General features: G+C 38.2%; 4 protein-coding genes across 6 annotated transcripts; 1 reads left to right on the top strand and 3 right to left on the bottom strand.

Annotated features, from left to right (window-relative positions):
• Positions 1-8,109: 8,109 nt before the first annotated feature.
• On the top strand, positions 8,110-35,478 carry LOC112970833 (ADP-ribosyl cyclase/cyclic ADP-ribose hydrolase 1-like). 3 transcript variants are annotated; one of them, XM_026075651.1, is made up of 8 exons: positions 8,110-8,374; positions 24,712-24,841; positions 25,511-25,646; positions 26,424-26,506; positions 28,745-28,821; positions 29,578-29,670; positions 31,565-31,651; positions 33,692-35,478. In XM_026075651.1, the coding sequence occupies exons 1-8, from the start codon at positions 8,136-8,138 to the stop codon at positions 33,771-33,773; spliced, it is 927 nt and encodes a 308-aa protein (XP_025931436.1). In that variant the 5' UTR covers positions 8,110-8,135; the 3' UTR covers positions 33,774-35,478. The 3 variants fall into 3 exon arrangements, 2 of the variants coding, with proteins under 2 accessions (XP_025931436.1, XP_025931437.1); XR_003255182.1 differs by lacking the exon at positions 33,692-35,478 and having other exon boundaries at positions 29,578-31,314; positions 31,565-31,626; XM_026075652.1 differs by lacking the exon at positions 29,578-29,670.
• Positions 35,479-56,356: 20,878 nt separating this feature from the next.
• FGFBP1 (fibroblast growth factor binding protein 1) lies at positions 56,357-58,564 on the bottom strand. The gene is made up of 2 exons (XM_026075670.1): positions 58,415-58,564; positions 56,357-57,094 (listed from the first exon to the last, which is right to left on the bottom strand). The coding sequence occupies exon 2, from the start codon at positions 57,071-57,073 to the stop codon at positions 56,357-56,359; it is 717 nt and encodes a 238-aa protein (XP_025931455.1). The 5' UTR covers positions 57,074-57,094; positions 58,415-58,564.
• A 20,644-nt stretch (positions 58,565-79,208) lies between these two features.
• Positions 79,209-79,869, bottom strand: FGFBP2 (fibroblast growth factor binding protein 2). Its single transcript, XM_026075659.1, has one exon. The coding sequence runs from the start codon at positions 79,840-79,842 to the stop codon at positions 79,216-79,218; it is 627 nt and encodes a 208-aa protein (XP_025931444.1). The 5' UTR covers positions 79,843-79,869; the 3' UTR covers positions 79,209-79,215.
• Positions 79,870-82,799: 2,930 nt separating this feature from the next.
• PROM1 (prominin 1) lies at positions 82,800-141,758 on the bottom strand. Its single transcript, XM_026075646.1, has 25 exons — positions 141,724-141,758; positions 139,766-140,177; positions 124,560-124,618; positions 119,878-120,083; positions 113,918-114,038; positions 111,286-111,349; positions 108,796-108,885; positions 106,929-107,146; positions 106,436-106,510; positions 105,218-105,281; positions 103,297-103,456; positions 101,051-101,203; positions 100,066-100,189; positions 99,536-99,639; positions 99,011-99,095; positions 97,479-97,625; positions 97,137-97,208; positions 92,852-92,944; positions 91,459-91,512; positions 89,684-89,764; positions 89,537-89,605; positions 88,894-88,986; positions 87,259-87,374; positions 83,689-83,729; positions 82,800-83,467 (listed from the first exon to the last, which is right to left on the bottom strand). Exons 2-24 carry the CDS (start codon positions 139,983-139,985, stop codon positions 83,711-83,713), a joined length of 2,487 nt encoding a protein of 828 aa, XP_025931431.1. The 5' UTR covers positions 139,986-140,177; positions 141,724-141,758; the 3' UTR covers positions 82,800-83,467; positions 83,689-83,710.
• Between the last annotated feature and the right edge of the window lie 2,421 nt (positions 141,759-144,179).

Below are 144,179 nucleotides of genomic sequence, written 5' to 3'. Positions count from 1 at the left end.
AATCTATAAAATCCATGCGGGGGTTCAAAGCTGCACTGGACAAAGCCCAAGCAACCTAGTCTAGCCTCAAAATATGCTGTGATTTGAGCAGGTGGTGGGACCAGATAACCTGCAGAGGTCCCTTCCAACCTTCATTATTCAATGATACTATGATTTTTCCAAGAATGGAAGTTGTTGACTCTTTTCTGTCTGGAAGGGCCTGCCATGCATGTTACCGTCCTTTTTTGATTTCATAACACTAAAGCCTAACTGGCAAGACAGCTTTATTTTTCTAACATATTTAGTTGTCCATAGAGTTTTAGTAATCGGTCATACTGGGTGTGTTTATTTGAAAAGCTGATGGCTAACATGCTTTAACAAGGACATTTAAGATTCTACTTCAGACAGTATAAATAATATTCCACAGTATGTTAGCCAGTTGCAGTCAATCTTAAGCTGCTTGGAGCTCTACCCTTATACAAAATTGATTTCAGCCACTGTCTTCAAGGAAAGAGTAGCTAGATTTTCATTTGTCTTCTATTCCCCAAATCCCAATATCTTTGGAAACCTGCCTAATTACGTTCTTTATTTCCATTAGATATTCATTGGAAAGCATGTCTGCATTCTGCACATTGTTGCCACACAATCATAGCTTCTTAGAATTATAGAATAATATAGGTTGGAAGGGACCTCTCAGAGATGATAGTAACCTTGCAGTGACATGAGCCAGCTTGCCCTTAGTACCCTCAGATTCATCCCATCTAGGCCGAGGGAATTGTATACATCCAGTATGCTTAAGTGGTCCATAACTCAATCTTCCTATACTATGGGTAGTAATTTTCTCCCCAGAACTCTTGACAAGGCACACTAGGCACAAGGATCTAGGAAGCCTGAGAGCAGACCTTGACAAGGAAGAGTGAGGAGTCACCTGTGCTTTTTCAATGTCCTTTATCACTAGGTCACCTGTCCAGGTGGCCAGCGGGTCACCTACTGAGCAGTGGGCCCATATTTTCCTTGGTGTTCCTTTTGTTGGTGGTGTACCTGTGGAAGCTTCTTGTTGCCCTTCACACCTCGCCAGTTCAGCTTTGGCTTTCCTAATTCCTTCCTTGCAAGTCTGGGCAATGCTTGTATATTCTTCCCAGATAGTCCCTCCCTGCCTCCATTTCCTTCCAACTTTTAAGCTCAGTCAGGAATTCCCCATTTGGCCAAGCTGGCCTCTGGCCACACCTTCGATTTCCTGCACATCAGGATAGATCATTCTTGTGCTTTGAGGAGATTGTCTTTGAATCAACTAGCTCTCTTGGGATCCTTTGATCTTCAGGGCAGTGTCCCCTGGGATCCCACCTACCAGGTCTTTGGAAAAGCCACAGTCAGTCAGTCAGTCAGAAATGCTTCTATCACACAGAACTGAGTGCATCTATAGTTATGTTTCTTTTTTGTTTCATAAGTCCATTTTTCAACACTCCCTAACTAGTCACTTCTGACTAATTGTCAGTTCTGATCATAAAATAACCCATCCTACTGATTAGCATCTAGAAATGGGTCACTGGCTCCATAGGCTTTGAGAAAACTTCTATGAGATCAGTTCAACCCTAATAAAACACAGTGAAGCGCCTATCACTGCACCAGATCACTGCAAGGACAGCCCCATCAATGCTGATACCCAACACCAGAATATTTGACTGATGAGTCCTGGGAGATTGATTTTATATCCACCAGCAAAGACAAAAGGTAGAAGTGGGGCAGAGGCAGAGAACTGTGGAAGGTGGCAAGAGCCAGTGAGTAGGCAGAATATTTGGGGATGACAAGGGGAAATCTTTGTGAGCAACCCAAACAGGCCTACATACAGTCCCATGCCCATCTAGCTTACTCCCGATTGCAGATCTGATAGATGGTAACAGATCAGTGATAGATAGTAACAGACCTGATCAGCCACAGGAATGAAATAGCTTTGTGCTGGAGGTCTGAAGACGTACTCCACCTTGCCCTTCGGCAATGCACTAATATTGTATTTGAGAAGCAAGAGGCAAAAGGATGGGGGAAGGGAGAATGACTGGCCTGAGGCTGTGCAAATACAGGAATGTTTTGTGTTGAAAAAAGACCTCTCATTTTACACATTGCTCTATCATGTGCTGCTGTGCTGGCCCTTTCTGGCTGTGCAGTTCAAAAATTGTCCAGCTGATATGTGTGCTTCTTCACATTTACATAAAAAGCAGAAACACTACCACATTTGTTAGATTTTATCTATATTGTTTTTTTCTTAACTATTATCTAAACTTCCTGTGTAAGCCTTGAGATGAGAAGAAACCACACTAAGTACAGTCAAGAGAGTCTGTAGGGTAATGAAAATGTCACTGGCAAAATAACAAGACAAAGTGGTGACATTTGGTCCTCCTACACTCTTTTAATGTGTGAGAACACATAGGAAAAAAATAGTACATTCCGGTCAAGAGAGCAGAATGCTTTCTTGCGAGAAGACGCTTTTTGCTTGTTAGCTTGAGCTGATCTAAGATTCTCATTTCCCCCATCTTCATGGAAATACATATATCTTTAAACACAGCCAGCTTTGCACTTACAGCAGTAATTGGTTCAATGACCTAATTAGACCAAGGTCAGGTACAAACTAAATCACCATTCAAAGAAGACAGCAATTTAACAGAATAAATCAAGGATCTAAGACATATACAACAGCACCAAACCCTCAGCTTCAGCTGCTCATTTCTGTGCTTGCCACATGATTTAACAAGCAGCAGTTTTGTTTCTGTATGTCAACAGAGCCCTGCGTTCTGTATGCAAATTGCACAGGAAACCAGAAAAGGTTTATGGAACAGCTTCTGTGTGCAATGAGGTAGATGATAGATAAAATGCATGTGATATACTTTCAAAGAATTGAAAAAATGCTGCAAGTATAAAAAATAAGGTGATGAAACATTGCAGTATCAGATTAGCTGAGAAAGGTATGAAATGAAATCACCTAGTTAATCAATCAGCTAGATTTTATATTGCACTTCAGGAGGAGTCTTAGTAAAGACTATAGTAAATATAGTAAAAGATATTATAAATTGATCTGCAGAGTTAGCATTGTCAATATGCTGTTATTTACCACAACACAGCACTTTGCATCAGTTGCAAAGATGCTATTGTAGAGTTGTTTGGTACCCTTATAAGTGGGAAGATGATTTATCTTTAGCCTGGTTTACAAATGAAACAAGGCCTGGGCAATCACTTTGCCTGTCCATTCCTCTGTCTGTCAGCCCTCCCCCCCCACCAGTAACTCCCTAGTATCTGATACTCAGCCTTTAACATGTAAAGCGCTTTGTCATCAGAAGTAATTGCAAAGAATTTACAACAGAAGAAAATACAACCAGGCTAGAAATTTGTGTCAAGTAACAAAAAACTGAACAAGACAACTGGATAATGGCAACCATCTGAGATATAAAATTTGGGATCAGTAAGGGGACACTGGTATTCAGTCTATGTCCAGACAGATCACCTGATAAACAAGTTAACAATGTAATCAGTATTCCTAGTAATGGATATGGCTTCTACAGAGCTCGCAAATGGGAAGCTTTTCATGTCCTTTAGATGGTTGCCAGTACAAGCTTGGAGTTAAGGCACCTTTGTTTGTTGGTCTGTTTGTCCTCCTGTAGTCCTGTTCTAAACTGTGCTTGTAAAGCAGTCACTCTATCAGCCTTCTCAGGATGACTGAGGTAGGGGCAACCTCTGAAAAATACAGAGTAACAGGTCAAGAAGCTGTTCTATATCCTGCAAGCACTAATGCACTCAGCCTATGCCTCCACTCTGCGGTAAGGCTCAAGTTGTTGCAGACAGGGGAGCTGAAAGAAAGGAAAACTGAATAGGATGCTGAGACACTAAGTTACAAATGCATTTTTCACAGTAGCTAGTGCGTGCAGTTGGATGGCATACAGCTCTTCACAGCTGTCATTTTGTACTATCTGTTTCTCTTAACTCAGCCCATTTATCATTTTATTTTCACAGTGTTCTTCTCAAGCCTTCTCTAAATGTTATGACAGCTTCTACTCTGTGAAATTGGGAAGCTGTGAGAAGACTATAGTCATTGCTATTCCAACAAAAGCCAGGAAAGAAATAATTTCTTTAATTATTGTAAGAGCTTCTGCTCTTTTCAGTTCAAATTCTCTTATTCATAAGTTCTGTAAAGAACTGACAACTAGTAATTAGAGGTTTCCACAAGACTGGGAGTAATTAATGGCACTGTGAACAGCGTGGTATCACTGTGGTCTACTGCATTACGTTAATGTGATCCTTCATGATTCCTAAGCTGTCTAACCTTTGAAGAAGCCTATTTCTATTTTATGGACAAATTCACTCCTAGTATAACTTTGTTTCCTCAAAGGCAGTGATGTTGTTTCCATTTTTACCAGAGAGCTGGTCACACCACATACCCAGAGAAAAAATAGAAGCCAGTGAGGAGTAACTAGGACATAGGCAAAGCATACGATCATAACAAAATATTTCCAACAAACATTTTGGACTAGATGATCTCCAGAGGTCCCTTCCAACCCCAACCATTCTGTGATTTTCCCCACTGAGGAAGAAACGTTTCCAGAGTTTTCTAGGAGCAGGTTTTAACCCTAGGCAGCAAAAAGATGCACAACACATTTTTTTCTTACCTAGGTTTGCAGGTTTTCTTTGATCAGTTCAGTCCCACCTGCTGCATACAGCCTCTTAGGAGCAAGGATTCTTTGTGCCCTCAGCCAGGTTTTGGGTGCCAGAACTGTCTATGATTGATAGAAAAAAAATGGTATCTATGATTAAAAAAAAAAGATAAATCAAACTTTTGAGCAGACAATTTGGGAATGGTTGGGGGGTGGTTTGTTATCCTTTGCTGCATCAAAAATATGATCCACAGAACTTCCAAGTAGAAGTGGGAGTTAGCTGCTTTTTTCTTACAATACCCTTAGCAGTAATTATGCAGACTAATAAATTACAAATAATACAGTTAGTTACATTCTTAAAGAAGTCCCCTGCTGCAATAAATAGCATCAAAAGCAGATGCTGGCACTCACTGGCCTAAAGTATTTCTATTTTGCAGTCTTTTACACTCACTTTCTAATCAAAACTCCCCAGGGATTTAGTGTAAACAGAGGTAGAAGAGTGGACACACCTTGATTAGATTATTATTAGTTTAGATGCACTGAAACTCAGGTAACTCAGAAGGCTCCCAGTGTTGGCTATAAGTTTATCAGTTATGCCACTTTTTAAAAACGTACTTTTCTTTGTAAAAGGTAGAAATATCCACTATCAAACCAGTTCAAGAAGGATACAGATCCACAAGCACTTCACTGCAATCTCAGGAGAAATGTTAAATTTGCATTTCCATGAAGTTCTGTTAAGAGTGCTGAAGTACTGTTGCTGTGGTAGAATAAAGTCAGTTTAAGGTCATCTGCTTGAGGAAACTGCTTAATAAAGTGAACTCAAGCTAGGCACCCTCAAGCCTGAGGGGACTCAAGATCATTGTAAAACATGCTGCTATGCACCTCCCTTCATTTTTCTACATTTCCCTTTGACTTCTGTGCACCTTTCATGCCTTCCTGTTCAGGAAAAACTATTTCAATCCTTCTTTGTTAAGTTACCATCTTATTTAGCCCCCTTGGTCAAATCTTCTTGTGCCAGAACATTTGCAAGAAGTGAGTTCATTCTCACATTCACACTGAGAACAAAACTATCAATCACATTCCTAAACACAGAAATATTTGATTTTACTGGCCCTTTTGCCACTCTCTCATCTCTCTTTGTGATTCTTATTCATTCTGATTAGGATGTGAGAATCTGCTCACATTGACTTGACATTTACTTGTCTTTAAAATTGCTTGTGTAGTTTGAGGTGCTACAAAATCAACAACAAGGACACATTCCAGAGGAAACTGAGTCCAAATTTGGATTGTTTATTCTTAATGAATCAGTGGGATATCTGATAAGAAAAGAAAATGTTTTCTTACATCAGGCTTCCTGACCTAACAAACAGTGATTTTAAAGTGTTTTTTAACTATTCAATTAGCTCCATTCTAAGAGTCATTCTTTAAGAATATTTTGAGATATTTATCTTCAATACACAGAGCAAGCAGATAATGCAATTTGCTGCATAAGATGTTTAGGCTAACTAGGTTTTATTCCAATATGGCATTTACTTAGTTAATGAATCTGAACAGCAACAAGTTGAAAACAGATATAAAGAAACATTAAGAGGAAAATAAAACAAAGTGAATAACCTCCCTTGTGTATTATTTATTTAAAGATCATAAGGTTTCATGTGAATATCATGTACTCATGTTTTCATTATGATTAGAACACAGAACAAATAAAGAACAATTATCTGTGCCTGTCAGGACAAAACTCGCTTGCTTACTTAAGGACTATGGGGGGAAAAAAAACATCCTTTATGAGCTAGTTATTACTGAATTGTCTCATATAGACACTTGCACTTTTTCAAGAACTTGTGATAGGGTCCATTATGGGAATACAAGCAGTCAGTGGACAGGCCACAGGTAGTATCCTGGAAACCTTTGCATTCCTATTATTGTATAGAGAACTTTATTCCTTTTTCTTATTAATATACCAAATAATTTTGTTATAAAGTTACCAAAATAAACATTAATGATATTTACTTAACATTTCACTGTAATTATCAGCTAGACAATTGTTTCTCAAATTAAGGATGGTACATGACTGACACCAAGTATCTTCTTGTCACTCCAACTAGTATGTCCTTGAGTGTTAATATGAGATGAAGAGATGTGCCACTCCTAAACTGAGGCTTCAGTTCTGACTAAAACCCTTGAAATGTTTCCATCATTTCTCTGAAAACAGTATCAGAAAAATTCAGATGATTATGTTTTGCTTAACACTGAAGCCTTTGCTCAGGGAGCAGCATTCCTCAGGTCTTTCAGAGCTGCCTAATCCAAACTGAGAGGTAACCCAAAAGGCTTCTGCTGCATTAAACCTGTTAAAAACAGTTCCTTAATAAGTAATTATGAATAATTTATAGTTAATGGTATGTATTATTCTGACATTCCTTCGCTTGTTTTGGTTAGATTTTGAGATTTGACTCTCTTTTAATGTTGGCTTTTGACTAAGGAAGTTGAATTGCTTCATTTGGAGAGGGCAATAAGGAACTAACTTCGCTAATGCAGAGAACACTTAATGCTTTATTACATTATTTAATACAGCCTTAGACACCCACAATTTACACATCTAATCTTAGAAACTCATGTGACAACTAATCCAAGCCTATCTGCAAAGGAAAGAAATAAAATACCACATTGTTTGTTGATGACCTAAATTGCATTTTGTGACTACTACAAAGTTAATAATTGCCTTTGGTAAAAACTGCTTTACCAATTGTAATTAAAAAAAAATTAAAAAATCAAGGTATGGTCATTTTAATTCAGTTTTTATTCACACATAAGTCGGAGAACATCTCTACAATGGGATCTTTGTTTGAATAAATGCTTTGGGAGTTTTCTTTTTATGAATAATTTTGTGAAATGCACTTTTGTAAGTTTACTGCGATAAATTTACAACATTTAACTTGGAGAAACTACGATAAAATTAGAAACAGAAGAAAAACAATAGCCAGGCTGAGATCTTCCCATGTCGAGCCCCAAAACAACAGCTCTGAAACGGCAGAGCCCACGCCAGGCTGATGGAGCCRGGCTGCGGAGGCTGGAAAGGGCGGCCGCGGACGCCCGCAGCCCAGCGCACCTCCCGCTCCCGGGAAGCCCTGCGCTCCTCCAGGCTCCCCGCAGCCGGCGTGGCTGGGGCAGGGGCACAGCAGCCATCCCCACCGCGCTGCCCGGCCCTGCTGTGGCCCCGTGCCCTCTGCGGCTGCAGCCCGTGGGGCAGGGCCCTGGCCAGGCGTGGGGCCAGGCTGGTGTCCCCAACAGACAGCCCGTGGGGCAGGGCCCTGGCCAGGCGTGGGGCCAGGCTGGTGTCCCCAACAGGCAGCCCGTGGGGCAGGGCCCTGGCCAGGCGTGGGGCCAGGCCGGCCTCCCAGCCACTGAGCTGTCCAGGGCAGAGCCATCGAGAAGGGGGAGGTGCACAGTGACACACTAGAAAGCCACTTTTTGCTGAACTGGGAGAGCAGTTGCTGCTGCTCTTCACGGGCTCTGCTAACGATGCCTCTCCAGCACAGCTCCGCCAGGACGTGGCTGCGCATTGTCCTCCTAGCAGGCATCGTGGTCCTGCTCGTATCCCTTGTTGTTGCTGTCGTCCTGGCTTCTGTTCTGACTCTGGGAAAGCAGGAGATCAGTCCAAAAATGCTGAAATGGGAGGACATAGGGACCACCAGGAACCTCCAAGAAGTCATCCTGGGAAGATGCTACAGCTATGTCTCAGCACGGCACCCTGAGCTTGGGTGAGTAACCGCCTCTGTCACGCGTAATGTGGTATAATACAAGCGAACAGAAAAGAGACAGCTACCATCTCCACTGAACCACGTCCTCCAGGTTTGCAGTGGCATAGAGAAACTAGGGGAAAAAAGTTGTAGTCAAGTGTTCTGCAGCAAAATGCACAAAGTCAGACTGCAGCTACCTGTTCCCAAGCCCTTTCTTAAGGAAGCTGCCTGCAGAATGAATGTAGACAGTGTAGCACTAGGTCAAAAGTCACCCATAAATACATTTTGTAGCTTCATAAAAGACAGCTAAAATATAAGCTGGATTCTAACAGGTTTGAATATGTAGAGGTGAAGGCAATTCACTGTGAATCCAGGCTGTGAAAAATTCTGTAACATGTAACTCTGTATTCACATAACCAAAATGTTACACAGGAAAGAGGAAAAGGAGAAGGTTCAGCACAGATTTATAGGATGGATAAGTATGTTAGAAAAGTGTTGGGAAATATATAGGGTTTATGCAAAACAGATGTTATTAACACGTGGGTAAGACTTCTTGTGTGAGTTCCCAGCAAGCAGACTGCTTTCACAGGGGAATTCAGATGGCTCACAGTGCCAGCATGGGCCATCCCAGGCAAAATCTCTCCCCTCAGCCCACCGGCGTGCTTAGCGCCGCGATGCACAGAGCAGGTCACGGTTCTTACCCTGCCGCAGGTCTGCAACAGCATATTAGGGCTGAGAGCGAATGTGCAGGTGGTCCGGCCTCGCGGGGCAAGGCTGAGTACGGGATAAGGAGTACCAGAGGTCCCCCTGCAGGTAATGGGGACACCCAGCACCTCGGGCCGGATCCAGCGCAGGTCCCTGAGCAGGCACAGAGGAGGGAAGGGACTGTGCACCCAGGAGCAGGGGTCGGGAGGAGGGGGGCCAGGGCAGAAACGAGCAAAGATATCCCCCGCAGTAGCAGCCAGCTGTTAGAGCAGCACAGGCATAAAAGCATGGATGAAAGAGGTTGTGAACCTGGAAGAAAGGTAGATGCTAAACTACTAACACGGACATCCTATACATAACTCCTCTCGTGGAGGTCGTTCAGCTCAGCAAACTTGCTTGTCTAAGGTGAAGCTCCACATGCAGCTCTCCTGGCCCATGTAGCAGCTCTCTGCCCCGAAGGGGGAGTGGCTCCATTTCCCTTCTCCCCAGCTCGTCCTCAAAAACCTTTCCCCTCTGAAAGCCAGAAACTACCTGCTGGAGAGCCAGGGAAGGGGGTAGGGAGAGCAAGGGCCGCATCATTTCTGTGGCAGCACCCACCCTGTTTTGTGTCCTGAACGAGCTTCTGCTGGAGATTTCCGTTGCCTTGAGCTGAGCCCAGTGGGGCTTGCCTCGCACCTTGCCCCAGTAATACTACATTCCTGGCCTTTGACTTAAAAAGATAATTGCCACTTCACATTTTCACGACATTAAGCTGAAAACAAAGCTTAAATATATACATAGTTTGCTTGGATTTTGACTTTTTTGGGCCTCTGCTTCCAGTGCAGAGAATCCTGTATGAAAAAGCTGGTTTGCAGTATTTGAAGGAAAATGGACACACAAAATATCATGGCCTGACCCCTCAGGGATTTAAGTACACATTTTACATTAAACACCTAAGTGGTTCCAGTTAAGAGGGCTGCTTTTATGGGTAAAATAAAAAACCTCCTGAAGCTTTTGCAAAATAATGTACATATTTCTAAAAGTGTACATTCATTTATTAAATAAGAATACATTCAATATCTAAATCTGAAATTATTTTGGAAGCCTAATAGCCTTCATTACTTATGCTTGTTTGTTTCATTCAAATTGGGTGCTGGAGATGTAAAAAATCACTTTTGTGTAAACATGTTTCTAGCCAACTTCACATATGTTTTCATTCACAACACAGTCTGAATCTGAACCACAAATATGGCTGGAAATAATTTGTTTAAAAAATGCTTTCAAGAATACTTTTTAAAAAGTCACAAACCCATGGTCATAAGTTTTCTAAAATGGTTGTTTTTACGAGGCATAACATTTTGTGCTATTCTAAATCCAACAACATTTAATAGCTTCAGGAGGACTGTGAGCTCTTTCTTTCTTTTAGATTAAATGACTTCTCTATAGTAGGACTTTCTTTTTTTTTTTACCTATTGAAGAAACAATGTGAACTGTATCTGAGAGAGACATCATTGAAAAAGGAAAAATGTTCATTTGCATGCACCTGAAATGTTCAGGAGGTTCCTGAACAGAAAAAGTAAAACATAGGTGCTGCCTTTTTTAGGAATCTAATTTTAGATTTGTCATTTCCTCTCCTACTGAGATAGTGTAGTATGCAGTGTAACCAATCGCTTTTATCACGGTCACTGTCTGATGATAAAGCCAGTGCCTTTGGGACACATCACAGATCCCTATATCTTTCATCCTATGTTCTTTCATCATTAATGTAGGCCTTATATCTTCCATTCCATGAGCTCTTTGGGGTACTTAATCAAACAAAAGGATTAAGGAAAATGGAACTGAAGAAACTCAGACAGGCTTATAAGCTGATCACGCTGTGTCTTATACTCAGTTAGGCCTTTTGTTGCCATTACTCCTACTAGAACTTCACTGCTTTGGTTATAATTCTCCTAATTTCCTCATAAATTTATTTATAGTGTGCTTATGCCCTTCTAATCTTACACCAACACGTGCATTTGTTTAAAAAGCTCTGCTTTTAGTAAACTCATCTACATTTTCTCTTATTTTTACTTACCATCATGTCTGTAAAGGCACTTTAAAATTTTCTCTAAAATCCTGGATATGACTTAGTTTAGACCAATAGACCCCTAGTTGCCTTGATCACTTTCCTTCCTTCTGCTTTTACCACACATACATATTGTTTGCCCTTTTACAGTCAGAATAATCCAGATCTGCTGTCCTTCACCACAAGCATACATAGACTGTATATATTTTTTTTCTCTTTTGACTAGCTTTTTGTTATCCTTCAGTTCTAACTCACATATTTCTGCTTATCTTGACTTTCATGTTTTCCTGGCTAAGCCATCACTTCCTACTTTCAGAATGCTTCAAAAGCAATAGCCCAACCAATCCAAAAGTGCTTTTTGGTTCCGCACCTCTGCAGTTGCTGCCAATGCCAAAAATTTTGACATTAAGCCTCAGCCTAACCTCTCTCATCATCCTACAACTTCAAGTCAGAGATTAATGTATGCTTGAAGGGACCTCGGTCAGTCTTTAGGTCCAAACTTCCCCCCCAGTCAAAACACAGCTCGCTGCTTTTACTTCAATTAGCATCTAGAACATTTCCAAACGTTACTGTAACTCTTTGTGCTGATACACCCAGTTTTTCGATCATTTCCTTAACTTGTGCATCTCTCTTCCATGTATGCTTTCATGTTTAACAGCAGTACTATACTCTTGTTAGTGTATAATTTGATATCTGTAATGTTTAAAATGTGGCCCTGCTGCAAGCATTGTTTAAAGCATGGTGTGTATTAATTTCCCTCTTCTTTAATAATCTATGTATGTATATATGTACATAAAATATTGTAAGGGTATGTGCATTATATGTGCTCACTTTTTAACTGTAGAACAAAACGTTTTACAGATAATATCATTATCTGCATTTTACAAATGGAGAAACTAAGGCAGAGTTTCCACTGCTGAAATAAACATAACATTTGACACAATTCCATCAGGGGACCTGAACTGCAATTTTTTTTTGCATTCCTAGTGATCAATTACAACAGGTTGTTTTTTTAAGGCACACCACCAATATCTACTAGCGATCTAAAAAAGCATTTTGTATCAGTCCATTCAGATATTTAAAATGTGCTTATCACTGGCTGTCCAATCAGAAGTCTTGCTTAGCATTTGCACCTCTTTAAAAGTTACTCAAACACTACATTTTCCTTATTGCAAATACAGCATCTGATAAAGTATACAAAATAAAAAAATTTCTGCCTTTAAAACGTGCATAATAACAAGCTAGTGTGATCTTACTATCCTGTATTATGATTAATTTTTGTAAATATATATGCATAAAAGCAGCTTTGACAAACATTCTCCATTTCTCTGCTTGATTAGAAGAGGAAATACAGTCATTCAGTTTGCTTTTGTGTTGAACCAGTTTTGCTGTGCAACCTGATCTTCGTTTGCATTTTAATAAAAGAGGCTATAAGAATCTCACTTGATAAAAAAACTCCCCGCAAAAACCCTGAAATGCCCCCCACCCCTTCTTCATTGGGCACGTCTTGCAGTGTAACAAGACAGAGCATGGAATGAGCAAGAACTATAAGATTTGGTTGCATTCATGAATATGCATATTAAAGAGTTTTTATACAAAACCCACTGAAATCTAAGCTCCATCTTTGATAATATTTTCATTTTTTGATATCAGCAATGTATTCATTACAGTAGTTAGTAAGTGTGATCATAACTACATTTTGGACTGCCATATTTTGATATTTTGAAATTAGAATAGCTGATTGGTTTTGAAGCAAAAGGTGGATTGGTGACCTATATTAATAGGAATTTCTAACGTTTCCAGACCACACAAATGGATTTAACAGGGGCCAGGAGTCTACAGTCCCCACTAAGCACTGCTTTTTCAACTACATACTATAAGTCATGTGACAATGTCATTGACATGCTGATGTACACCTTCACCATCAGGTCTGCAATAACTCTAGAAGATACTGGACATATTAATGGAGCTCTGTACATAGTATGCAATGAGCATGCTCTGTTCATACTCCATCTTTTCCAATTCGAAATGTGGGTCAGAACCCAGCCCAATCCCCAAGACCAATAAGGCCACTGGAAAGACTGTTGCAGACTTAGGTGGAGTTTTGTAAACACCTCATAGGTAATCCGATTTTATCCCGTAAGTTTGCTTGTTCTCCACAATCATCAAAAGTTTCAGTCCCTGTATTGCAGTTGCTTACTAAAGAATAATTCACTACTGCTGTATACAGCACTTGTTTCTAATAATTTTAACTGGCTTTGTGCAATACAGCCCTTAGTATTATTTCTGTTGCTGTTTAGATTTCTCTCATCCGTCAGGTACTCCTGGACAGAGAGGTTTACATGGTGCTTAAGAATAATTTGCACACATACACTTTCCTCAGTTATTCTTCCCAGGTAGAACTCTCTCTGTGCCAAAGTTTAGGAGAAACAGGCAGTGAATGCCAAATGCCTCTAAAAATGCATTTGCAATATTAGCCCCATTTCTAGGAAAAAAATGCTGATGGTATAGCAGCAGGCTTTAGGGTATTTTCCTTCCCTGCACACAGAGTTGCACAGCTACATAATCATATTAAAGATTAGTATTATTTCTTTTCAGCATCCTTAGAAAATATTGACCGCTGCCAGAAGACAAAGACAAAGCAATAATGTATCACAGCTCAGAAATGTTTTGAATATCAACAAAAGAATATTAATATTCTTTTTGAATATCAACAAAAGGTGCAAGTTCTGCTTTCACTAGTCTTGCAAAATTCCCATACTCATCAACACTAGCCATTGATATGTGCTGTACTTTTGTCTGGAAAATGACACTAACACTTGAAGGATTTGACTTCAAATTACTTCATGTCCTCTTTCCCAGTATTACAGACTCCCTCTTGTGGCTAACCGAACACTTGACACCATTTCAGTTTTCATGCAATACAAATTTAAATGCACATTAATATAATCCTGGTATAATCAGAATGGTTTTAGAACACCTTACTCAAATCCTGCCACAAGTTTATCTTAAGAAACATTATCTATATGGAGGTCATAGTCACTGAGCCCTGAAACACAAACAGTGCTTCTTTGTTAGTCTAAAAKGAACTCACCTTACATTTGCAGTTCAAGAGATTTTTTTTTTTCATTCCCAGATGAAGACTACTCCTACCCCACTCAGATCTGCACACTTATTGCTCACCGATCCACTCAAAATAAGCCAAACTTGCAAGGACCTACTATTTAAAAATGGCTGAAGTTAAGCCAGCTTATTTTCTGTCTAGCATCTGCCAATGAGATAGCAACAAGCACATAGACAAGGAGCCAGTTTAGTAAAATATGTGAATCTATAGGCCCAGCAATCTTACTGTGTCTGATTAAGCAGTGCAAAAACTCTGTGATAAAGATTTTCAAGAAAAAATAGAGTTCAGTAGAATTTCAAGAGATTTTTCATGCAATGTTGTGGACATACAATATAGATTTCCCCCGCAAATATAATTAGACCAAATAATGTTGCTTTTGAAGGCAATGGCAAATTCCCATTATAAAAAATTTAGTAGTCCATAGTTCTGTTAAATTTAGTAAAAACTGGTGCACAGTCAGGAGAGCTTTGCCTTCTGACTGCATGATCATGAATGCATTTTTGCCTTTTCATTCCTTTGCAAACTCTGGAGATGGTGATACACTTTGACAAAAAAAAAAAAAGCACCATGATTTTGTGTCGGATACTATTGTATTTTCAGTATAATATATTCTAGAAAGAAATTCGATTTTTGGTGTGTGCTTACTTTTGCATTCTGCCTTCATGCTATGCTAAACATTTTTAATTAAATCTCCTTGCATTTGTTCACTACTTATTAACACTTTCACACCAAGCATGCCATGTCACAACAACCATGATTTGATTCAGTGTTACAAAAAAACTAGTTCTGCAGTTAGTCCAATGGCATATTATTTAAATGCAATTGACTTAGTTTTATTTTATATGATCATGGCATCATACTCAAACTTACCTGAAACTTGATTTTTTAAGAAGAACATAAGCCCTATATAAGAGAAACTTTTGACTCAATCACAGTTGTCTGAAGAGTATTGTGTTACTACCTAGTACTGCACCCCATTAGAATGTACTGCGTCTCAATTTAGTATACATAGAACTACAAAGATTTAAATTTCCTTTTTTACTTTGAAAAAAAACCACACTTTTTAAAAAATAGAATTGTTACAGTGACTTCTTTTAGTTCCAGAGCAAACTAGTGGATACAAATGACTTTATTTGCACTCTGTTGTGTGCTTGTCTGTTTAACATCTTAATGACCTGGATGATGAGGCAGAGTGCACCCTCAGCAAGTTTGCTGATGATACAAAACTGGGAGCAGTAGCTGATACACCAGAAGGCTGATAGATCAGAGGGACCTCAGCGGGCTGGAGAAATGGACAGACGGGAGCCTCATGAAGTTCAACAAAGGGAAATGCAAAGGCCTGTCCCTGGGGAGGAATACCCCCATGCACCACTACAGTATGGGGCCCAACCAGCTGGAGGACAGCTCTGCAGAGAAGGATCCGGGGGTCCTGGTGGACAACAAGTTAAACATGGGCCAGCAATGTGCCCTCATGGCAAAGAAGGCCAACAGCCTCCTGGGCTGCATCAGGAAGAGTGTTGCCAGCAGGTCAAGTGAGGTGATCCTTCCCCTCTACTCTCTCTACTGCTAAGGCCACATCTGGAGTGCAGTGTGCAGTGCTGCGCTCCTTAGTTCAGAAAAGACACAGACATACTGGAGCAAGTCCAGCAAAGGGCCACAAGGATGATTAGGAGGATTGGAGCCTCTGTCATACGAGGAGAGGCTCAGAGAGCTGGGATTGCTTACCTCAAAAAGAGAAGGCTCAAGGGGGACCTTATCAATGTTTATAAATACTTGATAAGAGGGTGTAAAGAAGACGAAGCCAGACTCCTCTCATTGGTGCCCCATTAAAGGACAAGAAGCAATGGGTACAAACTGAAATATAGGAAATTCCATCTAATCATAAGAAAAAACTTTTTTACTGTGAGGTGATCAAACAGTGGAACAGGTTGCCCAGAGATGTTGTGGAGTCTCCATCCTTGGAGATATTCAAAACCTGACTGGACATGGTCCTGATCAACCTCCTCTAGTTGACCCTGCTTTGAGCAGGGGGTTGCACTCCATGATCTTCAGAGATCCCTTCCTATCTCAACCTATGGCTCTATGAAAAAGCTTTTAGACTTTCAAGAGGTCTGTCATGTAACTAGAACAAACAGTGATGCAGAAACTTTCTGGCTCATTTGCTCTGGCAATGGTGTTGACTTCTGTTGCTACTTTTGGTTTGTCTTTCAGTATTAAGAGGGACACTGTATTATCATAATAACACATGGCTCATTAAAATGGGCAAATAGAACATTTGTTACAATGTTTCACTGTCTGTTCTTAATATTTCCCTCCCTATTTCAGATGCCAATGTGTTGAGTTAAACACTTCCTCTGTGTTAGCCTTTGTTATATGAAACATACATAGTTCCGTTTTTTATTTCTATTCACACGGCTGCTTACATTTGCCCTTGGATATTTATAGCAAGGTCTTTTGTATCTTTTACAACTGTTTTTCCCCAACCTGTGCATGAATGACTTTTGTTCCTTTTTGTAATTTCTTAATGACTAAGATACAATGATTATAAATGTTAACAACTGTTTGAGTCTCACTCAGAAGTACAATTCCATTAAAACATGCTCTAGTGAGCTTTAATGAGGAATTGGAAAATATCATTTATTAGAAAAAATGGCTGTTTGTTAGCACTTTAGGCTTTAGAGCAAGGGTTACTGCTTCTATAGTTGGTTCTTTAAATGACTCCTTGTGCTGTTTCAGGCAAGTTTCCATAACTATTCTGTGCTATTAGATAGGGCTCCATTTGAGTTTTAGTGTCACCTCTTTCTAGAGACAGTTAGAAAGCTAGATTAGAAAGAAATAATTTCCTTTCTAGCAAGAGACAAGCTCATATGGCAGTGAATAACTAACATTCATTTGTTCTTGAGATAATTAATAGCCAAAATAATTATTTCTGCTCCTCTGGAGTACAAACATCAATGCTTGTCTGAGAAATACCATCCAGTTACAGAATTGGATGGCAAATCTTGTATTTAGTTCTGTGCAGATTTACCCTCCCAGACAGTAACTCCACTGATATAGTAATCTAAAGTTTATGAGTGTTATGGGAATTCTGGGAGGAGATGACAAAAGATGCATTGTCCTATCTCCATGGCCAACATCAATGCACTTTTGAAGTAGAGCAATGCAATGCTGTTGGGATCTGATTCTGTTGGGAATTTAGCTCTCATTTTGGCAGCCCTATGTTTCCTTATCTGCCCATTGTCTAGATCTACCTAAAGACGTATATAAATGATTGTTACATGACTATGTGTTTCTCATGTTCTCAAAGACCTTAAGTTTATTTAATAATGGTAAGATATTTTATGGTTCTTTGTGCAAGATTCTATGGGATTTCAAAGCATTTTTTGGTATTTGGAATAGCTTACACTGCATGACTCAGGATTACCCTGTCATATCATAAATAAAAAAATCTCCTTGCATAAGCAGTGAAAATCTCCTTTGGTTTTCATCCCATATGCCAGAGAGAAGATCATTCTAGCTCTACTAGCCTTCTACAAATTAATCATCAGAAGCATTCATTGATGAAGTACTTTTGTACTGTAATTTCATGCAGGTATTTAGTCAAGTACAGTTGTTTATCCTTCAGTCACTTAGTTACCTATTCTTTGCCTTCTTTCTTGTTTATTGATTTCACTTTGGCTATGCAGAGCGATTACTGATGGCTCTCTAAATTCTAGCAACACACTAGGATTGAAATTACGTAAATTTGGATGAACCAATCCAACAATTCATTGTTGCTGAAAGGGGGAATCCTGTACCCTCCCACTCCTCCCTGTTCCCTGACCTTGCTTCAGTCCTGAAGCATACATGATCTGTAAAGATGTCACTGAAACCTGCCATGCTCAGAGGTGGTTTGCTGATAGGGTAGTTCACCTGGCATTACTATGGTATGGTGAAAACTGAAGAACTGTTTAAAACATCAGAGCACTGTGGGGAAATATCACTTTGTTTATCCATGGGGATATGAGGGATAGATCCTTCTTCCTTCAGAGGTCAAACAGAGATCTCCCTCATGTCTCCAAGAGTAAAAACAGATGCTAAAGATGCAATCTCGCTTCACAGAAGATGACACCAAAATAAGGTATTACCAAGGAGCTCACTGACAGTTCTACTAAATCTCCAGTCTGCTGTCCTGTCCTTGTCCTGCTGACACATGCCACCCTTGAATCAGGGAACTCTCCTGACCTACTGCATTTATGCCACATCCCAGCAATTTTAGTTCTATAAAAAAAAAAAAGTACTTCAAATCCTTATTACAGAAAAAAAAGTATCTACAGCTGCATTAAACCACTGAGCATTTCTCTGTTGTCACATACTTTTATTTAGATCATTCTTGTGGATACGTTTTCCCAAGATTAGTATTCAGAATTAAGTAACACTAAAAATAAGTTTTCTAATCAAGATGCCAGCTTAAATATGTTCCCTTTGTCTCTGTTGATGACATGGCCCTCACTTGGAAATTAAACTGTACAACAACTACAATCCTCTGTCAAAATGCAGTCCAGATGGGACTTCAGCCCTTCTAAAGGCTGCATCCAGGTTATAGAACATGGTTTAAAATGTCTTCTGCCTTAGCAGTTTGTTTTTTCACCTAGCAAAGCTTAAACCTAGCCAGCAAATAATCTGCTGATATAGATGAACTTCTCACTGGTTTAAAGCTGCCACCTCTTGGCTCAGCACTTCAGGAAGGTTGACATCACTGAGCATCATCCTGGAGCACCAATTCCCAATTCACATAAAATACTTAAGAGGCTATAAGCCAAGGCCATGGGCACAGCTGCCATTGCAATCATCTCCTTCCTGCCAATGGTGACAGACCACAGTGGCAAGGAGTTATCACTTGTTCCCTGTCATTCCTTGTGCCCTCACAGGAACATATACAGCCCTGGGGCACACACAGGAGAAATCACATCTCACACTTCTTGTTTCAGACCTCTAGACGCCTCACCTCTGCTGTGGGGAATTTGGTTATTCTGCCTACAGGCAATCTTTCCAGAAGTCTTTCTCTGAGGCAGTTTTGGGTATCTGTCTCTACCCCAACGCCTTCTTTACTGGCTTCTGAACTATTTAATTAACAGAGAGCAATACTTATAAAATCAAGCTGCCAAAAAAATCAATTATGTCATTCTCATATTGAACAAAATAGATAGGTTACCTTAAATATTAAGAAGATGGACACTTTATATGTAATTACACTAAGTGGGTAGTGAAATGCTAGTGCTTATTCAAGACTTCGAGATTGACAGCTCAGTTTCATGATTTTTTTATTAATTATTTTCCTGAGTAATTTTTTCCCCTCTCCATTCCTCTCATGTTAAAACCAGCAGCCAGTAATCTCCTCAGATCCTCAGCTATGACTATATATTGGCTGACCTCTCTTCACTCGTATTTGTCTGATTTCTAGCACAAAGATATGTGATGGGAGATTTTAGATGCTAGAATAATAATAATGAATCTAATCTGTTGTATGCACTTACTCATTTTCTGATTCAGTGATCTGAAGATAAGTCAGACTGTCACAACACATAAAATGCACACATTTAAAGTTGCTCTCAGCTGCCCCTTCTGATGATATCCTTCTCCCACTTGATGGCAGTGTTCACCTTACATTTAACTCCTCTCACAAGCTTCTTAAACTGACTGCAGAAACTCTAACTACATCAGCTTGGGTTGGGCTTTGCAACTACTCCAAAAAACTTCTCCAAACCAGCAGTGAGACACGGCAAGTCTTGAAGCAGGGAAGGGGCAGCAGAAGGAAAAACAAAAATATGTAGGGGGGAAAAGGTAGTAAAAATATTCAGTGTTACAGCAGGCTCTCTTTCAACACAGGCATAAAAGTGAGGTTCATTGCACAATTTTTGACAACATAGAGACATAGCTACTGAAAAGGTCAAATGAAAAAATAAATAGAATATGAATGTACAAATAGCACTGCTGTCTACAGCTGCAAGCAATTCACCTGAAAGAGGCAGATAATCTGATACATAGCATAAGTGAATCTGTTAAATGCAGAAATAATTCTACTACGTTCAGATCCTTTGATATGCAATCTTCTTCTAAAACACATGATCTTCAGTCTTTGACAGATGAAGATAATGCCTTAGACCCCCTAGCAGACGGTGAATTGTTCTTATGTATTTGAGGAGCTCTGATATAATTATAAAACTTTTCACTGGCTATTTGAAAAGCCAGATTTCTAAGCACGTAGGTGCTATTTATATTACTATTTTGGTTAGCGGTGATAGCAAATGGGAGGGAAACCTGGGTAACTGCATACACAAGGCAACAAAAAAGCCACAGGTCACAGTCATCTGGACTGCAACTTTTCAGCTGAGAGCCAGAGCCTCCACAGAGGAGCTTTCCAAATTTCAACTGCTGACAGTCTGGCCTGTGAGGTTTAATCCCTGCAGAAGTCAACTATGTAACAGGTCCTTCAGCTCTGGGGGTTGCTCACAGCTCTAGCTTCAGAGCCTCACCACAGACACTGCAATTAAAATCTCAGTTTGGTTTGAAGAGGTTGTCCTGTTTTAGAAAGAAAACCTCAGGACCTTAGAAAAGTCACTGTTGAATATGGGGGAGACCATGTCTCACCAGAGAAGTTTCTCCGGCCTGCTGGAGTAGTTTGAACCATATGATCAGATTTGACTGAGTTCTCTAGAACAAAGCCAGAAAATCATTTTCACTCATAAATTTAAAATGGGTCCCATACTTTAAGCATGTGTCTCTTTTTCAGTAAAAAACTAGAGGCAAAATACACCAAGGAAGCATTGCCCTTCATAAGATGTTCTTAGCATCTGACTGATGCCAGTTCAGTGATGAACTGAAAACAACACTCTGTTCATGGAGTAACTGAAACCACCAGGGATGAAATCCATGCTTGATATTATACCAATTAAACTGTGGTCATGTCCAGTTAAAGAAAAAAAATAAAATTACAAAATTAAAGAAAAAAACCCTATATTAATAGTGATTTCCCAGATATCTCAATGCTAACTCATTCCTTTAAGTGAAAGGATACTCTCTCAAGGTTAGCCAGACCAACGTACTGATATGCAAGAGATAATGTTGCAGAAGCTGTCCATTTTTCTAATACACACATTAAAGTTTGGCTCTAGAATAGCTGCTAATGGAAAAATTCTTGGCCTCGGTTTCTATTTGACAGATTAATGTGAGATTCATTAAAAAAGGTAAATGGACAGAAATACTCAAATTCATGGGAAAATGCAACTTCTACCCAAATGTAAGGACAAACCCGGGATATGCACTGCAGTATATGTAACATTTGCATTTAATAAGGAAACATAGTTTTAATGGTTATATCCATTTGTATCCCAGCCGTTATTTGATGCTATACTCAGTGCAGTATACATAGGCTCTCTTTCCAAAAGGGCATAAGGCCTGGTCCTGCAATCCTCACTTTCAACTGAGAAAGGGTTAGAGATTCAGTCCCTAATTTTACAGCGGGTTTCACAGTGTTCCTTTTAAGAGCATTAGTTATTATTTCACGTTTACCAGCATTTAACAAATTTTATTCACTGAAAATGATGCTTGAAAAAATGAAACATAAAATTTGTATATACTTATTTTACACCTCAATAAATTTGCCTTAAACATTTCAGATTCTGTAACAGAATAAAAAGGCCTTAAATATTTCATCATAAGCAAAGTTAGCCTTAAATGAAGAATTCTATTATGCAAACATAAATAGAGATATCACATCTGCTTGATGCAGAATTAATATACGAACCAAAACATACAAACAAAAACCAGAGAAAGATTGCATATGTGTCCCCCACAGGCCAGTATGTAAGTATGTTCACCATGGACTCTTATATCTGAATCAGATAAAGTTAACTGACTAGTAGACTAGTAATCTCTCTTTCCCCCCCTTTTTTTTCTTCTATAAACAAAACAAATAAAATTAAATGAATCCATTCTGTATCTGAGAACTTCCCAATGAGAATTTCACTAACATGAAAGATTTCAGATTCAATGGATTGGGATTTTTCTGATAAAAATATATCTTAGAAGTTTCCTAAACAATCCCAAATATAGTATTTATACTGTATGAGGTTTTCTTTCTTATGCTCCATTTGAAAATGTAAGTTATGTAGCTATCAACTACTTCTGTGTCAGTTCCCCATGGTGCAAGAAGTTGCAATCAGAGAAGTTGCAACTAACCATGATAATAAGAGTACTAAAACTTTGGAGCAAAAAAGAAGCCAGCTGTACCATAAGAGGTGTTGTTAAGAACTTAGGGCAGAGGAGTTGTAGCCAACCATGAAATGAGAATTGTTGTAGTGTTGTGGAACGGAGGAGAAGTATATCACAAAATAAAAGTTATTGTTGTAATCAAAAGTAGCCAAATAAGAAAAAGAATACATGCTAATTAGTTTGAACCAAATAACCAATATCACATACAATACTAAGTTAGAACTGTAACTGCATAAATAAAGGCAGAAGGGAAGGAAGGCCAGGACACCTTGGAGTGGATTGCCTGGTCCTTCCTGGTGTGATACTGGCCCAAGCCCCATCTAGTGTTTCTAACAGAGGCATTGCCTCTGTTACATAGTGCTGTCAGGTGCTGTAGCTCCCTTCTGGACACAGCCAAATAGAGTCTGACCTTCTCTTTGTGTGATGTTTCTTTTCCATAAGGTTTAGGAACGGAAGGAAGACAGTTCACATCCAGACACATCCCAACACAGTCAGGAAATGGCCAGGAGTTGAGAAGTAGTTCCAGGTACCATAGTTTAGGCAAAGCCTATATAATATGAAGAACTCAATTCTATATTTTCCGTTTGCCCCTCTGATGCTCAAATGGACACTAAATAGAAATCTTAATCAACTTAAGCAATAGGAATTAGATCACACAGCTGTGGTGAAGACTAAGAGCATTGTAGAATGCTTTGAAATCCTAAATGAATTGTTGTTGTTTTTCTTAATAAACTTTTAGGACTACTTTTAAGAGTAATCAAATTCCACATCCTACATGTTACCTGGGTACCAACTGATAACAAAGCCTGTAGCTGTGTGTCTGCCATATAATAATTGATCAGTGTTATTTTTACAATGCTCTAAAATTAATTCTTCAAAGAGCTTTTAGTGGGAACACATTGGGAGATATTGATTACAAATAGTGAATTAAAAACAGATGAGTCAAAGATGGTCAGAATAGTTCTATTCAGGCATGCAGACTGCAGGACAATGCAATCAACATTTTAAAATTTACATAAAAATAAGGAAAAGAGAGATGCAGAATTTCAAGTAGTAACATCTCTGTTACACTGTCGCTGAGATGCAATGAGAGAGGCAGGCCTTCAAAATGGGCCTAAAATTACAGGAGTATGAGGAGTAAGGGAAGTGCACCTATGGCAGACAGCCTTGAAAACACATACTAGACAGACAATAACTATGAATTATCTTAATGTAACATTTTGATTCAGTACTTCAAATACAAGAAAGCAGATAGCCTGAGCAGTCCCAGGCTTTTTATGGCGTAGTTTTAGAAAGGGAGCATGTCACTATTTCAGTGCAAGCACAGCAATATGATCTCTTGCCAGCAGAGTGCAACAAATTTCATTTTGGTAGTACAAAAGGAGCTCTCTCTTCTGTCAGCAGAAATGTGTTTTATTTCCAAGGCTGATGACTATGCTGATGAAGCAATGTCTTAAGAAACAAATGGAGATTGAGGTGATACAGTTCAGTTGAGCATGCACCAGTTCTCCCCAATGTAATTTTAGTGTGATTCCTCTGACTCACACCAGTGAAAGCAAAAGGCCTAGAACCTGTAAAACAGTGGAGGATCAGGCAGAGACTGAAGATGAAGTACCTGATTAGGATCTCAGATATACCCATGCAAATCAGCAGTAGCTCCAGCAAAGTCAATAGCTGCAAACTAGTGCATAACTAAAAATAATATGAAGTCTGAAATATACAGACTTCTGCTTCTGTTTTAGATAAAATTATGGATATTATTTCTGTAGGGTTGTATGCTCCCTGGGGAGACTCATTGGCATATTTTTTGATCACTATATCTGAGCAGGCAGTATCCTTCAGCCATACTTGTAAAATGTATGACCTATTTTCTGCCACATTTCCTTCTCATGATTTAGTATGAATAATCAAGAAACTTGATCTTCTAGTTATGTCATGTCAGCAAAGCTCTTTTAAGGGACATAAACATAAACTCCACTCAGATATTACAATAATCAGCAATGTAAAATGCAAGAGAGAGAAAGAGATGTTTTAGAACTGCTCATTCCTCAGTTTATACTCAATTTACTGAAGGTAGTCAGCTTTTTTGATGGATGAATTATTTTAGTGCCTGAGCATAGTCAGAACTCTTTTAAAATCTGATACATAGTGTTTGAACATGACAGAAGGAGATCCTTTCACAGTCATAAATACTCATAAATACTAACTAACTACATTTTAATCTTTTGGCAGAGATAAGGATTGCCTGAAAATATGGGAATCATTAAAGCATGCGTTCATTTACAAGAATCCCTGTAACATTACAACAGAGGATTATCAGCCTTTAATGGAGTTAGCAAGTCATCCTATACCCTGTAACAAGGTAATGGTCATAACGTGTGGTGGGCTATATAAGTAGGATTGTTGTGGGACAACATGTCTGTACTCTGCCTAGAATGATGGATCTTTTCCATAATAACTGTGAGTGTCTCTAAGTCGACAAGGCAGGTATTTTGCCCTTGGGCTTACTGCAATTGTCCTGTTGTTTTCACCTTTGGAACTAAGTAAACCTGTTCGTTATCTATCACCGAGAAACATCCTTGCACAAGGCTTTGCTTCAAAGGGCAATACTGGGGTCATCCTGATAAAGTTATGGAGACGTCCCTGCTCCCTAGGCATACAGCTCACTGAAAGAAATATGCAAGCATGCAGTTAGAAGGGCGCTGCTTCTAAAAAGCTGCTCTTCCATGCATAATTCAAAAGCACTTAATAAATTAGGAGTATATACACTATGAGAACTGATCAGAACTTTTCTTTCAAAATGCTTTACAGGCTGAACATGTCCATGTCCACAAAAAATAACTATCCAAAAAGTTTTTGGAAATGGGAGCTGCAGTGGGCTGGAGGAATAGAAACTGACCCACTAATGCAAACTTGCAGCATTTCAATAAAAACTATGACTCCTTCATTATCATGGGGTTTTTTTAAGGAAAATTTCCTGACCAGCTCTAGTATCAGTATCACTTATTCCACTTTGTACCTTATTTCACAGTCACTGTTTTGGAGCAAGACAAATGACCTCGTTCATCGTTATACAAAGTCCAATCACAATTTCCTTACCTTGGAGGATACCTTGTTGGGTTATATGACTGACAGGGTTTCATGGTGTGGAGACCCCTCTGCCCCAGGTAATAAAACCTATTTTTCATATTACAAATATCAACATCAATATTCCAGATCGTTCTTTTCCTTAGACCTAAACATAGTCCCTCTTAAAATATTCTGTTCTTGTAATTTATTTTAAAACCTCAACCATTTCTGTCCCATGTTATGGAAAACCAAAAAATACTTACTTCTCAGGCTGATTCAAAAAACAGAACTTTTTGACTACTAGTAAACACCAAATTGGTCCTTCAACTAACGGTCACATCTAGCCCACTTTGTCTAGATTACTCAGTAATTTGTCCTATGGGACAAATTGGATTTGAAGAATCCCATTCAGGAACATCCCAAGTTTTGGCCACTCAAAGTTACTGGAACAGCATGTAGGTGCCTTGGGATTGTTGCTACCCATGTGACTTCTGGATTGGTGCTTAAGGCTCAGCGAGTTCTAAACTGAGCTGGAGTTATTGAAAATGTTGGGCAAAGTTTAGTTTTTCAGCATGATCAGACAGCATTTGTCCAACCTGTTTTTCACATTTCAAACTGTTTCCCATACTCAGTTTACTGGAGATTATTTGCATACAGGTCCTGCAATTGTCTGACTGAAACATGTATGAGCAAACAGGAAAACCTCCAAACACGTGTAAATTAACTTTCCTCTTATAACTTTTTCCTCATGTGGCCTTCTTGCTTTGACAGGGTGCAAATCTTTTTGCCATTGTTAAATAGTTCTCAAAGTCCCATTACCATCTTAACAATATTCCCTCTAAACATAGTTATTCTATAAATTTATTTCTTTTCAGGAATCAACTATGAATCTTGTCCAAAACGGAGCGAATGTGAGAGCAACCCTAGCTCTGTATTCTGGAAAATGGCATCCAAGATGGTAAGATCTAGACTAAATCTCAACTACTCTGTGAATGCTGAAAGACACTACATTCTTGACACTGCTAAAGTCACGGGCTGACCTGACTGGGACCAGCATTTCATCCACAATGTGGAAATCTAGAGAAAAATGTGTATTATTAAGGTTTGCTTTCTGTATTGGATTGATTGGATAGGAATCACAGGCTTTGATCATGCAATCAAATTTATACATTGCTAATTCTTCCATCCCTTGAAGCCATGTTAACTGTGAATAAAAATGCTGAAGTCTTCTGCCACAGACCCATCTACAGACAGGGTCTCAATAAAAGTTTGATATCTGTATATCCAACATCCATTTTTATGTCATAACTGATTTCATGCTTAGAAAACATTTCAGATTAAATATCTATGCTTTTAAAAAGGTAAAAAATGGATTCATAACCAAATCTATTTTGTCACAGTCATTAAATACGACTTTATTTGAAACTATGAAGAGCTGTATAGTGTTTGACAAGTCACCAGAGAAGTCATTTCCCTCTTGAATAATATAAAAAAATCTGAGTTTGAATATTTGGACTCAAAACCTGGAATAGTAATAGTTAACATGAGCTTTAGCCTTAGGTATTAAAAATAGGGGGTTGGAAATGCATATTCCCAAGATCCCATATTTATGTACGATATTTAATGTCAAAATAGTTTGACCATTCTTATCTGTGGACAGAGACTATATGCCAGTGTCTAGAATACACTTGGCAGACAGCTGGAGCTTTACAAATAGTACTTACAATAATAATAATCACCACGTTAGTCTAATCACAGAACTGAAATTGTTAAAAAAAAATACATTTTGACATGTTAATGTCAAGAGCAGCTCACAAATTGCCATAGAACTTTGCCAAGAGGATAAGAATCTCCCTGCACTTTGCCAACATAAACCTGAAGAGGATGTCTTCACAGCATGCTGATCCTGCAGGGTTCTTATTTATGCACCCATCTGTACACACGTCAGCCCCGATCACATGAATGAGACCCTGATGCTCAGCGTTAAGCATTTATCCTGGCTTTGCTGAATCAGCGCTTTACAGAACGCTCATTTAACATGTATCTGCCAGAACTACTTGCCTGTATCTGTTTAATTTTACATGTCTCAGAAGATTTCACCTTTGATATGACTGCTAATAGATGACTCTCCAGATGGAAAACAAGCTTCTATGTATTCTTCAGCTATCATTTACAGAAAAAAAGTTTGCTCACTAAAAAGAAATTATGAGTAAACTAATGTACATAAAATTTTCCAAGCTCAAAACAGTTTCAGTGTTCTCATTAATCCTATCAGTTCCAGAATCTGGGATAAACCACCATGCAGACTTAGGCTTGCTCAGGTACAGGCTTTCTAGTCCAAATATATTCAAGATCTAGTAAAACTCATGGTTATTACATTAGAAAGTTATGCATAATTAAACCCTCCTGTAACTTCATAGCTCTCAAGAGCTGTGTTTGAGCCACACTGTTTGTACATAAGAGCACTTGGAGGATTTGGTAAGTACAGTTATCTGTGTTAAGCTGTTTAAAAATTCTTTCTCTTACCAATGAATTATATATCTATCTAGAGTACTGTGGGTATTCTATGTTGTAACCTTAGTAGTCTTAAAATATTTGGGCACGAGTTTTAAAGAATAAATGAATAATGATTACATGATCCAGTAATTTAGAAATCAAATCAAACAAAACTTGGTGATGAGTTTTACTAAAACCACTGGAGAGAAAAATCCCAAGCCACAAAAGAACACAGAGCACGACTCACAAGGTAACAAATATGTGATGATTCACACCTTAAACCTGTGGCATCTCTGTTCTGGCTTGTTCTCAGGGTGTGAGTTAAAGTAGCCTGAGGACTATTCCAAGTTACTGAGGGAGCTAACAGACCCATCAGACAGCTGTAGCTGGCAGAGCTCTGGAAGGTTGCATCCTCCTATAAATACTGAAGATAACAGTGACAGCAGAGTTGCTATACCAGTCCCATGGAATCTCAGACTGCTAATTTGTAGCTAATTAATGCAAGTTTATGACAGTTTTGCCATAATCTTTAGAAAATTTATTTTCACTGGTGTCTTCAGGTAAAAATACTGGCCATATCCTCTACCTGTATAAATCAGCTCTGATGACATCAAAGAAGTTACAGTAATTTCCACTAGACAAGAATCTGATGTGACACTGCATGTAGTGTTAGAGTACGATGTCCGTTTGTTCTGTTCAGTTTGCAGAAGCAGCATGTGGTGTGGTTCAAGTGATGCTCAATGGGTCAATAGAAGCTGGAGCTTTCAGAAGCAGCAGGTATTTATTCAGCATGCTGTCATTCCTGTTTCTCTGTGAATACTTGTTTGGGGCCTGCATGCTGGTGAATGGGTCTCTGCCAGTGAGTCCCAGTGCAGACTGGTTTTTGGTAAACTCATATATGCACCTAAACCCTTAGCTGTTGCAGAGCTGATTCACTTAGCAGCCTTCTATACAGCAACTTCAATTTAAATTCTTCTGGGGGTATGTGGTATGACCTCCAATATGCTATTACTGCATAAAGTAACTCTGTTATTACAATTAATCTAGATCTGTATAGTATGTTATACCCACATGAATGACACATTTCTAACTACTCACTAAGCTGACTTGATTTTTCCCCTCCAGACTGTGTTCCCTTGGATTACCTGAGAGGAAATGCAGTCTTGGGTAATACTGAAAAATGAAGAATGTGCTGGTCAGCAAAACAGCCACGTTCATTTCCTTTGCAACAAACCAAACCAATAACCCATAAACCAAACAAGAGGAAAGACACTAAAGATGAAAAAATCTCAGCTTGTTTCAGTCTGAAGACAGTTTCAAAAGTTCTCATGAAAGTGAAATAAGAATGAGGAGAAAATCTTTTATCACAAGATCATTAAATATTCTATGAAAATCCAGTGGCAAGATAAGATGCTCTTTCATTGAGAATAATAGCAGCACTAATAAACAAGCAGTACCAGCTGGGGAAGATACTCTGTACATCTCATTTAGATACCTAAATACATTTTGCTTTTTCATGTCCAATTCTTACAGCATTTTTGGAAGTATTGAGATCTCTAACTTAAATCCAGATAAAGTCTCTGCAGTACAGATTTGGCTTATGCATGACATTGGTGGACCTCAAAGGTAAAGTACGCTAACACAAAATGAGTAACAGTGCTTTGTGTCTCGAATGCAGACAGTGCAGTTCAGTTCTGGAAAATGGCTGTCTAACAGTGATGCTGTCTTAACTCATCAAACCTACTCTACATTTGCTTTCCTAGCCGCTTACTTTAGTGGAAAGAATAACATTTTCACCATTATTTTCTTTAATATTTTTTCATAGCTACTCCTGAACAGTTATAGCTAAGACAGAATAACATTTTTCTTGCATTCAGTAAGCCCCGTGACCTTTAAATTCTGTATTGCTCTTCCAATTCCACTGAGCTCTACAGAGCCTTATTACGGGTGCATCACTTAAGTCACAGAGCAGGCTAACTTTGCAAGGGTGAACAGTTGGAGAATATCTTTCTTACATGGGAGCAACATAAATATGCTGAGCAGGTAACCAGCAGGTCAAGAACCATTTTTGCCAAAGTCATTTTTAAATAAAAAATATGTAGTTTAAATACTTATTGTGGAAGTATTGATACCAGACACTGACCTCAAATGACATCCCATGTTGTAACCGCTCCCCTAGTATAAGCCGTAACAACCAAGAGGCTGTCTTTGCCACAGAAGCTGACGTATCTATCACAGGCATACCTCTGTCATGTAGTCAGTATGCTGGATGTATTTCTTTTGGCTCACTGCATAGAAGTTGGATAAAGAAAAGGACATTGGGAAATATGTATATATCTTAATTCCCCCACTATGGCTTTAGGTACTTTCTCCCATGATTTCCTAACATCAGAAAAAAATTCCTGTTCCTCCTTCTCAACAGCTCCAACAACCTGGTGTCTTGTCAGCCTTCTTGACACATCTTCTTCCTGTGCTAAGTACTCCTTCACAATAGTTTCCTTATTTTCTACTTACTTTCAAGAAGAATGAGGGAGCTCCAATAATATTTATTCCTTTTATCTTCTGATTTTTGTCTCATGTTGAGTCACTAATAACATCCAGTAAGTCTTGTGAACAATGAAAAGCTAGATCTGTTTTCCTGTTATCCCATATGTTAGGAATAGTCCTGGACTTGTCCCAGTATTGTATCACTGTCCTGAAGTGTGTCCCACACTCTGGTCCAGGAGCTGATTTTTATCCTGGCATCCCAAGGCAACAAGTCTTTTGCAGTGTCCCCATCTGCGTCTCCATCCATTTTTCAGTCTTCTCACTACAACTGTTAGGCCCTTGAGCTATTTCAGGCAAATTCATCATAGAGATAAATATCTCAAGGTTATGACAGTCCTCCATGGTTCATGAAAACCAGCAGGATAGAAGAGAAATACCCAAATCAGGGTTCCCACCAGTGGAAAAGTAGTTGAAGCAGCCCCTTATCCAAACAGAGTGACAGCAGCCAGCAGACTGAATCAAGCAGACAGGAGATTCTCATATCCTGCTTCCTCACATGTTTCCTTTCTGTTTCCTGCTATCTTACATCCTACCTGGGACTTAGGTGCTGATTTTCATGATTTGGTCCTTTCTTTCTGATCACACAGAGAACTTGATCCCACTGTCTTTCCACAGGTCTGAATGAGCCTTATATTGTGCTCCTATGGACAGATGACACTAGCAGCTCCAGAGCATTTCTAGAGCACATCAAACTTGTGAATGGAAAGGAGTTATCTCCCATAGGTATCTTCCTGCACAAAGATTTTTTGCAAGATACACAGCTGAGCATCATGCACAGTTTCCACCAGTGAAGGCCCAGTAGTAGCCAAAGCTCCACAAACCCAAACAGACTGCAGCACATTAGCAAATAAGACTAGTATCTGCTCTTTAAGAATCTTACCTGAAATAAAGCATGAAGTGACATAAGGTAGAAATTAACTGAGTTTTCCTGTACACACATGGAACGCAAGTAACAAAAGACTTTTCTCTCCAGTGAGTCCTGCTCAGGTCATTCCATAAAGAGGCTAAAAGGCATCTTGGAAGAACGAAACTTCAAGATCACCTGTGAAGAAAATTATAGGTAATTACCTGCTCTGGGTTAGTGCCAGCTTGCTAGCATAAAACTAACATTGCATCTCCCTCCCACTTACAATTGGGATATGGTTTTCTGGGGTGCTATATTGTGGCTTCCTGGATTACAGCCAACTAGAGCAAGCTCCCCTCTTGCTTCCATCACATCTGCAATGAGGTTGTGTTCCTCCTTCCAGCTCTTCTCAGGAGCTTACACTTGTGCTGTAAACCTCCTGTTGGCAGGGTCTGCGGCTTGCTTTCTTCCCTGTACTCCCAAAGGTTGACTCCATTGAACATGTTCAGTTGCCTTCAGGGAAGCAGCAATCCATCCTCCCTCAACAGGTTTTATCTGACCAGGTTTTCATCTATGGCAATTCAAACTGAATAGGCAGCTTTCCTCCCTGTTGCATGCAGATAATACATTATGGCAAGGATAGTCCTTACTTCCCTTGCTATTGCTTGAGCTTCCTATCTGTCCGTCTGCTTTGTCAGAGAGTCAAGCATGAGAAATGACAAGTATTATTAGTTATTGTAATTCCCATTTGTCAGGAGATATAAACAGGAGCCTGGAAAACAAAACAGCCCAAGTTCTGGCTTAGTTAAGATCTCAGTCTGCCTGCTGAGGAGCTACAAAAGCCTGAGACCTCTATTCCTCAGTGGGGGTTCAGAGACCTTCACGCAGAGGAAACAATGTTCTTCAGTGACATTAAAAAAGGAGCAAAGGTTCAGTTTCACTCATAAAGCTCAGTAATCATTTCTTATCTGTTAAGAACAGCTTTTCAGGCTGAAAAACACATACTCTGATAGGAACATTTCCAGACTAAACAAACATTTCAATAAACTGCTGAGTTTCATGACATTAATTTTAAGTAAGGGAAAGTTGGTCTGCAAAGGAGACATTTGCTTTATAAAGCCTTATCTGGTGCTAGGATTTTAATCTTCTTGAAGGCAGAACAATAAATTCCTGTTTAAGTATTGCTGAATCTGAATAATGGGTGCCCTGCACATTGTGAAAAAATAACACTGGTGTGGTGCATAAATCTGCCAAATCATAGTTCTCATGTACTTACTTTCTCTTAGGGTAAATGCAGCCTTTAACCAATACTCCCAGGACATGCAGCTGTAATGAAGAACAAATTATTTCAGACTAAGTTTGTCCTATGGCTTTGTAAGCTACTGTATAGGAAGGGGCCAGGGGAAGAGGGGAAAATCTGTAGTAATTTAGATTCCCCCATGGCTCAGGCCAGGGAGATAACTGTAACACATCATGAAGAATGTGTTCACAAACACTTATTGCTATGTCTCAGTTGGCTCTTAAGGCAGAATAACTAATTGGGCTTTCTGTCAAAATTCAATTGATACATAGATAAACAACTATGTAGAGCAACATGGACAGTTAATTATACTATTTTATGTACAGAGAAATAAGAAAAACAATAATTTACTTGTATAGTAAAACTCTTCAGGATAGACCTGACAAGGTTATTTCATTCCATTGAAGTCAGTGCAAACAGGACTACGTGGGTCCGTATCGGCAGAGCGTCTGGCTTTTCATTCCATGTGGCAATTGATGCTGATCATAAACTGTTGCTTTTGCTAGTGTCAGCAGTGTCTTCCAGAAGTAACTCAAACATTGACTCACTGGATGCACTTCCAGCAAAAAATCTAAGCCTATATGACATTTTTGGCAGCAGTGTTACATTGTAACAATAAGGGTTACCAACTGAACTTTCAGCATGGCAGTAACTCTATAGTCAATGCAAGGTATCTTATTTCTTTTTCATAATTATTTTTGCTTCCACAGTGTAGCTGACATACTGTAAGTTCACACCCTTCTTTACTTTGGAGTCACTTGTTCTTGTACCCAACACCTATAAACACCAAAGTTATCTTTCTGCAGCATGACCTAAAAAAAGTTATCCTCAGAAAGGACAGTCACTTGATGAGCACAGATGTAACATGCACTTTGACTTTTGCATTTAGTAACTGTGATGCTATTGTTGTACACGCAAAATGACTACTATTTGTTTGTTTTTCTGTCTCATCACAGGCCAGTTCAGCTCCTTCAGTGTGTAAATAATCCTGACCATGCAGACTGCAGACTTTGCAGCAGCAACATGGAAACTCCATGAAACAGTGCTCCACACTATTTAAGACATCCTTTGATTGTATATGAAAGAGAAGATGTGCCTACATAGTTTAGAGTGATAAATAGCACCATGGTGTGTACAGTCAGTAAACAGAAATCCTTGCTGTTGATACTGAGGGCCAAGTAACAGATGACATTTTAAGTGTGATTACTGTACACATGCACACAAACAAAGAAACATATTACTTCAGAAAGGCCAGGATCAATATCTGAGGAGAGATGTTTTGTTCTAGTTTGTTCTCTTTTGCACAGCTCCTGTCGTGCACAGAGAAGGGAATTAGAACAGGGGTTCCCTGGGGCATGCACAGAGAAGAGACATTCCAGTGAAGACAGAGCTTGCCAGGGTCAGCTCTCTGCTTCCTTCCCTCAAAAGGTTGGAAGAGAAATGACTGGAGCATGCTGCACTCTTGCAGTTCCCAAGTGGAATATCCCCTAGAGGGGAATATTGTCCAGTGGTGCATATTATAAATTCACATGAGCTACTTTGATTTATATAGCTCAGGGGAGAGTGAATGAGGAAGACCTGAAGTTTCTCCTCTTCTACTCCTCATATGGGTCAAGCAGATCCAAACAAGGTTCTGACCTTTTCTCGCAGGGACTGCAGCAATTCTGAGAGGCAAAGCAAACAGTGGAAAAGACAGAGCTGTTCTTACCTTTTAATGAGCATCACAGAAAGTGGCCGGTGGGGAAACAGCTGAGCCAAGCCAAGGCAAAGACCAGAATCTGCTCAGAGCATTGCCAGCATCTGTAAGAATGCATTGAGCGTCTAGCTGGGGAGAGAAAATAGCAAGACTGACTCAGACTTAAAATCCTACTCAGTACAGTTCTGGAAACACAGTTACGGTTCAGATTACATTCTATTCTTAATATAGTAATAAGTGTAAGCCTTCCAACATTTAGAAATGGCCCCTTAGACCACAGCTTGGCCATCCACTGGAACAGAGAGAAACATCAGAAGGTTGCCAAAATAAGGAGTCTCTCTTGACTTCAGTTTCTTAGGTGAAAGGTGATGCCTTGCAGTATATAATTCACAATCATCGTGGACATGCTGTAATACAGTGAAACAGCAGGTTTCATTGATTTCCTTTGGTTTCTATTTTGCAGTTCTCATATGCATATTCAAGAACAGTGTTTATAAGAAAATAAAGCTCTGAGGTCAGCTTCTGGCCTCACCTAGAGTACGTATATGCAGTGCCATTGACACCAGGAGAAAAGGCTTTTCTCTAGATATATTCCTAGGTGTTGCAATGCCAGGGTAACCAGCAATTTGCCAATTCATTAAGTAGACAGAAATTTTTGTGATCCAACAGGCAGAATGTTACAGTGCTAAATATTTTAGTGACTACCCAGCATCCGAAGCGGCCTTATGGAACTATGCAAGCTGGTATAATTTAGAGCATCTCTAGATAAACCTTTGCTCTGTAATACATGGACCTGCGCTGAGCATACCTTGACACACCCAAGGCCTTACCCATAATGTTTACATTAAGTGAAATGTATTTTTATTTGCACTCTGTTATGTAACTACTTAGGTGTAACAACTCAGACACATACCAAAACTTTCAAGTAGGTTATTTCTGACTATAGGTTAAGAATTTGTCTTAACACTCATTTTCGTACCTATTCTGCCATAATACAAAATGTTGACTGTAAAATTGAGATCTGTAATAAAATTGGTGATAGCGAATGTTGACAATTCAGTTTCACATTCTGGTTAATTTCAGACTGCATATGAAAACAAATGACTTACTAAAAAAGAGGGAGATTTTCACATGAATTAAAACAGTCAGAACTAAATGGAATAATTTTACAAGCATTTCCACAGAAAAGCCTTACTTGAACTGTGAGAATAAGAACTAATTCAGAAAACCAAGGAACTTCATCTTTTGTTTTGTCCTTCTTCCTTCCCAAACTATTTTTAACCTTTTTTTCTTATGTTTGAAACTACTCCCAGGCATTAGTGAGAACCTACGGCCCTGCCATCTCCATGGAAGATGGTTTGGCTACTTAGCCTGTATTGAGGCATTTGTGCACACTACCCAAAGGCCTCTCCCAAACAGACTTGTTTTTTCCTTGAGCTGTAGACCTCAGTACACTTAAGTATTCACAGGAGCATTCTTACTATGACCAGAAGCACAGATGAAACTGTCTAGGATATATGATCCTATTGGGCTGTGTGTGGCACTGATTATAGTGTTTTGTTTAAGTTCACCATATATCTCCCCCCCCCATCCCCACCCAGAAGTTCAGCCTCTATATTATAAAGTAGCAGTTTGAACATCTGCCTCCTCACTGTCTCGGCAGAGAAGCCAGGGAGAGATCAAGCTACAGCAATCTCAATTACTTTCTCAGCTTCCCCAGATAACTCCTCGAACAGGGCTGTCCAAGGGGTGCAAGGATGTAAGGATGCTTACAGCATTTTTCACTGGCAGAAACATGTTTTGCCTATGAGCTGGCTCTGAGAGACCAGAGAGTCAGGGGATGAGCTGAAGGCACAGAGTCAGCAGGCAATTCTCTCTCAACTGGAGCTGGTCTTCTGAACTGAGTGGGAGGTTCTCCCATACCTCCTGGCTGTCTGAAAGCAGTTCATCCTCCTCCAGGCGTGACTGAGGAACAGAAGAGGATACTGGTCAAGTTGGGAGAAGGGCATGATGTTCTGCAAGGAAGGATGATTAAAAAATAATTTAGGATTGCCTCTCAGTTTGATCAAAATACACTGAACTGTTTCTAGCACAAACCTGTCAAATTCTCAGAAAGAGAAAGAAATCTAATTTCTATGACTATTAGCTAGATATCTCACAGGAGCCAGAAATGCACAGGAATAATAGCTCATAATTTCACTCAAAACATGCAGCTCCACATGTACTCACTCAGGAAAGCATGGAAAGGGCACAGTGCATATCCCACCAGACAGTATTCCTGCTACCCCACTCTCCATCTTCTGCAGGCATGATATTTTCTTTGTAGGTGGCTGAAAACAAAACACTGTATGCTTATCCTGAACACAAAAACATTCAGATATATATGCTGTTCTTAGCCACACTGGTTAAGAAAGATTACTGTTCTTAACAGTGATTACATAATAAAAATTTAAAAAGCAAATTTGTGTTTTTGAAAGCCACTATGCACCATTAATACTAGCCACTGTGCTTGAGCAAATGATGACTTTGTAACAGGGGTGCCTGGCATTAACATTTGCTAGCAAAGTCTTTCTTTTAAAGAGTGTAAAAAGAAGCACTTTTACAGGGAAACTTGACATTAAAACAAAATTAACATCAGAGACTGCAAATTTTGTGGCTCTGCAGGTGGGTGTATGGGGGTGGCAGTGCAGAACACTAATGGCTCATTTGCTTCTTCCTCTCCCCTCATTAGGACTTGTGCAAAGGGCGAAGAGTCAGCCAATCTGTACTGTGGCTATCTCCAGCTCTCCATATGGCTCAGCTACTTTCTCTGATACCACTCACAAGGTCACTGCAGCCTCACAGAGCTTGGTGTGGGCTACAAAGTACGACAGGACACAAGGGCTACATTTATGCTAGAAAATTAAACAGAGCGAGGATAGAATCTCAAGGACTGGCACACAGCCGCTGTGCACATGGGCCACGCTATTTAAATGGTGGCAAAATGGCTTTTCCTCATTGCAACAAGACAACACCTTGGCATAGTTTAGGTGACAGCATTAGCTAGGGCCTATTCCCTGTAGGCAGTATGGACAAGACTAGCCTGTTTGAAGGAAAGAAGAGAGTTTAGTTGAATGGATACAGGCAATGCTGTGCTGCTTGCCCTTAAGGATGGATAGTTAACATTGGCCTGCTTTATTTACTAGTTCAGAAGTAGCATAGGTGTACATTTGGGCGATTAATACACACTGCAGTCTGTGCCACTCTGGCTACACATCTAGTAGAACAGGAGTGAGCTAATTTCCAACAAGCAAGGGGAGGCTTTTTTATTATCCATAGTCACACATTTGAAATGTCATGCAGACATAGCCTACCAGACAAGTACAATTCTAAATCCTATTGTTCTGCTGAAAGTTTCTAAACCAAAAACCCTCCCAAACTAAAGTTCCCAACTCACGTAAACCTAAATAGAAACAAACAAACAAACAAACAATCCTAAAACTTTGCATTTTTTCCACTACATAGAAGAAATGGTTTTTTAATATAGTTTGAAACATGTTCAGTTTTGAAAATATGCTTTCAAACTGACAAAGCTAATTTCTGTTATAACTTGTTCAAGATAAATGGGCTTGATTGTGCCCCAGGTCCATAGCAAACACTGCCAAAGAGCACTGCTCAGAAACCCAAGAGGCATCTGAGTTATTGCATGATAAGGTGGTAGCAGCACTGTGTGCTTCCAGAACCACACAGCACTATGAAATGTACTTCTATGACCCCATTATCACAGTATTCCTGCTCCACCAGTCCTTAACATACTTAACCTGACTATAGCCTGGTGTTCTTACCTTATTTTGAAGATAAACAAACAAATGAAACATGGAAGGATTTGTTTTCTTTGACAGTCATTTCTTGGCCTTGTGTGTTTACCATGAATCTCAGTGTTTGTCTGAACCAACACCTAATGCACATAGTGAGCCTCTCCTAGGGTCAAGAGGCTCAATGGGATGGTATGTAAATAGTCTAAATTCCACTGATGTCCCTTATGCCTAACGTTTCCTTTTGGCTGGCCCAAGATAATGCCCCCCTCACACCCTACTTCAGCCTCCTGAATCACGCTACAGTCACCCTTCAGGTGTCACTAGCTTTCTCCACTGGTTATATGTTGGGACATAGGTGAAATTAAGCTGACTGTGACTATAGGCTTTCATTTAAAATAATAACCCTTATGAATCTAGAGAAAAATGTGAAAACTCTAAATGAAGGCTAAATATTTGAAGGGTAATAAACCTTGCCCTCAGCATCTATTTTTTTTTGAAGCTCACATTTTTTAAGCTATTTTCCTGGTTTTATGGAGTCTAACATCCTTAACACAGTGTCTGTGACATAATTTATGGGAAAAGGTCTTTGGAGAAGCATTTTTCATTTTATATATGTGTGTATTGGCAGTGTACAGAGTAGTGGATCTGGGTCCCCCTGGACACTGGCAACAGGGACTGGTTGTGAAAGGGATTCTGGATATAGCTGCAGAGATTCTTAGTCAGATGCAGAGCTGTCAGCTTGATTGATCTGGGCTACCCTTCACGCATGTACCTAGGAAGACTCCCTGATACTCAAAAGAGTGACCCTCAGACATCTCACGTAAAAGAGTTCAGCAGAAGGAGTAGAAAAAAGAGATCAGCAAGCCTGCACAAAGGAAAACCCTGCCAGAAAGATAATGAAAATGAGCTGTACTTCAGAAACTCTCGCTTAACAATATTGTTTACAGGCTTAAGATAGCAATTAAATGTACTAACAGGCTGATCCTTCCTATTAAATAGTTTGAAAGGAGTAATGCACTGGCTAATCTAAAGCACTTCGCATGTAAAACACAAAGTCAGGTGAGAAGATTAAAAAAAAATAGGATGGCCAAATGACAGAAGCAAAACCACAGACAGTACAACAAGACCTGCAGTAGTGGAAGAAAAAGATATTTGAAAGATATGGCTATAAAGTAAGATCATAACTGCCATACTGGCTATGTACATATATAACTACAGCCACAGGTGTACACCTACTTGTCCTCAAAGTCAGTGGGCCTGGGTTTAGTATGTGACTAAGCCACAGCTCCCATGGACATTTGCTCTCATTTTAGTGCTAGTTTAAGCAGTTCCCATGCAGCCGTGTGGCTCTTTTGTCATACAGTATCACTCCTCAGTTATGCCAGCACAGTGTTTCATGAGACTCATGATGAACGATGATGGGGAACTGATCTGAATTAATGCAGTTTTTCAAGCATATCAGATGCAGTCAGTTAGAAAATCTAGAGTCATACTAGAGAAAAAAAGTTGCTCTTACTAATCAGATGCTCCACAGCTGCCTCCATCTCACAGGTCATGTTCTGCTGGCTGCCTCCATTTTCAAGACTGATACCACTTGTGCTTGCTTTAGGGTTTTCATTTTGTGCTGATGCCATACTTCTTAGATTTTTTTTGTCAATTAAGTTAGAGCAGGATAGCCAAAACTGCTTGATGGCATAAGGGCAAATCTTACAATTTCTGTCATATCTCCTAACACAGTAAAAATGATACAGATACATATATAGGGTAGCTTAAAGGTTTTTTCTCTTATTAAAATCAACAATCCAGAAATTTATCGATGTATGAAAGTTATTCTAATAGTTTCCTCGGGACTGGGACAAACTCCGAGGAAAAACTTTTTTCCATTCTTACTCCTCTTGAAATACTAATCGGATCAATAGCACTGCATTGCACTTAGATATGGGACTTCCACAGCTGAGTTATGAACCTTAGGAGTTTGAGCAAAAGATTTAGATCTTCTGTTTGAGAACATTAGCAAAATTACGTTCTCTGTGGATCAGACACAGAGAAGATGTATAATTCGCTAAGCAGTCATTTGGAGTTGCACTGGGACAGATGAACTTAATGACCAGGAGGCCATGTGCACAGCTACACTGTATGTTATAATATGCTACATGCAATGTTAGTCGACCAGAAGGAGCCAGTTTTGCCTCCCCTGAAGTCAGACTTTCATCAACCTCAGTGCATGGCTATGTATTTGGTTTACAGCAGGAAAACATGAAGAAAAAGTCTCAGAAGTGTTGTAGACAGACTTGAGCTACAGAAAATAAACACGATAGTACTGTGGATAATAGTTCCTTCCTTTTACTAAAAAAGTTACTAAAAACAGAAAGTGGAAAAGCAGTGACAGTTTCTGCAATTTTTTATCGGGACTTGTAACTTCATGACATGAGTAATGTCAGACATAGTGTACATGAAAAAGTAAAGGAATAACATATTATAAGTTCAGGAGGGCTGTCCTGGGACTGCTTGAATCCTTCATTCATTAATCAACTACATCATTTTCCTTTGAGCTGCAATTGTCTTGAATGCACTATGTAGTTAGGAAACTGGAGATCTATTTCTAGGATTATCAGTGTCTTTCTATGTGGCACTGGGCAAGAGATTTAATCTCCAGAGTTTAGATTTTCTGCCTGCAAGGGAGGAATGATAAATTCCTATTTTTAAAGTTCAAGGCCTTGAGGGATCATCATAATATCTAAGATGATCTTATAAATACTACAGCTTTTCAGTTTCATCCTATCATGCCTCTCTTTATTCCCCAAATTGTGCATTAAGCTAATGTATCCTTTCCAGAAAGGCCTCTATCCTCTTGTTCTCTGATAACATGAGGTGATGAATTATCCACTGTAGCTCGTTCCATTAATTATTCAGCCTTATTATTGAAAATGTATTTATACTTTGCCTATATTCATGTTCCAGCAACTTTTTCTTGTTATAATCTGTGCTAAAAGATCTTTTGTCTTGTGGGAATGGGTATCTTCTCCTCATGAAAGTAATTCTTAATCCAGACACTTCTCACTCACTTTCTTCAAGAATTAAAGAGATTGAGCTTTTTAAATCTCTCAGGATAACACATTTTCCAGAGTTTGTGACTTTTTACTTCACTCTCTCCCATTCTTCAGTATCCGCTTTGCAGTACGAAGAGATATTTTATATCCCCGTGGGGTTAGACTGACACAGCTAGACCGAAATTTACTCCATGCTTTTATTGTGTTTACTTTGGATGAGTCATACTAAAATGATTAGTGAAAGCCACAAGTTTACCAGAGCAAAACTGAGAGGTAGATTCTTTATGGCTGAAAACCAAATCAGCTGTTATTCTAACATGCCCTACCAGAAGAGGGTGGACACTGTGGCCAAAACACTCATCTGGGAGAAAGTTTCAGGGAAACACCCTTTCAAATATGTCTTTTATTTTATCTATTTTATGCATTCTTCTTCATAACATAGCACCACAGCATCAATTAACACGTTAAGGTACACACTTTTTTTCAAACTTACACCAGAATATATTCTTATTACCATGGTTAGTTTATTACAAAATAGCCTTTCACTTTGATTATTAGTCCAAACCGAACTACCTTAACCGAACTATACCAACTTGATTTTTCCTTTCTAATCCAGACATGTCACTCTAACCTTTTTGAAAAAGAGGAGAACTTCTACATAGCAACATATCTGCAATACAAGTTACGAGTCAATGAAGCCAGCTTCTTGGGTTTAAGCTTTCCTTCCTGGGTTTTCTGAAAAGCAAAAAGGCCTCACCAGCATCAACATATCACTCTCTCAATTTCCTGAGAGACAACAGTGCTGGCAAGTTAAAAATCTCTTCACCAAGGTAGGAGATCTTTAAGGGGTTCATAATGTAAACACTATATTGAAGCGTAGAAAGTTAGGGGGACATAACTGTAGACCCGAGGATACGCTAGAGTAATTTCTAACTCCCAGCCCTGCTCACAAGCCACACGTTCCCCTTCTCTGATCATAATTCTACTCACCGTTCCTGTTTATGCCTAGTTTCTACTCAGTCATCTAGGAAAACAGAGGTGCCCATAAGCAAACTAGATGGAAGGCACAAGCATATGGGCTGTGGGATATAGATGAACACTGAAGCCAAAAAGAGATGTCCAGCATTTCAAAGAAGGGGAGCAAAATCACTTAATATTCTATAACTTTTTGGTTTGGATTGCTCACATTTTCAGTCTCACAATATTACCTTAAATAGGTGGAATAAAGATAATTTATTGTGAGATGACTGATTTTGATCTAGGGATGTACAGCATGACAAATTGCATCAGTGCAAAAGTAATTGCTTTTTAATTATAGCTTCAAAAATTATACAATCCCATAGCAGAAATATACCATTTTGCGTTTCTAAAATTGCCAGTCTGTTCATTGACATTACATTCAATTAGCTCAGACAAGGTTACACTGGTCATGTCTTGGCATGATAAAGCTTAATGCAGTGAATTAGAAATGGGTAGGAAATTATTTACATAGCTGGCCTAGTACTATTTTCAGCAGTGGTTGACTTGTGCTAAATACTAATGACAGCAAAAGTCAAAAAAAAGAAAAATGCCTGGGCTTTCCCATGAACTCGTAGACACTTAGTGGTGCGCATAGCCAAAGCTTTGCAGTAGAGTTTGTTGCAATGTGTCCCTGGCCAGACATAAGTATGCCATTATGAATATTACCTGCATTCAGCTACATCTCCTCTTGGTATTGACAGGGATATTCCAGTAATCATTACTGAGAGAGAACTCAGCCTTTGTGCTGCTTCTTCCCAAATGCTGAGACCAAAGAGCGAAGAGCACAGCTCCCAGGTACAGGGGTGGAGGGTTAATGCAGTGACCGTGCTGCAGCAGCCCAGTCTGTGGTGTACCAAAATTTATGTTGACCACCACTCAAAGAGCTGTCTGGCAGCGTAAGACTACCCAGAAAAGGGCATCAGCGATTTCTTGCATTACACTGCCTGCGCTAGCATCTAGAGGCTAGGAAGGGAAAACAGGAGGCACGGCAAGAAAAAATCCCCAGGGGCTGGATAGGAGCTCTGTCACCAAAAACCCAATTCTTTCAAGATATAAAAAGCTGAAGTAGGAGTAATGAACAAATATGATGCATTACTGGTAGTGGTGAGTTTTTCTTGTTGGTGTGATTGTCAGGATTTTTGGTTACTGTGGAACACACAAGGGAATAGCAATATGCTTAAGGATATGTAAATCTTAGAAAGGTCAATGCTTGGGGAAAGGAATGTAGAGCCTCTGGAAGATTTCACATGCACACTGCAGTTGTAACTGGAGTCAGGAAGCTTCTAGTGAGGAGAGCAGGATTAGCCAGCTTTGTACACTGCTTTCCAGTTTAGGACCTAGCAATGTCCTTCAAACAGACACATTCTTGTGATACTCAGCATACAGGCAGATGCAGGGGTTTAAATCCAAATTCAGTGCTTGAATGAAATATCATAGATTTATTGGTAATATGAATGTAGTACTAATTATAATGACAGACTACCATAGTAAGCGTTTAAAGATCTTACATTATTATAATTACAGTTTTCCTTGTCATGGATATAGTGACTCAACACATTTTGCAACAGAACTACAAGCTCCTGTTAGGAACTGAAACTGAACAAACTGTTCCCTATATAAAACACTCTTTCTTCAAATGTTCCTGCCTGTAAAATTCACAAGGTAGCCTCCAGTAAAGGCTCTTTTCTGGCCAATACAACTGGCAATTTTCTGGCAATAATATTAAGTAAGTAAAGTGTGAGTAATGTTGGATTTTGACCTGTCAGCTTCAACTTTAACTTTTTAATTTTTGAAGACAGGTTCAACTTCAGCAGGGTCTGTGGACAACATGCTGCTTGCAAGTAATAGGGTCATTTTATACATTTTGGATAAGTCTTTCATGGAAATAGCACAGGGATAGCCATTCAGTCTGTAGCACCTTAGACAATAGCACTGTGCATATGTTGTTTTCCTCCCTGTTCAACCTACTAGATATCCAGAATCCTAGGTAAAGGTCTGAAGACCTCAGAAAAATCCAGGACAACATTCTTGGTGGAAAAAGAGATTAAGTTCAGGCAAGGCCATGAATATAGCTATCCCAAAAGGAAAACCATGCTGCAGCACATTTTTCTTTTCCTTTGTAACTGTGCAGTGTCTATTATAACGGGTTTCTGCTCTGTTACTAGTAAACAAGGTACTCACCATCATCACATAACCTTTGTGGTTGAGAACATCTCTGCAACAACAGGGTTGATGGTGTGCCTTCTGTAGCACCATTCAGCATGCCCGCTACTTTTGCTCTGCTGCCACTTGCTTTATTTTGCATACTATTCCTGTCTCAGGCTTTGCCACTGCTGATCCAAAATGCCAGTAGTTTCCTTCATCCACATCTGCTGCTTGCAAATAAGCATTACAAAGATTTGGTCAATACGTTACATGCAATCAGCTGTCCCTCATGTATCCTGAGGACAATTCGTCTTCCTTCATTATGAAATAGTATATAATGAATAAATAATGAATAACAGCAGGCTTTTAACTATGGTGATTTGAATATTTCACTCCATGTTTTTTCCATCTCCCCATATGGATTGCCATTAAATACAATGTCTAGCAGCAGGTAGCACTAATTGATCTTAAATGATATATTATATCTTATTAATAATATTATTACTACTCTTTGCTTTTTCCAAAATTTTCAGCAAAGATTGAATTTGTTATTTGCACACCTTTGCGCTACCAGCAGCCCTATTCAGACAACATTTAACAATGTCTTCCCTGCAGTGGCAGCCACCAGTAAAGTTCAGCTACAAGGATTGTGAGAGGGACTACTGCTGTCTATAGGAGCAATAGGGGTGCCAAGGAAAATATTTGTTTAGAGCAAGATACAGGCTCACGTGTTCATAAGTGTGGATGCAAAAGACATGAAAAATTTTAAATTGTGCAGAAAATTGAAGTCAATTCATCTTCATTTAAAAAAAAACTGCACAGAGTGGTGACCTGAATTGCTGCCCTGCTTCATTTGATGCGTCCCTTGCTCATAGATATTGAGATAATGAGCAGAAAAGAGGCACAGGCATTTCCTTACGGGATATTTTTCAAATCCTTTTTCAAGCTGAAGCCTACCTGGTAGCTCACCAGCAATGATGCTTTCATCAGACAGACTTCACTGTGTACAACAGATACCATCTCAATGGGAGGTCTCTTCAAAGCTCAATAAAGCAAGCTAGTTTCTGGAAAGTGCAAGAAAAGCATTGTTCACATGTGCTGCTTGTTGCCAGATAGACACATATCCAGTGCACAAATCAACTTAGAACAAGGGGAGCACTGGCAATTGTCTTCCCAATATGATTTTCAAAGGAGATCTCTTTTAAACCTTCCGCCTGGAGCCCCTGAGGCCACTGCGCTCTCTGCACTGCAACGCACCATTCAGATTGTGCCCATCATTTGTTGTTTCCTGTGCACCAGCGGTTTGTGTGTTTGGTGATTTAGTACCATATAAGGAAATTGCCTGCACTCAAAAGAGCTCTACACATCTTCCATCAGAGATCTGATTCAGCCACCTACAACTCCTCAGCTGAGGGATCAAATCCAAAGTCTCCCAGATTCTAGGAGAATATCTTTTCTTATTATATAACCTTCGGAGTTCAGAGTTCATGTTTTATTGATTATTGATTGACTGCTAAGGATGAGTGGCATATTTGGAAACACATATAAGCATACAATAACAACTGATCTGAGCCAAAGCTATGTTAATTTCTGCTAGTTTCAGACCAGGTCCAATTAAAAAAAGATTGTATCTTTCCATTGTTCATATGTAGATCACCCAAATCTGGAGAGAAAATAGGACCATAAGGTTCTCTAATCTTAAAAGCATTTCTAACAAACAGCAGATATGTTGTTGCCTCCTGCATGCCTGAAATTGGTAGATGAAATCTGAGGTGACTATGATGAGCCAATAAAACTTGTAATTGGACTAAACTGCTTGCTGGTTGCAGTAAGGAGAACATTTAAACTAGTGGGAACATGCCTAAAGAAAAACATTTTAAATGTTGATACAAACAGTAAAGTCTGTTTCTGTGTATAAATTAGGAAGGATATTGATACATAACAGCAGCTACTGAATGAGACTATTGCTCACTACCAACCTCCGATGTGAGTTCCGGGCTGCAAGGGAGTAGCGGTGTTGAGAGGAACTTCCCTTTGCCAACAAAAATCAGGAACAACCAGACCAGGACTGGAAATAACATTCCTTGATAACTGGATGTCCCAGTGCCAATAGCAACCACAATAAATATGGTTGGATCTTTACAGACACTCAACTATTTTATATGATTTGTATGGTTTATACAACCATAGAATTTTAAGTTACCTTTTTCCATACATTACTGTTTATATGTCTGGTTATATAATTTGTATTATGCTTTTAAGTTGCCCAGAGTTTTCAGTTGATTTCCTTTGCTTATAAATTAAAACTATTCATTTGGTTTAGTAAATACAGTAGATGGTCTGCTAGACTGATCATTTTAACAGGGCAGTTGGATTAAGTTTATACACAGGTTCTACATTAGATGAGCTCTTCCAGAATCTAGGATCTTGTTGGATTCCCACTTCATGGTTGTTCATCTTGCTCATATTCAGCCATGCACATACAGAAACACTTCCAGTTTCTGGAAGAACTGAGAAACTGATACAAGTGTTGTCTTTTTGAGCTCTTGGAAAGTGTAGGTGTTGGTGGAAGTTACTGTTACATTCAGACACGCTGGTCAGAAGTTACTGTGAAATCTCTAGCTCCTGGTCACTTGGCTTCATGATGTTCCTAAGTGCCATTTGGTGGTGACCTAAAGAAAAGAACACTCAATCAGTAAATTCTGAAGCCAAATTTATGCTTAATGCAAGTCCATGAAATTGAATGGACTTAAACTAGGAACATATTTAGCCTACAGATTCTACCACTACCTTGATATAGCCTTAGGTAAGGCTATCTACCATGCCACTGATAAGCTCTGCCCTCTGTTCCCAAGGCATAAATTCTACCTTCTGAACCCCACAACTATGAAAACAAGAAAAATCTATCTACTAAATAAAAGACTTTTAGTATTTCATTGTAACAGGAAGTGCTATACTGTAAATCTTTAAAATGCCTGATTTTTCACTCTGAATCTATCTATAAGTAGGTGTATTCCTGCATACATACATATATGTATATACATCTACAGTGTTACACCTGTAAGTGTCAAAGATTGCCATCAGGAAATAAATTAACCTGCTATTATTTTCTCTGCTTGTATATCTCAGTCCATTAATTTCTACTTTGATTACTGGATGTTACTAACTGTGAATTTTCATGTCTACACAGAGCTTGAGTTCTCATCTACCTGACTCAGACTCAGCGGTGGATATTTCCATATTTCAGACTTAAAGAAAACTACCCAGACCAGCCTTTCAACTTCCTCCAGAAGCTGCAGAATGCAAAAGCAAAAATCATTCTGAAAGTCTTAAGTGGGACTCATTGAGCTGGGCCTTTTGTTGCTACCCTGCACAGAGGTGACTTTCTCTATACGACTGAAAGTCCTTGATATTTTGCTGGGTTTTTTTGCTTCCTGCTGACTTTAATGAACAGTAGTAATGCAGAAAAAAGATTTAAATGCACCATCTGGCTAGCATTCTGCAGATGTATAAAATGTGGCTAATTTTTGTTGTGTGTTCTAACAAAGGCAAATCTTCCCGCGATATGTGATAGAACCTATTACAGCTCCACAGGAATCCCAAAAGGGAATTATCTTTAGAACTGCCAAGAACTCTTCCAAATACATGATGGCTGCATCTGCTTTCCTGGGTTTTGACTTAGCCCATTGCTCATATCACATCCAGAAGAGCTTTCAGCTTTCTCAGAAGCTGTAGTTCCATAGTCAGAAAACATAAAAACAGGATATTGGTCAGTTCTACTGTGTCTGCATTTTTTTCAAAAATCCCCCAAATTGTTCCCATTATCCAAACTTGAGCTACAGAGAAGCCTCTATTGTTCCTGCAGCAACGACTGTTTTCTCTTTCTACTCTCATCTTACCATTTGAGTTCATAAAAACAGAATCACCTTTGTCTAAAATTTCCTGACATATATATTGCCAGAAAAAGTAAGTGTGCTATTTATCTGAGCAGAACAAAGGTAGGAACTATACAAATACTGTTCTGATTTAATTCCACAAACTCTCTGGATGAATTGCTGAGTGCAACTCTTTGTGTCACACAACTCTGATAAGCCAACACTAGGGAGTCAATATTATCTACTGCACAAGCTAACAGTCTTCTCATACCAGATATTTCAGGCAAAGGTAAGAGAGAAAGGGAGACTTAAACACAATTATCTATACCACTGCCAAAACAAAAGGTATATTGCCTAGAAGTACTGTTCAGTACGTGTGTTGCATTTCTGGTAGTTACCATGAAGAGACCAGAGCTGCATATTCTGGGCTACTGAAGAACTTTCTTATCCATCAAGTGTTACCTCAAGGTATCAGTGGAGTTATATCGTCTAGAATGTTTGCTGAACTCATGCAATAGCTGCGTCTTGTATTCATGAAGAAGTCTAAAAGATATTACTCTCCTTTACATTTACCAGGAGAATGGAAAGAGAGAACTATTAATGATCATTGTGTCTTTGCTGCTTTCTCCTTTGGTCCTGTTTTCAGTTGTACAAGTAACTGCATTGAAAACAATTAATTATTTGGCCTCTTCTGACTTCTTCGTCAATAGTAAACTACAGTAGCAATTTCAAAGAATAAAATTAATTCCAGTGACAGACCATTGGCCAAATTCAATTCTGAATAGTACCTATATAAGCCCAGAGGAGCTCCGTTAGTATTAAATAAACTTATGTCACTGACAGCAGTGTTTGCTTGTAAACAGATGAACCTCAAAGGAAAAAAACAGGGTCTCTCATGGAATACAAATTCCAAGTGCAAAGGAGAAGCCAAATACAGCAAGCTTCCATGCTTGGCATAGGCTAGAGATGGGAAGGAGATAGGAAGGGTGTTATAAAGACTGGTGCTCTGTAGGAACTTGGGTTAGTTAGTTTTCATCTCTAAGTAAATCTTGCCCTGCTTCCAAAGACTCTGAAACCAGTATGATAACTACTAGAAATGTCAGCTATACCATTGCCAAAACTATCTATAGGAGCAAGCCCAGGGCAAATTTGGATGAGCCATACAGGCATGATCCTGTATCATCAGTTCCTAACAAAAGCCTAAATTTAGGCATTAAGATGACATCAATGCTGCAATACAATGCACAAAAAATTAAGAAAAAAGAATAAAGTCTACAGTTATTCATGGGAACAGCTCAAAAAGCTAACAAGCACCTGCCAGGCCAGGAGTTTGTAATGACTGACCAAGCCTCACTAAACCACTCTGCTCTAAGACAATTCTACTTTTTTCAGCTGCCCCTGACTCACCTTGACTACTTCATGTGTTCTTCTTTGAGAGAAAGGAGACATGAATGTGTGTGATGTTCTTCTGGAATGATCCTGGTTTATGATAGGTCTTCTTCAGTTCTTTCATTCCCACAAAGATCTATAAAACAAGTTGTTTCTTGAATATCCAGCTGAAGAAATGGGATAGGCTCAGCACGTCAAGAAAGCAATACAATAGCAGTGGCATCCAGCTAAACATTCTCAGCTTTTGGAAAGGGAAACTCCACTGGAACTTTGCTTGGAAACATACTCACTGTTTGATGAGGTCATGACAGCTCTTTGTTTTACTTCTGATAGTAAACTTTTTGTATGTTAAGATAGGGCTTCCTTATTTTTTCTGCATAAAGTAGCAACACACACTATTCTTCAAAGCCTCTTAAACATGGGAGTTGAACAGTTTTTGGTTTTTATGATCTTCCACTACGCTCTTAACTGAAGTACTCTTTATAGGGCACCAGAACTTGGAGATTGCCGCACATACAGAGTGAAGACCCTGTTCATATCTGCAGACATAAGAGACGAGACAAAATTCCCTTGAAGCCTGCACTGCAGAGAAGAACTGCCCCTATCCTTTAGAAAGTCCTTTGGAATGAGGAATAGGAATAGAGCTGCCATAGCATATGTATCTGTGGGGATTCTCCTGATGTGGAGTAGCCCAAAAGCAGTCTAAGATTTGCCAGGGCATCACACCATCTCCAGAGTGACTCTGAAAACCACATCACCCAGATGTAAAGGTAACTCTTACAATTTAAACAATATTCTAGTATCTCAGTGCACTCATTGCATATATTTAGTGCACATATTATGGATGTATAGAATACCTTGCTGTTACAGATAATATTGTAATTCCTGGATTTTAAGATCCATCTTAACATTAAACATTCTGGCTGACCGGAGCAACTCTCCTCTTCCCTGCCATACACAAGCAGCACACACTACTTATTATGTGCACACTCACCAACAGCTTTGAACATATTGCAGTCTCTCACTGTATAACAAAAAGTCCCTTTGATGTGTCTGTTTGTTGCCTGTAAATCAGTGTGAGACTTCCATGGTCCACTGTGAGCTTCAGGTTAATGAAGTCTATTGTTTCTATAGGGAAACTGGTACGATCAGTGAGTGATGCAGCCAGGTGGCAACAACCTGACAGTAAGTCCTCACAGTCCTTCCACCTCCTCCCTATTGCTTCTTTGTCTTAAAACAGCTATTTAAAGTAAAATGAATAAGCAACATTGGAAGAAAGACAGGAGGAAAAAAGCTGCTCTAGTTGCTGAAAAAGCGTATACTTCACATGGATAGGAGCACGTTTCCAGAGAAATCCCCATTAAAGAGCTACATTGGGCCCCAACGCATCCTTTTCTGCTAGCAGAAGCTTTACAAACAGCTTTGTGACGTGGCCAGCTCCTTCTCTTTATGTAAGACCCTGTATCCTCTCACTGCAGTAATGACAACAGAAGGAGCAAGCTGGGAACCCTTATTTCACCATCTGCTTTCAAAACCTCCAGGTGTTCAGTGTCTGATAACTCAAATCCTACCAGGATTCTTATACTTTGCCTTGTGCTTTCCCTGGCTCTTTGAGGGGATATGAGGACTGCAAATGGGGCTTAAAGCTCTTTCAAGGGAAGCAGCAGAGAGAAACTCAGAGACATTAGAAGAATGGTGTACCTATGGTGGTATCCCCCTACCACGGGATTTGTTAGACTGTTCATGGGGCTAAAGGGAAGGAGCTGTGCATGCTCCAGTGTGGAATGAGATGGTACTGCCACCGTGGTGACAAGATTGCAAGACACCTCTGCAAGCTGGAACCTGTGGAACTTCCTGGCCTCAAAGCTGGATTTTCCCATTTGATCAAGTCTCAGGACTGGGACTAATCAAAGTGCTAATCAAAGCGATAATCACCCTTGGAAATAGCCTAGAGCAACAAACAACATAATATATTGAAATGGAATGAAAACTGGGTGAAGGCACAGGTGAGGTGCAGCAGCTACTAACAAGTACTAAGCTGCCCTGCTCAGGGCAGCATCAGAAAAACTAAGGAAAAGGTGGAAAAGGGAGGGGAATTTGTTATCAAGGTTCAGCTATGTCTACACACATTGAGCACAGCAGTGTAAAATGTGTCATGACTGAACACTCAGCCTCTGTGATGGTTGGCCAAATTCAGGTGAGGTGATATCAGGCGGTAGGTACTCATTGGCCCCCTCAGGGGAAGAGGAGGGTTGGGCGCTCTTGGAAGCAGGAAGGTTGAGTCACTCCCATTGTATTCTCCTACAAGCAGTCCTGCAATGTATTTTGAGATTAGATGTGTAAACTGTACTGTTGCCAAAGTAGTAAATGAATAAAGGGGATTGCAAAAGGAATGGAAATTCATTAAAATGAAATAGTGTGTGAAAGTGAGTGGAAAATATACTACAGAAAATAATGAAAGAATAAAAGCTTTAAAGTAAAGAGGCTGGCATTTTTAAAGATTCTTAGCCAGTATTGCATTGCCAGAGTTATTTGTTGAGCACTAATATTCTCTCTCCATTTTTTGGTAAATACAGAGACACACCTAAAATTCCCTAGATAAAATTGTCATATTTGAGGAGATCTCTTTGGAAAAATTCTGACTTTCAAACTTTTCTCTCCTTTTTTTTTTCAACCTTTTTTTTGTTTCTCCAAATTTTGGGAAGAGTTTGTGAGTGTGTGAGTATATGTGGGGCTGGGACCACCTAAAAAGATCATCCATAGTCTAAAGAGGTTACCACATCTGTCAGTATTCCACACTGCAAGAGTAGGGAAACTCCCTGAAACTTCTTTATCTCTGAAGCTGGAACAAGTTTTTCATCTTCAAAAGCCCTACTCTTCTTTCTAAGTAATATTCAAATTATAATACATAGGGTTATAAAAACAAACTGTAGAAACTGCAGAAATACTATATAAACAAACTATATTGTACTGGAAACAAAACTACATTTCTACCAAAGATACTCCTAATAATTTTTAAATACCTAGAAGTTAGCTGGATACTTTAAAGAACAAGTATATGTTGTGCCTGTCCAGAATGATCTAATCAAGAGGCACGAGACAGGGGCCACTGAAACTCTGAGGACCTCTGTTTTGTTCCTGATTCAGCTACTGATTTTCTTCCCATGACTCCAGGTCATCCATTCTTTCTATACATCGCTTCCCCAGGTGTAAAATGGGGCTGATGTTTTCACAACTCAGAGAGCCTCTAAAAAAGCAGAGCTCCTTATGCTTTGATTATGGTAGAAAAGAGAACTTGGGCTGCACAGACATCATTTTCATTCAGTGTTCCCTCTTGACCTGCTATACAGAAGCTATTGGAAAACTCACTACCACCATTTCTCCAAATTATTCAAATCTGAAGTTTTGACACAATGACAACTGGAGCACTTAGGGGAAAAAATGCATAGAAGAGAACTCAAGAGTGAACTTTTTCATAATGACCACAGATCTTGAGATGAAGAACGCCAGGAAATGCTTTATTTGTCCTAACCAACTTGGCTCCTGAAGCACCAAGGTTATACTGACCTAACTGGCTCTGTAATGCCCAGAAGAAAGCAACTCATATGTAATTGTTGTCAAGTGATATTTTTGTAGATGTGTGACTGAAACACAAGGCTTGGTAAATGTCATGAAAACTCAGAAGTACTTAGAATTGTGGTCTATGCTGTTATGAAAAAGATTGTTCATGAAGTTAGCCATACTTCCTCAGACCTTGCTATTCTGAAAGGTGCCCCTTCTGAAGAACAGGTAAAATTACATAACCATAGAAGGTTAAAAATCCTATTCTTTGGTTGAGGCAGTTTTGACATGTGGGCTCTCACATTAGCCCACTTTCCAAGGATAAAGGCTTCACATAGATCTTTTCTCCATGTCTAACCTGGTATTTTACACCATCCTTGCAGGATATTGGAACAATTCCATACATCGCAGGTGAAGTGCACTCTGGAACTGTTGAGATTGAGCATGTTTTCCTGCTGGAGAATGCCAGGCACAGAGATACAAGTAGGTCCTGAAAGAAAACAAAACAAAGAAGCAGAAATGGAACTCATCCCCGCAGAAGAGAGTGCAGCTCCCACACATGGTTCCAGCTGCTGACACTCCTGCGCACAGAGATCTAATTCACAGGTCTGACATCTTGGACTGGAATTTGCTTTGGAATGTGTCACTCTGGCTTGGTTTGTTTGGCTGGCCGGCAGCCACAGAGAGGGCAGTACCTCCTGGCAGCACAGTGAGGGGTGGATCACACTTAAGGCAATGAAGTACTTCCTTAATTTAATATTTGTGAGGGTAACAGCAGGCTGTTAAGCCAGCCCTGGTCAGTGCTCTAGTTGTGAGCTGAAACTATTATACAGGTGTCTGTATACTGGATTAGGTATTCACACTTAACTGCTTCAGCAGGTGATTGCTTGAGCCAAATGTTTGCTTCTAATGCATCCTCTGCATCTCTTTACTTTTGTATTTCTACAGTCTCCTAATGCTAAGTGGTGTAGGCCAAAAGACAAGGTATCTAGAAGCTAGAACTCTGTTGCTCTTTCAATACTTACATATCTATTTGGATAATAAGGAGGTGGTAGCTGATTTTCCCCCTTGCGTGGCACCAAAATGACTGTGTCTTCCAGTCTCCTCAGGAGTTAGCACTAAAGCCTCTTTATTGGAGTTTTGCTTTGCAGCAGGAAGAGTCTAACAGAACTTATACTGTATATCCTGGTAATACTTAGTTCTCCCAAAGGGCATGCAGAGATTGGAACTTCATAGAAAGGACCTTCTTCCTTTTCGCCGTTTGGACTTTGCAAAATACAGCTGAATCCTTTTAAAATTACAGAGTTTGCCTAACTAATAACAGCATGCTACATTCAAGACATTTGTCTCATAGAGATTAATTTGCCTGTAGCAGTGTCACAAGTAGCAAAAAAATGTAACTGTATACCAAACCAAGTACTTATGAGAAAATCCAGAATAATGTCCTCTTTAAAACACTGTGGCTAATATCAGAGATGATGCCATGCCTTCCTCCTGACTGCCAAAAACATTTCAACACTATGTAACACAGCATGATCCCTACTAACAAGCAAAAAGCTGAAAAGCTGTGTTTTGTAGCACTTTCCTTTCTTCTCTTATTGAGGACTTCTGTCTAAATTTAAGTACTTTTGCTAATCTATTTTTTCATTGCAAAGAAAATATAAACTGACAGATAATGACATGTGCCTCTACGACATTAGCAACAAGCCAGAGTAGCATTAAAATATCCATCCCAGACATGCTCATTTAAATACAAAGTGAGAATGTGTGACAATGAAGGAAAAGAGGGAAGTGGCAGGAGATGAGTTAATCGTAACTACCCGTCTTAAAGACATTTCCTAAAAAACTGAGGCCAAGCCAGGGCATAGCAGTGGGATAACTGTAGTAGGGAAAAGGCTGTACGAGCTGGAGAGGCAGAAATATTATTTTAATCTGCTAGAAATGCTCAGGGCAATTATATTTTGTGAAAGTTCAAGTTTCTCCAAGTGGACCACTGTGGTAGAAGACCATTCTTTCCAGCCCAATGCCAGTGGAAGAGTTTAATTTGCATATTACATTGTTTCCAGCTGGAGTTTCAAAGATTAGCAAAGATCAGTTGTCATTATTTAGCTTTTGAATTTCTAAAATCTCTATTCTTGCAGAGTTTGGCTGTTTTTCAAAAAACACAGATGAAGCCTAAAGCATAGAAAAGTATTTATTACTATTGTCCATAGACAAAGATAACAGAACTTCAAAAGCATATACAAGCAGCATGGAGCACAAGTGTATTAGTGTATAGAATAAGGTGTCCAGTTCTGGGCCTGTTCTTTAGTCCATTACTATCTTGCTGTTTGAACCTGGACAAGCCATTTAATCTCTGTGTCTCAGTTTACCTGCCAGAAAACGAGTACAATGCACCTTATACCACAGGAGAGATGAAAGAAAGAAAGTTTGCAAACTTTTCTGAGATCTTTTGATGAGATTGGGAAGTCAAAGCTTTGCAAAATTATTACAGTCTGAAAATCTTTTTTCCTTTTGTTATCATGATGATGAAAAATTAATGATAATATAAAATGTTACTTAATTTGGCTGAGAAAGCTGAATTCTGCAAAGCTGCAGAAGTATTGTTAAAACTGCTTTATAAGCAACACTCTGCCTGGATCCTGTGAATAACCTATCTTGGATAAAGGCCTAGCACATACAGAGGAAGCTAGTTGAAACACAGAGAAAGAGAGAGAATATTTTGAATATATTTTGAAGTTTATTTTTCTTAGTAATTTTTAGGTCAAAAGTATTGAACACAACCAAGAAGTGCATAGCACTGAATTCATCACTTTGGCTAGCACAGCTCAAAGAGGGACATCTTTTGTAACATTTATTGGTAATACCTGCATAGCAATATATATGCAAACAAATCTATAACATCTTCAACTATGCCAAATGTAGTCTGTTCTGTAAATACAAAATCAGAAAAGATACATAAATATACAACCGTATGCCTTTTTTTTTTCTTATATACACTATGTAACATGAGAATAAAATCTGGAATAGTTTTGCAGTAACTTAGATGAGACCAGATTTCCATGATTCAGAGTTTTACAAACATTCCTCAGCATTTTTTGTCTTGTATCATTGTGATAAAAAAGTTGCAGAAAGAGAGCAAGCTTTCTGGACAGTATTCCTTAGCCACCTTTTTCTGATCAATATAATCTATATCTTCAACACAGTCTTGGGAATTTTGTTCTGGCTGCTTTTTAGTCACAGAAGCAGAGGCTGAAGTCTGTGCACCTTCCTTTGCATGATGAGTAGCATTCACTTTCACAGGACCCATTGACGTTAGCAGGCTTGAGCCTGTCAATTTGAGATGAGCGCTTTGCGGGCCTTTCCTACAAACTTTAGATTTTAGGACACTTTTGGGGTCTTGACAGATCTGCTTCTGCTTCTTTAGGGATCGGGACACTTGTTTCCAGTAGGATTTCTGGTTTGCCACATACTGTGGACAGGTGGAAGGGTCTCCTGAGAATTCACACCAGAACTTGCTTTCACCATTCTTGCATTCTATGTGCACAGTAGCAGCATTGATGTCAGCCACTGCCCAGGTGCACTCAGCATTTTCTTTGGTTTTAAACTTGCCTTTAGGTGATGCCTTTCCTCCTTTTGACTTCTTCCCCTTTTCGTTCTGTTGGTTAGATTCAGCTTGACTTTTTCCACCCTTTTCTATACCTTGTCTTTCTTTTTTTCTTTCCTTCTGTCTTTCACAGTTAGCTAGTAACATCTGAGAGACCAGAATCAACACACAAAGAAGTCCAAAGCTTTTGATCTTCATGGCCTTTGTTTTGCTTGTTATCTGCTTTCCAAATGAAAAAATATAGATATATTAATATATTTTCACTTAATTCTGGACTGAATACTTGCAGTATTTTGGACATGATATTGCACTGCTCTTTGATAGCATATTAGAATGAGGTTACTGACAAGATCCTCTGGCCTGTGTGAATAATCTCTGGTTTCTAGAGCCATTTCATATTATTCTTGAGAAATGTAAGTCTTTCTGATCCAATTACTTAACTATCCATGCAATAGGGAATAGCTCCAACAGAAGACACTCTTTCCCAGGACATGCTACTGCCCAGTAATTGAGGTACCTCAATTAAAAATCTCCATTGCAGTCAGAGAAGGAATTTGAACCTGGGACTTGTCTATCTCAGGTGAATGCCTGAAGTTATACAAGATAAAGCAACTGTTGTTCCATGACCTCCCATTTCCTGGAGGTATTGTGAACGGCACATAAGCTGTTTTGACTCCGATCTTTGGCTTTTCTTTAAAAATGCACCAAACAGAAAGGAAGCCATTCAAGTCAAGTTGAGCACAATTACTTTTTAGGCCTCTTGCAAATTGTCTTAATTCACTGGTAATGCCAATATTTCAGATTTCTATTGACAAAATTACTTTAGTCTTTTTGGACACCAAAAAGAGTAACTATTCATGCATTCTTCAGTGCTTTGACTGTTAAACAAATATAAATATCTTCTTGCTTTTGAAGATACCTGCAGTATACTTGGCTATGTCTAAAGCTACTCAGCTCAAGCGACAAATATATAAATTTTCAGTTTTGAAATGTAGCTAGTAAGCAAATTATTATCAAGCTGATCCTTACATCTGCACAAAGCTCATTTCTTTAGAGGTTTCTCTGTATGAAGCAGCTTTCATGATCAAAGCTCTGACAGAGCATACCGTAATAGTAGAGGGTTCAAATCCGGCATTTAGTTGATCAGATCCCTAAATGTATTTTCAGATGTTTCCATCTTGGCTGTTTCTTTAGCCAAGTTTCCATATAAGAAAAGCAGAAATTCATGTGATGGCATGCTAATATGGTATCTATTCAGCATTCTCCTATCTGCAAATATCTTTAGTTTCATAAATTTACTAATATTGAAAATATAGGTATTCAGTAGATGTGAACAGGTCCCACTTTTGCGTAGTTCTTATTTTACTTGCTTCATGCCTTATTCCATAGCTTTTCACTGCATAAAAAACACTATAAATTGATCCTTACAGAAAATACCATGTGGTATTTAAAGTTCTATTGCAAATATGGTAACTTAATGATGTGACAGTAACGTTCTGTTTCAAGTGGAACAGTGCAGAAGTAAGATAACTAAAAGACATACCTCGCACAGTACTTGGAGTTATCCAGATGCAATTCACGATGAAGCTCGGCTCCTTCAAAAGAATCAGAGCTAGTTGTAAAAGCAGTGTGGTATTTATAAAGGCAGAGACACACCTTCAGGTCTCCAGGAAGACTATTACAACACAATAGGATACTTCAGTGCCATGTTCATTTACCTTTGCCACACCTCCTTGGGAAAATGCCAGTTCTCATTCATAGCAAAAAAAAAAACAAAAAACCAGCTACAGTGGAGTGACAAGGTGTGTTTGTATAAATGAGATGTTACTTTAGCCAAGTCCCTCCCTTTTTGAGCACAATGACAAGAACATTATCAAATCATGAACTTCTGTAAAAAAAAAAACAAAAAAAACACACCACCTCTTCCCAGCCACCAAAAGCTGTATCTAGCAATGACCTCAACAACTTGCACTACCATTGCATTTAGTAGAATTTGGGTAGTAGTGTTTATCCATTCTTTATAAAATGAAATCCATTCCATGAAGCATTCTAAAGTTACCTTTGGGACATTTCTTTATCTCCTCTCTCAAAAATGTATTGGTGAACATTTTAAAATCAAAACAGATGATCATCCTTTGGTAAGGACAGCATTCATTACAGTGAGATGGTCATAGCCACAAAGTACAGAAACAAATTCAAGCTCCCTCAGAATTAGTGACTAAGAGTGACAATCTAAGAGCTGGGATTGATTGCACAAAACTGATTATGCTCCCTTCTCTCTGCCAGTTTCTGTGTATGTAAAGAAGGGGGTTATATTATAAGACTACATTATGGGACCATGTCTAATGCATGGTAACCTGAAAAAGAATATGACAACGAAAGTAGAAGCTTTAGATAAATATAAAAATGCAGTGCATTCAGAGCTGGGATCTGGCTGCCCTGAAAGAATGGACAGAGTAGTTAGTGCCTTTATCACTAAGTTGTTTCAAGTAGTTTTACTGGAGAGAGGCAAGGATTATACGTGCTTGGGAAATACTTCCAAGAATAAAAGGTGGGCTGTAAGAAGAGATGAAAGTAGACATTGGTACAAGAAATAGGCAAGTCTTCCTCTTTGACTCTTTCCCATCAGATATAAATGGAATGAGAGAAAAGGACATAAAGCTCCAGGCAAGGCAGGGTCTGCACTGTTTTGGATATGAGGAGACTGAACTTTCTGTAAAAGAAAACAGAAGCCAGAAAAAGGAGGAAAAAGGGTAGTTCTGTAATGTGTGCACAGCAAATAAATGTGGGGAAGGAGATTCATATACTTGAAATACTAAGAGTCTGATCTGTGTGCTGCAACAATCTGCTAGCCCATCTATGTATGTTCAACTACCTCTGATGCTTTCTGACCAAGTTCAGCCACTAAATTTGTATTGTGCACCTCTGACTGGCATGAGGTAGTATTTGAAACACTCCACTAAATATGAAAGATTTGTGGTTAGCACTAGCAAGGGCTAATGAAATACAGATAATTCAGGGATCAGAAAATGTTTAGCAGTGCCTCAGAATGGATAGGAATCAGATAATGGGGATAATGTAAGAGATAAATAGAGGAGGGATTATCCTGCTCAAGAATCCTAAACTAACCCCACATAGTATATACGGCATTGTCTGGAGAGTTTAGTTTGGATCCTCAGAACAGTGCAGCTGCGTTAGCATGGCTATGTGCCCAAACTAATGAGCCTCTCTTCAGGGCTAATTACTCTGGGGACAGCATCAAGCCAAAGTGGTTACACTGCCTCAGGTTCTGGAACTAATTGAGGTATGTCTTTACCATGCCGCATTGCCTTGTGTAAGCACACTATAAATTGATTTGTGGATAGCTGATTAGGGGGTTGGTTTGGGCATATCACCAAAAAAAATCCCAACCCTTAAAATATACTCTTAAAATAGATCTAGGAGATCTCGGATCATGACTGGTCTGGAACCTACAGGTCATTTGTTATAGTCTGAAAACAAATAACCTTTGGAGTCTGCAATCTCCATGCCCTCATTAGTGAATCCACTTCCTCCAGTGACCCAACACGACAGATCTGACCTCAGTTTTTAACATCTTTCTAGCTTTTTTGTTTCTGGTCTCTTCCCCCTGCCTCTCCTTCCCCCATTTTCTTTTTCCCCCCTTCAAGAGAACCTGGAAAATGTAACCAATGCAGATGAAATATAGACCGGATATTTTCTTTCCATTTTCTTTCCAACAAAGATATTGTCTACTTTTTTTCATAAGATCAATAGTATAATTAGGGTGTCTTCAAAGAAGTTGCCTGAATCTAGTGCAGCTGAACAGCTTCTATAAATAGAGGAGAGAGAAAGGTTACAAAGAAGTATGCAAGAAACCATGGGCAAGGGGACTGAGCACAAGGTTTACAGTAAGGAATGATGCATTCCTGTCCTAGCTCTGCCACAGACTTTCTCTGAGATGTTCACTAGGAGGTGTCAGTCTGCCAGATGTTCTTTATCTGGAAAGTGAATATAATTATTTTTGTAGATGGTGTTGTAATGATTTTTCACTGGTGTTTACAAAATACTGTTTACTGGTGAAATTAATCACAATGTATTGAAAATATTTAAGCTCTCAACCACTCACCACTTCCAAAATTGCCTATTTTGACAGTTTTTTCCCTTCCAAAATACATTTTAATGTCAATCTCTGTTCAGCTGCCCCACTATCAATGGGACATATCAGTGTAGGCTTCCTACTTCATACAAAATGGGGAAGAAGGGGACAGAAATGGTTGAGAAAGAGATGATTTACTTTTCTGTAGATCTAATACTCCTTCCCTGAGGTCATGGCAGATTGGACATGGTAGCTCTTCCTGTCTTTAGACTGAAGAAGCTTCTGGAGAGAACTTTAATCTACTGCTTGTTGATATGGGTGATTACACTTTTTAATATCATCTGTCTTGAGCCAGTTGGACCTCTTGCTTAACCTGTTTAGATTTTTTTAAATCCCAGTAGACCAAAATGTATTTATTTAGGTGCATAAAATGCAGTCTCATTCTACGGAGGCTGGCCTGGATGTCCTGCAGTTTTATTGTTATGTCCCTAGAATTCCTTAATTCCTTATTTTGTTCATTTTTAAACACAGACTAGAGTTTTATGATTGCCCTTTTTCTGCCTGGCCATACGGTGCCTATTTTTACTGGGCCCAATAAACCTCTCTACCAGGGAGCTGCCTGATCATTATCACCAGATTATCAGTAAGTTGGATTTCTCAACTTTTGCCATAGAAAGAAAGTACACCAAATTAAACTAGTATCTTCATTTCTTAATTGCTTACATTTAATTAGCACATATTTAACTAGCACAGTTAGCAACTATAAAAAAAATTGCTGTAAAAACTTGCTTGCAACATGAGTCCCAAAGAAATTCTCCCCCCACCCCTCCTTTCTTTTGTACATATTTTTAAAATATGCCTTAGTCTTACTCTTTGCAGACCAGGAATCCTATCTGAGTAAAGCTGAGTGCACAATTCTGCCATGGAACAGCACAGACTAATAATCTAAAGACAGCTCAATCCAACATACGGCAAATCTGGACAGCTAATTTGGCAAGATCAAATTTATGGGGAGCTGTAGAAATAAAAAGTCAGACACAGAAAACATTTGGCAATGTTAGCACATAGAAGAAGTAATTAAAAATTATATACATGCACGTTTAAATTCCAAAGTGAACTTTCTATTGAAAATTTAATCCAAGATGCCTTCCTCCCCAGATGCCTTTTTGATTGAAACATGGGGTAGTTAATGAGCATTTTTAATTTTCATTAGAACTGATGTAATTAAATCTAGCTGGTACCTTTCTGCTGTTCAAGCAAAAGGAGGAGGAGTTTTTATCCTTATTCCTAACTATGAATATATGATTCATAGACTTGGAAGAAGAACATTATTTTCTAGAGTTAGTCCTTATTGCTGCTTATATATTGTCCATAAATATATATTTTAATATAGACAATTATTATTAAGCTATTTATTAGTTATATTGGTGCATTATTTGCAAATTGCAATTTATCTGTTGTGTCATCTGTGTGATATTGTGATGCTCTTGCTCATAAATAGTTTTTTTCCCCCCATTGAATAAAAAGTTAAATACAAATAGTGAACTCCCTTGACCACATGCCAATACAGCTACATATATGAATATCAGCTATTAGTCAATCTCACATGTAGACACCAGGATGTTTTTCTCCATGCAAATGCTGGGGTAGAGTGAATTAAAATGAATCCAGCATGAGGAAGTGAACAGCTGCTTGCATTTCAAATTAATGTCTGAGAGTACTATTCTGCAGCATTCAAGCAATTCTGATGGAGAGTGACTCACTGCACCAGGTAGTGTTCTCAGGATAGAAAAGGAAGACTTTATTAATAGGACTCAAGGGACCTCTGCAGGATCAGCCCCATCAGAGTTTTCCTTTTAGCTTAAAGTGTTTGCACACAGGCTTCCTTGAGAACTGCGTCACCTGGCACAATGAATTTCACAGCAGTTCTCTAGAGTAAGTTTGCAAACTTTGTTAAAAGAACACGATCAGGCATGTGTATTATAAACCTCACTTTATAATATATATTCACTTATAGTGTATATTCAAAATTTGCTGCATGATCTGAAGAATGACATTAAGCCCTCTATATCGTAGACTTCCTTTAAAAATTACCAGCCTGCCTAAACAGATGATGTTAAGAAGCTGCAGTTACTTCCAGTGTTTTTTTTCATGTGACTAGCATTCAAGGTTTCCTCCTCAAGTAAATGAATGCAATCAATATATGAAAATCACATTTTTAGTGTATAGGTGCAGACATTATTAATATGCAATCCTTACTATAATTAAAAGAGACTAGTCTGTTCATGTAGCGGTAATTAATGAAATGCAATTATGCAGAAGCTGTAGGGGCATACTACTTTGCTGAAAATATCTGCTGGAAGACTACAGATATTAACAAATGTGACAGTCATACCTGCACCTCCAAGTGTAATATCCTGTTTAGTATTGTAATGGGTTGGGGTTGATCTCTGGCACCTCACTTACTTTCCTAGGTAAACACGTTTCAGGCAAAGAACTCTTAACTCTATTTCCCTTTTAATTCTGTGAATCTAGTAACTACAAAAGACTGTAAGCTGACAGTCTTACATGCTGAATCCCTCTTAAGTAGCAACAAGTAGTTACACGGGCAGTGGCATCAACATCAGCCTTTCTTTCACCATCTATGACCAACGCCTCACAAAAATATTCCATAGCCTGTTGATGTCTCTCCTGAAGAGGCTAGTTAATTTAAAATATGATGGTGACTTCAGTGCACTCAGATCTGTTTGCTAACTATTTTATATGGATGCATGACTGTTTGAAAGAAGGCTGAAGAAAACTCATCAGTTAAACAATAATTTTCAGTCACTTCCAACCTAGAATTAAGTTCATATTAATAAAATAACGATATCAAAGGCATTCAATTCCCTCTTCACTGTGTCTTTTACAGTATCCAATTCTTTCACAAACTGGCCAAAAACTAACAGCTGAACTCAGCAGAGTGTCATCCATGAAAACTGACATCATAACACTCAAATAAGGAAGAAACAAAAACTAATTCAATCAAATGTTAATCATAGAACATCAAAAACCATGACAGTTGTACATTAATTATAACATAACAAAAAAAAGACCTTACCACACTGTAAGGTAAGGTTCCTCTTTTACACCAAACTCTAGTCATGGTGAGGTTCCCATTTGCAGATGTTTGGAGACTTCCATTAAGGACTGAATTCACGTGAACCTGCTAAGTTAGGTAAGCACTACTTCTTCACACACTGGTTATCTTATAGTGAAATAAAAAACAAAATCATTTGGGCTATCATTTGTAGCTCTGCTATTACTAATCACCTTCACTCATCTATGAATTCAGTAGGTCTTACTTGTAGCATTATTCTGTTACTTGCTGCATCATGTAGGTAACACTTTGCTAAAAACACCCTCAAATTCATTACCACCAAGGCTTAGTCTCTGTTGAGCAGATGTCTCGCCCTCTCCCACTTCCCAGCTCATATCTGGCAGTCAGCAGTTGTTAATCTGTTACCTAGCTGCATACTGAACACACTCATACAATATCACACTGCTTCAGCTACACAGTTAGAAAAGGAGACGGTCCTGTTTTTCAGATCTGCAGAGTATTGCTTTAGCTTGGCTGTGTAGCTTGCTTTGGCTTGGCTTGTTTCGAAATAAAAATAAAAATAAGGTGATCTCCAAGGAGATCCAAACCAGTGACGGATCATCACCATTTAGGAATGTGTCTCCATGGCGGTGAGGAGAATTTTGTGGACCATATGTGTCTAGGAGAAGGAAAGCTTTGATTCCAAATACAGTTGACAGAGTTTGGTTAGCCTTGGTAGGAGGAGTCCTCCAAACTGAAACAAGGACAAAAGAAGTTGAGATGCCCTCTGTCCCTTATTTTTACTGTGAAAGTACGTTAAAGCAAACTTAGAAATTTCCCTTGATTTTGAAACATTTCAAACACAAAGAAGATATGGAGAACAATTGTCATTACCAACTAAATGTGATTACCCTCAATTATACAGGATGTTAAATAGTGATACCATGTTAATTAACAAAGATGGTTGTTACCGCAAGAGTTCATGAAAAACATACCCCAATATAAGTGAATCCTAAAATTTTGGTCCCTCCATACTTGCATCTGATAATACTACAAGGTCATCAAAGAAGAGGTGGGATTAGATAGATACAAATCCTAGAGTTCACAGGCTACTCTTTCTAAATATGAAATAATCAGAAATTTGAAATGTTACTTCCTAAAACAAACAAACAAACAAACAATTTTTTCTCTTCTTTAGAATTCAGCTTTCAAAAAATACAAAGGGTATATTTCATCAAGCAAAAAATATCTTAGAAGTCTTGTAAAATGGAGAGCTGCTACACAGAAATTTGTTTTATACTTTTTTCTCATATCAAAAAGAACCTGATGTCAACACTTGAATTCTACATATTTTCATAACTTTTGGCTTTAATGGAAGATATCACTTATGGCTAAAGATTCTCCAAGTACAATCATTTCATTATCCTGTGGTTTTGAGTGAGGTGGCTACTTGATTTGTTAGCATAGTTTTACTATATTCGGGACATGCTCAGGTTGTTCTGGTAGCCCTGGGAAAGCAGCTATTGACTAATTGCCTTCAGAACTATTTAGTCTACTAAGATTTTTATAGCTTAGAGCAATGCAAGAGCCTGTCTGTCTGAGCAGAACAGCTTGAAAGATACAATCAGACAAAGGATTACTCTCTTACAGAATAATAAAATGAGTAAAATAATAAAAAGATGCCATTGTAAATTATTGTTGGCTACTTGACTGGAATCTGTACTCAGAGTAATGGCAAGTCATACATATTTATGAGAAGGGAGAATTTGACACATTACATGAAATCATCAAACGTACCACTAGAATATAAGGGACTATCTTATTAGCAGCACTATTTACCATAAGCACTGAGCTTAACACTCAAACCAAAAAATTCTTTCAGCTGTCACGAATATCTGATTTCTTTAAAGCATTGCAGTAAAAAGTTCTCCATATGCTTATTCAGATGAATAGTTGAAAAAAGTCTTTGCACTAAAAAACCTGCAACTCTGGTGGAGTTACTAAAGCAAGACTAGGGTAAGAAATGAGAGATACAACCCTCTTCTAGTCCTAATCCACCTGCTCATAAAGGTAAGATGTTTTTTCTTGATGAGAATTTGAGGCAACTTAGGCATTTGTTTTATTTTTTCTGAAGTATACACGGCAAAAATATTAACTGATCCTATGTAAGTAAAGTGGACCAATATCAACTGATGGTTATAGTGTGGTTTGTAACATTTCAAATACTTTCATTATTGGTGAAATTCTTCCACAACTTGATGTGCTTGCAGAGTGATCCAGAATGAACATGAATGGAATTAAAGACAGAGTATGTATAGGCCAAGATGTGGTATATTAGAAAGCCATTCTTTCCCAGCTGCATCATCACTTTTTTTTTTTTTGAGGTTGTCTCTGGGTTTCTATAAACCACCCCTGACCCGAACTGACACGAACAGTGGTATTTTTTCAAGGAAGCTAGAGAAATTATTTTTTCTAGTTTTTACTTTGAGAAGCCAAAGCAACTTGGATTTCTTTCCTAGTTTTTCCTCTAATACAATCCTGGCCAGAATAACTGGACTTTCACTAGTGTCTCTTTGATATCAGTGATAGCTCTGGGCTTTGTCTACTCTCAAGATCATTTCCGTAAAGCTTAGAGCTGTTCCATAAATAAAGCAAGCTGTACTAGTAAATATAGTAATGCATTCATATATATTACTATATAGTATGCTATACTATTGAATAGTTTTTCCTCTTCCATTACAATCACATAAATATTAATGCTTTTATTTGTATATTTGGCGAAATGAGGTGTATATATATGTGTGTGCAGAGAGAATAGTAGATGGATTTACTGTAAGAAAGCATACTCCAAAGTTCTTATGAATTTATCAGTACCTGGTAATTTTGTGTTTCTTAGGACTGGTCCCAAGTATAGCAGAATGTCCCTAGAGCTTGCTATGGAATAACCATTCATTTAGAGCATACCTTTTATATATAGCAGGACAGTGGAAACCAGGAACCAGCAAATGGTTCCCAAAAAAGGAAACCAGGAACCAGAAGTGGAAAACAAGGGACGTTATGATCTGTGAGACTCCAGTCCTGCAAATACCTAACAGAAATTTTGATTTCAGTGTATTTCAGATAGAAAGTAATCAACAGAGTTCAGTCCACGTGCAGAACTTGCTCTTCACAAAAAATATTGGTGGCAAAGCTACACTGATACCACCTTGACTCCATGTCTCTAAACCAACACAGTTATATCAGCAAAGTCAACAATGAGATACGGTCACAGCTGTGACAGTTTCTTTGCTGATTTAAATTATTGCATTTGCAGAAGCTGTTTCAGCTACATGGAAAGAGTGTTGTTGGGCTAACACAAGCTATGCCTCCACAAGTTATGCTGGCCACCAGAAACTGCCCTATGCACTGACAGGATCAGCCACAAAGCTTATCCTCCATAATCTTTGGGTTATCCTTGAAGCATACAGTAAATATCCCTTGCATGCACTAGGGTTGTAAGGCTCAAGCTCACATCTGGAATGGGCTCTGAAAAGCCCCACTGAAAGCTCAGTAAGTCAAAAGAATGACTATGAATGTCTGCATTTCACATCTACTGGGTGGGTTGGTAGTTTTCATCATTTTCACTTCTGACATAAGTTTCTCTGAAGGCACAGAGAAAGGACAAAGGGAATGGACAAATCTTATTTGCAGTTTTCATGTGTGTTTAAACAGACATCAGCATGTTCTGATACACAGCAAATAGAAGCAGTTAACTAAGAAAAAGGTTTCTTGAACCATGTTTTCCAAGTTCTAGTGAGACTTGTTACAGTTAGCAAAAGCTAAAAGGACACACATCCCTAAGAATTCCAGATAGATTTGAAGTTTGCTCAGCTGACCGACAGAAGTTTGTGATGCCTCTGATTCTACTGTTCTTTCAAAAGCTAATAGTTTTCCTTGGATCATTTTTAACTCTACAGCTCCTCCACGTGGAGATTATTAACAACCAAGAAACGAATAATCCTAAACCCTAGTTATTAATACTTATTTTTATGGGTTTGCACAGGACCAGCAATATTCTAAATATTCTAAAATATTCTAAATATTTAGGACATCTTTAGAGGAACTCAACCTTGTTCAAACAGACTGAAATAAAATCATTTTCTGAAAACAGATGAAAAGCAGTGTCGTAATTCTTAGCTACATGAGAATGACATTGCCAACACTATGGTATTACAATTCCAGTTCTAATTTAGATTACCATTTTTTCTCTATTACACGAAATACACAAATTAATTTTATTGATGTTTATTATTTGTTCCTAAACAGCTGTATAGAAATCTCAAATCTACATCCTTCTTCATGCTTTCAGGGGATTTGGGACTTTTCTCCCATAGGATGATGGAGAGGACCCTACATCCTGGTTAACTACCCTCCTGGTTGGGAAAGGGGCTGGAGGCTGCATCTAGTAAAGAACAGTCTTCACATAACCACTCCTCACACTGCCTATCCACAGCCTTCACAACCACGGTCTAGATTATTTAATGCAATATTTAAAACAATCATTTAATAGACACTGAATGTTTCCTGCATGTTGATGATGACACAGGCCAAAATACTTCAGAAAATCTACTAAGCCTCATGTTTGGGGAAAGCTAAAAAGAAAAGAAGAGAGAACCATCTTTTGGAGACTAGCAGCTGACATTCATCATCCTCTCAGATCTCTCCAGGAGGAACAAAGTCAGTATGTAGAGAGACTGTATGTCCCCTGCCCATTCTCACAGCTGAATTAGAAATGGCTGGTGTTCTCACAGGTTGCTCAGATATCTTACAGTCTTCACAAGAACATCTGACCTATGCCTATAACTTAGAAAAAGGTATTGAACGCTTTTGATTGAACATTTAAGGCTGAACAGGAAAAGGAAGAAAATATCGAAAGAAGAGAAACTTCAGATGCTGCTCGTTTTGGTCTGCAAACCACCTTCTTAATAAAAGTTCAATGATTGTAACTCGCTTCCACTAATGATTAGTGTAAGAGTGCATCACATACATTGTGAAACTGGCTTTCCTGTTGCTTTTGTAACGTCTTTCCTTCAACCAGACCCCAGAATCGGCAGGGAAAGTGGTGGAATTCTTTCTATTTGCTCTAGTCATGTTTTGACCTCAGATTCTAAAATACATGGAGCTAAACAATTCCTTCTTAAAACAGTATTTTATAGCTTTTTGAAGTATAATTGAGCCGTAAGAGATCTTAGCGCATCCTCATTTTAGTGCCACTGAAAACTCCAAAGCTGCTCTAAACTACGATAAGCTGCCCATTAAAGCACTGTCTACAGAACAAAATGGCTTTATGGGTGTCCCATCCCTATGGGAAGAAGTGAGATGCAGTGCATCAGACAGGTTTCTTTCATTCCAGCACTACGTTGATATCAAGAAGTAAAACAACATTCACACAGTTTCTGCACTGGATGAATAAAAAAACATTTTGAAGATGAACAAAATCTATGAATCAATCTCACAAAATCATTTCAAAACAGGAATTTATTTTAAAGATGGTATAAAAACAGAATGACTACAAAGGGCAAAAGAAACCTTTCTCATTACTGTCTTTTCCCCATGTAGCTACTTGTAAATTTTACTTATGGAATAATCAGTGAAATCTTGGCTTTCTCAAGGGACCTTTTCTGTTAACCTATCAATACATACTCTGTACACCTAAATACCCCAGACCAGTGACTATTCGTACAGAGCTTTTTTATACAAAAACATAGACTAGGTTTTAAATATTATTATTTATGTTCCACTCCTTATCAGCTCTTCCCCTCCCCCCCTTCTAAATCAACATATTTGAGGTAATGAACAGAAAGGACCAAAGAGTAATGGTTTTAATTAAATATAAACATAACTAGACCAGAGAAACACTGTTGCATTCAGATGGCAGATTTACATTAAACTATGTGCTGGCACACACAGGCAGGTCTGTATTCACTGGGCACACTGTGTATATATATTAATCTATACTTCATAGCATGACAGATTTACAGTTGAAGAATTTATGAGATGCAAACAAATATGCATGCAGATAAAATTATATGCAGCAAGACCTAAGAAAGTGATGGAGTCTGCAGTGTGGAATTTCATCATTGTTTCTAACATGCATAACTACCGATTCTAACAACAGTAAAACTATGAGAGCTTATTCATTTCCAGAATGTTCCTAAAGAGCAGCAGCAAGATACTTTTGAGTGAATGAAAGTGTAAAACAGAGACAACCACAAATAAAATTTTGTAACTCTTAATCTTTGCCCTGAAGCGTAGTGGCTAAAGGGCAGAACTGAAGATAAAAGAGATATCTGATAGAAGAATTGTCATTCTATCTCTATTTGAAAATCTCTCTAGATTAGTATTTTGCCAATGACTAGCACCACAAGGTCCAGAAAACCTGGAATAGGTAGAAGCTAGGACTTCTGTTCCTCATCTTAATTACAGATCAGAATTTGACTGCTTCTGAGTCTTCCTAAGGTTCCACTGGCAAAAACCTGATCCAGGCTGAAATTAGTGGCAAAACCGCCACTGGTATCAGTAAGACCAGGCTTTAAGCACCAGTGTGAACCTGGTTGTTATGAATAAGAGCTAATGTAATTGCAAAATTAGCAGACCACCCATTTTGGTTTTGCTGCTGTTGCTGCTGAGGGCAGGGTTAGGTGTCCGGGGCTTCCACTATCCATTCCACATCCCTCTCCACATTCACTCAGGACCTTCACAAAAGTATCAGGTCTTGGCTGTACATTGCTAACTTCTTCTCTCAACCCCTGGCCCCTATGCCGACACTGCGATCACTTCCAGCTCCCTCATGAATAGTCAGTACTCCAGAACTGACCTGACCCTTCATCTGGCCTTTGCCCAGAGCCCACTCTGCTGCCAGACTGCATTTAGCCTGCCCATATAAGTCAAGAGTTGACTCTATCTGTGGTCAGGTTCATCCAGCAAAAATATGCACATGTATTTTTTGGAATACAGCCATCTGCACGCATATACAGGTAACAGTCTGTCTCTGTTTGAGACCTCAATGCACAGAGAGTTCCTAACACATTCAAGTTCCAGTGCCAGTGCATGTGAGGGATAGAGTTTTTCCTGTATGTACTTAGCTAATAGCATTACAAATATGTGTGTGAAAATTTTGTTTCTGCTTAAATACCCATGTACTGCTACGTAACATACTAGTTTCTGCCTAAACACCAGCTATCAGAAGCCTTCTTACATTTCTTTGGCTGTTTCCTAATCTTTCAAAGATGGGTAACAATACTTGTCTATTTCAGAGAGACAAAACTTTTCATTTCTTTTTTGTAAAATACCCTGAAATAGGTGAACCAAATGCAACGTAGAAATAAAATCTATTACAATTTAAAACAATTTCTACAGCTGAAAAGCTAAATTCTAGCTGAGTTCAGTATTCTGTTATGTTCAGTTTTCCTCTCCTTTCCAGGTCTACAGGCTGAAAAGCAATGTGCTCATACAAAGCTGTTGTAGAAAGCAAAGTAGCAATTATATTGTTATATTTCTCTTTCTATAGCAACAATTAGGTTTGTTTTGGATAACTTTAAGATAACACAGGAGAAAACAGAAATTATGATGAAGCAGAAGATTGACCTGACCGTTTCCTTTTCAGGTTGGTTTCTTCCTGTCTCTGAAATGTTTACACTGTGCCTTTCTTCTCACAAATACTGAAGGCAATCTAGTTTTCTACACTGGTTTCTAGTCCTTGTCAGTGTGTTTTCTCTGCTCATGTAAATCATGCAGAAGCCACGAAGTAGTAGCATACTGTTCTTAGAAAACTAAATATTAACTTGTGAAATCATGCCTTTGCTATCTGTGTTCAACTACGTATGTGGATGTAAGAGCCATTATACAGATAGAAGAATAATTTGTCAGGTGGTAAAGGGTTATGGTAATCTTTTATTTTAGATCCTGGGTTCTCCCCTAAGTCAGAAACATTTATGATACAGTCCTCCACATAAAGAGATTTATAGCGAGAAAAAAAAAAAAAAAAAAGGTTTGCCCATTCCATCAAATTACTATGATTTATCGATTCCACTTTGAATGCAGTACATGCCTGCCAAGGGACACTGCTAGGCTGAGGTGAAATGTGTAGGGCTGTATAAAAAGTTTTATAGTTACCTAAGTTGAAGGAAAATAGTGTTGCTGATTTCTTTTAGTCATTGTCCAACCCTGTGCCAAGAAGATGTCCAAAGCAAATGCAATACGATCAGTTTGAAGCAAACCCAAAACTTACTGACCTAATTCCCATTAAAATGATTTCAGGCCCAAGAACACAGGGGAAAGAAATGATCACAGGTGATGCTCTTGCCAATGTTCCTGAAATGATTCTTACCTGTTCTTCACATGTATACCACGGGCCTTTCTTCTTCTCTCAGGTCGTGAGGCTTTTTAGCAAAATGAAAGGAGTGATTTGTTGTGAGGTATAGGCAGAAGCATTAATCTTTGTGAAAAATAATTCCTATCCGCCTGAAGCAGCTTACCTTTCTGGCAGATGCTATGTGGATTTCTACAAAGAGATTTTAACAACAATTCTTGAAACTTCTTTCTGATGAGAAAAGGCAGAAATGGATGAGTCATGGGAGATTAAGCTACTTGAAGCAAGTCTCAGGTGAAGACAGATTTGTTGTCCTGACATACCCTGTCTCTACAGCCTGCTCCAGCAGGTGCTCCCTGGGCAAACGCACCGCTGTGCAGCCCAAGTTCACCAGCATGTCTTGAAAGGCTGAGCAGCACGGCTTGGCTTGCCCCCTCTGCCCCCCAGTGCCAGTACAGCCGCCTTGCTTGTGATACCCCCCTCCAAAGCTCTTCAGCAGGCCATGGAGGCTGTCCCAGCAGCGAGTTTGCCAGGGCGGCGCGCACAAGATGGCGGCGCACACAAGATGGCAGCGCACTGAGCCCTGCACCCCCCCCACAGGCTCGCTTTGGGGAGAAGTGGCGTCCCGCCCACAGGACCGCAACCAGCCCCCTCGGATCCGGTGCTGCCCCATCGCAGCCAGACCCTGCGAAACAGCCCAGAGGCATTTGCCTGCAAGCAGAAGACCCTCCCAAGCACTGCAGTCAGCCATGCGGCACGCAGGCGTGGCAGTGCGCAGCCCCCCGGGCCGCACAGCACCCCACACCCAGGCCACGAGGTGGCTAATGTGGGAGCTGACCCTCCGGGAGGCCTAACGACCTTTTGCACAAGCAAGAAGGGGCGCCACTCAAACATTTGAGCTTCAGCTTCATTTGTGCTGTTGGAGGCACGTAACAGCCATAACGCGGTCTTCTCAGATAAGGTTACTTTCTTCAGGTAGATGAGGAAGCCCAACTCTGACACTGACGCGGTCTCCTGTGTAATCGTGTGGGCATCAGATAACCTTCCTTGTCTGCAAACACAGATTTGTGGATTCCCACATTAAATTTCTTGATTCCACAAAATAAGGGACCAGTTCAGAACCTCTGGAAAATGGGGTGAGATGAGAGCAGCCTGGCCCGGCCCGGCCTGCACGTCTGCTGGGCTATTTTGACAGAGAAGACTGCAAGACTTCTCTGCCAGAGTTCAGAGCCTGGATTTTGCTAATATTTCCTTCAGCAGGAAGTCTCTAGCTCTCTTCAATTCCTAAGCGATTTTTTTATTTTATTACAACCATGTTTGTGCAGAGGGCCTCCTCACACACAGGGGGTAACAAATTTCATAATTTACACATTAATTTTTATGGTGGCAGCCATAGCACGAGTTTACATGTGATGGTGAAAGTGAGCAACGCAGTTATTTTAGCTTGTCAGTCAGTGGACCTGAAAGGGCGTCTTTGTTTTCTTTCCTGACTACAATCATTGTAAGCCCAGAGGAACAGGAAGCGTACCGCAGCACGAAAACATACGGCAAGCAGTTGGTTATGCAAAAAGTTTTATAACATGTTAAGGTGGTGGAGGGGGAGACCTGAACTTCCGCTATAACTCAGACATCAGCTTCATTTTTTTCTTGCTCCATACATACTATAATATAGCTATTCTAAAAATTCAGTAACTGGCCTCCTGCCTCATATTTATGCAGTAAACTCGTACACGAAATGTGAAAATGAAATAAATAGATTCGCAGTATGTCTGATTACTATCCATGAGATAACACCAATATCTTGTCATGGCACTGACTGCATCTCTTCTGTTTTGTTTTCTTATTTCTGTTTTTATGCACATATCTCATCCTTTTACCATTGCAAAGAATGATCTGTGAACTCCGGTGAGGATAGTTTTGTCGCGTAGAGGAGAAAAGCAGACACAGCCAAAAGAAATCTCTCACGCTTGTCTTATTCATCTTCAGAAAAAGAAAACAAAACAAAAAAACAAAACAGAAATTGGAAAAAGTAAGAACAGGAGAAATAAAAAAGTAAAAAAGCAGAAAACATTACTCCTAAAGAAGCAGGAATGGCAACAGGGGACTTTGGGATATTTTAGTTTTCCTCTCTCCTTTTATTTTTGTGAGAGATTTTTGCCTTAAAATCCATGCCATACTGAGCTATGACACCTACTGAAAAATCAAGAATGCAAAACACACAACTGCAAACCACACAAGAGCGATCAAGGAAAATGTAACTAACCAATTATCTCAGAAAACACCAGAGTGCACTATTGCATAGTCGAGATAATCTAAAGACAGATGAGCCGCAAAATTTAGATACGAGTTTGGTCTACTTTAGCACAAATATACTGCAAATGAGGATTTCCTTAGTTTTGGATATCTGACTTTAAGACAGACAGGATTTTCAGTGCTCCTGAACATCTGACTTCCTTGTTGATTTTCACCAGTGTCAAAATCAGTCTAAATAAAAGCAGGTACCAAAAAATGGAGGCATTGAACATGAAGTTATCCAAGAAAATGCATACAATTTAACAGTAGGATCTGCCACGAGAAACTTGCTTAAGAAAATCCTTTCTCTTATTCTATTTGGGATAGTTAGAATGGCTGATCCATAAGGATTCCTTGCATTTTAAGGATACACAGAAGCTAATAGAGGTATTCACCATCAAATAGCCAGAACTTTTAAGCTTTCCTCTATATTACCATTACAAATCATACAATCATTCAGGTTGGAAGGGACCTCGGGAGGTCTGTAGTCCAACCTCCTGCTCAAAGCAGGGTCACAGTAATTCGGACTAGGTTGCTCAAATTTTGTCCAGCTGGGTCTTGAAATGCTTCATGGATAGAGATTCCAGAGCCCCTCTGAGCAACCTGGTCCAAAACTTAATTATCCTCACAAAGAATGTTTTTGCCTCATATCAAGTCAGAACCTCACCTGTATCAATTTATGACTGTCACTTCTTATTCTCCTGTCATGCAAGTCAGTGAAGAGCACAACTCCATCTTCTCAATATCCTCCTCATAGGCATTGGGGGGCTGCTATTAGGTCCCCTCAAAGCCATCTTTTCTCTAGGCTGAACAAGCCCCATTCCTCAGCATCTCCTCACAGGGAAAGAGCTCCAGCCCCCTGACCATCTTGATGGCTTTCCACTAGACTCACTCCAGTAGTGTTTCCTTAACACACTCCATTGCTTTCCTTAATCTTAATTACATGTTAAATACATACCCTTCTACATACAGGTTCTCCAAATGCATTTTGTTTTGCTTTTCTTAGGGGCTTACCTTGACAAAGTAGCAAGTAGTCCTGCTGCTTCTGTGGGAACATAAACATGAGGATCTTGAGACAGGTGGACTGCCTGAAATCACACTGAATTAGCAACAGAAGAGACTGGCCTGGATGTCAAGGGTCTTCGTGATTTCAGAAACCAAGAAAAACATCTTAGTGTGCTGTTCCTCTGTCAAGAAAATAAGCAACAAGGTGCATCTCCACTTGAGTGGACTTCCTTAGGTATTATATGGGAACTAACAGGTTAACTTAAAACAAATAACAGGTTTCATTCATTCATTGGGTACTTGAAAACCACACTAAACTCACTACAAACACTTCTCAATTCATCCTTTCATGAATGAATAGCACTTTCACACTAAAATGGTAGCTGAAATATCATGACTGCACATTGTAAGTACTAAGCACAATTAAGTGGCAATGCAGCTGATACAATCACAGTGCTGTGTTACAGTAAGGTGGGATATTTCAGTTAATGATTTTTAAATCTTTGAAAGCAAGACCATTATCAGTAACTGACTTGCTAAGGGTGCATACAGTCGCCTAATCCAACATAACCCAAGCTATGTAGCACCTTGGTACCAAAATATCCTCAGCTTTTTGTAAAGCTTATTGCTTAATCATGTATTTGAGATCCTGGACAATTTACAGAAACCGGTTCGTGAAATAGGGGTCTTTGATGAAAGAATATTTGATTTCTAGTTCCTATCCAGCAACAGCTCTGCTCTACTGAAATGAGATAAGAATTCCCATGGCAACCATGTGCTAGCAAGCATACATGACATAGTCCTCCACTAAGTAGAATCAGTGCTGGCCATATATTTCAGACCGTGCCATCAAGAGTCCTATACAATGTCAGACAATTTTGTTTTGCTGCTTTCTGCATTCAGTTGTATAGAGAGAAGAGGGCACAAGGGAGAAAAATTTTCCTTCAGTGAAATCATGAAACCTCACCGTTTTTCCCTGCTATCAGTATGGTGTGGTGACTTTTGATTTTCATGGAGATTCAGACACAACAGAAATTCTGTCTCATCTATAAAGTCATGATTGTTGTAATGGAAACTAGTGCAAAATGTATGGTCTGAAGTAAGGATTTTGCATCATACAAGAGAGGAGGAGTTTAAAAATAAATATTTTTAAATTGTCAGAAATCCCTCAATCTCCCCTTCGTATTTCCAAATAGTTCCCAAATATTACTTGGACACATTAAAACCACTTGAAAATCAAATAACAATTATATTCATTTCTATGACAGAAATAAGTGAATAGATGTACTGCTTTCTTTTTGCCTCACAATAGAAGAGCTTAGGAAGGGTAATTGAAACTACAAATGAAGATTAACCACATTAGCTGACAAAAAATGACACTGGCTGACAAAAAATAGACTTTCTCAAGCTTGCATTTTATCAAAATTCAAATTACATTAAATTCAAATTACATGCCTTGTATATACAACTTTTTACACTGTATTATTTTGCTGCATCTCACTTTCATTATTTGCTGTTCCTTTCCATTTAATATTTCAAAAGGTTTGGACTTATTGGTTATGAAGTGAGAAGAACAAAGCTATGAGTAAAGTCGGATAAGTATTTAAGTACAATTACACATTGCAGAAACTGTTTAACAGCAAATGCAGAGTACTACTGGGTTTTGTGGCACCAAGTTTTTCCAGTTATATCCCTGCTGAGAACAGCTCACTTGGGAGCAAAAGGGATCACTGTGAAATAAAATAAAATTAAAAAAAAAAAAACACCATTTACAACACATAAAAATGTGCTGTAAACTCTAACAATAGGCTATTAAGGCTTTTTTTATGTTTTGAAGAGATTTGTGCAGGTGATGTGTAATTTCATAAATGCATAGACATGAGTTACCTTTCAGAATATTTACTGAACCCAAACAAGAGGTTTAATACCATTATCATCAATAATATTGAACACTAGGAATGCTCATGTCATGCATCTGTTATCTGCTGTTTCTAAATGTCTTTTTATAAACAATCTTTTATTTCTCCATTCCATTTTTTTTGCTGAAATTTAACATTATAGTATAAATGTAATGATAATATTGAAAAATATTAATCATAACATGTTAACATCAGAAAAGTAATGAATCAGATCTGCAACTTCAATACCAACATCTCTTAAGACACAGGTATCAAATATAAACACAATTAGCACCTTTTATTTAAAATTTTAGGAAAGCACACTGAATATTTTTTCAAAATTCTTATTTTTATTGTTTGCAGTAACTGTAGCATCATATACAGCTTGCATCTCTAACAAATCAAAGCAAATCTGCACACAGAACAACTTATTTAAGAACAGCACTTTTAAAGTAAAAGTGGAATCCTGGTTATATAAGTCCAGTTACATTGTGTGTAATATTTAGGAACAATTAGTTTATCATAATACTTTCAGTACAATCATTCCAGTTTCATGCATCTTTCAGGGCTGTTAAAAAGTTTCATTTTAGGGGTGCAAAGGGAAAACAGCTACAAGACCTATAGAGATGACTCATTCTGAAACCAAAATTCATTAGTCTAATGTATTAAACTACAGCAGGGAGCTTTCTTCAGCTGTAAAAATTTTGTTCTGCAAAACAAAAAAAGAAAAAATTAGTCATTTTGCTGTATTAAGCACAATTAGGATCATCAGCAGTCTAAATGCTTAAACTAACTTGCTGGCTCATGCTGCATATATTCCCATTTCTGCTGAAAGTTTATCAGGTTTAACAGCCAGGTCCTGGATTCTCTCTGAGGTGAAATGTAAGCAGGTAAAAATCCAATTACTTCTGTGATGGCTTTGTCTTTTTAAAACCTGGCTGAAGAACTGAGACTTACCCACAGAGTCTGCATGTGATCACCTATCACTTCTATAAAACAAACACAGAAACTAAGACATTTGAACAGTTTCCTTTTATTCATTTCTGCAAGCTTTTTATGAACTAATATTAAACAGGCAATTATTAACTAGCAGTTTTGATGAACAAGCTTTATTCTCTCAAATTCTGAATGTCGTTCTCTCTAAACTGCAGGATGGATCTGATGCATTTTTTATTTATTCCATTTCATGGGTTTAAATAAAAAAAAACAGCACATGGGGGGAAAAAATGACAAAAGGGGGAAAATAAGCCCAATTCAAGCAGTTAGAACTGATAAACCATGGGATTAAGAAAAATATACTGAATAGGAAATGCACAAGCGATCTTCAGAATGGCACTATTTATTATCAACAGAAGTGACAAGCATTACATCCCAGTACATCCTAAAGGCCTCATAGGAGGCCACCAGGGACCCTTGACCTACTAGATGTCAATGTTCATACCTGCAGAGGCCACAGTTCTGGCTTTGCAACTTTGAAGAGTTAGTGAGACTAGAACCTCCCTCGTCAATACCCTTGAGAGATCCCCAAGATCAAAATAACAGAACAGCATTACTCTTACAGGATTATTCTTAGGTATTTTCTGCTGTGCTTCAAGAGGGAATTTTACCTGAAGCAAATCCTTAACCTCTGAAGATGCCAATAATGTAGGAGCAGAAACCATGCAGTGATTCCCAGCAGTGCTCTCGTGCCAGTTTCATTGCTTCAGTTTCATTCGCAGACCCTTGACCATGTTGGGTTGGTTTTATAAGAGGTAGTACTGGAGGTTTCCCAATCTTCTTTACAGAGCTTTTCCCTGCTTCCTTTGTAGAAGCTGAAGTTTTCTGGACCAATTTGTCCTGGTTTGCTAGATCTTCCGGCTCCATGCCAGCAGTTAGTTGCTTCATAACAGCATCCGTGGGAGCCTTTTGGCACATGGTGGCCTTCAACACTTGAGTAGATTCACAAGCATGTGGGAGCTTTCTAAGTTCCATGGCGATCTGGTTCCAGTAAATCTTTGGATTCTTTCTGAAAGGACGACAGACTGATGGCTTGCCAGTGAATTCACACCAGTAGGACTTGCCTTGGTTTTTGCATTCAATTCTAAGTTTCATCTCCTCATCCCCACTCACAGTCATTGTGCAAACATCTTTGGCTTTAGTCCGAAAATTGATTTCTTCACCATTGCTTCTTTTCTTTGGTTTCAGCTTCTGTCCTAATCCTCCCATGCCACAGATCACTACTAGGGAAAGAAGAGCAACACTCTTCATGGTGAGAGGGGCTGAGATCCTTGAGCAAAACGATCCGAAGAAGTGAAAGTAGCAGCTTGCTGCTCACAATTTAAAGGCTTGGTGCACAAAGAAGCCTCTTTCCAGCTAAAGGTGGGATGTGTATATGTGTGTGGTTTTTTTTTTTTTTTTTTTTTTTATAATAAACCACCCTTCGCTATGCCTGTGCCCATAATTTATAGCCCAAGGGAGTGTCAAATAACCTGTAAACTCCCAAGAAGTTAACAAGACAAATCTTGTAAATGCACTTAAATACAGCATGATAGTTGTATAACTAAGAAGCACATTCCTATCCAGGATGAACATGTCATATTTGATTTTTAACAGATATTTTCCATTCTCCAGCTCCTTTATAGCTTTCTTCATGCCATAACTTGTCAGGCCATATTGAAGTAAACAAAATAAGAGTGCCAAAAAAACCTATGCAGCTAGGTCTGGATCATTATAATTACATCCTATTAATAAAAGCTGATTTATGGAATTGGTTTTCTGTGGATTTGCACAGTAAGGATGCAACTTTAGTACTTCATTTTGTCAGCATTTGACACACAGTGTGGACACATGGAAAACCTTGGAAGAATCAACTGCACATTCTTTGAGCCATGAAAGATTTTTAGACTTGCAATCTTTAAACAAGGAATAAAGTTTTAGCAACATAAGATATTATGGGCCTAAACATAAACCAGACATTCTGAAATTTTGTAATCATTGCCACTCCGTGGGTTATTTTCAGCCAACAGTGCAAGACAAAAGAACGAGCATATCATGGGTCTTGGGGAATAAACCCCCAAAAGCATGATATAGCAGTTAGCCGTGCTTTATCACTTTCTATCCTTAGCTTTTTATGTTTTCCTATTCACAGTAAAAGAGCTGTAAAACTTCAATAAAACAATGGCAAGAGAACAGAAATATTTTACTGCAGAATTCTGTAGTAACTAAAAAGAGCTAAGAAGAATCATAACTCCCTTGGCATTCAGGAGGTCAGGAGGAGAAATTCCAGCTGTCCTGTTGTAGGTGACAAAACTGCTCCGGCTAATGAGACCCCATTAGGCACTTCTTTCACAAAGACATCTACACTACACCCGGCCTGACTTGAACAGCTTGTGAAGGAGTGTCATGTTATTTTGGTACGCTTGAATAACTATGGGATGCTAGAAAGCCTGAGCTTAAGAACTGCCATACATACAGTAATAGAATATTATACTGTATATCTAGCTGCTCAACAGGTCTAAAGAAAAAAAAAACAACAAAAAATCACCCAACAGATCTATAATGAAGCAAATCAAAAAAATAAATTAGAAAAAACACTCAGCTAATACTTGACAATAGGCATTGTGCTTAGCTGCTCTGGCATCCCAGCTAGCTTGCGATCTGCCAAACTGTTAACAGATGGAGCCACCCAGAACAGCCATTCTTGACAGCCTGACACTAGTCTCTTCCCTCTTTGTCCCTCTTTGTTAAGACTTCAAAATTCTCTTAAAAAATACCTTACACCAGTTTCAGATCTCTATGAAGTACCCGAGTTTTTTTTTAACTGCTGAAGACAGGGTATTTATGAAAACAAACCAGACTACAAGGATAAGGATAAAGGCTTGGACACAAGAGCTCTGTTGTGTTTATGTATTGCAGTTAACATGTTACTGACAGCTATTTGTCCCACTCCCATCTGGCATTTGTGTCCTCACAAACATCTGCCTGTGCTTCAGATGAAACAGCTTGTGGTCTGGTATATTACTGAAAAACAACTGTCCTTTTATAAGTTAAGCTAAGACATCAGCAGTGAACTGTGGGAGCTGAAGAATGGGCAAATGCTTAATTCTGCTATCTGTGGTGTAGAGACAACAGTAGAGGCTAGCAGTAACACCTTTAACACTTACAGGATATACGGATATCCTGCACATCTCAGAAGCTGGAATTCAGCATCTCTGCATAAATAACATTCTTTATGGAACTCAGAAGCTCCCTCACACAGAGCCAATGTTCCTCCTGCTCCATTTCTTAGTCTCTCATCTTGCTTAGGCTCAAATTATCAGAAAAAGTCAAATGTCACAGAAATTTTTGTGAGGATAAAAACACTCTCACTTTCATAAGATCTTAACTCAGTGCAACTCCTCCCTCTGAAAACGACCTTTATATAAACAAAACAATTGAGAATCAAACATCAGTTAGTTAACCAAGTTCTTTTTTATTTAAATGAACTGGGAACACTTTCTCAAATTAAAAATAGAAACTTTTAAAAATCTACAGTTCTGAACATTATATATACACATATGCTACATACTGTCAGTTAGAAATGTTTCCATACATGACCTAAAAATGAAAAAATAAGGTTATTCCAGATTAAAAACTGGTATCACTTTTCAGCATTTCTTTAAAATCATTTCAATGATTTTCAGGATTATCCCTACTTTAAGCCAATAAACCTTGTTGGAAACAAAGTTAAGAATACTGGCACATGAAGAGACGCAGTTTTAGTTCAATATAGCCACTTATTTCACCTTCTGCAATGTTTTACATTAGTAATAGACACACTTGTGGCCCTTTTGATGAATTCTACTGTCAACATAATTCAGCAACACAACTGTATGCCTAAATTCAAGGTAATAACTCAAACAGTAGGAATGAAATTCAAACATTTTTAGCAACTGGATTTACAATATCTGAAGTCACATTTTAAAGTTACTTACAAAAATAGAATCACTGGCTGCTGAAAGAGCCACAACTTAACAGTGATATCTATTAAAGGACATTATAGAACTGGGTGTGAAGAAGGAAAAGAGAAGAAACAGAACGTAAAGCATTCTAAAAATCACCAACATTATGACATCTCTCATGCTCTTTTTGAGTACTACTGAACTCCAGAAAGCTTAGCTTTGCCATATTATGCATCATAGACACTCCCAACCCTCCCACCCAAACAGAGTTTCAAACTTCTCCACACAGTCCCTTTTAGGTCTACACTGCAAAAATTACTAAATATTAAATAATTCAAAAAGAGGGAAAAATCAAAACTGCAGCTGAACTTTTCAGAGACGCAAAGAGACACTGTGGATCCCATTACATTTAAAATTTAGTCAGAAGTGGTCATTCAAGAGCACCAAATAACAACACTGATCATGCTGGTAAATTCAATTGTGAAGTATACTATACAATATTAAAATCTTAACTAAACACTTAAGTTTTAAGGAAAATGTATATACAAAAGTCTCTGTATACAAAATGCATTTTTTATGTAAACATGTATATACTGTATTTAACACATCTCAGCAATTTAAGAACTTAACCAATTGCCAGAGGATAGCTAAGCAAAGTCTGTTAACCTACTGAAATTATATACTGTGATGTAAGATAGAAAGCCCAGTGTAAAAAAGTAAAAAAAAAAAATTTTAATTCAAGCCTTGAACAGTGGTATTTGAGAGGCAGTGCCCTGGTCACAAAATATTCTGTACAGTAGTTTATGACATAACATTCAATAGTGTATTTGTGATTTACAGTACAGGTCACAAAACAAGTGGCTCAGTATTTGGAAGATGAATGAAAATGCCAACACACGTGGAAGAACGATGATATATTCCTATAGATGAATCTTGAGCCTCATTTCTATAACCTGGAAATAATCGCAAAAACAATTCAGGAAAATTTGACGAAGATAGCATTACAATGTAATGTTAACCAGAATGCAGGTATAGATTTCAGTACGAACATCACTACAGTTCAATATTTATTTATTTACCTTACAAAATTCATGCTACTAAAAGCATAGCAGTTTTCTTAAAAATAGCAAAGTAGTAATAGATTTGGAATCAACTTTAAAAGCTCACTGCTTACCCCTTAATGTTTCCAGTATCTGCTACCACTGTTCCACAGAGCTATACAAGAAAAACAAAACCCAAAAATATAATTTTCTTTTCTCCACAAATGGAACAGAAGTACTGTGTATAACTGTAATGTGAATAGGCTCATTAGGCACAAACTGTTCTCAAACTTTTACCCATTTAGAGTTTTTCAAACAAGAGAAAATAGATTCACGGTTTTTGCCAGCAACCTTTCCGGTTTTCTTTGGTTGTAGGATAGAAACAAATGCTTGGATTACCACCTCAACCCCGCTGACCTCCACTGAACACCCTTTAATCCAGTCTCCAGTTTTGCTCACAAAATGGTGGCTGCATTTGATGTCATTTAGATTTCTCATATTTATATTTGTATAAATATCTCATACTGGTATTATATATATAAATACAAATATGAAATCTATGAGAGATATGTATATCTCATATATTTATAAAGAGAGATACTTATTTCTTTCTTTCCAGCAAAATAATTAGGCAGATTTCCAAGGATAAATAACATAGAGGATTCTTCTCACACCTGCAGAAGTACAGGTTTATAGAGGCCTGTTTAAAGTCTTCCTGTCTCACAGAATGCATAATGTGAGCTGTTACCTATGTCACCTAAAGCATGTAAAATAATTTGTAGGAACTGAGAAAAAGCAGAGGTAGCATAAAAGCAAAGAGTTTGCTGAACTGAAAATGAAAAATGAGACTCTATTAGTATGGGAATCCCAGACTGAGAAACTCAAAGTATTTATCTAATATAATCAGCAGATTTTCAAATAGTCTCCATTAATTTATCAGAAGAAGGCATTCCTTCAAATTGAATTCTTACATTATTCTTACAGCTTTAATAAAATCTAGGAAAAGGAAGTGAGGACTCAACTAGTGGCCTTTAGCAGATTTTTTTTTAATGTTAATAATTTTTAGCTTATTCAGGAACACTATATTAAACTATTCATCAATCACTGAAGTGTCACAAAAACATGCCATAAACTCAAAAATATCAACTTTAGTAAAGATTTAAAGATCAGAAAGCAACTTCTAAGGCCTGAGCAATTATAAGTTTCCTCTTACATAAAATATCAAAAGTCCTTATAACTGAGTTCTTAGATGTGCCAGTGGAGATTAGTTTTGAATCAAACACCCTGTAGGTTAATTTAGGGAGTCCCAATGTTGCAGAACGGACCATGACACAATAATGAACATAAATATCACTAAAAATAGTTATATGTAAATACTTCCTCCAGAAGAAAATATGGAGTCAACACTTGGTCACTAAAATAATTATTGTAAAATACATTGCTAATAAATAATAACAATATACAACTGATGCAGCCATAAAATCTGGCAAGACTTCAAAACTTTGAGCTTTTTTGGTATTCACCCATTATTGAAAGAACAATGACATCTTATTTGTCTGCTAACACTCAACCTATATTTTCAGTTATGCAAAGTCATAGTGAGTTACAGATTTTAATCATGACTTAGATCCTTCCCTAAGGAACCCAGATATCTTGCAAACCCAGAAAATGAAGTGGTGCAACATCCTATGTTATCCCTATGGAAACTGAAGATGCAAAAGAAGTCTCACAACCAGCTAAGGTTTTACAGCAGAAAAGTAGTAGAGAGAGAAAAACAATTCAGATCTCCTCTCTTTTAGACATAACTTGACTTTCTCATTCTATGATGTTACACTAGTTTTATACATGCAGAAAGATTATTTTCTCAGTTCATGTTTTCTGCATAGCCTGCCTTTTGCACAGCAAAACCTCTTCTCCTCACTATCTAAAAAGTTACAATACATAGCACAGATGTTCTGGTGACAGAGCAAATGAGCAATTAAATGCTGTGTTTATTTGTGGGGTCTCTACAGCTCCTGATTAGAATTTTAAAAGATCAGAAGAAAAAGCTGATTTTATAAAATTCAGTTTGTGTGTTCTATGGATTGCACAAGAATATCTATGAGTAAATCAGAGTTTATAAAGTTGCACCTGTTTCTGTCCTAGATAGTATATAAAAAGCACATTTATTATATACAGACCTTTGATAAACATAAAAACAAATGAACTCAGGAGTAAGAATGTATCCCACCCAATCGCCTTCAGTTGCTATCATAATATTTTAATAAATTTATCCATTTAAGGCCACCCATTGTGCCAGTTCAAATTTTGGCAATTCCTTTGTTAAGTTCCTGAAAGTTATTACAGTATCTGCTGTGATATGAAGCATATTTTAAAAATATAATTCATACAGCATTTGCTATAGTGAGTAACCATGCAAAAAACAGAATTATGTGATTCATTTTGAAACATGCAGAAAATCAGGTAAGTGATTAATATAGTATATTAACCAAGGACACATGAAGGCATGCAATTTCAGACTTGGTTTACCTTTCAACAACAGGATTGTGTATACCATATAAGTGTTCTTTATGATAACCATTATTACCATTTTCCATACTGTAATAAAATGAATACACCAAGAAAGACCACGTTAACTATTAGATGCACTATGTACAGCATGGCTAAGACATATACATGGATGATGGTACTATGTGTAAAGGTAAGCTGTGTCTGTACAGTAGAAGGTAACTTTTCCTTTGTAACATTCAGGAGTTATGTTATAATCTTATATTTAATATATTTTTATATCTTACATTTTTATATTTTAATATGCTCCAAAAATTAATTATTAAGGTATTCTTGTTGAGCTCTATACTGTAATATAAAGTCTGGTGAAATAAAATGTTACCTCTTTTGAAGTAAGAAATTACATTAAAAATATAAACCCTCCCATCTTAATGAAATAATTTTAACAGATACCAGCAAAAATGTCTTACTTTTTCATGGGTTTCAACACTAAAAAAAAGATACAAAAAAGGAGAAGTAATTAACTTGACACTAGTAAGTGAATATTTATTTTAGCTGTGTAGGCCTGCTTCTGCTCTGCTGACTTGTGAATGTGCAATGAAAAATAAATAGTGTGAAATTTGAGAAATTCAGTGCACAGGCTAACTGAACAGTGAGCAAAATAAAGCGTAGAAAAGAAAATAGTAAAAACAAAACCAAGGGAAAATACGTAAGAACAGTTATCATAAAGTAAAATGCCAAGTCCCTGAGACAGAGGAACTGCAATTGAAAATGGAAAGACTGGTTAGGAATAACCAAGATAGTAAGGAAGTAAATAACTAATTCAAGGAGATTACAAAGCATGCACAATTCATTTTAATAGGTAATTTAGCAAAGATAATCACTTGCGCATTGGAAGATATTTAAATAAAGGCTGTACACTAAGCTCTGAAGACCTTATTCTGAAATAAATTTCTCCAAGACAGAGCTTGCAAGAGTACAGTACTGTACAGAGTCATGGCAAAACATGTTAACCAAAGCCCACCTGCATGAAGCCCTGGGCAGGCACCAGCCCAAACCCACATTATTTCACAAGAACATGCAGTTCTAATCCAATAGCACAGAAGACTAAAGGATTATATCATCTTCATGTGCAACACTAGTAAAAAAAATTTCACTCCACTTGCCATTTAATTTACTTCAGAGTATATACTTACTCATCATAGACATCCTCTGTATCCATTCTACGATAATATTTGGAGAGCTTTACAGCAAAAATTATGGCAGGAATTAAAAATATTGAAGAGCCTCCCAAACCAAACCAGAAGGTATTCTGAAACAAAACAAAATCCAGAAAAAAAAATTATCAAACAGCTCTGTATCTTTTTTTGACATTCTAAGCATTGTTACTGGAAGAACACAGTAGAAATTAGAGGCAATGGTGTGTGGACTATCTGAGTCTCCTCATACTGGGCGGAACAGGGCATGTTAAGCATTCTCCACAGTCAACATAAATTAGAGTAAGGACACTACCATCCTGCAAATGTAACCAAAGAGAAATTTGTCCAGCAAAGACGCTCGAATCCACAGAAAGTGACCCATGAAATTATTTCAACTCGGTCAGCCTTGAGCTAGAACATAATTTTCTCTTAGGATTAATTTACTGGCCATATATTTTTCCTTTCTTAAAATTTAAAGTAGTTGTCTTATTTGTGGTTCTTGTTAAAATTTGAGTTTCTAGCACTTTATGGAGGTAGTTTTTAACTTGCTAGCTGCAGCCCAAATTTGTGTGGCTAATTTCATTATTGCACAGATGAACTGAGTTATCATCAGACGTTAAAACGATGATTTTTCAGATTTGATTTGTATTGGCTGGGGGCAGTTTCGACTTACATGTGGCTCAGCTAGGTTCTAACATCATGAAAACTGTGGTGCATCTGTTAGCAGACCTAATCTTGGTTGGTGGCTGCTCAGAATGTAAGAACAGAAGCTCTGTAACTTAAAAGATGGTCAATGGCTACAAAATGGTTCTGGCAGGTTGGAAGATTTCATGGTTGAGCGTTAGCAAGATTAGAGTGCTTTGGCTTTGATTGGTTACACGCAGTTCCTGTTTGTTAGTAGTGATTATTATCTGGTTAAAATTGACATAAATCTAAACAATAGCTGGGAGATGCTTTAGAAGGTTTTCAGGCATACGGTTTCTTATTTTTAACACATGCTACCCACTTTCCAAGCTCTTCTGGGAGATGAAAAAGCCAATATTATCCTTACATGATGCTACAAGTCATGCTGAAAGTCTCCATACAGGAATGGATCAAGATCTGTCTGTTACAAGTCAAGGGATAAACAGTTCATTTTCCTTACATGTTTTCTAGATTCCAGGAAAGGCATCTGAGAAAGTTTTTCCTAAGTATTTCTATCTTACTTATTTTTTCCGCCCTTAAGTTAGAGATGGTTTAAGTTGAAACCTCAGATCTTAATGCTTTTCAATTTAAGGGAGGTTCTGAATCAAACAATCAAAGTGAAACCCATCCTTTCCAGAATTTTGATCCAAAACCAGTAGTACTGTATTTATTTTGAATTCAAGTTAGAAGAAATTTATTAAGAACAGTTAACTTTACAGGATTCTTGCTATAAGGAGCCTAAGTTCAACAGGAACAATTCCAGCACTGGTCTGGCTTTAGACTTCATCCAGCTCAAAACATTTTTTTCTTTGAATAACTTTGTATGTGATCCTTTATTATCATACTTCAGAATAGTTTAACCAGAATAACTGAATACAAATTTATGTTCAAAGAATTTCCCACTTCATTTTCCCACTCAATTTTGAGCAATAGAAGATATTTCCTTACCACAGAATCAGTTACATAGCTGCATAAAAAAATATCTACTGCTGTATCTATCACATTGGCAATAGGCTTGCATGCTGCTACCTCCATGGCAATCTGAGACAGATTAAAAAGAATATAGTTTGAAGTATCGAACAGAGTAAAATGAGAATCTCAGTAATTGCTTACACCCACAGATACTGTTTACCAAATTGTTATCTTTCACCCTCTCCAAATTCAAGATAAACTCTAGTGGGATAAGCTATCAACTAAATATACATTGTATACTACTAAAAAAATTAGCTCACTTTCTCAATGTCTGCAACTGAAGAAAGAAAAATAAAACAAGATGCTAATGACACGAACTTGAACAAAGCAGGGTCAGGCTCAGAACAATATTAGCACAAGTGGTAGATTTCAGGCTAGCCCTGGAAAAATGATACTATGCTAAATCTGCAAGGTATTCCAACCAATGCAACTGTATCACTTCTATTCTACTTCAAATACAACAAAACTCTTTATAGGAGATGAGTTTTTCCCCATATACTGAGTACAAATGTCTTACAAATTGAACTTACAAACATGCTTTCACAGAAACTTTTTTTTTTTAATTAGCGCCTTTGTTTTTTTAAAAGCAGCTTCTCTCAATGCAGTAAATACACCTTACCGACTCCTTGACCCACTCAACGTATTGCTCGAAGTAGCCAATTACAGTATCCATGAACTTCTTTGTTTCCTAAAAACAGACAAGAATAAGTAAGCCTCTACCTCCACGATACCATTTATTAACATAGTTAAACCAAATAAAATTTACCTGGACAATAACTTGAGAAGCATTGTTATTTATGAGAAGCTGGGCAGCATTAACAGCACTAATGACATTTTTCACTTTAACCTGGAAAGGAAGAAAAGGCATTTAATATAAATAAATCCCTTCCAAGCTGTTAAAACGGCTCTGCAACCATTGTTTTTAACCCATTCTCTAGATCAACAAGTATTGCTGTCCTGACAAAAGTCTGAAAAAACATACGATTCCAGATGTAGTAAGAGCAATCTTCTGGCACCTAAGGATTCATGTTCATCTGACAAAAACCTCTCACTACTAACAGAGTAAGGTGCTAGTGGTTATCAGCAGTAACTTTTCCTGGATCCTACATGATGGATTTATATACTAGACCAGCTTTCTTTACTGTTCTCTTTTCTTTTCCTAAGAGTAGAGATAATTTCATCTCCTGCGACAGCCAACCTTCAGGTCCTACAACAGTGGACAAACCTACAAAATAGCTAAACTTAAGATTTTATTTAACCAAAGAATTTAAAGCATACTCTACTTCATGGCACATCAATGCATGTACATACACCTACATACTTGTAGGTGAGGAACACCTACATACATCTACATATATGATGCAGAGGAAGAAGTCACTGGGCTACATACTATCATGACTCAATTACCAGCTAGACTACACTGCTAATCAGCATCCAAAAGGATTAAGAAACTGAGATACTTTTTCAGTATCAGTAACAGGAAACAATACAATCCCATAGTTTGCCAAAGCTCACATACAAAGGATAACATACATACAGCCTCAAACTGTAGAGACTTTTCTTAAACATACTTATGGGTCAAACACCATCATTTTCTTAACAACACCTTATTTCAAGGCCTCCTACCTCTCCACCTAGGTTCAAACTATAATCTTTGAAAGGGCAGCTGGCCTGCTGTTGAGCATGGATGAAAAACTTAACAAAAATTGAGGCAGAAATGGCCCATTAAGCTGTCGTAACTACAACTCTAAGTGGTAGTATGGCTGGATTCTTGCTACAGAAGCCACAGCAGGCTGGTGGCAACCAGAAACTGATTCCAGAGAGGTAACCACCCTGTTGCTGATTCTCTAAAGACTGACAGAGCATGGAGGCCACTGTGGCGCAAACACTAACTGCTAATTAGAGGGGAAACAAGTGGACTGCCCTAGGGAAGCCTCTGTACAGATCCAGCTTTGCACAGCTTGGCTGATACTGCGAGAGCAGGAAGGGAACAAGCACCATGCTAAAGAAAGAGGCACCCAACAGCAGCTGGACACTGGACAAAAGCTAGTTATGCATGTGAATCACAAAGCTCTCTCTTGTTTGTTTGTTTTTTTTTTTTTTTTTTTGCAAAAGTTATGCGTTCTGTCACTCTAGAAAAAACTGATACACTTTTAGTAACATGAGTAACAGTATACAGAACTGTACTGAAACCTACTTTGTCATCTAATAATTAAATTTACAATTCATATTTCAAAAAAATCCCGTGTGTGTGTGTGTGTGTGTGTGTGTCTTCCTCTGTATCACTAATTATCCTGGATAAACAGTAAAAATAATAAATTATGCATGGAGAGCTCTACATAGTGAAAGTCAAGATAGAGGAAGCTGTGCAGAACAAAACAGGTCTCTAAATCCCCGTTACTACCTCAGTGTATTACAGTCTTTTTCTAATAACAGAACAGCTAGAAATAGAAAAAGCTGTATTGAAAATATATGCCATGCACACACAGGAGATAGATTTAAATCACAAAAATGCTCCTGTTACCAGAAGGAAAAGCTTACCATAAGTTCAGATGATGTCCTCTTCAGTAATCTAATGCTGTGATTTAAAGTGCTCTATTAGAAAGGTAAAAAAAAAAAAAAACAAAAAAAAAAACCAAAAAAAAACACCACTTAAATCTTCACTACAGGTAAAAGCCAACTTGATTTAACACTGTGTGCATGCTTAGAAACCAAAATCATCTATAGAAAATCAGATATAACTTATCACATATATAGTAGCAACAGTTGTGTTAACTTAAAACTAACATTTACTGTTTTTATCCATTAATTCAGTATTTCCCATACAGCACTAAAAGTTATAAATTGTGCACGTAGAAAACTTCAAATTAACTAAAATTAGTAGCAATAAATTGAGTAAAATGTATTTGGGAAAAAAGAGAACAATTAAAATGAGAGCTGTGTTCAGAATACTTCATCGGAGAATTATATTTTGTGCAATTTCAGAAAGGAAGCAGCACTTACCCTAGCTTTAACATATTTCTTGACAGTCAGTTTTGTAAAAGGAAAGAGAGATGAGAATAATTAGGAATTAATTAGGAAAGAACAGCATAGAATCAACAGAGTGGAACAGAAGACCTAATGCTTTTCTACAAAAGGTATTTGATAGGGGCACAAATATAGTGCAATTTTGAAAATGTTAGAATGCTAAATTAGAGCTCAATTGTGAGATATATGGAAAACCTCCAGAAAGAGGTTAAGTACACAACATTCCTAAAAATTTCAGAGGAACGCTCAGCACTTTCCAAAATACATGCTTGTTCAATTATCAGAACTATCTTACATACTAAGATAAATGGAAAATCTTCACATTATATAGCGGGAAAAACAATACCTGGCCTGTATGAGATATATCACAGCTTGACACTATACAAATCAGTGCCTGGCAAAACCAGTCAGAAAAATCACTTTCACGTTTTTCATAGCATCAATAAAAAATTTTTTTTTTTTCCTTTGGCTGTAAACACTATTGTCAGGAGTTTCCAACTCCAATACTGTCAGGCAATTGCTTACTCCACAACATAAAATGTGAAAGTGATGGCTGTTTTTATTACTGAAGAAAAATGAAAAGGAAGAAGGAAAATGTGTGATAGAGGGTTAGAAACTTGGAAAGTTCTCCCCTGCTTTCTCTTTTATTTCTATATAATTGCTAGCGTAATATATAATTGCTAGTAGAAAAAATGGGGAAGAAAAAAGGTCATAATTCTAGAGAGTATTACAAAGTACAATAAAAATTGATTAAATACATATTTAACCAGATGACTCTTCAGTGACACAATGCATATGCAATCTGTTCTTAGATAATGACAATAGTTTAGCTTTCTAAACAGTATTTAAGAAGTTTATAAATTCATATTCCTTACAAATATGTTTTAATAGTGCTTTAATATTTTACCATAGCTTGCTCCAGTGGAACAACTTGCTGGTTATGAATCATTCGAATGTTGTTTGCATGTCCCTTTAAAGCGTTTTCCAGGGCTCCTTTTGGCTGCAAAAAACCAAAACTATTCAGTATTGCTGTTCAATAGTTTTAAAGCTTTCAAACAGAGCAAAGAAAAATGAATTGCAATGAAAGTGTAAGAGTACATTTTACTCATATACTGCAGAGCAACTGATGCTAACAATAGGACGTGGCAAATTGAACTTCCTAACACAAGAGGAAAAAAACACCATAATAATTCAAGCCTCAGTAACCAAAACAGATATATAATATGGCTTCTCCAACAATTACAATATCAGCACCTATTTAATAGAACAGAATTTTCACATAGTGCGCTAAAGTCATTTTCAATACAGAAAAGCGAATACCTCCATCTTTCTCTCTACCCTCTTGGAAAGGCTGATTTCAGCACAAGAATCCTGTTTATTTAAGCACATGGCAGCTAGGTGCAACGGCGCCCTCCAATGGGATGATCATTTTTCATTTACAGATATTGATGATTTTGTTTTACACAGTGTGGACGTAATTATGAAGCCATCTCTGCTTCCAGAGATAGCAGAAGAAAGTGTGGATAGTGTAAAATTTTGAATATTTTCCAGTCAGTAACTTGGAAATGAGACTGGGATGGGAAAGAGACATTTTGTCATTTTTACTGGCTCCCTCTTATCAGAAGACATGAGTTTGTGCTCTAATTTTTAAGTCTGAATGCCTGTCTACAGCTCACTCTTGTTGCAAAATACTGTCAAATTTTATTTTATTTCCGCAAATATATTTCTTTTCCTTTTTTTTTTTGTGGCAAATCACTTGGCACCCTGAATACACACTATTAACTCTAGTGGAAGTAGAACAATTTTACTCACAAAAAAAGCATTTGCTTACACCATCTTTCTCACAGAAAACAGGATTTGTTTTTGCATCAGCCCATCTGTTCGTACCCCACACCGCTTGAGTAGTTAACCATTTTGCTTGCCTTTTTTCCTCAGTAACCTCTTTTGCTCCTTTAGGATTACAGCCCATGGGAAATGTACGCACCTCTATCAAATCACGGGCTACTAAGCAGGCACATGTCAGGCATCAGCATGGTCTTGCATTAATGCCCTTGACTTCCTTGCCCTCTGGGAACAGAAGCCCATCTGGGCCATCTAAATCCTCACCCACACAATGAGGCAACACAGCAGCAGTTACCTGACCACACGAAGAAAAGAGCATAAACTGGTCCCAGGCCAGCGCCATACTTGGAGGAGTGCTCTAGATGGAATTTAATTCCATGCAGGAGATGTCCTCCACCTCTGGGTGACTTTGCAGAGCTAGCAGCTACATTGCAGGGCCTGCTACCTAACCCCTGCATTTCTGGGAAACTGTTAAAAATTAAGGATGGTGGCCAGGTAACTCTGGGCCCATTTCCACAGTTGTAAAGACTCAGAAACTGATGGGATCCTAGGAAGAATTAGCACAAGCAGAAGACCAGACTAGAGAGGAGATCTCTTTCAGGAAAGCAGGATTCAAGATGTTTAATTTGGGGTACCATAATAGTACAATTGTTACTAAAAAAAGCTTCTGCAGATACTTTTTATTGTACTGGCAAATACAGAACAGAAAGAGCCATTGTTTCATTTTGTTGGAAACATGCTTTTTCTCAGCATGAAGCATTACAAGATTATCTCGGGAAAAGATGTGCTAGTCAAATACTGGAGGAAATAAAAGAAACTGTGAAGGGCCACAAATCCTGCTTCCCTGCTTCTGTACATTGAAAATTACTTATTTTGCAAGGTGTGTTTTAACAGTCTCTGTGCACTGGGAAAGAGAATAAATCCAAAGGCAGCACTGTAGTTAGTAGCATCTCTCACAGTACTGGTTCCCCTCCATTGTTGCCATCTATTCTGAGAGCACCATCTTGGCAAACAGCGGCAAAACCTTTTCCTGAGTAGCCCCATGCTTTTTTAAGGGAAATTTATCTTTAGGGTGCGCACTTCTGCAACATTCTTCCAGGTTATCCCTCCAGCTCTTCCCAACTTTGCCTATTCCTTTGATAACCAGCCCTTGTCATATCTACCCATTTTATAGGTACGGTGACGAAATGCTAAGAAATATACGTATTATAAAGCCAAACAGCAAAAGAATGTCATTTTTAGCTGTGTGTCATGCAGGCCCTGGTGCTCAGAGACCCATTTGCCTCCTGCAGTGTTCATAAAAGTGGTCATTTCATATTCTCACTTCTGAAAGATAAATATGCTTAATGCTGTTGGTAAGGCACTGTGCAACTTCAGGATGCTTTGTCTCCTGTACAAGCTGAATCCACCTACCTAACAACACTTGGGGGAAACATTGTTCCCCCCTCCGTACTCTGACCTCTTGGTTTGATGCAGTTTTATTCCATTTGCTCCTCCAGCGTTAAAACATACTTTTAATTCTGCATAGGGTGCCAGAAAATGCAAACTATACACTCAAAGTCAATTAACTCCAGAAGTTCCTTTTTGTTTATTCTTTAAATGATTGTACTTGTGAATTTGAAGAGCTATCGCTAATCATAAAGTATGAGTATAAAACACTCGTGGAAACTAGTATAAATTTTAAAACAATCTAACTTTTGCAATACATTGTGCTGTTTTATTAGGCATTTCATAGAGCAGAATCACAAGGAAGAACTGAATACATATACTGTGTCAAGGAACATACTCAATATTGTATTTTTCTTGGCCCTTTATATGAAGAAATGCCTTCGCCTGATCTGTTCTCACTTAGAAAGCTTCCTTTAGATTTCATTACAAATAATAATGAAAAACCAACATATCAGCACAGTATATCTTCTTTAAAGGTACATTTTGCATAGCTCCGTAAAAGAGACATCTTGCATATAATTTTATGAAAGATACAGCATGTTTGAGGAAGCTCAGTTTTTAAACACAGAAAATAACCCCCAAACAGCAACAAAACACCTCCATCTGTGCAACCTTCAAAGTGGCAAAGGAAAAAAAAAAAAAAAAAAAAAAAAAAAAATTTCCACCCTGAAAAAAAAAAAATTTAAAAAAAAAAAAAAAAAAAAAAAAAAAAAAGAAAAAAAAAAAAAAAAAAAAAAAAAAAAAAAGAGAAGTGTGACCAAAGCTATTGGTATCTGTCCAAGTTAGCAGACAACCTTAATCAGTAAACAGACAATGTGTAACTTGCCCAAGGTGCTTTAAAAGGATGCTAACTACAATACAAAAAAAAACATGACCAGCCTACCCTGGACACACGAGTGCACCTCTGGCAGGAAAAAACTGCAACTTATGCAAACAGCAGGACTAAACACCAGGGAGCTCTGCTGGTGTGCTTCTCTCCTTCAGGGGATGGAGATTTGATAATTTCCAAAGAGCATAGTCTCATTCTGCTGTCTGTGCCTCTTTGTGACCTGAGTGATGGTCCTGCGTGTGTAGAGCTCCCACTGCCATGCTGCAATGCAGGAATCGTTCTCAGGCTAGAGTATGGCAACCTAGTGCCCAAGCTACAACTTCCAGTTTTGAAAAATAAACAGGACATGACTTTGACATACATACAAACATAGCACATACTGAATATTCAGTTGATAACACAGCTGTGTCATTCAGCAGATTCACTTGCTGGCACGTTGTAGCTATACCCTCTGACCATTGTCCACGTGTCTGCATTCAGCAAGCCCTTCAGAACAGGATCTCGTTTGTGTACTGCTCCTTCCACAACAGAGCTGCAGGCCTCACTAGAGCCTTTAAGAGCTGCCACAGTAAAAAATTTATTGCTAATTGTAAAATCTTCTGCTCACTAACTGAAAGAAAATTAATTCAAATCCTTTTGTCCATCATGATCTAATCAATTTGTCTTCCAAATAGGGCCCAAAAATGTAGGCAGCACCACAGGAAATAGAGTCAGCAGGCAAACTGATTTCTTAATCAGTGGAACACAATAAATTACACTTCAGAAGCAGAAATTATACCATTGTCGCAAGCAAAATCAAGAATTAGCAATTTTTAAAATACAGCTCATATGCAATGTTGCTCTTGAAAGTTTTTCTTTATATGACAGTGCATACAAGTGTCTGAAATGGAAGAGCTTTCCCACAGAAAGTCTAAATACTTAGCATGAAATGCTGACTAAGCAAAGCAATGCACATAATGTATACAAACCACTGAAATCTTTCTAGAATTCTGGAAATGGGAGCAAACGTGTTTATTAAAAAACCACTGGCAGTACTGCATTAGGTATTATTATATTGGTCAATTAAACTTACCAGCTGGTCTGCTCTTGCTTCTAAGTCATTAGCAAATGATAAGAGATCAGCCTTGGTAACGCTTTTACTGATCTAAAACAAGATGTGAATAGCACAGAAAGAAAAGAGTATGTTACTATTGCATTTACAGACTGTTTACATTTAATCACACTACTTAAGCTACCCTTTATTTCTTCAAGTGTTTATCGACTTTTATTTCTGAAGTGCTTTTGTTCGTTTTGTGACTCTTCAAAATACATCCTCCTGCACAAAACCGTATTTTTCTCTATTTTGCCTGTTGTTCAAGAAACATTTGATATTATACTTTCTTCCAGCTGTGCCTCCAGATTACTACAGTCTCACCTCCATCAAATATGCTGCAAAGTTTATCCCTTCTATTCCTGAAGAGCTGAAATTCAGAAGATTCTCCTTCCCAATTTCATCCAACAGAATGATTTTGCTGAGATTTATCTGAATATGTTCAATTTTAAGTGCTACATCTTCTGTATACTGAGAGGAAAAAAACAAAACAAAAAAAACAAAAGCAGTTGCATCCAGTGCATATTCCTTTATATCCCTCCTCTCATACAAAAGCATCCAGCTTTTGCTAACTCATAATCACTTAAACATACAAAGAAGCGCACAACCAATTTGATTGTCTTTTACATCAGGGCAACATGATTGACTTGGACAGAATCCAGGTAGTTTTTCCCTTTCCTGCAGTATCCACGCAGTCTAACCATGCAATGATCTCACCTACCTATGCATCTTTCACACCAACGGATTACTTGCCTTCCATTACCTGTTTAAGCAGGTTTCTCTTTGGAGGGAACTACCTCCATTCACAGGAGACAGAGAGCTAAACAAAGAATTCTCTTTCCCCTCCAGGGAAGGCTGTCCTTAAAAATGGTAAATTTTACTACTGGCATTAAGAAAAACACAAAACTCAGCATCTCAGCCAGGCAGACACTGTCTACCATACTAGCTAAAGTCATCACCACAGGACCAGATGAGAACTCTCTAAATTTGTTCAGAAGTGACTAAAGAAGACTTGCTTATTGTGGGCTGAAGTTTTCCTGCACTGCAGCCAAATCTGAAACGTTAACTGTTCTGCACTGGAGGCAAGGCAACAGACAAGGAATTCTGAAGCATGACTTCCTTTCCAACCATTGGGCTGTTGCAGAAACTCAAAGTAATTTTCCTTCTTGGTGAATCTTCCTTGTTGATTTTAATTGTGTATTATTTGGGACAGGAGCTGTACCTATTAAATGCAAATACAATGCCTGGCACAATGGAACATGGATCTCCTAGGGGTTGCTATAATACAGATTTGTATTACAGATAACCAAAATATTATTAGTCACGCAGCCAATTCTAAAAACCTTAGCTGAAAGGATTTTATCTTGTTTCCCCTCCGAAATCGGAAGCGTTTTTAGGAGCACAGCATATCATATACTGGACCAACATAAGCCTGTTAGGGATCAGAATTGAACACACAAAGGCAGGCATTTATATAAAGAGCAAAACTCGCTATTAACACTATTAACAGTGTTAACACTGTCAGCAGCCTTTGGAAGATGTTAGACTTCATTCTTCTACATAAGTCTCAAAATTAAAAAAAAAAACCAAAATTATTTCAACATCCATAATTCAAAACATTAGTAATCCTTACAAAGGTCTCTCTACAATCCACTGAGATTGATAAAGCATGTCTTATTTGGAGAATAGAATCCTTTATTTCAAATTAGCCTGGACAGTTCTTGTCTCCTAGCAGGATGTATTGTATATAAAAAATAAAATCCCATAAAACACACATGCTATACAGTTTAAGAGCAGCAAACACCTCTCCAGCCTTCAAAAATAACCACGAACTCATTAATATTTTCTTTACTTACCATACTAATGTTTAGAAACTCATTGATATTGAACAGGTTTTCTAGGTGAAGGGAAGTATAAATTCCTTTGTTTTCCTTGCAATCACTATATATATAAAAAAAAAAAACACAACAAAACACACAATCTGAAAACTGCTCTGGGAACCAAGTACTAAGAGAATGATTAACAATGTTTTCATATTTTAGGAAAATCAGCCCTTTTAAAAAAACGCTTTCTTACAGACTGAGCTTCAAAAAGTAAGTATTTAACTATTTCTGATGGTCTCAAAGATGCAAAGCAGTTTTTCAGAGAGCTCAGCTGGTGCTGTTATACAATAATATGCAAGATTACCTCTAATAACTCATATATCTGAGAGAGAATCACTTTTGCTACTGATTCACTAGAAAACCAAAATGTTGTCTTCAGGAACACATGAGATTTCTGAAAGTGTTGGAAATCTGAAATATGGAAGGTATCACAAAAACAAGGTGTACAAATTTCAATTAAATCTTAACACTTAAATCTTAACAATTACTTTTTTTTACCTGTAAACTTTTTCAAAAGTCAAGTTAATATTTGGATTTTTAAACAGAATGCCAGAAAGGTAGTTTTTCCAGTGCTGATTTAGTAAGTAGGGAGTATCCAAAACCTAGAATACAAAATTCAGTGATGTTACCATAATTCTGCATTTTCAATTCATAAATTTATTCATATGCAATCTTTTGACACATATCCACATCTAAGCTCATCACCCACTGATGGAAATACTGGCAAAACACTGAATTTAACCTCTCTGGTGCAGAAAGTGAATATTAAAGTTCTACATGTCACCAAGAAATGCTGAACTGCAGAAAAATTTATCTCCAAAGGAAGACAGGCATGCAGTATTTATACTGCAAAGCAAATTAAACCAAGAAAGGATGACTGTCTCTATGCGTAAGTGGAAAGTAAGACCACATCCAAACTCACTTGAGGTGCCTCATAAAAAAATAAGCCATACATAACTGACAAAGACCTTCAAGGACTCATAGAGATTTTATTCATTGTTTAATATCTTAAATATGAATAATTTCACCTTGAATAAAGTTTTATCTTCAAATGGCTCACAGACCAGTTTTTCTACATTTCCACCTGTGACAAAAGTGAGCACCACTACAATCATCAGCACCCAGGAGAAAAGGAAACTGAATCCAACACCACTGAAAAAGAAAGAAGTCAGATAATTTTTTAAGAATGAAGTAGACTTCAGGTAATAGTGAAGCCAGTTAGTAGCTATAGCAATGACAAAGATATAAAACTTGTTTGATGGCTAAAATACCACCCTTTTCCCCACAATGTTCTTGCACTGTGAATTATCTTGTATGTTTCAGCCATGTAAAATTTTCAATGAAAGTACTGCTATAATGGGAAACTCACATTTGCAGTTGGCACACAACCCTATTTAGAGATAAATCTAAGATGAACAAACAAACAAATAAATAAATAAATAAATACAATTTTCTTTTTTAAAATCCAAGTCACTAGACTTGTGTTCTCAAAAGAGTTTAACACATTTCAGATGAATCTTCTCTTGCACCCAAAAAAAATGACACTAAAGCACCACTGGGAACTCCAGAGACCATCCCCAAACCTCAAAGTGCTCTGAGGAAGTCATATGTGTCTATTTTTCTCATATGGTGATTTTTAGTTTTTTTTTAAATATATTTGAGCACTCTCTCAAAAAGACTCACAAATTCCCTTTATACTTTCAACTGACACAGTTCCCCATTTTTGCAATTTCCAAATGAGTTTACACAGATATCCATTGGCTACAACACTCCCCTAACAACAATAATTAAGATGTTTTATCTTCAGCTACGATCCTCGATAAAGGAGCAGTCTAAAGTCCATGAGTGCCTCAGCGGAAGTAAATTAAGTTAATATTTATTTTATTCAATTTTTTTCAGCACATACAGTAGGTAACAAAACAAATCCTCTTCATATATATGTCCTTCAAAATCAATAGAAAAATCTCTAGGTACCTGTACGTGTTTCATTTTTCATAAATAAGAGAAACTCACGCCATGAGAAAGTTTCCTCCAGTGTTGGAAATGCAGCCTCTCGTCGTTGGAGAAGCATGCTTATCATAACCACAGGTACCACACAGCAACCCAAGGTAGTAAAAGAGCAGAATCAGGATGACCATGCAGCACAGAATGAGACAAGCCAGCCATCTAAGGAATAGAGCCAAAGTGCTTGGTTATTAGCATGCAAGGAACACACTAGAGACCGGCAGAGCAAGCCAGGCAACAGCATATTCCCAGCTGGCCCATTTGTGGCTCAGGTTCACAACCAATGTGAGCAGTGAAAAAACTCCTCTCCTACACCAGCATATATTTTGGGCCATAATACAGCTGCTGTTGGAGCAGCGGCAGCTGCTGCTGAAGGGTTGGGAAACAAATCCTGCAGGAACAGGGTGTCCCAAAATCCAAGACCCAGTTACTGCAGGTGGACTGTATTAAAGCATCAAAAACTTCATGTGAAGCAAGCAATGATTCAGAAGGGGCAGATTCCAAAACAGCAACTTTTGCAAGTAGCAACAGAGAAGTTTACGAACGTGGATTGGACATTGGTTGTGAAGTTCAAAACTGCTCTTGCTGTAACACTTACTACTTTTCTGACCTGCACACAGTACATTAGGCCTGAAATTGCAAACAACTGTATTTAAGGCTGTTAAAACCTAGGTTATGAGTATTTGTGCTAGAACATTTTTAATGTATCGGGCAGTTAATGGAAGTTGATCAGGAGAAAGATTTTTGACAGAAATTGAATTTTCATTCTTATTAATAACACCATATAACAGTTCTATCTGTCCACATATATTGTCCACATATCCATTTACTCAAACAGCCTTCATATTTCTTTCTGACCTTTCACCTTCTCCCAATTCTCTCTCCCCTTGCATTTCCCTTGGTCTGTCCTCCCTTCTCCCAGCTTATCTTTTTTATCTTCCCTTTCCTCCTCCCTGCACTTTTGTACTGAGTGAGCAGGAAGGAGAAAACAGATAAAGGAATATCGGAGTGAATAAGCACAGCCAACAAGGGGAAAGAAAAACATTAATGCTGACAGGTTCATAGCAAAAGAACACTTATTCAGAGCTACAAATGATGCATCTGTAATAAAGAAAGGGATGGAGAGAATAATTTGGACAGTTACCGGCTTTTAGTTTCAGTAGTAAAGTACTAGGTTAGAGTTCAGAACAATGTCTTTTTAAATGCTATGGAGATAGATTTTTAAAAAAGTGGAGAAATATAATACAAGATTAACAGAGGCATATTGTAGCTGAATGAAGCAGTATATATTATTTGATTAAAGCAATCTGAGCTTCAAAGAAAGTGTTAATAAACTTAACAAATAAAGGCTCAACACAAAAACTGTCTGGCAGGTAAGAAATGGGCTAAAGGGAAGGTTACGAGTACAGAAAGAGTTCCTTGAAATTCAGTCTTCTGCTCACTCTTATTTAACATGGCACTAAAGCCACTCGCATATTTAGTTTATAGCAGTAAAACTGATGACTCAAAGATGGAAACAGTTATCAATATAAGGACAAGAACATCATATCAAAACGTAGGGAGAATTTGATGAGCTTGAGGATTGAAATAACACAAACTGGGCAAAATTAAATGGTCTGAAATGAAAAGTTTTATGCTTCAAAATATGAGATTATTAGTCAGTTACAGGAGTCCCATGAGTCTCAAACAGGAAGTTTTTTTCTGGAGGTGTAAGTGAGCCATGCATGCCCGAGGGCCAGTACAACACCTGCAGGAACAAGCACAGGTGCGCAAAGCTTAGCACAGTGCACAGCAGAATCCCTGCTGCTTATTCTCGGTGGCAGAAAGGCCTGCAATAAAAACAGACTGGCTTCAGGGCCCCCTCCACTCCTATGCTCTTGAAGTGCCTTATCTGCAACCCAAAACAAACAAGCCCCAAATGAGGAAATAACCCCGGCTTTGTGAAACAACCCATTTCTTTGTGCATTACATCTTTGGCATCTGCCTACTTCTATCCTGCCTGAAAAGGCTTGAAAGGCTGCAGGGCAGATACCACCCCTCAGTCCACACCGGAGCAGCACGCAGCTTGATGAGCTGCAGTTCTGACCAGGACATTCACCAAAACGCCAGTAAAAAACTGTTGCCTCATAGTATCTTTGTTTCACTACCGTACATCATTATTAGTTTTAGTGCCTTTATAAAACAAAAATATTACAAAGTATTAACAATAGGTAGCACTTCCCTCCTGCCTTATTTGCTAAATAATATGTACATACCTGTAGAAATCATACTGCTCCACTACTGGGAAATAATCTTGAACATATGTTTCACTCTGTGTAAGATATATTGTCAAATCAGCTAAAATCTTCTCAACAGGGAGCGTTTTTGTGAAGCTACTGATATTTGCACCAATGGATTCCAACACACTTTTGATATCTAAAACAGCAAACATGGGGTTACGTTGTTACAGAGTCATAGTAGAAACATGCTCCATGTATGCACTATAAAATGCTATTAAGCCATTTTGCATATGTAACAAGGCAAGCCATGAAGACGACAAGTGTGAGGAAGAGACAGGCAAGCAACAAAGCACTTAGCTTCCAAAGTAACACAATGGCATTTTAAGACACACGCACTTTATTTTTAGCATTCAGTTTAATGGTGAATGATGTAGATGTCAAGCCAGAGTTTTCTTTCTTTTTGTCATAATGAATGTGTCACTTTTTATCTAGCCAGTTTAAATCTTGCTTTTCATGCAATATAGCAAATGATAATACTTGGCAAGACAGTGAGCCACTGGTTTTATGAAGCAGTTCAGAATCTATTTAAACTCCACCACTTGGGAATACAACACTGTGAAAGAAATTAGACTGCCTATATTAAGAATTTATAATAGTTGTTTTCAATCTTATTAGAAAGGATTATTTAAATAAATTACTTCCAATTAGTTAGCAGCACTCTTGAGATAATGATCATTTAAGCCAGATTTTCTCTTTCTCAAATTATGAACAAACCTGCTGCCCTATATATACAATTCCTACTTAGATACACAAAGACATGTTGTATTCACTTATTATACCTGTATTTATAAACTGCAGTTTCTATTTATTCTTCTCCTTAACTTTGAAAATACTTGAAACAGCAGCATGTATGACTACAGGTTGCTATTTGGTAGCAGGTGGCACCTTCCTCCTCCTCTAATCCAATTAGAAGGATTTTTGTTTGTTTATTTTGGTGTTTACTCTTCCAAAGAGGTTTAACCAGGTACAAAAACGTTCATCTTTTAAAAGTTTACAAATAAACATGAAATTGCTCTATTAGAATTTTTTAAATTCTATTTGTAACTCATACTCAATTTTTATAAAAATTAAGAAGCAGAGACCTAATGAACAAATAAATTCTGATGGCCTGCCTGTGTTTATGCACTGGGAATGAGTAAATCTGCACTGGAATTCCTAATGAAAAACAACATCACAGTTTTAGAAAACTCATTTTAGGCAAGTTCACACAGTATACTATGCTTGTATAAATACTGTGTTTCATTTTGCCAAAAACAACCCCCAAAACTTACAAGGAACAGCTGTTTATATAGGCAGAACAGGTCCACAATGCAAGAACAAAAATTAGAACAGATTAGTATACATACATTATGCTATGTTTCAATGTAAAGTGTCCAGGTATTGCTAAAGAATAACAGTTTAATGCCGGAGTAACAAAACAATTAAAGACAAAAATTTAAATAATCCTTAAGGGATGTCGTTTTCCTCCCCTCCCCCATCTACTAAATTTTAATAGAGCAACAGATAGGGTCAGTTTTTTAATGTCACCTTCCTAAAAACGTCATAGACAAATCCATCAAGCATAATTAGCCTTTCAGACACATAAAGCATCAATGTGCAGTTGGGAATCCTAAGATTTCTCATTACTCTACTTATTTCTCATTACAAAAGCCCTCCATAAAATGCTATATAGTCTATTTTTAGATTTAATTTTGGGTCTTCATTAAGACATACTTGCTTTGTATGTTTATTTATGGCACCAAATCTTAAAAGCTTGTAAACTTTACATTTCATTTTTAATGATCTTTAGGATAGAAAATACATTAACAATAATGGAAAACAAAAACATCAGTAAGACTGACGTAAAAACATAAGCAGTAAACAACCAAAATGAAAAAGTAGTTTCTGCCAGCCTCACCTGACAAAATGTTCCTGGTTTGATTCACCACTAAGTCTGGAGTATCATTAAATGATGCATAACCCTAAGAATAAAAAAGTTGAAAAAGTTAAAATAAGTAAGTTTTTCATTGCCAAATTACTTGCAATTTTTTTCCCTTTTATACAAGGTCTAGAAGTATATAAATGGTAACATATGCATTATGAAAAATATATTTTATTATTTCACATCAAGAAAGATCAAAGCAAAATGGGAAGTTGAGTGTATTTCAGATTTGGTTTGCTCTCCAGAATACTCCTTGAAAAATATATAAAATTAAATACACATGCATCAGTCACAGTCATCTCAAACTTTATAGTACTTTTGCCTGACACATCTAACTTGGAGAAAACTGAGAATGCATATATGAGTACTCAAGAAATGGAGTTACTGAATACAAATAAGCTAACACATGCTAACACAAAATGCATGTTAAAAACAACAAAATTCAACCACCTCTCAAGATATGTTTCCTTCAGGGAGAAGGGAGGGAGACCAGTTCAGGACAGTGGGGACCAAGCTTAGCAGATCATCAGGACAGCAAGCAGGAGCCACTGCACTTGAAGTTTTCTTTCCTGCAAGCCTGATCACTTCAAAAGCAGGCAGGGGTCTAGGCTCACTACATACAGCCTTTGGTTCCAGAAAGTGCCCTTCTATTCCTAGGAAGCATTTTTCAAAATGCTGGGGTTTTTAACTGCTCAAACTAAGCTGTTTGTTCCCAAGTGAAAGTCATGGTATTCTGTGGATAGTCTTGCAAAAATATTAAGTCATTACTTCCATTGCACCAGATTTAATATCAAATAGGCACTTAAAGAATTTGAAGAACATATTTCAAGATAGCTGGAATACAATACAACTAATTAGGAGAGAGTGGATGTTTTTCTTTAATTTGAACTGAAAATACAGAGCATGCTAGCAGATCCCTGTTTCTGCCTCTTTGATTTTTAAGGATATTTCCTTCAAAGAGGCAATTAGCATTACATTTGTGATATGTAGTATCCTGGGGATGTAAATGACTACACTCATATTTTTAGATATTAACCTTGGCCAAACAACAGACCAATAAAGAGAGATATCCACTATGAGGCAGCATGTGGTAGGCACAGGAGATTCCTACTGTCTTGAGAAAGCCATGGCAAAATGAGTGATACGCAAGTAGCCCAGTTTATTAACACTTTATGAGCCTGTCAAGAAACATACCTTTTGAACCAGACTAGAAAGGTCTATTTTAAGGACATCATTGACCTTGGCAAGCTGCGAGCTCACTCCCGGCAACTAGGAAACAAAAAGCATTATTGAGTCAGATCAAAGTAGTAGCCTTGCTACTTTACTAAATATTTCAAAGATGGGAGAGAGGATAAAGAGAAACTAGAAAGAGCATTTTTAACATAATCTTTCTAGCACCCTCCTGAAACCTTTGTTGTACAAAAGCAAAACTTAACCTCAGCATTTTTGGGAGGGCACATTATTTCACTGCCCAGAGCAGCACTTCAATGTAACTACTTGACACACATCTTATTCTCTTACACATTCAAAGTGAAAACAGTGACTGCAATTGCCCAGAAACACAGAATGAGGGAAATGCACTTTTATCTCACAAGTGACTGCACAAACTGAGCTATTAAATTGCACAGATACTACTGGGCTTATCCAAGACAATCACACTGTAAGAGTCTGAAAAATATTCTCTTACCCCAGTAAAATTGGCATTGATGTTCAGTTGATTTAATGAATTCTTGATGATATTGCAAGTTGAAGCAGCCTGAACTGCAGAGCATGCAGAATCATTGAGGGTGTTGCTCAGGTGCATTTTAACATCTGTCAAATTTGCATGAAGCCTCTCGGTGCCTTCCTGCAAAACCTCTACAGAGACGCTCACGTTTTCCAGTGCCTCCTTCGTTTCTCTGATTGCTGCAAGGATGTGAGTTTTTTTTTAAAAAAAATTTACTTAGAAACCAGTCTATAGATACAGATATGGAGAGAGAAGGTGCATGTACACATGTGCAAATGCTGAGCCTCTTAAAGATACTGATTTAAATATAATCCCTTCCCCCCCTCAGAAATACACTCTAGCACAAAATATTTTACATTTATTGCACATATAAACACATCACTTATGTCTTCCTACCAAAAAATGAATATATTCAAGCTATTTTTATTGAGATTCTACCTGTTTCCCAAATTACTCTTTGGTACTCTTTCCCTACTTCTCTTGACTCAGTGCTTTCAAAAGAGAACTTTAAGTGTACATAATCATTACAAATTATAAAGAAAATCCACATCCACAAAACAGTATTTTCAACAATAGTATTATAATCCAAGTCACAAATTATACAGCTGCAAGATGAAAGTGAAAGAGATCATGTTGTATTGGCCAAGCATTAGCATGTGTTCAGTACTGCCTGCCTTTAGATTTCATCCCAATCACACAAAACAACATAACACAGACAGGTGATTAGTAGACAAAAAAAACAACACACAGATACAGCTAAAAATGCACAAGTGTACAAAAATAAAGCACACTTCACACAACACAAGGTTTTGTCACATCTTTTACCTTTGATAGCCCTTTCCACTTTGACTTCAAGACAAATAGAGAAATAAAGCAAAAAGGAGAATGATGACGAGTGAATAAGAAAGAATTCTAGTGATGGATGAATAGTTTCATGTTTATGGGCAAAAAAAAAAAAAAAAAAAAGAAGCGACTCAAGTTCACAGATGCCTTTCACTTTGCTCTGTAATCTGTACCTAATTCCTTAAAAAACCCTTTCTTCAATAGAATAAAGAATAACAGAATCTTTTCTTTAAAGACAGACACAGAACCAAGACACGAGCAATGCTAAGCTCAAAGACACAGTCAAGAAATGCTAGTTGTTGGCACTCTCATGACAGACTAGGTAGCAATGAGGCCAGTCTATGTTCATTGCCTGACCTGTCTGAAGAGCAGTAATACTATTCAGTCTCCAAAAAACTGAGCATCTCCATCAGTCTCTACAAAGAACAAAATCTGTCTGACAGATAAAATATTAAAAAATATGAAATCCTCAAAAAAGTGAATCCATCTTCATCCAAAGAAATTATAAAGCTGTGGGTCTAATTTCATGTTTCATGGACCAATTTTCACATTTCTGCAAGCTCACTATTTGTACAAATTCAGTAAACTATTGATACTTAAAGAAGAGATAGGGATAAGAAGATTACTTCACAAAGATCCATGGACAGATCTTATCAGTGTTTAAGAGCACAGTTTTCCTAGGCTCCCTTATATGGAAAGGGAAAACCACCTGGAGCAGGGCATTCAGATTTCACCTCTCTTCAACGACTATTGAAACTAGATACTAACATTAGCACTTAAATCTTGTCTTATTTTTTTAGATACATTTATGTGTTTCAAAATACCTGATATCCTCAGTTTAAAAGAAATATCATGGCATACAGAAAAATGGTAAGTTGAATTATGGCACTGCATAAAGCCATTCTGTGCTGTGCTCTAGAAAGACAATGCCTGTCTTAACATGACAACAGAACATTAACTAATGCAAAAATATACACAACTTTACCTCCTGCCATTGTCAGAGCTGCATCAAGTGCAGGACATACTTCTTTCCCCAGTTGTTCTTGAACTCTGCTACCAAGCAAAGGTCCCACATCTGTAGTACAAAGAGATGAAAAAACATTACATACCAGTTCAATCTAAAATACCTCTCAGCAGAGGTGCTATCAGACTCTTGCTTAACAAAATATATGTAAATTATTAAAATTTCTGTAAGGCCTGACAGTCAAAACTTAGTGACAGAAGAGGATGTGGAAAGAAAATTCTGGTTTAGCTAACTACAGACTTATAAAAGAAAGCAGTAAACCAAAATATGGTGCAGAGTATTCACTAGTATTTGACCACATAGGTAAGGATACATAACATTCCAAAAGACTCCAAAACACATACTTCATCGCATCTGAAAAGAGATTTTTTCCACAATCCATCTTAAAAAGGTCCAACATCTGGACAAGAATTTTGTGCCATACACTCTTTCATTACAAGCTATGTTTTTGTAGTGCAAGAGTAAAAAAGGAAATGGATTCTTCGCCTTCCTTCCATTCCCCATCTATCCAGCAGTGTCAAAGTCACCCACAACCCAGACCTGCCAATGATCTCCACTGAAATCCCTTAAGCACGTTTAGCACGTCTGCCAGACCTTACTGCCTCGTGCAATGCATTCAGCACTGATGCCCACAGCACCGGCTTCAAACCCAGGAAGCTTACCCATAGCTATCCCCAATAAGCCCTCCCGTCTCACTGCCCACAAACAGAAATGAATCTGAGTTCAGCAAAAATGAGAACAGGTGTGCGTGGAAGAGACAAATGCAGGGAAGGGTTTAGCATCTTAATGTAAATATTATCCTTCAGGTAGTCCCTAGGTCCTCTCCATTTTCAGATTACAGCAAACAGTTAATGTAGAGGTTTGGGGGGGGGGGGGTTGGGTTTTTTGGGTTTTTTTTTGCTTTTGAGGAGATGAGAATAGCAGCACATTACAGAAAAATCCATTACTGTCAACACTGTCATTTCAACTTGGGATGGAAATTTTTAATCAAGCAGAAAAGACTTTTCAGCATTTCCTTAGGGTTGGCAGACTGAACTCATCTACATTTCTCTAGAGGTTTATTCTACTGTTGATCCCCTTAGAATGAAATCCTTTGTCCCCAGGTGTCACAAACTTAATTCTAGTCTTTCAATACTATACAAGATAATAAAAGCTATCTTTATTTATTGATGGGCACTCTTATATCACAGATCCAACTATGTCCCTGTTAACTAACCAACAAATTAAATTGCCATTGAAAATGAATAAATATTTTATTTGGATGTTCAGTTTTCAGTAGCAGGGCAGCTACAAACTAGTGCTTGAAATGCAGATGTCAATTCAGTTTTTTTTAAGACTTAAACCTGACACACAGCTTTTGGGACCAGAGTGTTCTTGTCTAGAATTAATTGGGAAGATGTGATATGGCTACTTTGGCAACGGTGTTTTATGTGCTTTAGTAGTCTCACATAGACAAGACACACTGACCTCAGGGTAATGCCAAGCTGGTTACACTGAAAAATCAGTTTTAAAATATTTTTTAAACATACATTGAAGCACAGATTCTAGTAACCATAAGTCAATCCATGATAAGCACCATGCTGCCATAATTACATAGCTTTCTTCCAGCAGCAATACTATTTAAAATTAGTTTTGGTATTTCTACATTTCACTTCATTCTGCAATGCAGACCTGTACATGAGTCAACATGTTCATTAACACATGCTAACAATGCACCTTGAACTCTAACTGTACTGTACATGGTTTGCCTTTTTTATTATAATTTGTTTTAAAAAGTGAAGCGTAAGTTCTGAAAAAATTCAGTAATTTGTATGTTTTTGAGAGGTTTAAAAAGATGATGCCTTGTACCGTAACTGTGCTGAAGGGTAAAGTGCAGCAAAGTGCAGCAGTTGTTTTTCAAGTTTTGTTATCTCATGCTCTTCAGTTGCTCATTCTGAAATGCCAAATACCTTAAGCAGCTTCAGAAAGATGATAAATTTTTATCTCAACTTCTAGCTGAGTAGAGGATAAAGTTACAATAACAAAAACAAATACAGGGGAGTTACCAGTCATTGCAACAGTGGCAACAGCTAGCGACTTTGTTCCTTGACATTTGTCTTCATAGTTAAAAACTGAAAAATAATATTCTAAAAAAGCATTAAGTACTACTGGTTACCGATCTATAAAAAGGAAAATAAAATATTAGCCTGACTTATAAGCCTTTTGTTAAATCACTTGTAGTATATTTCAGAAAATAGTATGCATTACACCAATCCTGACACATTTTATGAGAAGAAAATCTTAGGTTTTAGTTGCAGTTACCACTGAGAACAGCAATTCTTCTTGAAAACCATATTCTCATAAACCATATTTTCATAACTAAAATTTCACTTTGCATTATGAGCTATTTGCATCATCTTATTACAGGTTTTAAACACACATCATTAACTGCTTTTAAATCAAAGTACTTACTATTTAGGTCGGAGAGTGCTTTATCCTTGGTTGTATTGTACTTGCTTACCAAGTAGTCAATTTGCTGAAAAAAGATAATTTTTAAAAAAGCTATTTACAATAATTGGAAAAAAAAGGTTTTTTTTATAATGAGACAGAAATCACCACACTTTGAAACAATTCAAATATTTGTGCAAACCCCCCAAATCCTGGAACTCTACTGTTTTCAGCTAACAAAATATTTTAAATCCTTGCTCAGCACAACTGCACATACAAAGAGATATTTAATTGGGAAATCTACTTAATTGGAACATCACTGGGAAAAGATTAAACTCAAAATAGTTAAGTAGCAGGGACTGTGGCTTTATGAAGACTTCAGGTTGGTCAGTCATAACAGGTTTTTGCACGTCTGTCTCTGCTATTTGATTTTCTAGGGGTATTAGTTCCTCTCTCATTGGGAGACATGCAGCAAATTGATGGACTGGTAATTCTGATGCAATTCTACCAATGAGGTTAGCTCGCACTGGGGGCAGCCTCTGCAAGGCTCCACTGCAGAAGGGAGCTGGCTGGGCTGTCTTAACGCAAACGGGTTTCTTTACCCCCAAATGGATTTGGCCCAGTCACAACTTGGGCTGCACCAGGAAACAGAAATAATAGAAAACACCGACTTAGCTATCACCAGTTTCTGGTTTTGGACAAAAGGCTATCAAAAAGCCATCTTAAGTGGAAATCTTGCTTTACTGTATTTGAAGAGACATTCAGCAACCTACATGGATTTCTGCATGTTTAAAAGAATGTACTATGATCCTAATCCCAACTCAGCTAAAGGAACGTAGAGGTTAATACAGTTGACAAATGGGGTTCCAGTTCCAATAAGTGACTCAAATGTGCACCAAAAAGCATGGCTTGTATTTTCAGGTTTTCAGTGGGATTAAAAAAAAAAAAAAAAAAAAAAAACAGAATGGCAGATGTCATTAAATGACAAATTTAGTATTGGGCAGATTCTCTTTTTTAACAAAGGAGGGGGAAAAAAAGAGCCTTTCTTACCAGGAAGGTTGTAGGGCTATTTTGGTTTTCTAGGCTAACCTGGGGACTAATACTTTGTAGGGCTGCAAGTTTTGCTTTGTCTCCAGCAATGTCATGGACAAAATGCGATTCAGTATAACTAATAGTGTTATCACTCAATACTCGCACAGTCTGCAAATCTTCTATGACAAGAACTCTAAACATGTGACTTCTTTTTTCAAATCCTCTTATATGTTATACACCTCATCCTGATGAGACAAGGACAGTTGGACACCAGCTAGGATTTCAGAGTTTTATAGCCAATGAATTGGATTCTGCAGCTTTTGCAAGAAACTGAAGGCTTTCTCTTATTCTCAAGAAATTCTTATACATGATATAAACGTATCTTGTCTGTCAAAAATAAGATATATCTGATGACTCTGCAATTAAATGTCTAGCCTGAGAAGGAAAACATAATAATCATGCACAGAAACTAAAAACTCACTACATAATTGAGAAGAATATTCAAGTCCTAACACTACTTTTAATTTCAAAAATTCAGTGTTTGTTTGCTTTTTAGCTAGTATCAAACTTTCTCTCTAAGATAGTTACTTTTACAGAAAAAATTTTCTACTTTGACATTTCCTATCACAAGCACTCAGCAGGCTGCAAAGAGGAATCCAGTGGCGTCTGACGCAACTGGTTTACATTTTTCAATGCCAACTTCCCTTCCGTGCCCCGAGTCAGGCAGACTCACGAAAGGCTCTAGATTTCAAGACAAAGACTCATGACACGACTGCTTCCTGCCATACACCTGCATCACCAGACCGCCCCGATGCCATGCATACAGGAATAATGGTAACGGGAACAACTCCAGATATGGAAAGATTTAATGACAATCCCCAGATGCCTCCTCTTCTCATATAGTTTTGTCAGCAGAAAAACAGCTCATAGGTTATGGCAGCCCAAAGCTACTGTGATGGGGACGTGGCCACAGTCATGGATCCCACAGAGTCATGTGAATTCTGTTTCAAGTTTCAGTGACACCGAAGAAAAACACATAGATACCGTACTAACAAGTTAATTAAAGACAACATAACTGGACAGTAGGGCTTTTTTTCCCCCAATCTAGAAAGAGTAAAATTTGTATAGGGGAAAGTACACAAGACTTCCATAGTCTTTTTTTTTTTTTTTTTTAATGCAAAAAAATATGCAGAGGAGTCCTTCCACAACTTTAAGGAAAGTCTGAAATTAGAAAGGACAGAATCTTTCCTGTTCACTATGGCCCAAAATGTTTAGAGAAGAATCTTATGCAGTCAAAACATTTCTAGAAAAAAATTACTGTAGCTCAGTCCTAGGAACACAAGCTCAAAAGACAAAGAAACATGAGTGCAATGAGGAATCCAAGTTTCCACGTATGCTGATTCATCCGAATAACTCAAACATTTTTTATTATGTGAAAAATTCTTACCTTGCATTTTTTACTCTAATTCATGAGATTGACACCCAAAGAATTAAAAAAAAAAAAAGCGCAGCATGCTGCAGGTATGATTCATATCAAATAGAAAGAAATAATTATTTTCTGCAATATTTCTTACTTATACTTCACACACACACACACACACCATAAAGAAAAAAAATTCTTTACCGCTGGAGTGTCGTTAAGGAAAATTTTCAGATCTTTAAAATTACTGTTAACCAGTTTCTTTGCCCCTCGAACTTGACTCGTTAAGTGCTGGTTGGCAGCATATGCACAAAGCACTCCAACACTACAAAAAATACAAATAATGGATATTACTTTATCACTGTTAGTACCCATTCTGACATTTTAAAACAGAAAAAAAAATACAGTAAAGTCAAAATTATCAAAATAAAAGCCTCCATGAATTTACACTTTCTCTTTCTTACTCCAAGTTCTTATATTCACCACTAGGTGGAGTAGAGGAATTAGCTGTATGGGCCAATATTGTACTACAAATAAAAAAAAATGAAGTCTTCAGAAATTATTAACATACAGTTACTTAGAGATTTGCACTTATGCTGTCAGAAAATGCGTATAGCCTATGTGAATGGTATAAATGACTAAAATGTTAGCCTCTTTCACAGGTATCATTAACCTTGACATATCTACAAGCAAATGCTCATTAAATAACTATGAAAAGGAATGATTTACATCTGAAAACTTCAGCAACATTTATTGAAAATGGCCCCATTCATTTACATAATTACAGATATCTTTTAAAAGCACGTGAATAGTCCCTATTGACTCTAAAAATACATAAACATTTGCTGATAGTAAAGCAAAAGGTGGAAAGCAAGAGAGATTACCAAGCAGCACCACTGGTAATTTTCTGTTTGATCATTCCCACTGCACAATTCTAATCATAACATGGTAGATTTGCACAAGCATTAAGTAAAAAGGTAATTATAAGCCCCATGAGAAGCTTTCACAATCTCTCAGCATACAGGAGACTTCTTTCTTTGTTTAGTTCAGGGGAGAAATAGACTTATGGTAAATAGAAAGATGAATTTTTGTCTTTAAACATCTCTCACATTCACAACGGCTAAACATGCAGTTAGATAAAAATTTCTACAGTTACAGGCACCAGAAGATCAACACGGTAACTTCATGTAGGAATGCAGCGGTAATAACCTCAAAGGAGGCTTTAACCCACTTCATGGGTTAAACCCACACTTCGCTCAGATGCTGACCGGGAGCCGGTTGAGATGCACACGCCATGAGCAGGATGCACCTGCAGCAGGAAACACCGCCGGCAGGCTGCAGTTCGTGGCGTTGCAGGCAGTTTCTGGACAGCACATGTGTTCAGTTTCTCAGTTTGTACTAAGTAAAGCAGCACAAAATTAGGAACAAGAAAGGCAGTATCCTGAAGAGGCCATTATGGCCATCCGAATGCCAGGACACGGGAATTGACCACTAACACAAATGGTGCCATACTCTTCCCAAACTGACAAACTTTGTCAGTCGGGGTAAAGAAGACCTAAGCACTAGTATTTTTAAATAGCCAAGCACTTGGAGAAAACCCATACCAGGCTCCCTACTTGACAAAACACATACAGTAAGTATAACTCTTGCTCCAAGAATGTATGCTTGCAGGAAGCCATCATATAGCCATACAAATGAGAAACGAGATGGTGGAGAGCAGATGGGTAACTAGAATAATTTAATAGGCACATCCTAGCAAAAGAGGAGCAAACACCCTGACAAGGCTCATCACCTCTTATGAGGGGTCCAGAAATTAACCTTGTCTTTATTTTGACAGTTTTTCCCCATTCTTACCTTCCCCAACCAAGGTAAAGACTTGTCCTCCTAATAAGACCAGTCTCAAGTACAAAAATCTTTGCTACTCTGACAAATGCTCTCTGCAGAAGAGGTCCGGTTTGGGAGCACGATACAGAAGCTGATGACACTATATGCTACTCGTCTATCAGAATTACTTCATTCTAGAATTGCTAACATTTTTCTCAATCTCCTAAAGTAGAATTAGGAACAGGACGACAGAGTTTGACATCAAGAGATTGTTTCTCAATCAAAAATTTCACAACTGTTTCCTTAAAGCAGGCTATCATCTACTTTCCCAGAAGTCACTATCGAAAGAAGGGGCACCAGCACCCACTTTTCTCACTGTTTACTTAACTAACAAAGGGCATAGTTTTGTTTCCATTAAGGCCAAACGCTCCTTAAGGATCCATTATCATCAGCTACTACCCAAGGAAAGGGAACTTAAAAGCAAAAAGTTCCAAGAAACTGAGCAGCTTTTAACAAAAATAAGCTATCTGCATTTTGGACACATGCAATATATTATTTCTTTTCAGCCTATAGTGATGGCAGTTGTTTTGAAAACATTTTTTCTATCAAGGTAGTCAAAGAAAAAAAAATTTTTTTTTTTATTTTTTTAACAGTGAAAAACAAAATAGCTCAAACCATCAAGAAAAGTAAATATCCATATGTCACTCTGGGGCCCGAGTTTATAACATCCTCTTTGTTCTTTGGACAGTCAGAGTTTTTCTATCTTCTCAGCGTTATGCTGACCGACCAGAAAGGTCAATTGCAATCCAACAAAACGGCACTTTGTAAGATTTGAGCATGATCATTTTTCTCTTCAGTCTGCTAAATGGAAGGAGCGGGAGGAAACAAGATATGGGAGATGCTTTAAACAGACAGTGCACTCAAAACAAGCACGCCTATATTCTGAATGTGGCTAAGCAAATACACAACATCAGAGAGGAAAGTTCTATTCATTCTATAACTGAACCTCGAGCCAACGCTCAATAAGCGGCTACAAGGAGAAAGGAATAAAGCAGTACTAAAAAGGACATGCCTTTCCTACAACAGATGAGACAAACAGTCTCCCCAGGAGTGAGATATTCCATATGCAAATTATTGTGAGATTTCACAATTTGATGTAAATTTTATTAAACCAGTTGCGGGGGGGAAGGGGGCAGCAGACCTAAGCTTTTTGTTTCGCTGTGTTTGCAGAAATTTCAAATCACAGTACATAAACACTGAACAGATCTACATACTGGGGAAATGCCACTCTCCTCACTACTAGAAAAATGAATTTAAAAAAATAATGGGTTTTCTGTACAAACCTTTTCACCAATTCCTTTAACTGATGCTGGTTCCCAGATTCTCAACAATACCCAAGAGACCCTCTACGATGCCTGAATGAGGTACTTGCAAGATACCAAATATAATTTCTTCTCCTTTGGACATAGCTTTCCCTAGCTAATAGGCACTTCATACATAGTAACATCCATAACTTCAAAAAAGAGCTTGCAACACAAGCTCACTTGGAAGGACAGAAAACTGGCTGTGTGCTTTTCCACCTAAAAGCAAAGACACTTTCTGTGAACAGTATTAAAATTGGTATTGCAATGTACAGTTTCTTAGAACAAAATGCCCCTCCCTTGTTCTTATGATGCAGAAGAATTAATAAAGTTACATTCCTTCCGCAGAGAAAATGTGCATTTGCCTAAGCTTGCAGATGACTAGGAAATAAAGTGAAATAGTAGGTCTCTGTCCCTCAACTATCAGTGAACCTCTGAAGAAAAGCACATAATCATTTTAATAATAAATTTAGCTAAGTAGGCTGATTTGATATGGACACAACTTAGGTAGAATGTATTTACATCCTGTGCTCTTTAGCAACAGAATCCTACTTTGCATGAAAACAATATTCCTATACCAGAACTGTTAATTACAAGAAACGCTACATGTATTTCTGACTCAATCTACCAAAAGAAACATTTTAAAACAGAAATACATCTACTGGAAAAATATATGCTTAAGGCCTATTCACTTTAAGATAAACAACCGTGTACATAATCACAAGACTGTTGACCTGTTTCCTTATATCTCTCCTTGAGAAAAGCATACCTAGCAATTATCCTGTTCCTTCAGAAAGCAGAGATTTAGGGAGAACTTTTTTTTTTAAGCTGTCATCTTTATACATCCTTTACACATCTTTCTAATCAACTTAATATTATGAACTTATCCCAATAATAAGAGCATTCTATCAGTGGAAAAGTGAGAAGAAATCATGTTCTACTAACTAAAATCTTCTTCTAAAATCTACATTAACAGTATATATATCTCAGTGTGAACTTGCATGCTGAAACACAGAAAAGTAGGCCATCCCCCTGTAACTACAGTCTTCAGGGGATATTGGCTATATGCACAATCTAGTGCAAGCTCAGTGTCTTTCCTCTAGTAATCTTATCATGCAGAGAAACAGTTACAAGAAAATTTCAGGTTGCCTCCATTTTTTTTTTTGCTGAGGCAATGGCTACCAAGTAGCCTGTCCTTTTGCATTTCAGAGCAGTAGCAAGCAAGCTGTCACGAGTTTAAATAGATCCGGGCATGGCATCTTCTCCTCCCTGTGAAAGATGATCTCAGAAGGGCAGCAGAGTTCTGCTTTGCACTGATGTGATCCAGGAACCAGGCCTGCCTCACTCGGGCTGGGGTCAGTAATACTAGTGGTGTAAAGTCCCACCTTGCTTTGCACAGCACTTGCAGCATTAGCGACTTAGGAAGTCATAGAAGATTATCTCCGCCTGTGGGAAGCTGCGGACAGAGCTCAGGCCAACCCCTCCAGTAAAAGGTCTGATACTCCTTCTAGATGACTTATACAAAACAAAAAAGGATGAGTTCCAGAGGCAATTTTCCTAGTCCTTCCCAGGCATGTTCTAGGGAAAGGATCACAGATCTCCCATTTATGATTTGGGGAGATGCACCTGCCAATTGTGGGTATGCTTAAGACCACAGGAATAGCTGACAGCACATGTCCAAGTTAAAGAAACCAACAAGGAGGAAGACATCTTAATCCACTTTCTACTAACAGATAACATCCATCATCAAATATAACCAGAACGTAGTGTCCTAAAACATGATGTAGAAGTCCCTGGCAAGCTCTGTGAACTACCTTCAGCTTCAGGATGCTGACAGGTACATAACTTGCTTTCTCTGAGGCACTACTGTACTTGGAAGAACTTCTGTCCTGTCATCATAGCAGGGATATATCTACTACCAATCTATACCATTCGGTTTTCTGGTCTTCAGACTACTTGACATGTTTGTTAGCGATGACTTAGAGAGAAGAACATGATCCTATATTTGATATTAGCATGTCTACATTTGAGCATAAGAAAGGCCTCAATTTGTCATGACAGAAAGTAGTCAAAAACCAGAAAGTCTGGGTTACAGTGAAGTGACAAAGCAAGTCTCACTTGACTGAACATTCATACATTACAGATCAAAAGACAACATTTTGTTGAAGAATAATCACAAACTAAGAAAGTAGGCAGGTGAAGAACCAAAGTTGAAGATGGAAAATAGAAAAAAAATAAGAGCAAACAATGTATTTTGAACCATCAATGGGATAACAAAACTAAACTAAACCCAACAGTGTGGATAAAACAGCAGGAGCACTGCCCTGAGCCATCATAGCTGAGCAAAACTATGGAGTGTGAAGAACAAATCGACCATTATACACCCAGGACAGAACATGGTGTGCTCTTAATACTACTAGTGCAAAAACATCTCCAAACTCAAGTAATTTACAGTGAGTGCACACATGGTTTAAACAACTCAATCGGTGTCCAGAAGAAAACCCCTTATTTTGAACATACAAGAAACCTGAAGGACAAAAAAAAAAATACACAAGGAGGTCACACAGAATTGCTTTTCTCACCACCACTACACTATCAAGAACAAAACAGTACCTTGTACCCTAAATACTCTGTGGAATGGTAATTGAACACAAAACACAGTATCTTCTGCTCATGAGTTTAACGTAACAATCTAATTGCCATTTCAATACTGGCAAAAGCCTCATTTGCTAAACTCTAGTTTAATAATATTTCATGTTTCACAACTCAAAGCCTCTCAAGAAAGTATATAATGACCACTGAACATCAACAGTAGCATTTTTATAATGCAGTCATATTTTCTTTAATAAGCATGTATATTAGTCTAAAAAAATAATTTCTGCACCTGCAGGCTAATACAGTAAATGAAACATTATGTCATGTAACACTGCAAAATTAGGGCTATACCAATCTTAGAATTGTTCTCTTTATTACACTTGCCTTATTATTAAAGAAGCAACAAAAAGAAATGTTGCAAAACAGCTCCTCTGACAGTCAGCATTTTTCTTCTGTCTTTGATGCATTTCCCCACCACAGTTGTCACAGCAACGACACATACAGAAGCAAAGTCCCACAAGAGGCAGTAACAAAATAAATAGCAGTCCCAAGGCTGCGGAGACTATAAAACCGATTTCATAGTAGATGGCCTGTAATTCAGACAAAAATAGTGGTAATAGATATCACACAGTAACTGCAATCAATATAGAGGAAATAATTAAGAAAAAAAATCATATTAAAGACTAAAGCATCTACTAAGTTACTGAGGTTATGGACTTGGTGCTTTTTCAATAATCAACAATTTTTCTAACAAAAAGATACATAACATTGTAGATACTGATAGCTAATAATTATTTAACTAGAATATTAGATAGGCAAACTGCAGGAATGAATTCTAAGAGAGAAATATGCTCAAAGGAAATGAATGCAAACTGATGCAACTGAAACAGATTAGAAATGAACACACTGGATTTCCCGGACCACAGATCTATTGTTTCTCATGTCTGGTTCCAGCAAGCCTGACTAGAGCAGTACTTCGCCAGGGTGGGGGTCACTCGTTTATGCAGTTATGGGCAGAGAGATTATTATGAACAGTAAAGGGAAGGTCTTCACTGGGACACAGATTGCGCTGGTGGAGTTTTCTCCAGAAAGCAACACTACTCAAGGACTGGAAAAGAAAGGAGTGGATTTTCAGCCATCTCAGGTAAAAACACTTATTCTGTTGCCAAATAATAAAACAGCAGCAACTAGAAGACGGCTGTCAAGAGCATGAAAGCACAAAGCAGGCTGGGGCAACGCGACAGCCTTGCTGGCGTCTCCGCCGGCAGCAGCACGGGCACCGGGGGCCCAGCGGCCAGTCTGCCAGCCCCAGTCCCTTCGCTTCACACACCTGCCAGCGCAGGGGCAACCTGGCAGTAGTCAGACGCCACGAAGGCAGCACATCATCCTGCTAAATGGGCTTTGGTTCCTCACAAGCTCTGGATCGTGCTCCAGTTCCAGCCTTCCCGACGCCCTTCCTCACAATCCCTCATGACCAGCTGATCCAAGTACAGCAGCCATCACCATTAGCAGAGCTGCAAATTTCTGACCTAATTACCAATTCTGGGGTGAAGCCTAGTTTTATTATTAACCGCTGCTTAATAACTGTTATGCCTTCTGAAGAATATGAATTAGATGCTTTGGCAGTAGAATTTGGCTAGATTTTGCAAAATAATTACATAGTAACCCACAAAAAAATATACTTATTCTCTTTYCTAGTTAACTGAGCCCTTAAGAAATTTTTGGTCAGCATAGATTTTAAAATACGTTAGATGAAAAAACACTATTTAAAATAACATTAAAACCGGTTATGGATGTTTTAATAGGAGTAGTGCATATAGATGTTAGGTTTTTTTCAAAGCTATACATCTACCAGATACACCGTAAGACATTACCTGAAGAGTCAGGACAACATTTTCTGGCTGTGGAAGTCAAAACAGACGGAGAATGTGTACAATGCACAGGCAGCACGCACAAAAACAAATCATGAGAGCAATGAACAATTAACTGTAACTGAAAATTAAAAATACAGAAATAATAATAATAAAAAAATAAAAAGCTACTAAAGTAAAATAACACATAGAAGCGCCACTAAGTAAGGAAAATTATTCACAATAAAATATATAGCAGAGGATTTCTGGTTTGCTTGGTAAGTGAAAGGAATCTAGGATTTGTCCAACATAAATATTTCCAACTTAAAGCAACAAAAGACCAATTATTTCTGTACTGAAAATCTGTTTCTTATAATTCCCAAGACATCTCACAGAAGAGAAGGCCAGAGATTGAATTACTTTGCAGTTTAACAATTTCTTTGTGAAATCCACCTGTCATAACTGTTCCATTATACTCCTGACTAACTTTGTAATTCTAATTTTATTTTGGCATAAGGATGAGCTGTTCCAACAGCAGTTTTGGAACACACAGCAGTTTTTAAAACATATTACATACAAAATTCACCTACACTTTTAAGAAATTACATAGGGGTTTCCTTTGAATTATTCAAAAGTAACAAAGAAAAGGCATTCAAGAAAGACCTAAGAAGTCTATTTAGCAGGTTCCTAACTGATTTCCTCATCTGTATTTTCAGAAAAAAAAAAATGAAAGCACAGTTTTCAATGACAGGAATTTCAGAAGAGCCTCATTTCCCTTTGCTTTCACAATAAAAATAGAATTTATTGCATTTTTCCCATTCATCTCTATATGACAAGTTCACACCTCATAACAATTTCCCTTTTCTTATAAGTGGAAGAGAAAAGGGAAGCAGAATAGCGAAAAACTGAGAGAACCCTCAACCCAAAGTCTGATGTGTTAATGTGTGAGAATCAGAAGTTTTACCAAGTTTTAGGAGATATTTTTCTCAAGTATCACATATATCTTTATGAAACTTCTACTGTACAATATAATTAAGACATTCAAAAATCATATTTGGTATCATACTTTTATGGGAGGAATATAAATATTCTCATATAAAAATATGGTACCAAGTATGATTCTGACTGTTTTAAGCAAGCACGTGACCCAGCAGCACTAAGCAGGGCAGCAGCAGCGAGCTGTCTGCCTTGGAGGACGCACAGCAGCTGCACTCAGCTGCCAGCTCATCCCAGCAGATTTCTATCCCTGACAGAGGCTGTGAAAGCAGCTACGGTGCAGTCCCATTGAGAAAGGCCTCCTGGATCACTCGCACAATCCAACAAATAAGTAAAATGATAAGGAGAAATGACAGCAGAAATTTAACAGAATAAATATTAAATGCAGTTAAATTTCTTGTTCTCGCTATTGAAGGGTTGTTCCTAGCAGTCAGTGAGTTAGCAAGTCTGTTCCTCTGACATGTATTTACACATGGCCTGTTTCTGCCCTTTTCTTTCTATGCTAATACCATCTTTTGCCCAAATAGTTGTCCTTTCTTCCTGGTGTTTCCCCTCCACATATATAATGAGTAATCACATCCCCTCTTCAATTTTTCACTTAAGCTAAGCAAACTCTTCCAGTGTCCTCTTAAAAACTTTATTTCCAAAATCATCCTAACAGATATTCTCTGAATATGTCCTAGTCTGAGTTCATTCTTCCTGAATCTAAGTGACCAAAACCACATGCAACATTTCCAATTACTTATCAGCACCCTACAGTGACATTCTTATTTCCCTATCCACATTAGAAATTCCTCAAATGATACATTTGCAACCATACTTACCTCTACAAACATATTTATCTCCTTATGGCCACCTCTCACTGATGCTTCAGTCTTATGATGCACTTTTTATGTTCTGAAGTATTTTCTTTTTTCAAATTTGTTTTAAAGTGTTGCATTGTATTCATGTCAGAACTCGGACCTGTAAATGGCCTGCCACTTTTCTTAAGTAAAGCCAATATTGTATTTGCCACTCTATACTCATACAGTAGTTTAACAAGTGCTTTTACTACACAAGATTATAGCTTTCACTGGTCTCAAAGTTCCCACGACTTTTGTACTAGTTACTACAGTATTATACTCACAGTACTGGATAGTACATATGGTCTAATAGTTTTGTCCAAAGACTCTGCCAACCAACTTATCCTCCGTCCCACCTGAGGTGGGCAGACACAAACTGTGATGCATCACTATCACAAAGCCTCACCAAACAAGCACACATGATTAGGAAAAGTCTTGACACAGCATGAGGACAAGGCCCATGCACTCGGATGTCATGAAGAGGACATCAAACTACTGGAGTGATAGGCTGGTTATCAGAAGAACATGGTAGCCCAAGGCCTTCCACTTTCAAATCCCAAGATTATTCAGGTTATCCTGATCCAAGGCAAGAGCTTAGTGACTGTATACCAAATTCCATAATCGTCTACCTGACATGTACAGCATATTGAAGGGACTGCAAGCAAATAGCTCACACCAAGTAACTTGTCCATTGTTTGGTCCTGCTTAATGTTCCTACTGCAGGACCTCGACCAGCGGCACTGCCTGAAGGATGGGGGTACTGTCCTTGAGAAAGCCCTAAAATTACATCCATGCTAGATTCTGCCTTCTCCTGCTATCAGATATCATGAGAATTTCAACTGTTACAGGATAATCACAAACCTAAAGAGAGAATGGAAAATGTACTTGATATGAATTTGCACATTACATAAACTAAAATATACTTGATAGCAGGCTATGGAAACTCAGTTTTACAAAGGCATCAGAACCAGCATATGAATTCAGCTTTTAGAGGGCAGTAGCCGAAAGCCACATGAGAACTGAGCCACATGAGAACTCTCTCTTTAAGCAATTTTTGTGCTGAAAAATATTGCTTTTATCTAAGAGCCTTCAATCTTTGTGCAACAGACACTACAATCAAATTACAGCTGGAGTTTATAATGGAACTTTAATTATGCACAGAGTTCCTTTAGACTGGCTTATGAAATTTCCTTTGTTACTCCTCTTGAAAGGTTTTGGTTCCAAGTTTTATATGAAACCATCAAACTTGTTACAAATTTCACTCTTGCATCTAGTTGTTCTAGGTTTAAAATATTATTTGCTACTTCAGGTAAAAAAAACCCTGAATTTCAAAGTCAATACTTCTGTTATTTTATGCAGATATACATAAACAATTTACCTTTTGATAATCGCCCTGTGTATTCCCAAACTTCTGCTGTGCTAGTTTTCTGATGAGATCTGAAAATAAGCAAGAATATTCCAGAGTTTTAAACTGTACAAATTAGAAAACATGGGGAGAGAGGTTGGTGTGAATTCTACCTTTAAATAGGCACGATGAAATTAAGAACAAACATCAACAGGATAGGCAAGCACATTAGTGTTTCCATAAACTTGTTTAGTACCAACATTTTCAATTTAACTGTATATTTTATGAGAAACCTGGAAGATAACCAGGTTATTAGTACTGTTAATCAGTTCCCACTGAAATGCAGTAAAGGTTTTTCAAGGTCACCCTCTGTATATTAAGCATTATATTTGAAAAGTTCATCATGAGTTTATCAAATCACCTGGACAGATCTGGGTAGCAGTTTTGCTTCATCATGTTTATGACAGGTGCATAGATATGAAATTATATACATAATGTGCAAAATCAGTATATTAACAGTAACTTCTTGACTGAATGGTACAAGGAAGAAGGTCCTTATCTTTCCAACATTACCCTAATTTCTCTTCTTATCAAGCAAACTTGTGCTCTCTCTGGGACCAACAGATCTTGTATGAGAGTATGGAACACAGCCAAAACAAATCAGGAAGCCTAAGACATGCCAAGTTACTGTGAATGCAGCTCCATCCAACAAGCTCATTTCTACCTCATTCACAATATAGACATAGTACAGCCACCACTAAAAAATAAAGTAAGGGCTTAACACAAATAGTGCCACTTAACATTACAAATAACATTTCACCACACTAGTTTCTTTCAGTAAATCCCAGAAGCTGCAAAGAAGGGATCCCAGTTTTGGGACACTACCAGCCTGCCCTTACAGAGCCTTCATTAACACTGATGGCAATGCTGGCAACTGTGGCTCCTGGCCATGCCTGTGAGACCCTGCACTTCAAAAGGGCCCCTGCAGCTCTGCAAACCCTCTGCCACAGAGGGGGCATCAGCAGGTCCGAGTCATACACAGCCTAGGATGGAGCAAAGAAGCAACATCTGGGCATTTGGGAGAGATGACTGACTGAGCCTCTCGCCTCCTATTGGGGAAAAGGAGCGGATTAGGTGGGAGCACTCTGTCCCCCCGCCCATCATGTTCGTACAGAGCTGGGCTTGGTGGTGCTACTGCCCTATCACTAGACTGGCACAGGACTTTTTTGAGGAAACCTGAAGTTACCCGTCCTGTGCATCAAAAAAGGACCCACAGATTCAAAAATAGTTATTTACCACCTAAAACAAAATCCAAACCCTCTAACAAGTTGTAGCACTCATGAAATATGTTCAGTGAGTTCACAGGGGATGTGATCTTACTCTGCTCCTCTAGTTCTACACAAGTCTCACAATAATAACCACCCAAGCAAATAGCTCCTCTGGTCTTCTACTCCATCTCCCACCCCAAAGGAATATTTACTTGACAGATCTGTAGTTTGAACAAACTCTGGTTGTGAGAAATCCTCACAGAAAACTGTTTTGAAGGAAATAAAACACGCAAAGAACTGTAGCCACCAAGACTGTAAATTAAAAAAGAAAAATAATCTGTTAACATATCACAGGACTGTCAAGCCACAAGTCATCAACAGAAGGGAAGTGTATTCTAAGATGCAGAAAGGATGCTAACAGTAGATGACCAAGGACTCTCTGTAGTGAGGCAACCTCAGTTTGGGAAGACTATACACATGCTAGAAGATAAGGCTGAATCCCTCACTAGCAGAAATCAGACTAAAACATATGTAAAATAGCCATTCTGTAAGAACAGAAGAGTTACAATCCTTGCAAATATTCTGAAGCACTGCTATTAAGCATCTTGAATATCAAGAGATCACTGAAAGAAAGGGCACACAACCTCACGGGCAACACACACCTGATCCACAGGTGTCTCAGGTGTCTCACACACAGGGACCAGCCAAGTCCTCCCTGCATCGAGGGCAGAGGGAGGCCATGGTACCTCACAGCATGGGCATTTCGCAGGGGGGGTTCAGCAGCAAAGTATGTAATCAAATGAGGCAGTGTTGCACAAACTCAAAAAGTGTAATTTGCACCAACTGTGTTAGGCAATTTCTTCAGCAGAAATCAAATTTCTTTCTTCTTTTTGTTTAAATCTATATACCTCCCAAATGAGTAAGTTTAAGAAACATTTGGTGCACAGGATATATAATGCAATGAATTTTCTCTACAGCTAGATGTCTTTTAACAATAGGAAAAGGGCTAAAAAAACAACCCTGGGTTTACATATTCATTCAACCATTTAGCATTGTATAATAATACACTGCAGAAGAGTCACTAGAGAGCTACTTCTACAAATTTAAATCAAAATTTGATGGGAAGGAGGAAAAGGAAATAGCTTCTACGATCCTCAGCTGCATAAGCTGGCACCAACCTGCTGTGTGAAGGTAGTCAAATACTGGTGCCAGTTGCCCAGAGAAGCTAAGGAAAAGTCCTAAGCAACCTAACTTCCACATTGTATCTAGCTTTGAAGCTGGCCTGGCTTTGAGAAGGATTTGGATGACAAGACCTCCAGAGGTCCCTTTGAATCTAAATTATTCTAAAATATTCTATAATTATGCTTACTGTTTATTTAAAAATAAATTATTTAATAGGGAAATGAAAACATCACCAGGAGGCACGTAAGAAAGCTAATTTTTGTTATTGACAAAACCTTCAACACATTTGCCATGCAAACACAAGCATCAGGTTGTGACACTGCTCACTGTAGCACAGGGAGGAGACACCTCAGCTAGCATTTAATTCACTCCTCTTCCCGAGATCTTGGTTTGCTTTTATGGATCTCCTTTCTTCCTTAGCTAGAACAGCTCCAGTATTAAAATAAGTTTTTATTTAAACTTGAACTAAGGTAACTCCCCACGACTCTATTCTGCATTACTGGCAGAGTACCTCATAGCTGATTCACCACCTCGAGTCCGATTTCCCTTTCAAATATAAAAAGGCTAGGCAGGTGTAGACAAAGAGTGGTGTCCTCTATTTCCAAATTAACTGGATTACTTCTCAAATCTGTGATTGGCCAGCTGCACACATTGTTTCAGAGGACCAGTAATCCAAGGCTTTAGAGCAGAGCACATTTTATCACTAGGGTTAAACAGATTTACCTTGTGAGGCTCATTTACAAGGCTAATTACATTACTGCTTTACTCTGTCTCCTTCTTGCTCTCATCGCACATGCAAAATGCCATCTGGCCTAGTAAAACTAACTAGCCAGATGAACTGTTAATTTACCAGTGCAATTTGTGGCGAAATACTAAGCACCTCCCTGAGGAGCTCCGTTAAGAAAACATCATCACCAACTGCTTGATAGCATGAGTACTGTGCAAACACACTCCATATTGTATTACTCAGGCAAGAAAATGAGGTCACCACTAGGCTTCCTTCTTAGAACCACTTTACAGAAAGGAATAGCAAAAATAGAGTTTTAAAAATAAGCTGTCTGGCTATTAAGTACCAAGATAAATTAGTTATAAAATCTGCCAAGAAAGCTTTTCAAATCTAGGTGACAGGAAAACAGTTGGAATAAAACCTTTGGGAATGCTACACTTGATCTTCACTCAAACAATTCCACTGAGTCAGTTCAGTCATAGTGTAACTCCAGTATTATTCAAATTATAACTGAAATTAATTTATCCTTTTATGCATAATACAACATATTACGCTTTTATTATGAAAAAGCCTTCAAGCAAACCAGTAACTACCAGGACTGAAGCATTCAACTCATACTGAATGGAGATCTTTGTAACAGCAGTGGAGAATTAAATAGATAATACACATAAGTTAATAATCATTTTAATACCATCTCATTCTAACTCACATCACAGTATTTCATCCCATTTCCCTTCACCTATTATAGAGTCAACAGACTATGCACACACTTAACAGTTCAGTGTTTCTCTGAATATGGGTCAGTTTGACCACATTTAGTGTCCTAAATAAATAGCAATATTGGAAACTATCTATTAGTCTGAAATTAATGAGTTAAAATGGTTTCAAGCTTGTTTTTTTTCCTCTCTAATTATGACTTAGATGTATAAACAACTGCAAGTCCTGTAAAAACGTACACCAGAAAAGCTGTATGGCATGTAGTTCAGATTCCTCAGAGACAACAAAATCTTTTGGGCATCTTAGAACAAGTTTTACTTAAGTTCAGTTTAATGATATTTTAAAATGCTTCATTTGACTTCAGTGTGGCTTTGGTTGCTACCCCCCAAACTTAGAAAGCCTCTTGCCATTAACTTTAATCTATGGTCAGATTTAACACCCATTGAAGAGGTGTCTCCTCCAGCAGGTGACCTAGGCTCCTGCCCTTTACTGCCACATAATTACTTAATGCTTCTGCTCATACTGTCCCTAATCCTAGAGCTATCATTCGGCTCCAGTTCTACTGCAGAGCTAGGTGGGAGCTCAGTCACGTTGACGGCAGAAGAATCCAACATGCACATTAATGCAGAGAGCGCAGAGTGGGTCCTGTTGCGTTGCTCACCCCATGAGGAGGATCCTTGCCTCCTTCCACAGAGCAAGAAGGAAACTCACTCTGTAGGCCAGATGGGAAGTCTCAGAGCTGAGGAGGTCTTCCCACTTATTGCACAATAGGAGACCACTTCAGCCTACAGATGAGGAGTCTAGTCCATGCATTCCCTTCTACAATCTATATCATTCCTCTCCACCTCCAAATTCAAGCTGTTTAAGAGCTCTATTAATGGTCAGAAGAGTTCACTCCCTTCTTTACAAGGTCTCCTTCAGGCAGACTGGGGCCACAATCCCTGTCTCCGAACTAAGAGGGGAAAAATTGGCCTTCTCTGACAGCTTGCCAAAATGTTGAGGGAAGAAGTTTTCTCCCTATGCAATTCCCAGGTTTTCTTCTCTGAGTTACCAGAAACATCAAATTGCTTCAGCTTCCATCCTTTGCCTCTCTCTGGAGAACAGCGGGTCCCTCTTCTCTCCGAGCAGAACTCCTGAGCTGCGTCTCCACTCCCCCTGCTCTGAAGCTCTCGCATAAGACCACCTACTTGTATTACAGAGATGGTAAAAGAAAATTCTCTGTTCAACTGCATGTTTATTCATCTGCATTAAAGAAATACTTGAACCTCATGTTCAAAACCCAAAATCTTAGACCATCAGCCATTTCTTTGCGTAAGGAAAAAAAGGAGCCTGGCAATTGTTCCTCCCTGCTGACACGCAAAATGATGTCCCAGAACCTGTTATTCTAACAAAGGCTAGGAGAACTTGTTTGAATGGAGGTTAAACATGACAAATGCATACTAAATTGCTGAAGCATTTTTACTTCTCATCTGCTATGGTAATCTGCCCTTTCACCCTCTTCTGCCTTTACTATGCTATTTCCTCTCCCCAGCATGACCATCTTCCATTCTCACTGACTCTTTCTCCAGTTAGAGTGATTAAAAGCAAAAGAAATACTCTACATTTCCAGCTTATCCTAGAATACTCTGGCCCTGCCTCCAGCAACACATAAAATGAAACAAGAGGCAAATACAAGGTAAGTGCATTTAAGGTCACAGCAGACTTGGAGCATGCACTGCTTTAATCATAGTTTAAAGGATGAGCTACGAGACTGCCTAGAAATGAGTCTCAGGTTATACTGGGTGCAAAGAGGGGTAATGTGAGAGAGGGATAGAGCTGCAATAGGAAACAGGACAAGGAGATGAACAGCTATGAGCATGATAGGAAACTGTAGGAGTCATCTAAACAGGGTGCACTTTAATCAGAGAATAGGGAGCTAAGTGAAGTGCAATTACTGGAGATGTGAAATTGCGGAGCAGCAACTGCTGCCAAGGGAGCAGGCTACAATAGCAGGGACATGAAATTAACCCTCCTGACAGAAAATATCACCATTCCAATGAAGAAATTATACAGCAGTGGATCAGATAATAGTAATGATCAATGAACTTCTTTCACACGTACAAAAAGCTCCCTAATTTTCTGAAACGGTAGTTGAAAGAATGGAAGTTTTATAATTAGCTTCCTCAAGGTTGTTATTAGTCAGGAAGACCAAATAGATAATGCAAGTCTTCTACAGAAAATCCTCACACACTGCAGCTACCCAAGACTAGGTTTATTCCTTTAGTGCAGTAGTCACATTTTCTGTTTAGGCACTTTCCACCTTCCATCAGCATGAAGACAAAACATGAAAGAGTTGGACCAGAAAAAGGTTTAAAGAAAAAGAAATAGCCAAAACATTAATTGTTATGGGACACCTAGAATGAAAGATCTCTCCTTTGAAAATAATCTTTGCAGGGACTGGTTCTTCTTTGCTACAAAGAAACTTCTGTTCTTGTTGAAGTATTGGAAAAAGAACAAAAAGAGAGATGCCTTTAGAAAAAATTCTCTGCTTAGGAGTCTGAAATAAATTTGCATATATCATGCAAACAAAGTCAAGTAGAAAGCTTTGAAGAAGTACCACACACTGAAACTGCATTCTGTCATTTTCTTAAGACACTGAAACTTCTGTAGTGCATTGTTTATGCCACTGCAGCTATTCTTTGCCATTCATTTTGTTTGCAGTAGCTACCTAAAGTTCTCTCTAGGCCACCATCTGGTAAGGATTTACAACAGATTAAGGGCAAAGATTTAACTTGATGGACTGTATATGCTTGTCTGGTTCAGCACACTGTACAGACTGAGCAACTTCTTCATAGTTAGTGGGCTATGTAGATGGACCAGACTTACAACTTTGATCAAAGTAATAAATATTTAGGCTGCATGAACAACAGTGTTTTCCTTACAGGTCAAATTTCCTGCTCCTTGCCTCCCCAGAAGTTCCCTGTAAACTGAGAAAAGCACAGAATCTATCTTCATACTCCATAACCTGAGCCTATGGAAATATAAATGCAGATAATTGGGAGCGACACACTGGAGCCCTGCTGCTACTGGCTTTTAATAACCTCTGCAACTGGCTTTCTGGCAACTTCACTTTGATTTTGCAGAATTCCAGCTCTGTGTTCTTTGATTTTGCAAGGGCAAGAATTTTCCACCTATTCAGTAACTATGCATGTATATTGGTTCAAAGTATTACAGAGATTGCTGCTTCATTCAAAAGAAAGCGCTTTTATTTGAAATAGGAAACGCACTCTTTCCTCCAAGCAGGTTTCAGGGACAAAGTCATCTTCCCTGTGTAAAATCTGACCAATGTGTGTATTTTCAACAGATGAACGAATATTGCTTTTCAATATACACTGCACAGCAAGGTACCTGACAAAGGTGGTGATAAAAGTTTTCCCTGATGAGAACTTCCAAAAATCAGCAAGGCTGCTGCTCTGAAGAAAGGCTTTAAGTTTGTATTTGTTCTGTACAGGTGCACCCAGGCACCTTTAAGCCGAGTTAGACATCCAAAGCAATACATTTTATTAGTAAAATAAACAACTGTAATGACTTTTAAAGCTCACAAAAATAATTTGGTGTTTTTTCAGAGAATAGAAAGATTCTGACTTAGACAATACAGGACATAATCGCAGAACTGTTTTTAGATAAGAAGATAGGGATCTGCAAACTGCAAAAAAAACAAGAAAACAAAAGAACACTTATCAAAACAGTTTTTTTTTTTTTTCCTAGGTAACTGGTAACCTTTCTCCAAGATGCATATATTGATAAATTAATCAGATTAAACTACAATGGCTGATATCTGTGACAGCTAGTTTCCTTTCTAACAAGAAAATAACTTGGTTGTGGAAAAGGAAGATGACATACTCAAAGCTTCAAGATCAATATGGAAAGATTTGATACTGTTAAAAGAAAACAATCACTAAAATATTAAATAATACTTGTACATTTATTTTGCTGAAGTAACTTTTGAATAGTGCCTACCCACTTTGAAAAATGTGTAACTTGTTCAGATCTGAATGTTACACAAAGCAGCTTAAAAAAGCAGTATACAAAAGAAACAAGTTGAGAACCAATAAAAAGGGGGGGGGAGGAGGAATTTATAATTCTAAAAACTTTAAATCTAACTATTCACTATGAGAACTGCAGAAACAAGATTTGTGGCCAAGATTTATCAGATTCTTGTTACTTTGGCTGCCATCATTCAAGAAACACATCCATCACCGAACAACAATTACGAGTTTATTGCTTTTAAATAACAACCTAAATGACTTGTTAGGGCAAAAAATAATAAAAAAAAGCCTAGAAGGCTAGGCTAATCCTGCTAATTATGGAGATAAAGGCCTCTATAACAGAGAAAAGAGAAAGTCAAATGATCCCTGCTTTTCCAATAGCAGACAATACAGAATCTCACATGATTCATTCAAAATGCTGCATAACAGGGACATAACAGCCAAAATGATAAAAGGAACTGAGAGGTCCCTTAGACTTTTGGAAATGTTACCCCTGAAAGAACAAGGACATTCCCCCTCTACCAATGTCAGTTCCATGAACTACAAATTGTACTAAAAAGAGAATGAAATTCAACACTATGTGGCTAGATAAGCTTGTAGCAATTAAATGGAGCAGAAGGATGGACACTGGAGCACCAAGCCAGGAAAAACAGGGAGCCTCAGCTGAGTGGTCTGAAGACCCACAAAATGCCTGCAATAGGAGATAACTTTCAAGAGATTCACACACGAAACACACTTGCAGAGAATCTGACTGATAGGAAACCTACTCTAGCCCATTTCTAGCTATACGAGATGCTGCAGGCATGCTCTGGAAGTCCTGAAAAAGCTTTCGTACCTCCAGTGCTTCAGATTTGCTGAGCACAGTTTTGTTAACAGAGAAAGGGACACCAAGAACTACATTCTTCACTCGGTATATTCTCAGACTGTGATGATGCACTGGCTTCTGAAAGGCAAAATTTAGGCTTTGTCCAAGTCGATACCCACGCTACTTATCTCCTTGCTATTAGATGCTACATGGGATGGCCAATCTTTTACAGAAATAAACAAAAAAAAATTGTACACAAATTATTAAGGGCTGAATTCAATATTTTACTGCAATTGCGAGTGCACGGGTACCACGCTACAGCCAATGTAACTAATGTTAACCTCCCCCCTCAACACATGACACATTTAATAGTAATAATTATCCAAACAAATGCATTTCTAGGTTATAATAGCTTAGCTTTTTTCTTTAAAAATTATTTTATATTAGGATAAATGCTATCAATGAAGGTTCTTTACCTATAATGATATGGAAGTCCTACCACAATACAGTCCTGTATCTCCCCCTTCCTTGTAGCCCGAGCTTCTGGATCCAGCTACAGCAGAACTTGCAGCCCCTGCACTCTGGGGAACAAAATACTGCCTATCAGCTCTTCCATTATAGCTTCTGTCTCCCACTAATGCCTAGACAAACAAAACAAGGCCAAGACACAGGTTCAAGCACTGGCCTGTGACTGCCATACTGCAACTATTAGCAGGGTTCTCAAGCCAGATAGTGCTCTTCCAGAAGATACCCAACCTATTTGCCAGAAGACATCCCCAAAAGACAGAGAGGATATACATGTCTTACTTGGAAGGGGCTGAAGGCAGTTTAGGTTTGGGAAATATGAGCTGGGCCTCAATACCAAAGATTTACCACCTGTGGTAATGTCAGTTCTGAACAACTTCTCCACAGAAAGTAACCCCACTCCCTCAGACTCAGTTTGAGGTTCATTTGCATTAATTTCTCTCTTAACACTGTTGAAGCTGTGCAGCTGGATTGTCATTTTCCAAATGCTGCTGAGGCCTGTCTTCTCTCCTAGGCACAACTGACAGATAGTATTAAAAGAAATCTAGGACAAACTCTGAGGATAGTGTGGAGAGAAGGTCCCAGATGTAAGTATATTGCAAAATTTTCAGATGATCCAGCTATGCTACACTCTGATTAAACAAATCATATTTTCGACATAAATATCCGTCTCAAAAACAGAATCCTTGTTTACATAATCCAAAAAGAGTGGGCTGGAAGACATCAGAGAAGTGTTAATGTCTACAACTGTATTTTTCTATTGTGGCCTTTAGTAGATAGTATGTATAACCCTCCCATCCCCATCCACAAAAAACTCCTTTTGACAAGTAATCTGTTAAATCAGTCTACAGTGGGGAATAGTTGGGGAGAAAGGAATTACGTTTCTGATGCATAAGAAAGTACAAAAAAGTAGAGCTCAAATCTGCTTCAGAAACATTTTCAGAAGCATTCCCTGTTTACATATGTACGTCATCACTCAACTTCCCAGAATGAAGTGACCAATAATTTTTTAAACACTATTTCCTTAAGTGTATATGAACAGGCAGAGGAAGGAAGATGCCAATTTACCTTGTATTCTCCTGCTGCTCAGTTTTCCACAGTATTCCCAGCCTTAGACGCAAGGCATTTCTTTCATTGCATACACCATATTACCAAATAAAGGTGCACTCCAAGTTCCCCACTTATCCCAGCTCTACCCAAATGACACCACTGCTGCTATGCTATACACAACCTCTATCACCATTGAAACTCGCATTTTTGATATACATGCTTCAGCTACTACTCCAAACTAACGTCACAGCTCTAGCCACGGTGTGGAAGAAACAGTGAAGGGATGTGGTGAAGGCACTGACTATACAGCGTACTGAAACTGCCATTTCACAATACAGCTTGGCCAACCTACGGCTAACTTGCTGTGAGGCAGCTCTTGCTCTCCCTCTCCACCTCCCAGCTCCTGCACCAGCAAGTGCATCAGTGCTCCTGACCCAACTCCAGAAAGTAAACTTTAAGAAAAATAATCATGTGTGCAGGGCATAGCTGTCAAACACTAGCTTCAGAAGCAGTGCATCACACCTTTGCACTTCCATGCCCAAGCTAATACTGAGACTTCGCACAACTGGAAAAGGCTATCATAATTAAGTTTTTACAAAATGCCATTATTGCTTTGGGAACCTGAGCAGTATGTTACATTGCCAAAGTGCAATGTTTGCACATAGCAGCTTGAGTCAGAGCCCAAGCGCAGTTCTTTTGCTGCTCACTGGTGCAAACATGAACAACATTTCTGGGAAAGTCTCAAGTCTAAGAACAAAAGGGGACTTCTAGATCTGCACCACTGAATTTAGCTCCAGTGCCACCACCTCAGTCACATGCACATCTCACACAGGTATCACTGAAACGCTTATACAAATGATGCAAGGAAATCAGTGCCAAAAGCCATATTTTGTCTACTATCAGGTTGAAACTACCCCCCCCCAAAAAAAGTATTTATTTTACTGAGCTTCTTGAAGCTATTCTGCACAGATACCAATCAGAACACTACAAATCTTATTTTGAATTTGCCCAGATGCTTTTTTGGTAGGGGAGCTGTGGAAGATTTGTTACTACCAAGAAGCAAAACCGAAGTAGAAATAGACAATGAAAACCTAAAGAGTAGCCAAAAATAAAATTAATTTTACACAAAAAAATAAAATTCTGCTTAACTGAGTTTAACTGAGTAGGTGATAAAGTGTCTTGATAATTAGCTTTAGAACCTCACATCTAAACACAGTTAATGTATAAAAAAAACACACCCTAGGAGCTCATTAAACCTACCTCCGACAAGAGGGTTTTGCATATGCTTTCTTCTCTTTCCACATAAAATTATGTGGAAATAACTAATTTTTTAATGATTAAAATGTTTTAATTGCTCAATACACTCATGTGAGATACTAATTTCAAAGACAGGGAACACAAGGTTAAAGTGCTAAACTCTACAATTTGCAGCTGCTGTGAAAGACTGGCCATGGCATCTTCTCCAATATTGCAGGTGAGATGAAAGGAGGAACGAAGGGGTCAGAGGCAGGACTTGCATTAAAAAAAAAAAAAAAAAAAAACAGTCAAGCTCCGAACTTCAGTCTTATACTCAAACTATTCAACAAATGGCACTCAGCAAACATGAAAGAATTTAGAAGTGTAGCCCAGGCCTAAAAAAATGGCTTGTGTTCTCCTTCCCAACAAATGAATAGTACACTTAACTCTTTATACCGTGTTTTGCCCAGGAAGGGCCTGCATTCAACAACTTATTTTTACGCTACTTCAGCAGGAGCAGGGCGTTCTGAGTCCGGTGCTTCCAGAATAGAAAGCAGAAGCTGGAATAAAGGAATCTTGTAATTTAACATAAGTAACAAGACTGTCCTGCAACACATTCAAGTACACTACTGCACCAAACATGCCTCTAAGTTGTTGTCTGATTTCATCTAAAAAGAGGGGAAAGTTTTATTCTTAGCTTGCTTCCTTCGTGAAGGCTTCGCACTTGAGTTACAGGACACAAGCTGCGAAGCCGAGGAGTAGCTGTGCGTGCTGCTGGCAGGTGGGCTCTCGCATTAACACCCTCTGACTGCAACTCGTTTCCGTGGCAACGAAGACAGGCCACACTAAGGCGCTCAGGTGCCCAGAGCGTGGCGCTGACCATGCGCCCTGCCCCGTCTACAGCAAGGTCGCACCTGAAAGCCTCTAGCGCAACAGGCAACGTACACCGCGCCACAACCACGCGCTGACTTCGCTTCCTTAATTAATCAATGCCTCAGCTTATAACAAATTCTAAAGAGGAAAAGACAAAAACTGACCATTTGTTTTGTTAGACAGCCTCTTAGCTGAGTGGTACAAACAACCTGGAATACACGACAGCATTAAAATTTTAGGTAGCCAATAAAAGTATCTAAATAACTTTTCAGACTTGCCAGCATGCAAATACTTTTAAAATAACTTTTCCCAAAGACTCTGCTGTACTTCCTATTTTGCCTTATCATAAGGACTAAAGCTCGTACCAGCTTTCTTCCTTTCTTGGGCTTGCTTAGGACTGAAGGAGTATAACATTGATACTGTTAACATACTCAGCTTCATCTGACCACTACTGCAAACGCAAAACCGAGTTGTAAATGCAGGAAGGTCTACATGCAATTTGACAATCCTGTCACATTCCCCCCCCACCAAGCTAAGAGTACTAACAGTAGACTCAAAAAACCAAACATCAAATACTTACTAGTATTAGGAGGGAAAAAAAAATAAGACTACTAAGATCAAAGTACAAATGATTGATGCAGAGTCCTGCAGGTGAATCACATTTCTCTTCTACATTATGCTTCTCTACATATACACTGGGGAATCAACCTGGAGTTAACGCTTCGGAAGCACCAGACTCATTGGAATGACAAACATCTGAGATAGAAATGTTGACAGGGCTTGCTTAAAGATCCACACACATTTGTGTTTATCTTTGTTTTCATCTCTGAACCAGAACAAACTCTGTTTCAGTTACATATTTGAAATGTTTTTAAACTGCTAACTACACCATTAATACACTGAATGTGAAAATAGAACAGCATATGGCAAAAGAGATTATAGGGATTAACCAATTACATGGTATGACTCAAACCTACATGATCCTTCAAATCTGTATTTTGCAGTGAGGTATGTGGGGGCATGGGAAAAGGACTTCACATAATGCAAATTTAGAAGACAAACTTCTAAAAATAACTGATTTGTAAAGTAACTGCTGGGAAGGAAGGAGAGGTGTGAGATGTTCTTAGCTTGTAAGTTCTGAACAAGTGATTCACTTTCGGATCTCTCCTTTTTCTTCTGTGCTGGATTTTACAAACACCTACTACTTGTTGCAGAACTTACTACAAGCAGTGCTGGAGGACTACAATCTTGCTAGTAAACTCTATTATTTACAGACTTAGGCCACATAATATTATATTTTACATACAGGTTTATAGACCAAATTCCTGTTAATATAAAGACACATGACATATCTCACTGAATTCAAATATTTCCACTCATAAGAGAATAAGATATTCAAGGGGGGGCTTTAGCAGAAGGAAGGCCTGTTTCTGAGAGTTGAATGCAGAGGACAACCTTAACACATCAGGTCTCACAGAGAGAGAAATAGTTCACCTGCACATTTCATAGAAGGAAAGAGGCTACAAAAGCAGAGGTATCTGCAAAACAAGCTCCTCCAAAAGGTGACATTCCTGCCAAGCTTCATGCAATTGCCCTCACCACACTATGTGCAAGATCTGCTCAGAAGATGGATCCCACAGGAAACAGGTCAGGTTTATGTTCTCCAGGTTAACACCTGGGACTCTGGGCATTTGTCTAAATATAATTTTAACTCATTCAAGTTCATTTGACTTCATTCTTCTGCAGCTACTGAAAAAATGTCAAAAGCAAAAGCACATATAGTTTACAGGTATCATACAGGTATGTGACCAGAGACTTTTTTTTAAGAGCTATTTCTTACTCAGACTTTAATTTAAAGTTTTCAATTATAACTGAAAGAGTGTGCTACAAAATAACATAAGCTTCTTCTATACACAGAGCTAAAACATCAAAATGAATCAGTAACAAACCAGTCATTCCTAGATTTAATCAAAACTTCACCTCAGCATAATTTTAAATGCTAATATTATACCAATAAATTTGCATTTTCTTTTAATGGCTAAATGAAGCTAAAAGCACGTTGAATAGTTAAATCAATTCAAGCACCAAATCCACAAACACACATTTCCTCTAACGCGCTTTCCTATGAATGCAGCCTCAAAAAGCATACACGCTTCTTTGCCAAGATCTTAACTTCTCCTTCAGAACAGGAGACAACTTAGTAGAAAAGGAATGGAAAAGTATCCTAATAAAACAAATGCAGTCTCAAGTCTTAACCTTCAGCTCACAGAGGAACAAGAAGTTACATGCAGCTGTATAATGTAACTGCCCTTATGTATGACTTGACCGTATACACACGGATAGGGAAACAAATCAAATTTATTTTAAGTTGCTAGGTTTTTGTGACCCTTCCTAGGCTAAACCTCATAATAACGTAAAAACCTAAATGCTTATCACAATACACAACATGCAAGTCAGAGATCTACCTACTTTGGATTTAACATTAAATGTAAAGCAATTTATGCTTTACTCTTACCCCATGTTTCTGAACATGCGTAAGAAAAAATTTCAGTCAAAAAAAAGCCCTAAATGCATCAATGACAGCTTTTGAGATACATAAGAGTCATGTCAAACTTCTATCATTACCTCCTCCCCCACAACAATTCAAAAAAAAAAAAAGTTATTTTATGTGGCACTCCACACATTCCCAGACTACATTATGTGCTACTAACATTTACTTATCTCTATATCATTTACTTCTAAAGTGTGGTCTTGTTATCTACACCAGGATAAACACTTTGGCAGTAAGTCCATATAAAAAAACAAAAACCTAAAATTTATCTACTTACCTTGAGGAAAAGAATTGGGTTGCACTAAATAAAGGAAATCATGGACTATTTTAAACAAAATTCCCATTGGTCCAGGTTCATGGTATGCACCTGTATCATACGTCTTGGCAGGTACAAATCCAAAATCCAAAGTCCCAGGAGGTGGTTTGTATATAGGCTGAACCTCTGAAATAGTATTTCCACAAAACAGCAGCAGCAGCAAACAGAGTTCCACAGCCATAGCTAGCAGTATTCATAAAACTGGAGGTAGAGATATTTGTTCCACCAAGCCTAGAAATCTTCAATACATTCACTTGGATGTTAACTTTCCAGCCAGGAAAACACTGGTGTCTTCAGACCTTTTACTCTTGAATGTGTTCTTGCTTCAGAGTGGTACAGAAGCTTCTTATGGAAACCACTCAACACACCATCTCTGGCAAAGAACAAGAAACAGCTCGTTAAAGTGTGTGCATGCAAACAGGGAGGCGCAAGGTACCCGCACTCTTCTGCGGCAATTGAGCATAGCAATAATTGCAAGGCAAGCTGGATGGGACAGAAAAGAAACAAACCTGAAGTTTGTGAATAGAAGGGTCTGTTATATACACAGTACTTGAAATAGGTTAAAAAACAATTATGCACAACTCCAGGTCAGTGAGCTTTTAAAAACAAATGAAGGACAGCACTCAGACATCTACAAGGGAAACAAACAAAATCAGAGGAACAACATCTGAATTGCAGTTCTAGCCAAGTAAGGTGTCATGTCACAACAGCTACACAATGCATTTAATCAACAGTTCACTTAAAACACAAGGCATTTAAACAGCCACCTGATGCTACTGTAGCTGATGGTAATTATTACAAATCATATCCTGAAGCTCCTTTAATATTTAACCTAAATGTATTTATATTATATTTATAACCTTCCAGTCTGTAGAACAGTTCTTTTCCTTGACCTGCATGAGTTAGCACAGGTCTCACAAGGGTTCCCAACTAAGGCCCCAGGTTCCACCTCCCGGAAGAATTTAAGCTTCCCTTCATTTTGCCATGTCAGCAATAGCTGGCTACAGGAAAGTATTGTTTCCATAATTCCTACTGTTGATAACTGCAATGTCCTTCTGGTACCCGAAACACTGAAGAGACAGCAAGTAATATATAGAGATGTAAAGATAATAATTTCTAGTCAAAAACGAAATATGGACTACAGCATTGACAATTTTTTTCCAAAAATAAGATAACCTGAGCAAAAATATCCTACATATTTTGTGTTACACATGCTCTTTTTAAGAAGGCAAATAAAATAACAGAAACTAGCCCACTCTTTCACTAAAAGAAAGCCAAATTACTTAATAGGGCCTGATTACTCTAGATTCACTCACCGGCTCTGCCAACTACTCCTCGTCTCCTAGGCATCCTCAAAGACAGAGCAAAAAGAATTTATTCGCCACTGCTAAGTAAAACACCTTCCCTGACAGGTGAGGACTGGTCTCATTAAATATTTTCTATTAACTCAAAGTATTGAAAGACTATCCTCAGGAGACTGCACAGTCAACTCAACAACTTTTATTTGCAGCTTTTTATAGCTGAGTGACATCAAGATGACTTCTAATGCATATGCATCTTTGAGAAAGTTGTGAATCTACTAGACCTCACCAGTTTTATCTACTGTCACGTAAAAAACGCAAGCAAAAAAAATTCCCAAGTTTCAGACAAAACATCTGACCAAATCTCCATCTACCTGGGGCTTGGCAAAAATCCTTCAATTCAGCCTGGGCCCTGAACAAACAAAAGATGACAGAGAAGCCTCTGCCCTTTTTTGACTTTGGAAGTTGCACACATTTGATGAGTGTGTCAACTATCACCGCAAAACCCAGGACTTTCCTATCCATCAGGCTGGCCTCCTAGGAAGGATCTGCAGGGACCTACCAAATGCCACTAGCGGGGACGCTTGGGAAAGTCACCACCCAGGACGAGCTGCCCACCTCAACTGTTGTGCTGCTGTGCTGGGTGCTCCAACGGCCTTTGCTCAGGATGTTCTGTCTCTGTCGCCACTTCAGTAGCGCTACCTAGTAGAAATATGTTTTTAATCCCCATCTTAGGCTTCAGACCATCACTTGCAAGAATGATGGCAAAATAATGCAAACACCTCATGGCTTCAGTCAGCCCCATCCTACACCAATGCTTTGGCTTCCAAGGCGCTTCCACGTCAAAGACATTCGAAAGACAGAAGACTGCAGTGTTAGTGGTAAAGAGAGACTTAATCTCTCTCATCCTTTACAGTCTCTGGTAATACACTGGCTACTTTTTAGAACAAGCAACAGTAATCTGGACGGACTTGCAACAACCGACCTCGCAGACTTATTTACCACTCCTTCCTGCATTCAAAGGATAGATCAGCGTCAAGGAAAACATATGGAACAGAAGAATACAAGACCAGACCAAAGAGCTGGAACCAGTTCTGTTTCCCTAAGGTCCAATCTAGTTACAGAGAAAAACTCAAAGCTATCTTTTCCCCTCATGGCTACTGAAAAGGAGAAAAGAACCAGCAGTAATAATCCTCTGAATATCAGAATTATCCAAGCCATTTTCAAAAACGCGGTGTTCCCAACCACTCCGTAACGATGCTCAACACAGAAATGTAAGACTTTAGAACACATTAAACCATGAAGAGTTTCATAGATGGAAGAGCATGTTTTGTGAAAGAATAATGAAAGAACTTGTGAATAATGAAAGACAAAAATTTCAAGATCTAACATATTCTTTTTGTTCCTTTAAAGTTTTCTTGAAACTAGTTTTCTTCAGCCGAAAAGATATTTTTAAGTAGATTTCTCTCTTCTATGCACCTGGCACTCTAGGGTCGAACACAGCAATTGAAAATGCTTAGGTTGCATTTATTATCAGATCTACAGAAACTCTATAGGAAAAAAATATAACAAGACCAGAACTAAGAGCAAAAGATTATTTTTATATCCTCTTAATGACAGAGCAGTCAAGGTTGATGCAATACAGTTCAGCTTGGTTTTCTTTAATAAAAAAAATTTGAACACACTTTTTCTGAGCAAAGTTTAGGTTTCTGGATATTTTTCAGGTACAGTTCCAACAATTAGGGTCTAGATCCAACATTTCAGTGAATCAGGAGAAAAAGCTCACACACGGCAACCAAGCCTTGATTCCAAAAATTAAGGAAACACAGATACCATAATGTATAGAAAACAACACAGGGAAATTTTAGGTGTGTTTGTGGAAGATGAAATTGGAGAGGAAGATGACCTCAGTAACTGGCATCTTTATTAAGGCAAAGCTAGAAGATGGGGCATGTTTTCCAAAGTGTGCTCTGTTATACTAGAGAGAAGGTAGAAGAAAAGAAAGTAAGTAGAGCTTTTTTTAAAAAAAAAAAGATTTAATTCAAATTTTAGGTTAAGGACAATTTAAAGGGAATCTAATTATACAACTAGACAAGTAAAGCACTATCAAAATGTTATAATGTCTTCCCAATGAAAAAAAAAAAAAATCATCATGTCTTGTAAAGACATGAAGTCATACATCAACCAAGACAGAGAGTTGGCAGTTTTAAGACAAGGATGCTGCTGAAATTGTAAGGACCTGTATTGGAGTTGCAAACAATGTCCTGCAAAGCAGAGACGTATAACCATCCTTCAACTCCAAAGACACCACCGAAATCTCCAATTCTACACAATTCTCGGTTAAGCCTATATATAGCTATTTCACAGAATATTTAATCCTATAGGGCAACTCTTTCAGGCTAACTCTGTATCTTCTCTATACTCAATAAAACAGGGGTACATTTTTGGGGGGTACATTAATAATGATCAGAAATTTGCACAAATGCTATTAAACCTGTAACTCCAGACTCCTATAAGCATCCAATGCGTATTCAACCAACCTACCTAAAAACAACTTAGATGTGAAAAAGCTGCCAGCAGTAATCCTCATCTTGATATACAAGAAGAATCTTAGTTGGGATTTTATTAGCAGTTAAGTATGCAAGTTAAACAGCGCTAAAAGGGAAAAATCTATCCATGAAATTTGTAATTGTGAAAGCTGCAAGAATGACATACATACTTAAAAGATGCATATACTTGAAGAAAATTATATAGCATTTTATGGCAATCTTCACTGCAGCATGGGACCAGCTCATTTCCTTAGAAACAGTGTGACATCACTGCAATCAGTGAGCTTACAGTGACTGCCAGTACATCTCTCCCCAAGTTCTAGTAAAAAGTGAGTGGAAAGGAACTGTGTGCACCTTTGAAATATTTTCATTAATTATTAACATGCCCATTTCATTACTGTGTTTTTCCATGGGAAAAATCTGTCAACTACATGATAAAATATATAACAATGAAATCATTTATTTTCTGTGTGGCTTGCAAGTGCATCTTTAAAATACTAAGTATTTGCTTTTTATTCTGCATGT

The sequence above is a fragment of the Apteryx rowi genome, unplaced genomic scaffold (genome assembly GCF_003343035.1).
Source record: "Apteryx rowi isolate R43461 unplaced genomic scaffold, aptRow1 scaffold_409, whole genome shotgun sequence".
Lineage (NCBI taxonomy): Eukaryota > Metazoa > Chordata > Aves > Apterygiformes > Apterygidae > Apteryx > Apteryx rowi.
This window is presented reverse-complemented; position numbering and strand designations above follow the sequence as displayed.

Bases quoted from the DNA above. Each gene is read 5' to 3' on its own strand.
- LOC112970833 (XM_026075651.1), top strand. From the start codon at position 8,136: ATGCCTCTCCAGCACAGCTCCGCCAGGACGTGGCTGCGCATTGTCCTC. The intron at 25,647-26,423 runs GTAATAAAACCT...ATTTCTTTTCAG, and splicing joins TGGAGACCCCTCTGCCCCAG to GAATCAACTATGAATCTTGT. The intron at 26,507-28,744 runs GTAAGATCTAGA...TGTTCTGTTCAG, and splicing joins GGAAAATGGCATCCAAGATG to TTTGCAGAAGCAGCATGTGG.
- FGFBP2 (XM_026075659.1), bottom strand. From the start codon at position 79,842: ATGAAGAGTGTTGCTCTTCTTTCCCTAGTAGTGATCTGTGGCATGGGA.
- PROM1 (XM_026075646.1), bottom strand. From the start codon at position 139,985: ATGGCTGTGGAACTCTGTTTGCTGCTGCTGCTGTTTTGTGGAAATACT. The intron at 97,209-97,478 runs GTGAGACTGTAG...ATCTTGTTTTAG, and splicing joins TTGCAGCATATTTGATGGAG to ATCAGTAAAAGCGTTACCAA. The intron at 87,375-88,893 runs GTAAGGAAATAT...GTTTTGTTTCAG, and splicing joins GCTATGTAACTGATTCTGTG to AATACCTTCTGGTTTGGTTT.
- FGFBP1 (XM_026075670.1), bottom strand. From the start codon at position 57,073: ATGAAGATCAAAAGCTTTGGACTTCTTTGTGTGTTGATTCTGGTCTCT.